This window comes from Uloborus diversus, chromosome 2, assembly GCF_026930045.1.
Source record: "Uloborus diversus isolate 005 chromosome 2, Udiv.v.3.1, whole genome shotgun sequence".
Lineage (NCBI taxonomy): Eukaryota > Metazoa > Arthropoda > Arachnida > Araneae > Uloboridae > Uloborus > Uloborus diversus.
This window is the reverse complement of record NC_072732.1, coordinates 98,232,748-98,376,926: the sequence shown is the minus strand read 5'-3', so window position 1 is coordinate 98,376,926 and position 144,179 is coordinate 98,232,748. Positions and strand designations below refer to the sequence as shown.

The following is a 144,179-nucleotide window of genomic DNA, read 5'->3' as shown; positions in this document are numbered from 1 at the left end:
TAAAGAGGCGCGCTGCAGATTACCGAGGCACAGGGCCCTCTCGTTAAAAGAACCACCACTGTTTGGAGCGCAGATTCGGAGATTTTCCCCTTCGACTAATGGTCTCGTTATTCAAGTTTTTCTGCTCGCCCGAGCCGAGCCGGACGACGCTCTGCTTGTTTATGCCGGATTCTTTTTCGACGCTCCACCGGACACCCTTCGCGCCGTTGTTCGACGTCTTTTCTCGCGACGGCGCTGGAAATCACCCCCCATGCAAAAGAGAACGCATTCGAACAAGTGCCAATCGAAAGGGGAAATTGAAGCGCGCTCTTTCTCCACTTGAGCAAAAAGATGAGAGCGTCATTAGCAGAAGAATCGCCTTCTATGTGCGTAAATAAATGAATAAATAAGTATGCAGATTATTTATTTATGCAATTATTGCATCTCTGGAGTATTTTATAATAATTTCGGACGTGTTCCGTTTTATATTTCCGTTTCCGATACTTTGTTTATTATTTTTCAATTGTTCATCTAATTTTGTGCAATGATAAGCAGTACAGGACACAATTAAAAAACGGTGGGGCTCCAGGTGTAATAAAATGTGAGAGTCCCTCACATGCTTTTACCATAGCTGCAAATATTAGGCAATAAAGAAATTATAAAAACGGTTTTAGAATTAAAATATTAGTTTAAAATACTTGTGAAAACATTTATGAATAAAACAAGCAATTTTTATAACTTCAGATAAATCGGCTTTTAAATGAGAAAAAATATAGGGGCTACCAGGCTTGAACATCGACCTGTATGGTATCCAAGCAAATGTAATAAAACTGTATCTCTATATGTTAAAAAAAAGTTACGTCGAAAAAACTGTGAAAGGATGTCCGTGGCGGGCCTGCATCCATGAAACCCTACAGCAGGGGCGGATCTAGGGCCCTGAAGTCCGTGCGACCGCACAGGACCCCACGTCAACTTGTACTTATTTAAAAACTTTTTCCAGATTTTTTAAACTTTTTTTAGAACAAGTTTGACCTAGTTGAGAACTCTGTTGAACGTGGGGCCCCATTATAAATGCAAAACACGGGCGAACACTGTCCGTCGAGAGCTGGCAAACCCCTTCACCCATGCACTAAAAATGCTCCAATGTGCACCCCCGCCACCCAAGGGTCAGCTCCAAAGTTTGGCTATTTGTTGACACGGTCTCTCATTGACCCTGAAGATTAATCCCTGACGCTGTTTTCGGGGGAGGAGGGAGAGGGGGTACATTTGTGTTTGCCATGAAATTTTGCAGTTAGATGTCTTCTAAAACAGGGATTCCCAACTTCTGCTCCAGAGAATGGTCAGCGGTCGCGAAAAATGCGACCGCATCTGGGAGATTTTTACGTGGTCGCGTTAAAAACATTTCTTTATTAAGTTATATTTGTGGTAATATAACATATAATGTTTTTACGTTAATTTTGTGATTACTTTTTATACTTTCTAGGTTTTTTTCTCACATGTTTATTTACTTACGTATAAGTAATAACAATAATTGGGGGAGAGTTGGGAAGAATTAGACTGCAGGAGAAGTGAGACATAAGCATTTATAAGCCGAAATAAAGAGTGAAAAATTATTTCTATCTTGTCCAGTAGATGTTGCAGAAGCAGAGTCAAGTGAGAGTCTGAAGCTACTGCAACTACCGGGATAACTAGAAATTTAATTTTCTCATTTTACTTCGACTTATTAATGCAGCAGTCCCATTCCATCTGCCTCCCCACCCCTCGACCGCACTTTTCTCCGAATTAACCTATCGTTGTTAGCAGGCTTGAAGTTACCTGTATGCTAAACAAGTTATAGCTTGGAGGCGCAGATTTGTTGAAAGCCTTCAAATCCCAAAAAACTACATGATTAAAAAAAAAAAATCTTTCATTTTCAAGTACTCGAAAACCTCGATCATTTAGAAAATGTAGTAAAAAACCTTGATCTTTAAAATTTCTAACAAATGTGAGGGGAAGGGGAGAAGACCAAATTGAAAAATTCAGCTCCTCGCTACTTGCGGTATCAAAAATCATGGTTTTCACGTTTGTTTCACGAATATAACTTTCAGATATTTTTTTCGGGATTCACATGCTTCATATCTTGTTAATTATTTGATCCCAAATTCAGTATTTTGAAAGCTCTTCTGTTATTACTTGCTTTTACCGTACTTTCTACTGCATAATTTTTATCTGTTTAGCACAAGAAAAAAATATCGCTCTACCTCTATTCGTTTTCCACACCACTTGTATATGAAAGCTATTTTTGCAAGGAAAAATCAACAGTATTTGGATTTAAAAAAAAAAAAACCTTAAACAGAAGTTTCTTACAAGTTTAGAACAATTCAGTAAAATGATACAATCAAGTATTAAAATGTTAGAGACTAAGTGCAAAATGAAGTGCTTTAAATATGTTTAATTGTTCTAGAGTCTCTGAAAATAATTAACTAGTCTTTGAGACTACTTGGAAAAATGCTTCAATTTTATTCCTTATCAACCGGACCTCTGGCCCTCAAACTAAGAAGGACTGCGTGCCAGGCGCCTTGCCTTCAGAAGACAACACAATAGATGGTGGTGCCATCTATGGACAGTTCGAGAATTTAGAAACAGTCCAGGAGCCGAGTAACTTTCTGGTCTGGCACCCCCAGAGGTATCGTTTCACTTGGAGGACATTGTGACCATGAGCATATTTAACGTCGCCCAGTCACCATTAATGACGACGGTGGATCTTCGACCAGCGAGGATCGAACCCAAGGTCCTCCGGCCCCAAGTTCAATGCCTTACCGATTGGGCCACCACGTCCCTTTTATTCCTTGCCTAGTGTTAACTGTAAACTGTTTGAAAGACAAGGATATTACTCTCTCGTTACCTCTCTTCTAAATCTCCACACCATTTCTTTTTAAGAGTTTAATGCATTTTTTACTCGTGATCTTCTTGTTTGTCGTTGGGTTTGGAAGATGATCAAAAATCAACTTTACCAAAAGCCGATGTGAGCAAGAAACGATGCGTTCTCTTTTTTCATCTCTCTGTCGATCAATTTCGACGATTTGTCGAATCAAAGAAATTTTTTTATTTTGCATTTTCGTCCTTTGCAAAACAGTGTGAAACTTATAAAAAGTTTTGGTATGCCTATTTTTTTTCTGATATTTAGTAGTTTGAATTATGCTTTATAAGGCCTCAAAACGCAGAACTTAATATCTATTTTTCAAAATTTTCTCCGGGGGAGAGACCCCTGGATCCCCTCAAACTAAGTATACAAGTATTCTATATCGCAATCATTCACCTGATACTCACCTCCTTCCAAGATTGATGATGACATGTATACATGTGGGGATTACATTGAGAAAAAGTTAATTTTAGTTAGGTATAATTAGGATTAAATCATTTTTATATACATTCGTTTTATTCATACATTAAGAGGGGTGCACACCAGGTGGAAGGCACGGCTGAAATTAAGTCATTGATATCTTTAGGAGGCTGTTTCTAGGAATTTTTCTTACTTTTTTGAGAGGTCTTGTTCGTAGTGGTTGTGGTGGGGGGGGGGGACATTACTCTTACGATGTACATTCCTATAATTAATACAATCATTAGTACTTTTTAATTTGGGCCCCACAAAAAGTCTTTGCCCAGGGCCCCTCGAAACCTAGAGCCGCCACTGCCCTATAGCACCTACAGCCTTGAACTACTGTACAAAATTACTTCGAGGCACCTGGGGCTCTTTATTTTAAATTTCGAATTATTATTTTTTTTCTTGTAATTAATTTTTAAGCTAAAATTTCAAGTAAATTAATTGCCTACTAGAGAGATGAAAGCTTTCCCACACCACTTAACATTCTATGCCGTTCGAAAGAGATTTTTTTTGTGCATCAAATAAAGCTTTTTGAAAACTGCAAACTTAGGTTTACACTAACCTAACTGACCCAAACAACATACTAAAAAATCATAAATTGTAAATGCGTGAATGACTTGGCTGGTTGAATGGGAACAACAGGATGGAACACGAAATAGTTTCCTCCTTGTGGTGGCTTCGGGGTTGTTAATGTACTTGAAATATAATTGCATTTCCAACAAAGAACTACATAGTACACATTATTGCGAAGAAGATTATAACTGAAGTATAAAAAAAAATTTGCGATGTGCAGAAAAAGATTTTTAAAAATCGATTTTTGGTTAATTTCACGAAGTTTTACGGTTATGCGCGAGCTAAAATCTGCAAAGGAATGCAATTAATCATAAAAACATGTCAAAAGAGTTTTGTAAGGAAGCATTTGAGTGGAATCAGAACGAAGCTTTTATGCATTTGTTTTTTATGTTCTATTTGTATTTGGAATTTTTGAAAGAAAACCCGGAATTTATGTCTTTCCGGTAGCTAAAAAGTGCATTGGCGTCGTAAGATGAAAATTTATTAGGCGGGGGGGGGGGGGGGGGGGGGACCAACTTTAACACTGCTATATTCAAGTTGCTTCAAAAAAAAAAAGTATTTATATTTTTGTGTACATAGTAAAAATGGATTAGCATTATCATTTAATACATAATCCTTAAAACTAAAACATCTTGATCAGCATATTTTACACAAAATGAAGAAACTTTTCCTAGCCAGCACGTGTGATAAAAATAACTGTTTATTTTCCTCTCTGCGATTTTTTTCTAATGAAGTGTTAACACATCAAGACAACAGGATTTAATCATTTTTTGTGTATTTTGAGCTTAGTTAACCTACTGAAGCATATTTTTGACTCAGAAATGGGGGGTCCGGGAAATTATTGTTTTATAAACAATAATTTCGAAAGACTATTTTTGGTGATGTTTGAGAGAAGAGAGATTCGGGGCTGTCTCCGGAATATTTTCGAAATCGAAGTTTTAAAAACACTATTGTAGGTCATGTTTGGGAACAAAAAGTTTTTTGAAGTTAAAGCTCCGAAAAAGTTGAATTTAGATGATTTGCGATGGTGTAGGGAAAAGGAATTTAAAGGCTTCTTTTCCAAACTTTTTTCGAAAGTGGAGGTTTAAACACGAAGTTTTAGACGCTCTTTGGTTGGGAGGGAAGGTTCAGGGATCTTTGGAATATTTTCGCAGTTGAAACCCTGAAGACGTAAGTTAAGAAGATCTTTGATAGTGCGGAGTGGGCGTTTTTCCGGGATCACGGTGATGGCCCTCTCCTGGTAGGTTTTCGACATTGAAATTGTAAATATGCAATTGCTGGGTATCATTTCTGACGTTAGGGAAAGAAATGGGATTTAGGAAAAAAAAAAACCTTGCTTTCTTTTCCCTCTTGCGAGATAGTTTAGGCTCCTGTTTATAATAAGCAATTAGGAATGCTTCAGCAGCAATTCTTTGCTTCTAAGCTTTCATTGCAGAGAGTTGCTTTCCTTTTGTGCAAGCAAAGTTCATTTTGACTCAATTATGTAATAATTAAACATTTCACAACTGTATTTCACAGAATAAATTATGTGTTATGTAACTGTGCATTGTCGTCCTTTTTTAGAACTAAAACAGTAATAAGTTTCCCCAAATAATGGATTTTATCGTACTGAATTCATATTGTAATGGGGGTTCGACTCTCAATTATTGAGAAGGTCCGGACCCCTCGGACCCCGCTCCCCCGGCCGCGACACCCATGCTTTCTCAAAACTTGTGTTTGTACCTATCAACTCAAAATGGGCAAAAATAGGAAAATTAACGTTCCGAGTCGAAAATAAACATGCACTTTTAAGACAAAGTAAAATGTAATTAAACATTTTTCTAAATCCCGAATACCTCCGAGAGAAACTCTTGTGGTGGAGCTGAGGAAGCTGCCTTTTTTCTTGCCTCCTGTTCCATCTGCTCTAGTTCAGAGCTTTGAGACTTTTAGTCTTTTCAAACGTTTCATTTATTCAGTTGTTTAATTTAATTTTTTTCTCAATTTTTTTGTTTAATTTTGTGTCTATTGTGTTTATTTCATTTTGCGTTATACCTTCTGACCCTATGTGATACTTTGTGGGGGCGTAGGGAGTTTCTTTTTGATTCTAAAAAAAAAAATATATATAAAATTCTAGGGTCATAATTCTCCATAAAATTTTATTGGCCACAACGTAATGGATCGTATGATTACCATCTACTAATGGCAAAGACGATATAATTTTGAGGTAAACAACAGGCTTTAGGTAAAGTGAGATCAATAGATGCTCGAAAAAATAAATAAATAAATAAATAAATAAAATAAATAAATAAATAAATAAAGTAAATAAATAAAAAAAAATAAATAATAATAATGATAAAAAAAAGCTTTAAAACTGATTTTAAATCCATAAAATGTTTTATTTAGAGGGAGAGGGGGGGGGGGGTCATAAAGTAAGTTAAAGCTCTTAGCTGTGAATGGAATGTTAGTTTAAAGATTTCCCGTTCATTTGTTTATGTAGAAGAAAATTTCTTGTACTTTGTAACAGGGGCGGATCCAGAAATTTTTGTAAGGGAGGGGTGGGGGGTCAATTTTCAATGACCAACGTGTTATACCTTCAACGTAAAAAATATCAGTTAGGGCAACAAGGGACCTTCAAACTCGATGAAACCGACCAAAATATCGATTTTTCATTTTTACTTGCTTTAAATAATCGAAATCGTTTTCCTTCAGATGAAGAAAAAAATTTTCATTTCCGACCATTTTTAGCGAAGTTATTGTGGATTAAAATTTTGTAAACAAAGAGCCACGCCCCCCTGTGACAGCTGTCAAAGATGTAAACAAATCAGAAAATATGATTTTTCTATCAAAATAATATTTTTTTTTGGAAATTTTTCAATTGGCTTATTTTTCGTCAGCTTTGTGTTTGTTTAAGTTGCTGTCTCTTACGCTCGTTTATGATTGCTTTTTACTTCAGTTTCCTAGTTCTTTCTGCCCGCTTGTTATTTTGTTTTGTTTTTATTTGTTTATTATAGTATATCATTGTTATAGCTTTATTTGTTGATTTATTTCGTGTTATTTTTATAATGCACGCCATTAGTTCGAAGTGGAGAAAGCCGAAAGGCCGCCCATCAAAAAAACGTGCTATTGGACTAGCAAACTATAAAAAAGGCATTGAGCGGAAATCAACAGTTGAAAATGTGACTGTTGCTCAGCCCACATCATCAAATGGTTTAGCGAATGCTGGTAATAGTCAACCAGCATACACAATTATGGATAACTCAATGTGGAGTGCGCTTTTAGCTGGAGTTCCATGCAGTGAATGCAAGAACAAAAACTTGGATGTGGTAACTCACCAAGTTTATGGCTCTTCCGCAAAAATTGAACTACTCTGCAAGTCATGCAATTACAATTATGGGTCATCCTTTTCCAGTGCTCGTGATATTAACAGTCGAGCTTTTTCTGTAAACAGTAATTTAGTTAGTGCATTTTTGTCAATGGGCAAAGGATATGGATCATTAGAAATCTTTTCGATGATGCTCGGTGTACCTTGCATGGATAGTAAAACTTTTTCGAAGTGCATGGACAAACTTGTCGCACAAAATAAAGAAGCCAAGTATGAAGTGCTACAGCTGTCTCGTGACATGGTACATCAACATTACTATAATGAACTCTCCGAAACGTCGGATATTCTGGACATCTGCGTTTCGTACGATGGAACATGGCAGAAGCGAGGCCATTCATCATTATATGGCATAGGCCTCGTTATTGATAACACAACTGGACTAGTTGTTGATTACGAAGTACTCAGCAAATATTGCCATGAGTGTACAGTACCTGGAAAAGACTTAGGAGTAAACAGCGCAGAATATGACGTGTGGTATGCCGGTCATAAGTCTGACTGCCAAAAGAATTATAGTGGTTCATCAAACAATATGGAAACATCTGCAGCTGATATATTGTGGTCAAGATCACTTGACCACAAAATGCGATACACCACTATGCTTTGCGATGGGGATGCAAAAGCATTTCAGCATTTGACTGAAAAACATGTTTATGGGGAGACTACAATCAAGAAAGAAGAATGCATCAATCACGTTGCGAAAAGTTTAGTAACGGGATTAAAAACAACGGTGCAAGAGTGGGAAAACAGAGGCGTCACACTAGGCGGGAAAAAAAGAGGTGCTCTAAAGGATGACACCATACAACGACTTCATAACTACTACAGGAATGCCATTTAAGAAAATGCTCCTGATGTTGCAAAAATGAAGTCTGCAATTTTTGCTACATTATTTCACTGCATGTCGACAGATAAAAAGCCCATGCATAATAAATGTCTAGTTGGTAAAACTTCCTGGTGTTTTTTCCAACGAGCATTGGTCAAAGGCGAGAAGCCAAGTAGCCACAAAACAATGAAAACTGTATTATCACAAGATGTAGTAGAAAAGATCATGCCAGTATATCAACGACTGGCATCAGATGATATACTGGCAAGATGTGCTTCAGCTAAAACGCAAAATGCAAACGAGTGTTTGCATAGTGTAATTTAGAACAAGTGCCCAAATGAGATTTTTGTATCAAAAAAGAGACTGGAACTAGCGGTACTGTCTGCTGTTAGAGAGTTCAACCTTGGATGCGTCAGGTCATTTGAAATGATCACAACAAATGTTCACTATAATGACTTTTCCATGGCTATTGCAGAAAAGAGAGATAAACGACGACAGAGTCAAATCAAAAAGAGAACCTCAAGTGACTATAAACACATGAGAAATTTAAAAAAACAAAAATGTTCAACTAAAAATGCTAAAATGTTGAAACGCGAGGGCATGACCTATGGGGCCGGTCAATTTTAAAACACTCTCGTTGAAAATTTATTTTGAATATTTAGTGTATAAAATTCTATTATTGATTATATATTAGTAACAGGATAATAAACAAGCTGAACACACATAGAAGATCTGCTCTCTATTTGATCATGTTACCGTAACCATCAGATTTCTCTAATGTTGTCAAAAATCATTACATGTTCTACACAGCAGCTAATTATTTTTTGTCATGAGTTATTGGTTATTTGATAGTTTATCCGCAGCTTATACTTATGCATATAGTTTCACTCTTAAAATAATTGAAGTTTATTTCATATGTATTTTCATCATATTATTCATCCATATTTTTAAGGTTGTCTTATAATTATAAAAAAGGTTTGGAGCAACATGAGTATCACACGCAGCAAAATCCAGACTGCTTTTTACAGCTGGATAATTGAAAAGGTGCTGTTATCTTTATTGGTGTATCCTTCAACATATCAAAATTTGCAATGTTGTATAATTTTTTTTAAACCAAAGCATCATCGTTGAGCATTCCAAGCTCTTTTAAAGTTAGTACAGTAGCTGTCTAGATTACACTTAGTGATGACGAGGCAGAAAATCTCGCCAATTGTTGTGCAAATCATAACAACTAAGAAAATTTTATATATTAATATAAATGATTGGTGCAAGGTGACTGAAGCAATGCCGACATTTGACATAATGCGGCAATTGACATCTTGGACTTGGTCCCCGAATTACATTTGTTGCCCCAGCCCAGTAACGAAGAAGTATTTACATAATATTTAAAAAAATTAAATTGAAAATAATAACAAAAATTAAACAGAAAACACCCAAGTAATATACTTACATATACTTATGTGAAAAAAGTATAACATTCAGCCAAAATATTTCTACCTTTTTTATAAAGATATTACCATTTCTTTGATTTTTTTAGCAAGTTCATATTGTGTGATATTACAACGACAAAAGTTTAAAACACTCAATATTTCAAAAATTTTCTTATTTTTTAAAACTACATTAACTATTTATCATACTGCTTTACAATAAAGAGAATTACCTACAACTTATATGTAAAAAAAAGCAGTTATTGACAATTTTTCATAAAAATTGCCGTTTTCTCCGATTACGGTTTTTCAACATTTTAATTATTTCGAAAAGTTCCAGGCTGCTTAATTTTTGTTCAATTTACTTAAAACGTTTTGTGTGCATTCAATATATGTGTAAGATTAATTTGTGCTATCAAACTAAATTTTTGTAATAAAAATAGCCCTATGACATGCAAAAATGTTCTTTTCAATCGTGATTTTTAACATTTTTCGTAATATTTCACTTTTTTTAAATTATATCTTTTTTTAGACAACTACTACATTGTTGGTGTAGGGTGCATTCTGTTACCCTGTCTTGAAACAACCCCCAAAATTTTTATCGAAGCAATATTTCAAAATATATTGCGCTCGGAACTTTTTTTAAACACGCTCATTTAAAATTTAAATTTTTCAAAAAAAATTTAAATTTTGAAAATTTTTCAATGAATTTTGGTACAGTGTTATACATTGCCAAAATATGTTAGCACACAAATTTTTAAAGAAATAGAGCAAAAATTGGAAAAAAACTGAAATTAACTCCCTTGTTGCCTTAAGCAGGGGAGCTTATTCCCCTGAAGTCTATCCCTCCAAGAGTGATGTGACACCCCCTCATTTTCAATGGCGCAACTTGTGTAACGGATTATATTCAAAGTTTCGTCAAAAGTCATTTTTCTTTTGGCAGACCGGCTGGTGAAATTACATATTACCATAAACTTTGAACATATGAGATTGCAACTATAAAATAGTTGGATACATTTGCATACACATTTTATAGCACACCCAACATGTTTTTTGAGGTGGAAGAGAAATCTGAACTAGCGTCAATCTATTCCAGACTAGTGGTATCCGCACGACTTTGCCCGTAATAGAAAACTTAAAAGGTCTTTTGGTTCGTCTGTATATTTACAAATAATGTATGGTGAATTTTCTCGCCAATCGGCTTGTACCCATGTTACAGTTCAACGTTATAATAATTTCGTATCTCGCCAATTGGCTTGTTCCCATGTTACGGTTACACGTCATGATAATTTCGTAATTTACTCGTCCATCTTATGATAATTTTGTTCTTAAAACTGGAATAGAAAAAGAACCACATCGAATTTTCGAAAAATCGCTTCGAGGAGCACATCCCCATGCTACAAACTAACTTCGTGCAAACTTTCATGAAAATCGGCCAAATGGTCTAGGTGCTATGCGCGTCAGAGATCCAGACATCCTACAGACATCCAGACATCCTCCGGACATCCAGACAGAGAGACTTTCAGCTTTATTATTAGTAAAGATAATGATGATTGTTCTTCTGAAAATGAACAAAAAACTCAAAATAGCAATAGCTCAGCAAATGAACCTTGTCAATCCTTTGAATTCATGAATCGCTGAGAAGAAATAACTTACAGAATGAGGCAAAAAAGCTGAACATTGATTACATGTACTATATTTTGGAATCTAAAAACTTGAAGTTTGATGCTAATCATAATAAATTTCTTGTCACAAGGGGGTCAGCTGACCCTTTGACTCTCCCCTGAATCCGCCCTTGCGGTTTGTAGCGAAATTTTGTTTTCGGTCTGATTCTATAACGCAATGCATTAAAATTTAAACGCTTCACGTCTGATCCAAAAAAGTGAAATGAAAAACTTGTGGAAATGAAAGTTAGCGCATGATTGGGTTTATGAGCATGGTACTCGACGAATTTGCTGATTAGGAAGTAATTCTTATGAATTTCTTGACAAGTCAATGAAGTTCATAAACTGTGAAAAAGAAAAAGCAGAAAAAAAAGGAGGGGGGTGGGGTATGCTCAAACAAGCCCCATGCTTGGCATAATGAAAATGCAAAATAAATCGACTGGAAATGAAGCTATTTCGTAACAAATGGGGAGAAGTAAGAACTTAAAAAAAAAAAAAAAATACATTGAAAAATAGGGAAAATATAATAAAAGCATTTAAAGAAGAACAAAACAAAATACTTTTTACACAAAAAGAACACATTTTTCTGCAGCTCGTAGAAAATAATCACTTTGTTTTTATGATAAAGGAATTTTGTTTTTATCTGCTTCCATTTCTTTTTACATTTTTTTCTCCTTCTTTTCTCCTCTGTTTCTTCTTCTTCTATAATAAAGATCATATTTATGCAGATTTTGGAATTTGAGAAATTTACGCAAGAACTCACCAATTTCAGCGCAACTGAAAAAATCCGAAGATATTTATTCTCTCGCAGAAAGAGTTTCACTTTTTATGCTTTAGGAAAAACTCGAAAAAGTTGGAAGGCATAAAAACAAAAACAAAGCAAGGTCTTATTCAGGGGGTGGGTTTTTAGGGTTCAAACCCCTTCCAAAATATTTGGAGTAAAGTTACCTTGAAATGATGAAAACTGGGACTGACATGAAAAATGTGGTGAAGTTATGTTGTCATCAGATTTTCTTTCTTCATTTAATAGATACGATATCTTTGCAGTGATGTTCCCATCAATTTTTTTGAGGGTATACTCCCAGCAATCCATTACGCACTACATGTGTATGTGATCATATAGGGGAAGGTTGCCGTCAATGAACCGGTTCCATGACTAGACCGCGAAGATATTTCCCGTACCAGAGTTTGTGCGGACGCGTAATCAGTTTTAGTACCTTCCTTTGTCTGAAAACAATCTACTGCAGAGTCGTCGAGCAGCTAAAATCATTTTATCATATTGTTAATCGGTCAGAAAATATTTCTACTATTATCTTACTAATCATTGAGATTTTCATTTAGTTATAACATGCTTTGAATATCACTGATCATCTAAACGTGAACATTGACTTGAAAGAGTGCCTTTTCAAGTACAATTCCCATACTTCATGTTTCAAGATAATTCGTCACAGCTGTAACATCTATAAGAGTATTCAAAATGACGCAGTTGCTATCATTGGACCACTAGGGGTTTCCATGAATGGACCACCTGACAAAGTGTTTCAGTCATGGAAAATCTCAAATATTGCTGTAACTTCAGCTCAATTACCTTTGAAAATTGCTCAATTGTTTTAAAATAAATATGACAATGAAAAAAATAACCTCAGTAATTTATGAAAACTCTTATACTTTATTACAATTTCAAGGCATTTATTTAAAAATAAAATTGATTAAAAATTTAAAACATAATAATACATTTTCAAATACTTTTTCTGTTCCAAAAAAAAATGCAAAAACTAGTAAAATTATGGCCAATCGACAAGTGAGAGCATGTAACGTGCTACAGTAGCTTACAAAAATGGTGGTACGGACCTTAACGAAGTCTGCCGACAATATAGAGTCCTTAAAGCAACTTTAAACAGTCGCATGGAAGATAAAAACAGGTTTGTTGTTACCTTAGTCACTTATTAAAAATTTAGGAGATAAGCCCTCCGAAATAGGAATATGATTAGTGAATCATATTTTGAAACTAGAGAAGAAGTTTTTGGAATTTCTTCCGAAAACTTGGGGGTAATAGAAAACTTAAAAGGTCTTTTGGTTCGTCTGTATATTTACAAATAATGTATGGTGAATTTTCTCGCCAATCGGCTTGTACCCATGTTACAGTTCAACGTTATAATAATTTCGTATCTCGCCAATTGGCTTGTTCCCATGTTACGGTTACACGTCATGATAATTTCGTAATTTACTCGTCCATCTTATGATAATTTTGTTCTTAAAACTGGAATAGAAAAAGAACCACATCGAATTTTCGAAAAATCGCTTCGAGGAGCACATCCCCATGCTACAAACTAACTTCGTGCAAACTTTCATGAAAATCGGCCAAATGGTCTAGGTGCTATGCGCGTCACAGAGATCCAGACATCCTACAGACATCCAGACATCCTCCGGACATCCAGACAGAGAGACTTTCAGCTTTATTATTAGTAAAGATAATGATGATTGTTCTTCTGAAAATGAACAAAAAACTCAAAATAGCAATAGCTCAGCAAATGAACCTTGTCAATCCTTTGAATTCATGAATCGCTGAGAAGAAATAACTTACAGAATGAGGCAAAAAAGCTGAACATTGATTACATGTACTATATTTTGGAATCTAAAAACTTGAAGTTTGATGCTAATCATAATAAATTTCTTGTCGGCTTTTCAAGAGGCTGAGAAAAATAACATGTCCCACAGATTTAATTAAGACAAAAAGCCTGGTTATGGTATAATTTCCGGTAGTTTGAGACTTAAGCTTTTGGTTTCAGTAATAAAATGGTCAAAAATGTTCTCTAACATTTTATAGAGAGCAAGTACAATCTTGCGCCAAACGAAAATTTTCAAAATCGATTTAAAAAAATTCTCAACAGTTCAAAAGGGGTTGAAAAGATATTAGCTAAGAACAGTGTTGCACAGGTTGGGAAAATATCAAGTGGTGAACGAGGTGTGATGTTGTGTGAGTTCTGGGATTTTTTTTTTTGTTCCTCTTATCCGAAAATAAAACATTTTAGAAAATAAATCTATTTTTCTATAACTTATTGTTATTTATAGTGTATATTGATCACCTGTTATAAATATTTGTAAGTTACACATTGATTTCTCAAGTTGAGAATATGGTCCATCGATGGAAACTCGATGGTCCATTAATAGCAAACGGTAGGGACCACATGCTAAAATATTTATTTTTAATATTCATTCTTTATTGTGTATATTTATCATGAAAGTGAAGATTATTTTCAAAAGAGAAATATACTGGGAAATTGTTCCTATAATTAACGTGAAATTTGAGTTGGATTTTCTTTCTAAAAAAATTCGAAAACTGTTACATGGTTCATTGACGGCAACCTTCCCCTACGTATGATGTCATAATATGAAAATTTATGAAGCTTGAGGGTATACGCTATATGTCTAAAAAATGTTTGATAGTATACAGCGTATATGGAGTATATCCTATGGGAACACCACTGTATCTTTGACATTTGCTCATCACAATGCCCTAAAAGTTACATCCCCACATTAAATGAGCTATTGTGACAAAAACCAACAGAATATTCAAATGAAATCAAATTTTTTTTATCATACAAATATCACGAGAAATGTGTTTGGTAAAACCCTCCCCAAAAAATAAGTCTGGTTACGGCCCTGAAACGAAGCTGTATATCATTTTTGCTCCTATTGTTTTCAGGCGAGTATTTAGGACAGTGGTTCCCAACCAGTGGTGTGCTGACCAAAAATGGTCCTTGAGAGCCTTGGGAGTGATTGATCCGCAGGAGAGTCAGGTGACAACTTATTAAAAAATACTTTTTTTTTCGATTGCATGTGTAAATTTTGACCTTTGTGAAAATATATTAAATACATTCGTCCTAATAAATATCAGATAAGTATTGAATTATCTTTAACATAATCATTATAACATGCTGTAGCTGTAGCTCAATCATAATACTTTTTAACCTACTTTCCCAGTAAAAGTCAAAGAAAGCAGCAAAAAGCACGAAAGAAGGCTTGATGCATCTTAAAAATATCGCGAAAAAAAAAAAGAAAAAAAAGTCAAAAATAAATAAAATAATTAAATCAATATCAAAATATTAAATTGGATAGTAGGGTATTGAGATGGGGAAAAATGGCTGCCCAAAAACATTTTTTGATTTGAACAATTTTTCGTTCAATTTTGAACAGTTCAAAAAAAAAAAAAAAACTTAACATTATAGAGCAGGCGCTGGAGGTACTTGAGTATGCAAAATATGAGGATCGCATTCTGTTAAGGGATTTTAGTTGAGGAAAGCTCATATATTAACAATATGGATCTTGTCGGGCTCATTTTTGGTCCATTTTTTTAAAATCCCCCTCCTCTTATGCGTTAAGAGAATCGATGGAGTACATACTAAAAAGTCAATTTATTGGAGACTTCTGCCACAATTTATAGTTCATTCTAATGGCGAAAGTGGTGGTGGGCTGTTTTTAATTAAATAATTAAAATAATAGTGTAATTATTGAAAAATTAATTAATTAATAAAATCCAAAGATGAGAAAATACCAAGTTGAAATAGAATGTGTGCTAGCAAGACAAAGCAATTACTCATTTTTATTTGGATAATTTTTATTGGTACATTTACGCAACGATATCTGATGTATGAAAAATGCCAATCGCTGGCGGGGGTCCCTTTTGGTCCATTTCCCACCCCTTTACGCGGTAATGGTATCACCCACTGAAAAGCAAAGCGCGATGCACAGTTGACGTAACAGTTGAGAAACGTAATAAATGTCGTTAGAAATAGTAAATTTGAAAAGGAAAAGACCGAACGATTTATTTTGCCTATTTTGTGATAGAACAAGATGATTTAGTTGGAAAACCGAAATTAAGCACGCTACTTGGTATCAAAAAAGCAACAGATAGGAGAAAAAGACGATATTACTGTGAAGTTTGAAAAGTGGTATAATCCAGACTTCATACACAAGACAAGAATTTTCATGGCACCAAGGCTGTTTAGCTATAGTTAAGCGAAGAGAAAATAAGACGTCGAGAAGTGGCGTTAAATAAAAAAGAAGGGTTTTTAGTTCAACTTCCAAAGCAAGATGTCTGAGTCCCAAAACTCTCGTTCAACACGTAGGACACGATTATCAATGAATAAACAATTGAAATGTTTGGCATGTGGAAAATCAACGAAGAATGAAGAAAAGCAACTTGTGTTCCAAAGTTTCTGCGCGGATTTTTTTTAAATATTTTTTAAATAGTTCTAGGAGCAAGGAAGACCATGTTTTTACTCAAATTTGTACTTGGTCAGCGGCCGGAAGATTTGTTTGCTACCAGTGGTGTATCCAGCCGATTGTTTTGGGAGGGGCCATCCGAAAGTTTTGAACAAACTCCGAACTCACCAGAAATTTTATTAAAATGAAGTTTTAAAAACTCAATTTTCAAGGTATCGAGACATTAGGTGAGGGGGTGGATTTAGGAATCTCCCTCGAAAATGTTTCAAAATTTAAATTCCCGAGTAATTTTTGAAAATTAAGAAACTAAAAACGCGTTTTGTCTATTTTTGATGATCGGAGAAAGGTCAGGTTTCGGGAGCTGACCCCAAAATACTTTTTGAAAATAAAGCTTAGAAACCAAAATATTCTGTCATTATACATTGAGACGTTAGAAGAGGAGGGGTGCTCTTCTAGCTCTTCAGCTGTCCAGCCTAAAAATGCACCGTTAGGTAATGTTTGCTTACATTAAAGGAAGTGTGAAGGTACTTAGAATCCTTCCTTCCTGGAAATATTTTGCCTTTGAGGCTCTAAAAATTCGATTTTAAACTATATTCATACATATTTTATTAAGGGATGGAAGATTCGTGAGCTCCTCCAAAAACCTCCTTTTAAAGCTATCATCACGATATAAACTAGGGAGGGAGGGGGTCCTATCAAAAATCGTTTGTAATTAAAGTCCCAAAAAATTTAATTTAAGTTGCTTTTAAGCAAGTTAAGTCATAAGGGTTGGATAAGCTAGTTTCCGTTGACATTTTTTTTTCCAAATAAAAGACTTAAAATGCAATTTTATGCGGCATTTGTGAAAGGGCATGGGAAAAGGGGGATCTCCCCCTAGTTTCGAAATTAAAGCCATAAAAACGAAAATTTAGGTTCTCTTTGGTCTTGTGAATAATAGGTATACTCTGAGAACAGCAGTATTTAGAGATCGTCTAAGTGTCTGTAGTTGGAATCAAAAAATGATGTAAAAGATGGAGAAAAATTTTGGAAATAAAAGTTTTGTTTTGAGGATAGGGATATAATGTATCTCCCAATTAAGGCCTATACTTCTTTTTCAGTAAAACACATGTGTTAAATTTTGTTATCTTCTCAATTTTTTTTCCTTTTTTTTTCTTAAAAAATGTCCTACAATCACAAGGCTTTGGGAGGGGTCATGGCCCCCATGGCCCCCCTCTAGATCCGCCCCTGTTTGCTACAGAAGTAAAGTATCAAACATTGTTGACTTTTAACAGATTCTACAAAGTCAGCAGGACGACCTTTTAATGAAATCCCCCAAGAACTCAATGATAAAGTGAATTAAGGGCAAACTTTCAGCTCATTCATTTGAAGTGTGCTTCCTGGCACAGCGACTGGCTGTACTTACTAATATAGAAGAAAGATGCAGTGATCAAAAATCGTGTTGTGAAATTCCTATACTTATTGATGAATTTGGCGAATACGTGCTGTTTTCAAAACTGATCGATCAAAATCTTCTTTAGTGTTTATGGGCAATATACCACTAAGCGAAGTAGCTGAACCTGTTCTTAGCATCGTATCGTTGATTAAAGGACTGCATTATTGAGAGTGCAGAAACACTACTTAAAGAGTTATTAGAAACAGAACTAATACTAAACGGCTATTTATTACTTACTCAATGTTGAATACATACGAAAATTAACGATTTTTCATGAAAACTAAGCAATTGTCGGATCCCATAAAGAAAACGAAATTTCACAACATTGAAAATACTTTTACCAAACCAAACAAAAACATGTCTAACAAGCAACTGCAGGACGTATCAGATATCACTTGGGAAAAAATCATTCACGGTAGCATCTCAACGTGGATTTGATACAAAAATATTAGCATTGTATGAGGTATTGGATTACTGCATCTCTTTGATTACGACGGATTTTATAGAAAATCACCAAAATCACAACGCCCTTGAAATTCAAAACGGTTACAACTGTGGTACGCACTCTCAGCAAGATGTTATAAATTTAAATACCCGAAATGCTTATATTATTGATGGTATGGCACTTGTTCACCATATGCAGTTAAAGAAATTCAATACTTTTGGTGATTTTGCCGGAGCCTGTTTCAAATGAATCATGCAATTTTTGAGTATCTTGGCTTGAAAAGAATCGATGTTATTAATATTCGACAGATATGATGACCTTTCAACAAAATTTTTAGAGTCAAGTTTACGTAGTAAAAACTAAATCATTTAAAACTACATGATTTTAAGTCATTCGACAATAACTCCGGACGATTGTAAAGCTTTCTTTTCAAGCCTTCAAAATAAATTACAGCTTGTTAGGTGCACAAATACTCCAAAATATGCACAAATAGAAGAACGTGAACTGTACATTTGTGGAGGATTCGATGGTGCAACAAAATGTTTCATACTGCAAGAGACTAGGTTTTATGAAGTGTTTGAATTACAATCAAATCATTTGGAAGCTGATTCTAGAGTGTTTTTCCACATATTTCATGCAGCAAGAAGTCAATCAGCGTTGAAACTGATGTATTCATTTTAGCAATTTACTGATGGAAACAACTAGCGAATGTTGGTCACTTAGGTCTGTGGTTCAACGGTTTTCATACAACAGAAGTATCTTCTAGGGAGGGTGCCATTTAGCTCGCTGAATCCCTATTAGAAAAAAAATATGCAATATTATGCCAGCATTTTCGATACTACCAGTAGATTTAATAGTAAAATTCAACGTTTAAAAGCTGCAACTGACCCCTTTGTACAAATAGTTCTTAAACCTGCGGGAAACCTTAATTTAAATAATGAGCAGTTGAAACAGTTAGAAATAGTTTGCAAATATCTTTTTTCAGTTAAATATTTAACAGCTGATGAACTCCGATGTAAACTGATTTCCCAAAACATGTAGGTTTTTGCTTTCATTTAACGAAGGTGATATGCACGTCATCAGATGCTTTGTATTTACATTTGTGAAGAGTAAGTACAAATATTTATTTGGAAAAATGCTCATCAAACACAGTTGCAACCTATTAATTTCTGTTTATTGGGCTATAAAAAAGTGGATGGAGACTTAGCCTGAAGCAAATGACTAGGCCGCACAGTGGTTCAAAACGACAAAAAAGCGGAAAAAATTCAATAACTTTGAATTTTCTCAAAAAATGCTTTGGAAAATTGCTAAAATTGTTGCATGATAATATTTATTTTTATGCTTGCTGATCGTATTCACTGCGAAACCCCGATTTTACGTCCCTCGAATCTACGTTTTCTCCACATTTTACGTTTTTTATCGTCAGGTCCTAGTTTTTCCGTACACTAATAATATCAATTTAACCCGGATGGAAAGTTTGTTATTTATGAATTTCCCGCATTTTGCGTTTTCCCTTGGCAGTTAAAAAAAAGAGGAAAAAATGTTTTAAAATTAAGAAAAGTGTTTCCCTCTGTGCATTTTTAAACATAATCCACTCTGTTGAAAGTTAATCCATGAAAACAGAAACGCTTCTGCTCCATCCGTAGCTGACCTTATGAACTTTTCGGCCGCCAATGAAGATGAACAAGAAGAAGAGGAAACACAACTCGTCTCTTCTTTCAATACCGCATTTAAGAGCTTAATAAAAGTGAAAGACTATTTTCTTTAATATAAAGACCAGGAAAAAAACTTTGCAAAGTGTTCCAATCCTGGAAGATGCTGTATTTACTTTGGATTCAATAACTCATTATTACTGACTATTTTCAACCTAAACGCCCGAATTCGTTACTTAATGTGTTAGAATGATCTAAATTGGTGTGTACAATAATGTTCTTTTCGTGAAATATCGCATTTTCACATTTTATAAGCGTCATCGTAGCAACCTTTATTTCTATTTTTGTTTCCTTATTTGATTTTTGCTTTTTATACATTTCTCGTACTTTATGTTTTCCCACATTTTATGTTTTTGGATTTGAATCGACGTTTTCCCATATTTTATGTATGATTCAGGCCTCTGAGAAACGTGAAATCGTTGTTTCTCTGTAGTTCAAATTCATTTCTGTTTTTAGTGAAAAATATAAATTAAATCAGTCGTATGCCACACGCAAGGTTTATTTATTGCAATTGATACCCTCGAACAATATTTTCTGGCAATGTTGACAAACTGAGAACAGCTTTATACTAGAATGATTTCGAAAAGGAGATCAGAAATTTCAAACGTTTAATATTTTCTAATTTCATTGTTTTATGAACAGAATGGTTATTTAACATTTTATATAGAATTCTGTATGAGTTTCAAAAATTTCTTTCTCATATGTATATTCTTTAAAGCCAAACGGGTCCCAAAATTGTTATTTTCAGGTTACTACTGCATTGCATGTAGAATAATGCTCTGCATTAAGCCATAACAACGTAAATCTGTTTTTAAAAAATCCTCTATATTTATTAATGAATGTTTCAAAAGCCCCAACTTTCGGAAACAGTAAACAAACGTTTTTAGGTTCTCCTGCAAAGTAGTGAAACTGTGACATACGTTAGTCTGGAGCATGTCAAATTTGATGGCCAATTTCTTTGATAAAAAAGCAATTTACCCCCGTCATACCGTTACGAGTTTTTTTCTAACTTACTATATTGGTATTCGTAAATAGCGAAGCTCAAACAAAAACATCTGCCACGACTGCAGTCGCAGGTGGTCGCAGCTAAAATGTTGTTGTTCATTTACAGGTACATACTATTGATATATGTAAATTTTAGCTCACCGGAAGCCGCCGATAAAAGTATATTCCACAATACTTTTCATTATATTTTTAAGAAAATAATGTTTTTTTCTTTCAGGTAGTTTTCAATTTTGATGAAATTTTAATGTTTAATTACGTTGTAATATGCATCCCATAAGTGTGAAAAACCAATCAGAAATGACTTTTATTAAATTTTAATCCTCCTTACTGAACGAATGAATTAAAACTGAAGTATAAGGCGTACGTCCGAAAAAAGTAAAAACATAATTGTTCAATAATCTCGACTTATTTTTGCAAAAACGAATTTTTTTTTTCAAAAAACTCTTATGGAGTAAGTTACTACAGCTCAAGGGCTAAGTAATTACGGCATGAAATATTTTTTATCTTAAAACTTAAAAATAGCAATTTTTTCCGCCCTTGAACCACTGTGGGCCGTCTCAGCCAGAGTCATTGGTTCAACCTTGTAAATATACGTCAAATTGTCGAACAATGGCTTGCAGTTGTACACTGTAAAAAAAATTCGGAAACGTTTCTGAGTATATCGTGCAGCTGCGGTTCATGAAATTTTCAAAAACGTTTCTGAGTATTTCGGAATTCTCTTTCTGTAATGTCCGGAAACGTGTCTGAGTATTTCGGAATCCTCTTTCTGTAATGTCCAGAAACGTGTCTGAGTATTTCGGAATCCTCTTTCTGTAATTTCCAGAAATGTTTCTGAGTATTTTGGAATCCTCTGTCTGTAATTTTCAGAAACGTTTCTGAGTATTTCGGAATCCTCTTTCTGTAATTTCCAGAAATGTTTCTGAGTATTTTGGAATCCTCTGTCTGTAATTTTCAGAAACGTTTCTGAGTATTTCGGAATCCTCTTTCCGTAATTTCCAGAAATGTTTCTGAGTATTCTGTGCAGCTGTGGTTCATGAAAGTTTCGAAAACGTTTCCGAGTATTTCGGAATTCTCCAAACAATTTTCAAAAACGTTTCTGAGAATTTCGGAATCCTTTTTCCGTGATTTTTTCTAAAAAATAATTCTTTTTTAATAGTATTGCATGCCATATCAGTTTCAATTCTTTCATATCTAAGAGCAATGAAACAAGCAATTTTAGAATCATTCGTGGATTTTTTTTCTTCTGAATTTCTAATGACAAATAGCATGGTTAACAGCATAATATATACACAGTTATAAATTTTTGAAAATTTAAGAAATAATATAGTAGTTTCATTCATGATCACAAAATCGTCGGGGGAGGGAAGGGGAGTACTTTCTCAGAAGTGGGATTGTTTGTTAAACAATATTAAACTTCAGTTTTTCTCTCAATATTTTCAAGACAAAATTATCAACATATTGTATTTTTAATGCAGAACTTAAAAGCATATCTTGTATCAAACTTGATAGCTTTTATTTTCGGATAAAATTTGACAGAACTTACCTACACTTTGCGTTCCGAAATTCGTTCACGTCAAGTCAATTTCTTTGACGAACAAAGTGTACCGAAAAGTACCAACAAAGAAATTGATGAATTTAAATATGACACCAAAGTCCCCCTGCTGGAACTATTCGGATTTATTCCTCTGTTCTTGCCCTTTTCCAGTTTATCACAAATATAGATACTTAATCAAAATAGGTTACTGATTTAGAGTGTGCGCAAAATTCATTATATATTTTATTTATTAAAACATTGAACTCTATTACATGATTATTCCATTTCATATATACGAGAGTTCCCCCCCCCCCCACACCATAAGAGTGATGGTGCACCCATAAAATGATATAAAGCGCCCCCCACCTTAAAAAAAGCAACCTTTTGAAAATGTCAATGGCACAGTCTGCGTGGTGAACGCCCCTCGTCTTCTCACCATATGTGCATTGCATATTAATAACATAGTATTTAAAAACTGATCACTTTTAAAACGATGACATGAAATAATATTACTTTTTATTTCAGCATGTAAATGCAGCTGTTCCATTTTTGCCACTGACTCATTCTTCCTGACTGTCCTACATTAAACTAGTATATCCACGAAGGAAATATTATTTTCGGAACTAATGTCAAGGATTTTTTTAATTGTTAACCACATTTAACAAAATGAATAAGCAGATGAATTAATTTCATAACTATGTTCTTACTAATAGATAACATGGTCATTTTCTAATGGTATAAATATTTTTAAATGAATGAATAAATTATAATAAAAAAAGATAAATTATACCGGCACATTTTTTGTGAAGCATATTACAATACTAGAAAATATTTGCATTACCATATTTCTAATGAATTAAACAATTGATTTTTTTTTTCTTTTTGAACCAAAATGTATGTACATCCAAGTATTTCGAAATAACTTTTCTGTGATTGCTTCTCAAATATAAATCTTACTTCTTTTACGTAATTAATCAGTTTCAGTTGGTTACAACAAATAGTACACCGCGCACATAGGTATGTAGGATAACTTTAAATTAATTCGATAAACCCAAAAACAGTTACAATTGGAGCCTCATCAAATGCAAATCAACAAAAATATAAATGTATATAACAACATGTTTTAAAATATTCATTAATACTTACAAGTGAACATGAGCGGAAGAAAATCTAAGTACCTCCATTACAACTGAATAAGTAATCCAAAGGGTTTCGTTTCATTAAGTATAAACACAGGTGTTAAAACTATTCACGCTTGAACACACAATATATATCTAATTATGGTCGCATTGGAAATTGTAAAGAAGCAAATGGTTATTAACTAACTTAATAGCTGCGTACATCGTCTAAAAAATCAAGGGCAGTCCAAAATGCAAAGGCGTAAAATTAGTTTCGACACATTTTACTACTCTCTAGACATGAAATAACAAGCAATCCAATGCTACACAGTTGCTGATTGCAGCAACCATAGATAAGAAAAAAAGAAGTTCTCGTTATTTCCGACTCATTGGCGCCTGTGTTGGAAGGATGAAATAGGTTTCGAAGCGTTGCGTCATCACTTCCGCTTCTAGATATCTTGAAATAACAAAAAGCTTTCTGAATATTGAGGAATTCGCTATTGGATGAAGGATTCCTACTATTTCGGAAACGTTTCCGATATATCTAGAAACGTTTCCGAAATTTGTTACAGTGTAAAAAGTCAGGATCATTTTGTATAGTCTTGTGTAAATGTATCAATAATAATTGTTTAAATAAAAATAAGCAATTCCTTGTCTTGCATGCAAATATTCCACTTCAACACACTATTTTCTCATGTTTCAATTTTAATTAATTAATTGACTTTTCAAAATGTGTATTATTGTTTTAATCTTTACTAATAATAAAGCTGAAAGTCTCTCTGTCTGTCGGATCTCTTTCCGGATCTCTGTCTGTCAGGATCTCTTTCCGGATCTCTGTCTGTCAGGATCTCTGTGACTTGCATAGCGCCTAGACCGTTCGGCCGATTTTCATGAAACTTGGCACAAAGTTAGTTTGTAGCGTGGGGGTGTGTACCTCGAAGCGATTTTTCGAAAATTTGATGTGGTTCTTTTTCTATTCCAATTTTAAAAACAAAATTATCATAAGATGGACGAGTAAATTACGAAATTATCGTAACGTGGAACCGCAACATGGGCACAAGTCAATTGGCGAGAAAATTCACCATACATTATTTGTAAATATACAGGCGAACCAAAAGACCTTTTAATTTTCTATTACGGGCAAAGCCGTGCGGATACCACTAGTTATTTAATAAAACAAAACCCACCATCACTTCCGCCATTAAAATCAGCTATAAAATTATGGCAGTCTCCAATAAATTGACTTTTTAGAATGTACTCCATCGATTCTCTTAACTTAAGAGGAGGGGATTTAAAATAATGGACCAAAAATAAGCCCGGTAAGATCCATATTGTTAATATATGAGCTTTCTCAGCTAAAATCCATTGACAGAATGCGGTCCTCATATTTTGCATACTGAAGTACCTCCAGCGCCTGCACTATTAGCGCCTACGGGGAAATTTAAGGCAAAAATAAACCTTGAACTTAGAGGCGAAGTGGCTTCAAACATACATTGTAGAGTTAAGATTTTGATGAAGAAGCATGTGTGGAAAATATCTTTTTGATTTGAAAAATTTTCCGTTCAATTTTGAACAGTTCAAATCTCTTGACATTGGAAACTGAAAGTCGATATAGATTCCGAACTTATAGGCGGATTTACTTCAAACAAACTTTGTTGGAAATAGCTCTTGACGAACAACTCCCGATTCCGACTCCGAGAATTTTGAGGCACTTGACTCCGACTCTTGTGTCCGAAAATTAGTCGGACTCCGACTCCCCGACTTCGACTCTGACTTCGTAGCTTTGGCAAAAATTTATACGCGAAGGAAAAATGACTGACTCCGACTCTTGGAAATTCGACTCCGACTCCTGTATCAGAAAATAAGTCCGACTCAAACTCCGCCAACATTGGAAGAGTTGCGGACTTTAAGGGAAAATGACCGATTCCAACTCCGAGTCTTTGAATTAAAAACGTTCGGCTCTAGAATCTGACTCTTTTGTCACAAAGTCAGATTGACTCCGACTCTGACTCCGCAACCGTGGTTTTTACTGTGAAACAATTATTTTTGATATGATGTGATTTACTTTTTAGCTCTAAAGTTTTAATATATGTATTCAGTTTCTGGCGGAGAAATTCGGAGTACTTAATGTTTCTCCATAAAGATATGTGCAAATGATTTTTTTTTTTCGACAATGAAAATTATTTCTTTAAGCTATCATTTTATTGGTTTTATTTATTTTTGAAAAATTACATTAATGAATTTTCAAAATTAGTTTTTAGCAACAGGGAAAAAACTAACGATTTTTTTAAAAAAAATTATTTAAATTTTTGTTCTTTTTTTCTTTTTGAAAGCGGTTGACGATTTTTTTTTAATGGCAAAAAATGTATTTAGCTGCTTTGTTTAAAAGGTGCTGCTACTTTATTTGTTCGTTTGCTCATTTTTTACGCATCCAATTCTTTAGATGAGCGAGGTATATTTTATTTCTAGAAATCAGATTAAAATATTACAAAATATGTTTGAAATAGTTTGCGATTTTAGCTATTTTTAAGAATATTGATCAGATACTATAAAGTCGATATTGGTATACGGGAAAGTAGGCTCGTTTAGTTCTGGACGGAACTTCTTGTTGAATTATGCAGATGTAGAAAATGAGCTTTCAACAATATTATTACCAACCCTATGATATTATTGCCAACTCTATTATCGTAGTTTTTACACATGTAAGGACTGTTTTGATCAAAAAACTTTTTCTAGAAGGTAATTATGGCTGTAGTAGTGCGTCTCACTATTTTCCAATCTCTCTAACTCTTACTAGCGCAGCCAGAATTTACATTTTGGGGTGGATCTCACTGTTCGCGTCTCACCGTTTTCCAATCTCTCTTACTACCGATTTTACATTTTGGAGTGGATCTCACTGTTCGTGTCTCACCGTTTCCCAGTCTCTCTAATTCTTACTAGCACACCTAGAATTTACATTTTGGGATGTATCGGTTGCAATGAGAACTATACTGGTTAGGATTGGCAATATGCAGCATCTTTTAAAATGAGACTGAGTTATGAAAAAATGATAAAAAGATTCAGAAAAACGGACAGCTTGATATTTTCATTTTAAAGTTTTCAACTTTACATCATGGTCCGCTGCATTTCAACCTTACAGTATGTTTCCATTTTGAAATATTTGTTTCGTGCCTTAATTTCAGTTGATAATACTAGAATTATTATCTATTCATTAACCTCAGCATCTAGCTAGATGCCTAGCCATTAATTTTACAACGATTTCGTGCCGAGCTAGTTTCACGCAATTCAAAACTTTTCCTATTCAACGAATTAGAATGCGATACTTAAAAATCTGCCGAATTTCGATTAACGAATAATGCGAGCCATGCGTTACAAACGCGATTACATTATTACGAATTTGTTTCAATTCTACCATAAATTTAGGGCTTTTACACTTAAAGTGCGAACATTTTTAAAACTCTGAAAAGAAAATTGCTTTTCCTTTGGAAATGCTGTAATTAAAACATTCTTCGTCTCGCATGTGACAAAAGACACGTTTACGGAAAGAATGTGAATTTCTGGAATGACTAAACGCGGACGGTGACCTGACTGAGCGATCAGGCGCACCAGCCAATAAGGCCGCTGGCTCCGCCTTACGTGCGCACGCAAAGCCCAGCCCACATTCAGACTCCTCAAGAGGATGGAATTCGCATACACTCAAACCACTAATTCCCATGGACGCCTCAACAGCATGTAAGTTTTACTATCTCAATTTGTCTAGTTTTCAATTTTGATACTATTTTTATTTCAGTTTATGAAAATTTAATGATGGTCTTGTTTGTGAGGATTGATAGGGTTGGTGGCCCAAGGTTTGGGCCACCCAGTGGAGTGGCGGGTTTACAGGTTCGAAGTGCATTTTTGAGGACCTCTTTTTCAATCAAATAATCGTGTAAAACATTAATCACGTGTATTTTTGCATCCTTTTCGGGGCCCCTATGGTCCTGGGAGCCCCTCGCGATTGCGACATGGGAAATCCGCCACTGTTGCCATCGATTATTTTATATGGTGTTGTGGAGATCACTGAATCCATTTCAAAGGGATAATTAAGAAATAAATAAAACAAACTGAATCTGGAACATTCTCAAGATCATATCCAACCCTCTTGATTTTTTTTTTAAAATCAATTTTAATAATATCTGCCATCCAATCATATTTTGTTTGATCGATTCTTCATTATTTGTGTACAGTAACGTATCAATGGCTTGCATTTAAATAATTTATGCAAGGTTTCCAAATATTTAGACCACTTAATGTAACAGAATGGACAAATTACAAAATGTTCAAATAAGCATTAAAAAAAAAAAAAAAAAAAAAAAAAACGTGCGTCGTTCAAACACTCGCTAGAAGTGAAACTGTTATCTTTTTTTCTTCTTCTCTTTTTTGTAGCAATTCTGAACTGTCACATCACCCGCATATTCTCTCTCATGCCCAACTCTTGTTCTTTCTGCGCCTGATTTAGGTCTATTCACAAGAAAATTGCTCCTTTTAATGAGGAAAATAGAGTATAAACAACGAAAAAACTAAACAATACTCGATATTCGCTTTTTAATTATTGACAAAACGCAATGAAAAATAATAGTAGATACTAATTATTAAAGTTTAATTTGCTACACTATTTCAAAAATTTAAAATGCTCCAAATCCACGGGTATATGACTGCTTAAGTTCAGCTTTGAATTTAATTTGTTAAAGTTATTAACAAAACTAACTTTATAAATAATATTATTTTTCATTGTTTTTGGCAACAATTAAAAAGTGCAAGTATTTTAACTTAACAATTACTATTATTTTTCATTGTTTTTTGACAGCAATTAAAAACAACTACGTGGGAGTGCTACGTCACTTCCGTCACACAAAAAGGTTGCGGGTCAGAGTTTCCAAGTTATCGCATAAAATGTTTCACTTCAAAAACAATAAATTTATCAAGGGGCCTTTATTTCTTTTTTACATTCTTTTTAGATTATTTTTTTATTTTGTTATATTGCTGTAATTATTTTTATGTAAATTGTATACAGTCGCCTTCGCTTATAGCGAATTTAAAGCTCAACTGCTGGAAATAATTTAAAACTCTCAACCGTGGGGTAGGGGGTGCGCCGCCCTAGAAGGGTATAAAAGGTTTTCAAGGGAGGCGCGAATGTTTAAGAAAATGAAATGAAAAAGTAAAGCTAACGATAATTCAGTCAATTTTGCAGTCACATGCAAATGTTTGATATTATCGCCCGTTTTTGAGGTCGTTAGTGCAGTTTTCATCCACTTATCGCTGTGAATCAGGATTTTTTGTATAAGCATTTGTGAAGTCAAAACACCAAGGAAGGTATTGAAAGTAATATGAGGAGCAATTTATTACACTTAGAACCTAATACTCAAAAACTCATCCAGCTGAAACAGTGGCAACCCTCCCATTAATTTGGCTGGCATTATATGCCAGTTCTCAAAAAAAGGATAAAATTCTGCTAATTTTTATGTATTTGTTCTTTCTAAGTATTATTTATTCACAATAAGCTTCGAAACGTTCAACAAAACTTTAATCGAATCGGTATAAAAAACAGATTATTCTTTCTGCATGCTGTACCGAAGCTCGACTGATGCTCAAAAGCTTGTGATTATATTTGCTAGAGAGCAGCATCAATCTATTATGACTGTTGGCTCGCCAGTTATGATTCGTTTTGAAAAAAGGGCACTGCGTAAACGTGCCCCGGTCTATCCTATTCTTAAAAGAATCTATTCTTAGAATGCACGGATTCTGATCCTAGAACATTGATTGTAAATTTGATATTGATAACATAAGATCAGCTCATTTGATGCCCATTACTGGCTGGCGAACCGTAACTAGTAATTCAACCCTTGTTGATGGTTGAGAACAAACATCTTGATCAATTGTCTTCAAATTTATCATAAACTAGAAAGTGGCCCGTCAAGGTATGACGGGTGAAAATTACTTCTACATTTGAACGAAGCCATTGCCTGTTTGGTGATATTTTGATAGTTGAAATTGTAGCCCTAACTCCAGTGGATTAGCCCTGAACTACAGTAGCGTTCATTGTTGACCATTTTTCCGTTTCTTCATTCCCCTGAAATGACGCAGTCTTACCAGTAAAACAGTTAAGTTACCGGATAGAGTTCTGCCTCATCACGGTACAGCCTTTCCTTCATGTAAAAAAATACCAAAACATATTATGAAATTATCATGCCGTGGCGCGAGTTTTATTGTTGAAACTCGCGGTTTACTCGATCATCGGCTATCATTTATATGAGGATGCTCCTCGAAATCCTGAAGACGACAGTTTTATATTTTTAGAATGCATTGAGAGGGGGGGGGGAGGATAGCTCTTGAGTGTGGTTTTTGGGCTCGAATAGAGGATTTTTGGATCGCATTTAAATTAATGTTCAAATTTGTATGCAAACGAGCGGACTAGCGAGGATTGCCAACCCCCACAATTGTCGATCTTAACACATATTGCCGATCGTAATACAGTACTTAAAGACATGCATAAAATGTTATGCCCTCCCCTTAAGAACTTAAATAGTAATGGACGTAAAATATTGTTATAATAATTTTGCACAAAACTGTTTGTGCAGGAAGCAAAACAGGAGTTAAACAGGAATAGGACCAGGAAAATAGCTGATGTTGACGAAATTAGTTGTTGAGGGGATCCAAGCGATGACTAGAACTCATAAAAATACTAGTATAATACTATTTCTGGAAATATACTCGTAATTACTAAGAAATTTGTCTCAGACAAAATTTGAGGTTAGAGAAATATACGCTTTCACAAGCCATGCAAGCAACAAGCCATGTTTAATACCTGAATGTTGTTTACTTGGCAAATATCATTATATGCATAAAAAGCTACATCTACAGATTCAAAATAACAGCTAGAGGGGAACGAATTGTGAGCACTGTTTTTTTTTTTTTTTTTTACTTTTTACTTGTTATAAAATGATGCATCACAGTCTAGACTTGAATTTTACAACCTCCTTTCGCAACGGACAGGAAAAAATGCATGAAAAATTTTATCAGACCTCTGTGGTGTTTTCATTTTTTCCTTTCACTAAGACTTTATGAGGGATTAGAAAAATATCGTTGCTGTTATAGAGTAAGTGCTCCAGTAGTCGGCCACAAAGACATAAAACTACTTATAAATATTATATGAATAATTGAAAATCGGATATGACACATTCCCACATTCATTTACCTGTTCCCAATTATCATCCAATAACAGTTAAGTTGTGGGTACATTTTCTTAAGTAGTAACGAGTCATTTTATTTTAAATAATGTGCCCGTCATCCTAGTTTACGATTCTGCTTATTTTTTTGTTAAGAAGACACATCAGCTTTAAACGTTAAGTACCCTTCATTTTTTCGTTCTACTGTAAATTTGCTTATGCTTTTGGTTTAATGGATTGTCAAACATGACGTTTTAACTAAAAAATAAACTCAAAGTTAGACTAAATAATTTTTAGAAGAGTGGTCGCCCATTGGGTACTGAATTCTTATGCATTTCCAATAGTCGGCCATGACAGATTAATCACTGGTTCAATACTGTTTAGTTGATATACTCGGAAGTCGACTACGTCCTTAATATGGATTTTCTAATGTTCATCAAATATTAATTAAAATAAAGTAATGACACAGCGACAATTTAGCTGTTTTGAGTACAAATTCCCTTTTTATCGTTATTTCTTCTAAAGAAAATGTTTAAATTTTCTGCCTTAACTTTTTTCGACAAAAAGAGTCGTTTCATCATTTTATTGCTTCTAATGTGGATTTTAGTTCAGAATTCTTGAAAACACGTGTTGTACATGTACATTCAGGCCATCGTTGCGTTTAGAATAAAAGTTCTGTTACCTAACGTGTCATTACTAAATAGTGATTCATCGTCTAATTATTTCAAATGTTGGTAACACTTTTATGACTGCTTTTTTATAACTAAATATTTAATTCCTCGGGTTTTCTCCTCTAGGAAATCAAAATTTATTTGTTGTTGAAAATAATGGTGACTTCAAAATTACATTACGTAGATACTAATTCCATTTTAGTTTATTCATCGTTTACTAATATTCTTGTTGAACGCTATATGATTATCTTCATGACACCCCAAATTTCTCTGTTTTAATTTACTTATATACGGGTCCGTAATTTGGGCCATCAGGGGGCGGGGGGAGGGCAACTGACCCCTCTGAATTTTCACAACGTAATGCAATTATATATTTTTGCTTGTATTTTGATGCTTTTTTTTCCTATAAAATGAACTAAATTCATACCCTTTGTGCCCCCCCCCCCCGAAAAACTTGAAAATACGGACGAGCCTATATAATTCATCAGTTCGTTCACAACAAAGTGTTTTTATGATAAATTTTGCTTTATACGTGACTTTGATTGCTAATCTTTTAAGTAAAACGGATTTTTACTTAACATTGTTTTGAAGTGAAATTATTCCCAAAACTACAGTTTTAATTTTATATTCCGTATGTTGAAGTTCCGTTAGACCAGTCAAATGTCAATCATATCTTTTAATAATTTGCTCTTTATCGGTCATGAATTCTATCAACTCTCTATTTGGATACCGGTTACTTTATTTTATAAAATAATAAATTCTTGTATAGACAAGCCAAAAGTGACCAGTGATCCTAAGATAACGCGCAAAAATTAAAATTAATTTTATTATTTATCACAAAGGGTGGTACTGCAAAGGGAAAAATATATATCTGCGGTTTAAATGTCTGAATTTAAAAATGTTACTATGATCGGTCGCCACTGTGTGTAGCGATTTCACTTTTGAGGAGTAGCTCTAATTTCCAGGAAAGAATGCATTTTAATGCATACAGCTGTGGAAATTCAAACTTTTTATTCATTATTTATTTATTTATTTATTCTTTTGCATTTTTGTCATTTATTTTACTTAAGCTTCATTATTCAAGGTTGCTATTTGGTCCCTGCTGAAAAAAAAGCGCGAAAAAAATATCAAATTCCAACATTTTCCTATTACTAGTATAGAATCCAAAACGCGTTCTTTTAAATGTCTCAAAAATTCATTTCTGCAGATAGTGCCGTTTACCTGCCCACGGCAGTAAAAGTCTTTGAATTCTTAAAACTTTGAGTTAATATACGTTTTCTGAAAGATTATTTATCTCTTTAACCAGTTAACAGCACTCACTTCAATTCCCTTTAACGCTAATAAATTTTACAGATCAATAATTTTACATGTTCCAAGTTTTTAACATTATTCGCATTTTTCTACTATCATTGTAATACTCATTTTTGTGAGACCCAGGGGTCTCAGTACTTTTCCGACGTTGACAAGCATACGGAAACAGCTCTGTTTTCAAAATTTTTTATCTGATTTAGGAACTATTTTGGCAAGTTGGTTTTTTGTGGCTGCAAATACACATGTGAATGTGTATAATGTGGTACCTTCAAATCGCGAAAACTTTGCTCCGCGCATGATTCTGACTTAAATAATGAACTTATGTTTTCCAAAATTGGCTTAAATTACTGCCAAATGTGATAGTAAGATGCTATACATATTTTTTTCAGCTGAAAAAGTAATAAAATTTTCTTATAGCAATTGATATTAAAATTTTGTAGAAAAACCATAACTGATGCAAAACCTGCCCTTAAAAAAATATTTTTCTACTAGTTTTACTTAAATTGAGGTAAAAAACTAGAATAGGTTCCGCAAAATATGTAAACAAAATTTCAGAGCAATAGAACAATAATTTGTTTAAATATGATGCAAGTAATCAGAAATTTTACGTTTTGAGAAAAACGCGTCTTTAGTTAGAACTCACAATGGCTTCCGATGTAAACACCCCCTATACTATTTTATTAATAACTTCGGAAGTATTTGGACGATCATTAAATGTTTGGCACCAAACTGTTCAGAAAAGTGAGAATAATAGCATATATTTTCTTCAAAACATGGGAATTTTTAAGGTTAAAAAGTCCTGAGACCCCTTTTTTTTCCCAAATGAAGTGAATTCATGATTTCGCAGAAACGGAAAAAAATATTTTCGTATTTTTTACCCCACGTAATATCGTTCTGATTGGTTTTATCTTTTAATTCAACGTTGTATAGTAAGAATTAAGTAAGTTTTATTTTGTTGTATAGTATAAGAGTTGTATAGTAATTTACTTCCAGAAATGAAAATAGGTAATAGGTTGTCGTATTTCCGATAATTGTTGTTACATTTTAAGAGTGATTTTAACACATGGGTTGCAATTGGAACACTATGCTCCAAAGGTGGATCACATGTTGAATTTTAAGAGCGTATAGTTAAATTTTGTTTTTTCCAAAAAAAAAAAAACCCCACTTGATCTGTGTTAGAGAAAAGTGTAAAATTCAACCAACTATACCTACACGAGAAAGTTGTGAAACATCATCAAAGTTTTACAATGACCACCTTTGGCTCACTTGCCTTATACTCACTTATAAAATTCACAAATAAAATGCGTCTACAATTATTGACCCATTAAAGAACATAAAATGTGTCGGTGTATCTAAGACAAAGCTCTGCAATTTCTTTGTTTTTTTTTCTTCTGATAAATATTTGCTCGAGTTTCAAAATGGAACCTTTACAAGTGCCATGCTGCTGCGTTACCTTATTTTTAATTTTTAAAAATATTAATTAATGTATTTTCAAGAGATAATTTGAACAAATATCATATGTATTAATTTCCATGAGAGAAATAAAACTGGAATTACACTACGATGAATATATCTTGAAAGTAATATATGCAATGCATCAAGTACAATATATCATTAATTTTAAAATACTACTGTTCCTGTGCTTTTCCAACTGAATTGTAAAGATGTTATATTATACATTGTTTTTGTACATAAAAAATAATAATAATGACATCTGTGTTAATAATACAATTCTAATTTTAAAAAGCTTCCTCTAGTATCATAATATAAAACAGTTACAGTATATTTCTTCCAGTGTTAATTATAGAGTACAAGTGAATTTCAGTGGCGCACACAAGCGAGGGGTCCAGGGGGTTCGGACCCCTCCCATAGGTCTTGTTTTTTTTTTCCGGATTGATTACGATTTTATGTATTTTGGTGGTCAACTTATAATGCTGGTCAACTTAACAGGTTTTACTACACATGCAAAAAACAAATTTTTTATTCCTTCAGATTTTTTGTAAATTAAATTAGCACAAATAACTTAACATTTTTGTGTGGAAAGAAGGGAATAGCTTTAGCCAGTCAGTGCACACCACTCAATCCAGAGTCAATACCACATTCGAGGAATTTCAGTGTGAGACATTTTATCGCCTCCATCATTTCACGACAATCCCCACTACTTCATTCCCGTCATTTCCGGTCGCAACAAATCAATTTAATGGAATGCCACCTTGTCCTCTTTTTCCTCCTCTTAGTAGCATGTCAGTCAGCCTGACTGTTTCTGTTCTGTTGGATAGTTTACTGCTTATGAGCGCGATTCCACTAATTATTCTTGTATTAATTTCTGTGCACATTTGATAAATTTGATTGCAATTTTTACGTGTGAATTTGCAATTGATTGCAAACGCGAAAATGAATGAAAGGAAAAAGAAAAAAAGTTTGAATTTTGAGATCTTGAATTTAAATTATGTTTTTTGCAATGTCAAATTGCGATAGTACCCTACTCGAAGGATTTCTTGTTTCTGGTAATGGCTTTTATCGCAACCACAATTTGCATTCTAGACGTCAAAATTTAAAATGAATGCCCGGGGCTGGATGTTATGTGCTGGATACTGTTTTCGCGTAAAAAGGATTGTATAAAGTCGAGAAGGTCGTTAATAAATAATTCGATCCTGAGGCCCATGGACGTCTGCAAGCATAGAAACAAAGATCGTTTATAAATAATTTAGGCACATGAATGCTTGCATTATAAGCATAGAAACATAGAATCAAAGAACGCGGTCGTCATTCAAAGGTCAAGTGAAAACAATAAGCAACTCGTGATTGCTCAAAAAAAAAAAAAAAAAAAAAAAAAAAAAATGCATCACGTGAACGATTTATTTTGGCATGGTTTAAGGGAAATTGCATGGTTAGACCTCTAAAGGAACAAAAGAAGAAGAAAAAATTAATAATTAAATAAAATTAAGAAATAATAATAAATAGGAATAAACATAAAGTAAACCGAATTAATAAAAATAAGTTAGAAAAGATTGGATTTGTTTATGACAAATTGAAATGTTTGTATCCAGAATTGCTCTCACATTTTGAAACTTTTTTTTTTTTTAACGTTCTATCCCCTCCCCCCTCTCTTTCGAACTTCTGTGCTCTATACATTTTATAGAAAAAAAATAGAAAGAAAAATATGAGAAAATGTTGCTGCTAACTAATGCGAGTATGCCAAAGAAAACAAATTTCATAAAATGATTTTTCTTTAAAGGAATGAAAAATTATTATTTTATTAGATCCATACTGAATAACTGAATAAAACCACCGTCTGGGTCCCTCGATATCTCGAGATCTCCTCATATTGGTTTGATTATTTCAAGTCATGCTTTTTATTTGTTCACCAGCTGTACCCGACGCGCGTTGCTACGCCAACAAAAAAATACATCATTATACTGATTTTCATGACAATCGGTTGAACGGGGCAGAAGTTGCTACTCTGCAGTGCCACCTGTTGGCGAGTGGCTTCAATGAGCATATTATGCATCTTCTCCGTGGAAAAATACATATATATAGCAATTTTCATAATAATCGGTATCAAGTGAAGCCGTGACTATACTCAAATTTTGTACTCACGCAGTTTGCAAGATCAATCAATCGCTAAAAATATCAAATAGAAAAAGTTTTAAATCCCCCCGTTGCATGAAAAGCCATAAAACAATAAAGAAAGAATTTATTTGTTCAAACTCAAGAAAAATGGCAACAGCTAACTTCTTATCAATGAGATGTTTCACGCGAATTAATTTCTGCAGCCGATAATTTTATTCGTATTTATCCAATGGATTGTGACTTAAATTGGAATAAAAAAGGAACTATCGATCGGATTTTTTTCGAACTGGTCTATAAACATTCCCAGTACCAAAAATAACAAACGGTGAAAGTTTCAGCCAAATCTGCCGGGTAGTTTTTGAGTTCATGGATGACATACAGACAAACATTCATTTATATATATATATAGATTTTAAATCATGTCCTAACTTTTTATTTATTTTTTGTGATTTTTTAAATTTACTTTGTTATTATTACTACTATTTTTGAATGCAATGTTTTCATTCGATGTGGTGTTCTGATGACGTGCGCGTATATCACACAGTTAGATTAGGTTCGAAACTTGGTGCGAACAATTTTCCTGGATTTCTGGGGTGCCTCCCCAACGCCAGAAAATTTCAGGCCCATAGTCTCCGGGGTCTGCAGACTATAATAAGGCAACTATTCAATATTTTATCCACGTAAGGAAGAAGACGACAGGGGGAAACTGAACCCAGCACGAAAGATCTTGAAAACTGAAAATTACTGTGATGAGGGGGGTGGTCCTTATTACCGTGATGTTGCTGCGCAGGAGTACGTAACATAATAGGGAAGTAATAGGGGCTTCATGAGGCGCATGTAGAAAATGGCGATCAAATCCAGTTTGTTTGCCAAAAAATGATAATAGAAGGAATCATGTTAAAGCTTTAGATAGACTAGGATTTCTGAATAACAGCCACTGGCTACCGCAGTCGCAAAAAAAAATGGTAGCCACTTTCGCCATTTTGGTAGCCATTTTTTTTTAAAGGATTCACACAGCGTTAAAAGTAGATAAATTATTCGCTATTAATAATATTAACACCAAATGAAGACTATGATACTCTATAAAAAAGGATTCACTGGACACAAGGAAATAGCATTTAACAAAAGGAAATATTTCAAATTTTTAAATTTAATACAAATGCAAGCAGTTATAACTAATTGAAAGCAATGTGAGAACTCAACAATCTTTGGTTTATTTATTAATCAGAAATTTCTGTTGCCTGACACGATTATTTCCCAGAGAATTTGGAATTGTAAAAGGCCATGCACGCGAAAAGAAACACTATACCAAAAAGAAAAAAAAAACAACTGATTTTGTTACTTTAATTGAAAACATTCGTTCCGAAATGAACGACGAAAACAAATTTATCTGGACAAAATCAATCCAATCTGACTAGAGACTCAAGAGAAGTGTTCAAACAGGATTCGAAGCGTGTTGTCGTCTCGCGATATTTTTTTTCAACAAAAAGAAATGATCGCCCCTTTAGCTACTGGGACTTGATTTTTTAGTAGCCATTTTCGATGAAATGGTCGCCCGTCGGTGACTGGCGATCGCTAACCTAGAGCTTTAGGGGATGTATTATTGTGTTGCTAGTGTGCGTTTGATGCGTTAATATTTTGTCTCTCCTAGTGTATTTCTGTTTCATCAACTACAATCCACCGCTCTACCAACTGAGCTATCGACTGCTCTTAGTGTATTCTTTGTATTTTTTTCAAAATCAATTGTTTTGAATTTCACCTGCTACCCTTTTAAGGTCTCCTGCAGTTAAAAGAGAAGTGGACACTTGACTGTTTTATGTTTTACTATAGTTATTTGATTCATGGCCTTATTAAGACAAACCAAATATTCACAGTGTGATACTTATATGAGAATAAACATTTTCTGGAATAATACGTGAATAAATCCTCTAGTTATACTGTCTGACCACCGAAGCGATGGGAAGACAAACATCCTGTTTATAGACAAAAATGGACGCATCTATTAGTTTACAGGAGTGGTGACTGGCGATCGCTAACTTAGAGCTTTAGAGGATGTATTATTGTATTGCTAGTGTGCGTTAATATTTTGTCTCTCTTAGTGTATTTCTGTTTCATCAACTACAGTCCACCGCTCTACCAACTGAGCTATCGACTGCTCTTAGTGTATTCTTTGTATTTTTTTCAAAATCAATTGTTTTGAATTTCACCTGCTACCCCATTAAGGTCTCCTGCAGTTAAAAGAGAAGTGGACACTTGACTGTTTTATGTTTTACTCTAGTTATTTGATTCATGGCTTTATTAAGACAAACCAAATATTCACAGTGTGATACTATATGAGAATAAACATTTTCTGGAATAATACGTGAATAAATCCTCTAGTTATACTGTCTGACCACCGAAGCGATGGGAAGACAAACATCCTGTTTATGGACAGAAATGGAAGCATCTATTAGTTTACAGGAGTGGTTAGCTTGTTCGTTACAGATGTGGGCTTTTGCCCTTTAATCATAAGACGCAGTTTTGTAAAAATGTCAATTTGTTTACGGCAATATATTTTTAAATATAAACTTTATTCAATCTATATTCTCACTACAAAACAAATTGATTTTTTTTTAAACATAATTTTGAGCTTACCATTTTGCTTTTACATTTCCGGCCAAAATAAGAAATTTTTATTTTTTATTTTTTTGTTGTTTCCATAGAAACTCTTTTTGTCTCCGTTCATTTGCAACTTTGAGAATTCAATAAACCAATAAGGCCCTAGGAACATTATGAAACGACAGCATCAAAACCCGTCGCTATTTTCCTTTATCACCTGCTACATTCATTCAGATGGAATCGCTCTAACTTGGTCGCTTGCCAGTTTCCACGTCTTCTGTAGACAGATTACGTTCGCATGAATATACATTGATTCTGCTGTTATTTCAGATTCGTGGACGGAGAATGCGAGGGAAGTTCACACCGGTGAGTAACCGTACACTAGCTAAATATTTTCTTCTTCTATATCCTAGTTGTTTTCAATATCTCTCTTACTTCTTCTTAGGCCCCAAGAATACTCACAGTCTCCTTAGGCCTCACTCCACTCCAGCGACTTTGCTCTGGTAAGTAAAATGGTTCAATACTTTTCCTACACAACATTTCTGCACTGCTGAAAAATATATGCATTTGCAAATTTATTAAGGAATAAATTACCACCTTTAAGTCACAACATTTTTGCACTGTGGAAAAATACATGCATTTGTAAATTTATTAAGGAATAAATTACCGCCCTTAAGCCACAATATTTTGGTACTGTCGAAAAATATATGCATTTGTAAATTTTTTAAGGAATAAGTTACTGCCCTTAAGCCAGGGCTAAGGGACCATTCAGTAATTACGTAAGGGTCCCAAGGGGGAGAGGGGTTGGAAAAATCTCTACATATCCTTACTTTGGGGCGTGGGGGGAGGGGGGTCAAACCCATTCTTACGTAATATTTTCCAAGTCGATATTTTGCATTTGAAATCGTGCGGTCAAGTGGTCTGACAGGAATTATATTTCATTTGCGTCCGGAAGATAAAATACGTATTAGGATGAGCTGTTTTTAATTTGTGTACAAAGAATGAAGAGTGTAACATATAATAAAAGAATCTCACTATGTACGGCATGTTTTATTTTTAATTAGTATCGCATCATATACAAAAAAAAAAAAAAAAAAAAAAACGTCGAAAAAACATTCACTCTGATTCCAACTTTCCAGTAAATATTTCTTTACACAAAAACGTTTCATTAAATAGTAGTGAATTCAATTTTGATTCCACTGATGTAAGATTCGATATTTTATTATTTTGAAAAACGAAATGAAATCTTACGTAAGAATGGGGGGGGGGGGGGTGAAAGATCTTACGTACCCTTACATCGGGGAAGGAGGGTCAAACATTTCCAAAGTCATCCTTATACGTGGATGGCTCCTAAGGCAGAACTATAAGTAATATACCGACAGCCCGGTAATCGCAACCAGAGACTGCAATTTTGTCCTTGTTTATCTCGCCGATGAGGTAAATGTACTTTATCTACCAGTTTGATGGCATTCTCAGCTTGAACGAGATGACGTCTGCCTCCAGCTCGGTTACTTATTATATCAGACTGGTGAGTCTATAACAAGAACGAAACTGCAGTCTCTGGATGCGCTAACCGGGCTGTCGGTATACATTGCATGTCAGTTGTAGTGTTTTGAACTGTGACTTATAATCTGGTTTACTGCACCGGTAAATTCAACAGATGATAAAACCACTGTTATTGTAGCATAACATAGCAAAAACAAATGGCACGCACAAAATGGGACTAAACGTGTATTGCTTGAAGTAACACTTATAACGACTTAGGAGTTAATAAATTTTTTTTTTTGATCATGTTCCGTGATCTTGCTCTCTCCTTTATGCTTGTACAGTTTCTAATATGTTATGCAATTGAGTTGCACGTTGCAATTGAAAGAGAGAAATTTTTATTCGTTGCGGGCATCGAAAGCAGCGGTGAATAAATAACTCTGGAGATAAAATATTGCAAAATAAACTAATTTAGAAACAAGAAAAAAAAAAAAAACTATTACTGATATAAAGTACACTATTATTTCAACAAAAGTAAAATCAAAATTTCAATAATGAAATTAGTAGAAAACTTTTCATTTGCCATGCAAGTCATAGGCAGTAAGATCACTTTCATATCTTCATAAAACATCTTTTGGGGAGAAACCCTAGATTTGGAGTGCATATAATATGTAAGCATCAAAAGGGAGTTTTAAAAAATTGGCGTTTTGAGTAAACTTTAAAAATTGTTAATTTTGGTAAACTTTAAAATTTCAAATTCGATTTCCTTGACTATACGCATCTAAGAATTACTATAAATAGGGGAGGGTGGTCTAAAGTGGGTAGGTTTTCGAAGAACTCTCGAAAATTGTAGTTTTTGGATTTTTATCGCTACAATTTCGGTTTTATTTCCTAGCGGGGTTCTTGAACTTCAAAATAAAAAGTAATTTTAGTATTATTTCAAACCCAATATTTATTTATTGCCAAAGTTTACAAACATTCGAAAAACCCGCTTAGCCCTACCAGGGAGCCCAAAGCGGGTAAGCTAATTAATTGTGATTTGTACATTTGCCGTTCAAATTTGAAGTTATAAATGATTAAAATAGTTGATTAGCTACCTGCCATTATGAAAAAAAAAATAAAACAGTTGTATTTATCCAATTTAAAGACAGCACATTTGTTTATAAAACATAAAGAAATAACTGATTACATTAATGGACTAATTAATTGCCATCCTAAAAAAAATAACTGTTTAAAGTTGTACTTATCCTATTGAAATAGAAAATCTAAGTCAGCACACGAGTCAAGAAATTATAAATAAATATATGATTGTATCCTATACCCGCTTTGCCCGAAGTCACGTTCTTTATTTCAATAATTATATCCTTAAATTAAGAAACTAACAAAATGACTATCGTAGTTTGTAGCTGGATGGTGTCAAAATAGCGTAAAATTATTGACAGTCAAAAAATAAGCTGGTCTTTGACTAATCACAAATTACAAAACTTCATTTTTTTGAAAGAAATGTATTATTTTTCAATTTTAAGCCTGGTTGCGCCAAACCGCTTAACTGCAGCTTTGTTGGGACTGATTAAAACTCGGGAGTATTCATGTAAACACGACATAAGCATCGCCGCTTACACCCCAAGGGGGGGGGGGGTAGACATGCGAAGGCCTACTCGCTTTGGGCGACCTACCCGCTTGGGCCACCCTCCCCTATGCTATGAAAGTATAATGTAAGGCCTTCTGACTGCTATATCTGTTTTTAGTAAAAAAAACTTTTTTCGTTAAGGAGGAAGCAAATCATAAAATCGATAAAAATGCCGTTTTTTCACCAGAAAAATATATTTTCACCCAACGCCGAACTAAATTTTCATAAACGCTGTCTAGATGATATATAGGTCCTTATTTTAAAATGGACCTTTTTGTAAAAAGAATTATTCAAACAGGTTAAATATTTTTGAAATAGCGTCCATTTCGATTCAAATCGAGTGCTTTGCGGATTTTTTTCGAAATGGCCGATTGTGTGCAAAACTTTAAATGGTTGTAACTGGCTATTAAGTTCAAGAAACATTGGAAATTACGGCAGACATTAAATGGAGTTTTATTGCATTGAAAGATGCTTCATTTTCTTAACAAAATATATTTAAAATTGCCACGGAGAATGAAAGTCTAATGACTTATTTATAGCTACATTTTCTCCGTTGTTATCGAGTATGTGTTGCCCTTGTTCTCTTTCATTCATCACCTAACCTGCTTTTCGCATCCATGTTTTAAAACATTTCAAGCTCTCGTCTTCAAAGACTACACTTTCCAAGCTTTTGTCAAAACCCAAACGATAGAGTAATTCCTTCACATAAAAAAAAGCAGTTTTCTGTCATTTTTTTGTTTAAAGTTTAAAATAAAAATAATATCGTATTAGAAAAAAAAAAAAAAAAAAAACGCTGCGAGGAAGACCCCCCCCCTTACCTGGTACAAAACTATTATGTGGTGAATTTCATGAAAATCGATTGAGCTGCCTTTGCTCTAGATGAGTCACAAACAGACAGACATAAATACATTCATACAGTGCTGTAGTTGAAAAACAATGTTTAAAAATTCTCATCTTTCTAGGTTAGATGAGTCATGGTTTGACAAAACTTATTTTGACAAAACAAATTCAGTTTAGGTTTGTAACAAGCTTTAATTTAAATCAGACATTTTACTAAAAAAAAAAAAAAATGACACCAATTAAATTTGCATTACTTTTACAATAATAAATCAAATAATTCAGGGAACGGCACCCCCTCTCCTCCCCTCCCATTCTACAGCACTACATACAAACTACCTGCATCATTATTAGTAGAGAAGACTCCACGGTTCACCCTTTTTGAGCCGAAGATAATAATTTACAATTACATTTGGATAAAATCATTACAATGGGGTTTGTTTCCTTCAGTCAAAAGTAGTACTTTTTGTCACTGAAATTGATAGAATATAGAGACAAAAAAAAAAAAAACATGTGCTCAAAAAATACTTTCATTTTCCAAACAGTTATTTTTTAATTATTTTTTTTTAATGTCCGATTCTTCAAACAAGGCGTGGTCTTCATGAAGTCACAAATGATGCACTATGGCGCATCTTTCTACCGCATTTCCACGTTATGATAATCAAGAAGCGAATTACAATCGCGCTCTACGCTTGCTATCAACCATATCGTTGCCAATACACGTGATTAAAAATGCGAATTAAATACTTTGGACCGTGAATGGCAACACTGAATGGCATTTCATCATTTGTGATGTCATCCGCAGAAGCGTTTAAATGATGAAAGAGCACCGATTTAAGTAATTTTTTTTGAAATATTAAACTTAAAGAAATTATTTAAAAAAAATGGTCAGATTCTATGTTTTTAAGCATGCTCTTTCAGAAAAAATACTTTTAAAATTTTGGAAAAACGACCCCATTAAAACGCTGAAAAAAGCTGTTGAAACTTTGAATTCAAAACATTTTTACCAACTATACCTTCACCCTCCTTAGCACTAAATCGATTCACGCAGGGAATGCGCATCGGTAAATACAACGGTCCTCTTTATTGCATATTTTGCTTCTCTTCCAGCGCCCCATCTCCGCGCCCTCGTCGACCAATAACTGCTCGAGATCCGCACGTTATTTGCGGGGCGTGCGGCCGTGCCACTCTTCTGGGCGGCACGTGCCATCCCCCGCCGATCGACATTGTGGCGTTTCTTTCGGGAGGAGGAGGGTCGCCGGAAATTAGATTTCCCTCATCTCCGCGCCATTTTCCAGGCATTTAAAGCTCGACGTTATAGAAATAGCCCGCCTATTTCAATTTAAAAGCTATTATCCCAAAAAGGGTTCTCATGCTTAGGGGCAATTACTCCATCAATTTTCAATATTGTGTTAGAAAGCGAGTAATCTCTTAATGCAGGAATGAGTTTAATTTCGTTCCGCGTATATAAGAAAAGGGAAAGCTCTTCTTCAATGACAAACAAATTAATTTTCAAGCATATTTTTTAAATTCATTGTTTGCAACAACATAGTTATTCAACATAGCTATACTAAGCTATTTCACTACATTTTCTTTTCTTTATTTTTTGCAGGATTTTACAGTTAATGGGGTAAAAATGTTAAAATTTAGTGAGGGTTTTTGTTCATTTTTCCCATTTTCATGCAAAACACATTCGACACCCACTAAAAGGCAGTAACTGCAAAGTTTTCGTTTTTCTTTTTCTTTTTTTTTTTTTTTTTTTGTTCCTTTTTTTTTTTTTTGCATTTTTGTCATCTTAATCAGTGTCAGAGGATAAGTTAACGTCAGCTTAATCTTGATTAGGGCATGATTACTGAATAGGCCAACTAGACCATGGCCTAGGGCCCCCCAATTTTTAGGGGACCCCCCAAATGACTTAAACTGTTTTAGCCAATGGTTAAAATTGTAAGGATTGACTGCATAACATACCCCCCCCCCTGGGCCCCCTGTTCCTATCACTTGGTGAGGATTGACTACATTGAGGTCCCGAAAAACCATTTGGCCTAGGGCCCCCCTGCTATCTTAATCGGGCCCTGATCTTACTTGTTTGATTTAAAATTAAAACCGCGAAAAAAAAAGTCTAATTCCTACATTTCCCTATTGCTCATATTGAATCCAAAACATGTTTCTTCAAAGAAGTATTTCGAAAACTTATTTCTGTATATACTGTTCTTTATCTGCCGACGGCACACCTACGCTAGAGTGAAATTCATTCGTTTTGGAGGAGTGAAGATACGAAAAACAATGAAGACCATGATAATGATCCATTCCATCAATTCCTATTCCTAATCAGAGTCACAACTGACTTCAACTGTATTTATGTCGAGGACTGCATACTAAGTGCCTTGCCTCGATTATTTTATATACTGATAGATGGCAGCACCATCACCGGATCGAACAGTTAATGAGAATTTAGAACGAGTCCAGGAGCTAATAACTACCTGGTGCTAGCACCCCCAGAGGTATCGTTTCACTTGGAGGACATTGAGACCACGAGCATATTTAACGTCGCCCAGTCCCCTTTAATGACGACGGTGGGTCTTCGACCATTCTAGGTTCGAACCCAGGACCCTCCGGCCCCGAATCCGACACTCTACCGATCGGGCTACCACGGCCCCCATTCCATCAAATAACCAACTTTCTATATGGATGAGATGCGTGGCAGAGAAAGAATAGATGCGTGCTATTTTGATTTTCAGCATTTAAAATGTTCGATATTTTTAATTGAAAAACGCAATAAAATATTCAACTGTAATATTTAAAACTTCAAAATTCTTTCCTTTATTTTAAAAGATGGAAAAATTTTTTACTTTAAAATACAAAGCTAAAAAATACGTTTGGCTCAATTTTTTCTGGAGTGCATTTCCGATTTTCAATGTCTGAAATACGCATGAAATAATGCTACAATGCATGAGTAACCCCACCCAGACGGCATTTTCTGGTTTGCATTACTATATGTATCATTATTTGAAGTATCTACTGTCTAAAAAGTTTTCTTATACTTTAAAAATAATGGTTTGCACGTTTTGCGGGCTTGATCGGGCTGTCACGTCTGCAACACGAACAAATAATTATTTTCTACCGAAAAGAAAACACTTCAGAAAGCTGATACTTCATATTTTCATGCATAATGCTTCATAATTTCATGCTTTTATTCGAATGTATCACAAATAAAAACCGAAGTTTAAAATTCTGAGTTCCTGGTTCAGTACCTTCAGAGGTTTTGATTTCGAATGGAAACTAGGAGGACTTTATGACCACGGCATATTTACGTGCCCCAGTCATCATTAATGGACATGGGGAATTTTCAACTGGCTGTTCCGTGTTTACTCATTTTTTAAAATTTACTTTTACGGGAAGTTAACAATGTTAATGCGACTCAAAACGGCGAATTTAAATGTTTTCTCGCACTGACTGACAATGACTGATAGTCCAGCATTTCTCAACCATTTTTGATCCGCGGACCTGGCAAAAGCTTTTGAAAAAAAAAAAAAAAACCCCGAACTGATGAGTCTTTCTTTCTTTCTTTCTCTTTTTTTTTTTTTTTGTGTGTGTGTGTAAAAAATTTATGGCGGAAAATGAAAATCGTTCGGCCAGAAGAAGTCCCCTCCTCTCGCCTTTGCCTACTTCTTTTTAATGTTTTATGGTTATGCCAATAAAAATAAATAAATAAACCTTTGACTCATGGTATAGTGCCTAGAAAGAGTATAGCGTGCCGACCACCGCTGTTTTTCCCTGCGATTTTTGAAAACGAACTTTCGGCAATCCGTTAGAGGACAGTGCGGTTAAGGATGCTATTTTTGATGAAGTTTACATTAGTAATGTGGGATTTCAGTTATAATTCAGTTGGCGCTAATGTTTTTTTTCCGCATTTTGTAAAAAATTATGAAAGAGTTTTAAAAAATTTTAATGGATGCATCAAAGTCGATTATTAAGAGAAAAAAAAGTTGCATATTGTTCTTTACCAGCGTGCAAAAGTGGTTACGGAACAGACAAAGAAAACGTTTCGATTTTCAAAGTTCCCGAACATGAGGAGAAACTTAACAAATGGAGCTCTTTGATTTCTTCTGAAAATTTCAATGCCGTAGTCTGTGCCATAACCTCCTCTCCCCCCCCCCGCCTCGGCACCCCTGCGCAGTTAAGGATAAATTGCTCGAATCGCTGGTTTATCGAGATGACCGATAGCTTTTCTTATTCAAGATATAAATATGCAGATTTAGCTTTGGTGTTCCCCCCCCCCAAGAACGACAGAGCACTCCCCTTACCCCCAAATTTTACGAAGCCCCACCGCACCGAAAAAATTCCCCAAATGATACTTAAATAGGTTTTAAACACCTCTAAAAGTTTTGATGGTTTAATTCCTCCCCCCCTCCCTCCTCCCCCATTGGCATCCCTGTTTTGCTTTAGCTGCAGTTATTAAAATTAATTACTGAAACATTTACTTTCCGAGATGGCCGATAGATTTTGAAAATTGCAGATGGTTTCGCTATGGGTGCCCCAGCCCCCGGAGCAACCGCTCAACCCATCCCCATCCCCAAATGTTACGAAGCACCTCACCCCTCAGAAATGTTATTCCCCAAAAATGAGATTTTAATCTTTTTAAGGCACTCTTTGTAAACATTTGAATGGTATAAACAGAGCCATACTCCCCCCCCCCGTCCCGCTTTAGTAGAATTAAATCGTTGAAATGTTTACTTACCGAATGGCCGACTGATTTTCTGCATAAAAGAAACAAATGTGCTGATAGTTGCTCTATGGATGTTTCCCAAGAGTGATGGCACAAAGTACCCCCCACCCCTATTTTACTCGGCGTCCTCCTAACAGTGCTTTTTTTTCCGGTAATGAGACTAAAATCATTTTGAAACATCTTCTATAAAAAATTCAATAGTGTAGTCTCCACCTTGAGCCATCAACCTCCCGTCCCGGCCCGGGGGTCGGCACCCTTGCCTTTAACTGTTACAATTATTATGAAAAAATACTGAAACATTTAATTATCAAAATGGCCACTGGCCTTATACAAAAACTTTACTTAGGGAAGCTTGCCCCAAGGGCGATAGCATCCCCGCTCACAACTTTACAGATCCCCCCCCCCTCTCCTGAGAATGGTTTCCCTAAAATTGAGACTGAAATTCTTTTAAAATTTCTTTTGAAATTTCCGCTATTGTAATCTCCATCTCATGAGCCCTCTCCCCACTTCCTCTTGCCCCGACGGCACCGCTGCTTTGTATTATTATTTGAATAAATTACTGCAATATTTATTCACCGAGTAGAATGCAAAAACTTTAGCAAGAGGTACCCACCCCCCAAAGTCATGCTCCTCCCCCCGCTGCAATTTTAGCAAACTCCTCCCAAAACGCGACCCTCTTTATGAAACAAAAAATTTTAAAAACAACTTCTAAACTATATTTTTGAATCGTAAAATAAATTCTAAATCTACTTACTTCTCTATTTTATATCAAATTTTCAAATTGAGACTGCATATTTTAGCAAAAGATATTTTAATTCACTGAAATATTTCAAAAGCAGTTTTAATAAGGAAATAAGAGACACGCAGTTCTTCAGAAATCTTCTTTTGACAAATTTTACTATACAGTTTCCTTTTTTCTTTCCACAGGAACGATGAAAGGTCACGTCAATTGCTCTAATGAAATATCTGGCAAAATAAAGTAAAATACGAAACCACATTATTGCTAACAAACTACTGCTAAAGTTTCAATAAATTATTTTAAAAAAAAAAGCTTTAAAAGCTTAATAGTGTACTATATTCATTTAAGAGGTGTCTTGCAATGTTTGTGTGGCTTCGAAAAATAAATAAATACCCCTGGCACAAGTAGAACTTGAATCGATTATTTCTTTAAGGGCATAAGTACAAGTGATGCAACTTTTCAGGAATCAATAAAAAGTGATTATTTCATTCATAAATGAACTAAATTCTACAAAATTTTTATGACTAATCCAGCCACAAGTAGGATCATTACCTCACCTTAAATTACGTTTCATTTCGTCACTGACATTAATCATTTATTTTTTTTTAATTTGGACTTATGCTCTTTCTGCAATAAATATCTTGAAAGACTAGTTTACAGAGATGAAAATGTAAATCAAGGGAAACAGATTTGTTTCAAACTGATTTATGATAATAAAAAATAATATCACAAAGTGACAAAAATAACACTGCGGCAAAAAAAGCCCCTTCAAAATGCTTCTGACATTTCTTCGGCTGATTCTTATGTAAAAGGACCCCCTGAATCCGAATATGACCTCTGTCCCCCCCCCCCCCATACGTACCAATTTTTTTTAAAGGCCTCCAAGTTTTTTTTCAATTTTCCTTAGTTTTCGAGTAATTATTTTTTTTTGGAGGTTAAAGGAGCTTTATATTAAGTGCTAACATAGTTTTGGCGGGTAAGAGAGGTTCAAATTTCAGGATCATGGACACCGATAGCAAAAGGGGGGACTTGGGGGGGGGTATACCCCCAAATAGTAGAAAAACCTCGAAAAAAGATCTTTTTATTCTGATTTTTTAAAAAAGATGCCTGTAAAAAAATTTTGGTGCAGAATGTGAGTATAAGACTCGCTTCTATGACTCCCATCTCCAAAAAAATTTTCGCGAGGTAAAAAAAAACTATCATGTGAATGTCGCACGTTGCATACGAGTTGAATTGCAGGTCTTCATTCAAAAAGACATTCTTCTGACTGATTCTTATGTAAAATGACCCCTTGTTTCCAAATACGACCACCTTTTCCCCCCACCTTCCCCCTCCTTTTTAGAACCACCCCCTCTGATTCAGAGTCTTTTTTTTTATAGTTTGGAGGGGAAAAAAGCATTACAATAGCCGTAAACATTATTCTGAATGACTAGAGATGTGCAAAGCTCAAAATCTTGTGCATATGTAGCAGAAAGAAAAACTTGGGAGGCACCCCCCCCCCCCCAATACCCGAAATAATCTTCCCAAGTCTCTTTTTTTGTTATCAGTGTTCATGATTTTGAACATTGAGCCTTTCTTGCCATCCAAAACAATGTTAGCGGTTAATATAATGCTCCTTTCTCTCCCAAAGGAAAATAATAGATCTAAATCTAAAGCTAAGGAAATGTTTTTAAAAAAGGGGCTGGGCTTTTCTACAAAAATCGTACGTGTAGGGAGAAAACGGAGATCATATTCGGATTCAAGATGTCAATTTTCAGAAGAATCAGATGGAATAGTTTCAGAAGCATTTGAAACTCTTTTTGCTGCACAGTGTTTTTTTTTTTTTTTTTGGGGGGGGGGGGTCCCCCCAAGTTTTCTTTTTTGCTACAGATGCACAAGATTTTGAGCTTTGCACATCTCCAGTCATTCAGAATAATGTTTACAATTATTGTAATGCTTTTTCCCCGCTCCAAATTGAAAAAATGGCTCTGAATCAGAGGGGGGAGGGAGGTTCTTAAAAGGGGGTGTGAGGGGGGAAAGTGGTCGTATTTGCAAACAAGGGGTCATTTTACATAAGAATCAGCCATAAGAATGTCTTTCTGGATGAAGACCTGCGATTCAAAACGTATGCAACCTGCGACATTCACAAAATAGTTTTTTTTTTTTTTTTTAAATTTTTTTTTGCATCGCGAAATTTTTTTTGGACATGTTAGTCCTAGAAGCGAGTCATAAATTCTCATTCTGCACCGAATTTTTTTTTAAACGTCATTTTTAAAAAAGCAGAAAAAAAAATCGTTTTTCGTCATTTTTCTAATATTTTGGGGGTGTACCCCCCAAGTCCCCCTTTTTACTATCGGTGTCCCTGATTTTGAACTTTGAACCTCTCTTGGAAACCAAAGCTATATTAGCAGTTAATATAAAGCTCCTTTAACCTCCAAAAAATATAACTGCTCTGAAACGAAGGAAAATCGAAAAAACTGGGGGGTGGGGAGTTTTAAAAAAATTGGTTCGTATAGGGGGGTTATCCGTCATATCCGGATTTAAATGTCAGAAGCATTTTGAAGAGGTTTTATTTGCCCACAGTGTAATTAGTGAAGACCGTATTCATAAATTAATTATCTTAAGAAAATTCATCGTATATTTTCCTCTTTTTCTTTCGTCTTGTTTCAGTGAAATAATAAGGTCTGGCGTAAAAATAATTAAAAAAAAAAAAAAACTTAACAAACTGAAATGAAAAGCAAAAGTTTTACATGTATATAAAACAACATTCATATTCATCAAATACATCCTCCATGGAAATCTTTTTTTCTATCCTTCTCATGTCTAGGTTTGTGTACCAAGTTCGATGTACATATTAGTATGACTATGTTCAAAATTGCACTGAATAATCCTCTTGATATTTGTTATTTCTTTCAACAATATGAAAATTTTCCCTTTATATTCAATATTGGCCAAGGTAGTTCAGCCGACAAGCGTTACTTTGCAATATTCTCTTGAAAACGTCTATAAAATAGCTAGTCTGAAACCGTTCCTTTGATGTTTTATCGAATATTTAAGCACCATGAATGTTGATAAGTGAAAACATTTGTCGCCCGGTAGAATCTTTTTCCAAAATCTCAGTTTGGGGGATAAGTCCTTTTAAAAAATGAAGGGTACCTGTTTAAGCAGTTACAGATCTCATTGTTTTCAACAGATTTGACGGTGAATCTTGATGTAATTTCAGGATTTCACTTATAAGAGTCTGTTGAACATTCGCTTTACTATCCCAAGATCCTGGTAGCAAAGGACGAACGAATGTCCTCTCAGAGGAAAGTCATCTTGTTAAATTTCTTCAGTGTCATTTCTAGAAAAAGTCTCCTGCGGTGTTGTTCTTATTTTGACCAGCATACATCTCACTGAAAGCATACAGTTTTTTCGCAGCTCCTAGAGTGATGTGGATAAAACCTCTGAGAAATCAGCGAATTTCATTCGGGTTCCGAGATTTCGAATCCCCCCTAACCCCCCCAAACTGACGAACCTACCATTACCGAAATTATGTTAGATCAAAGGAGTTATTTGTTTTTACTTCATTACGCCAAAAAATCTAGTTCATCTATGATCTTGCCATTGCGTCTTACTATTTCTTCCTTCGCGTTTAGTGCAGAAAGGACATAAGTTCGGGAGTTACGCCCTTTCTGCACTAAAAGAAAAATGTGACCCCTAAATAAAGTGCTTTTTTGTACAAGAATTGACTTCCCTGTTACACTAGTCGATGTCTCTACATACAAGCATGGAAAAACCACAGCCAACTCAATTTTGAAAAAAATGTGACTTATGCCCTTTCTGCAATAATCGATTCACTTGTTCAAGAATCTATCTTTTGCGTTGAAATAAGTTCGATCCGAAAAACGGGGCTTTTAAGCAGCGAAATTAGCATTTAAACGCCCATTTAAAACGAATCTGATTGAGAAACATAGCGTGCTCCCTGGTCGCAGCGCCATCTGCGTTTTCCGCAGATCTGACCTCACTTTTCGTCCGTCGATCAGCACACTATTCTTTCTAGGCACTATACTCATGAGCCATTGTGGAAAAAGTTAGCAGACGCTGAGGGTTTTTTCTTTTTAAAAAAATAATAACTTTACTTGATATTAAATATTTGTCAATTGGCATTCAAATTTGAAGATTGTAGATGGCTAATTATTGCCATGACTATCCATAGGTAAGCAAGCTTTTGAGAAAAATCATAGACAATTTTGAAAATTAATCACAAAATGTATGCAAAAAAAAAACGTCGTATAGGATATTATTATTCTTTTATTTTTAATTATGTTTCTGTTTTGTTTATTTATTTATTATTATTGATATTTTCTTTTTTTTTTTGGGGGGGGGGGGAGGGGAGGGATGAGATTTTTTTTTCCATCGTGGACGACCGGCAACATTTTACTGCGGATCGGTGCCGGCCCGCCGGATCACCGCTTGCGAAATGCTGGTCTAAACCATAAAAATGATACAGGAGACACAAGAATTAAGCAATGCAAAGATGGTCAATAGCTACCACAGTTAAAACTAACGAGTCAGAAATTGTCTATGTTTTTCGAAACAACTTTCACCTGCCTGACGCAGTTTAAAAGGTAGCTTCCCTTTAACAATCAGCAAAAGCAAATTTAAGGAATGAAAAGTTTCCCGAAAAGATATATATGAAACTAAATGTTAAAAATGCCTTAAAATGCATACTTTTGGCTAAAGTCAATCCTGCATGATTTCCTGTCCTGTATACCCATAGAAAATCCAAAACACATTTTTATCTTTCATCTTCATATCGAATTCATTAAACTTAACATCCAGATCAAAAACAATGACTTGCCACCTCATTTTATCCCACCAATGCAGTTCTTCATAGTCCTTACATATCTAAACATCATGCTCAAATTATTCGCAACAACTTAACCAAATTTAGACATTCATCGAAGTTGCGTAGAATGGCAAAGTTGTTCCACTTTTTTAGTACATAGCTATATCGTCTGCAATTTTTCCATTCCATCGATAAAGATTAATATCTGAAGGAACGAGAATCATTCATGTGAAAAATACAAAATTTATGATTGAGACTTTTTCCCGCTTCAAAATATTTTAATCTAAACGAAAGGAATAACCCAAGCGAGAAACATTCCATTGAAACATTTGGCAATTTTTGCATTTAAAACTCTTAACCATAACGGGAGGCTGTTGAGAATATTTTTAGAAGAGTTAGAAATCTACACTTATGTATTTCTTTTAAAAGTAATACTTGCGACTCCAGTGTGAGTGTGAGATACTTTAAAGAGGAATGTTTGAAATTACTCTCTTTCCTTAAAAAGTTAGTACTTTTTGAATGTGAAATATTTTACTCAGCCACTGATGGAAAATCTGTGTCAGTTTCAACTTCTATAGTTTTGCTTACAGCAACCTCAGGAATAGGAATTTAGTGCGCATGAGAGGCGAAGTCCAAAACGAGAGTTAATGCTTGTTGTTATACATACACTCAGGAACATTGAAAATAGCGCCCCAAGAAGGAAGCATTGGTTTGAATTGAAATTTAATGTACGGAATAATACAGATGAGAGATACAATTTATCCCAAAATCTAGCCAATTAAACAAATACAGGCTGAGAAATGAGATAAATGCAGTGCTACTTCAATAGCGCGTTGAACTCCTTTTTGCTGCAATACATGACGCAATACGGTCCGACATTGAGCTAATTTAACGTCTGATGTTTTTCTGAGGCCGATGGGCCCCCAAATTTTGAACAGCCACTTCTAAATCTTGCACAGAGTAGCACGGCGGCATCTTTCGTTTTAGCTGATCCCATACATGCTCTATAGGGGACAAGTCGGTGGAGCGGGCTGGCGATGGAAGAGTCTCAAAAGGACGTAAGAAGTCTTGAGCAACTGTAGTTATATGGGGGAGAGCATTATCTTACTGGAAAATTGCTCCTGGAGGGCCATTTAGGAACGGTCCTAGATGTGGTTGCAGAATGTCATTAACATAACGCTGGCCCGTTAAGGTACCACATACTACAACTAGAGTAGACCGGCAATCATAGACCTTCCAAACCACTTTGCCCGCTGTGCGGGTAGAGTGTCGTGCGATAGAATGGGTGGACTGGTATTTTTCTACAGGGTGCCTCCACATCCGTGCAAGGATACCATCTGACCCCAAAACGAATCGGGAATCATCACTGAATACCACCTTTTGCCAATCAGTGACATCCCACATCGCTCTGGCTTCGCACCATTGCAGACGGATTTGCCATATTTTGCTGTTAAAGGGAGTACACGAAAAGGGCGCTTGGACGGCAGATTTACTACCGCAAGACGTTTAGAAATGGTTTGGGGAACGACTGCTACTCCTACGTCTGCTTGTATGGTGAGACGAGTCACTATGGGATCCACGAGCGCTTGCCGCACGATATTCCCATCCTCTCTTCTCGTGGTCTTCCCGCTCGCTCCAAACCCGTTTTTTTGCACGTGGGTATCATCTCGTGTCCGCTGCCTCCAACAGTTTCTAACGAAACACTCCGAACGATTCACCTAGACAGCAACACGGCTCGTCGACCAGCCTGCAATTTTCATGCCGATGATCAAACCTCTCTCAAACTCGCTAAACTGTGAGAAACGTGTTCTAACTCGCCTACCTGGCATCCTTCACTCATTAAGGTTCTCCGACAATCCGGATGTAATCGTAACATTTACAAATCTTAAGTTATGCACTGGTTTATATAGTACCTTTTTCCTGATGTCACCGATACTGTAGGGTAAACGATCATGCGCATTGACGCCAAACTTGGATCATATGCATATAAGATGTCACTCCTCTTACATGAAAATTTTTACAATTGTACCTTTCTTCTTTCTTAAGGTGCTATTTTCAATGTTCCCGAGTTTATATTGAGCTTCCAGTTATCTGTGATGCTTCATTTTCAAAAAGAATTTTTTTTTTCTAAGCTATAATTTTTTCGAAAGTAGAAAACAATTGGTAAATCTGCATTTTCAAGAATCCAGACAGGGCTCAGTCCCAATTATTAGTTCGAATTTTTGAGGTTTCACTGTATGTTTATTTACACCCGCTCTTATCGTCTTAACCAACGTTAAAATTTATGGGTGAGTCTCTATTGCTTTTTCTTAGCTATTGCATAAATTACAGTTTTGGCAAACCTAACCTGGCAGCATTGTGTAGGCTATGCAGATCCTAATCACAGCATAACGACACTGCCAGGTTAGATTTGCCCCAACTATAGTACCGTTTTTTACATACATTGCGGATTATAGACGAAATTCGCTTATCCGCGGTTTGCTTCCTAATCGGGAGTTTTCTGTATATACACATAAGCCGGACGCAGGGTTTCTCGTTTTAGAATTTAGGGAACAAATATGAAACAACAAAAACAGAAGTAAAAAGTCACCTCAGAAGTTGAATTCGTTAAAATGATAATTTTCTATGAACAAAAGTAACTCGGGTCAATCACAGTGCTCGAAGTTTAGTTCACCGACTTCAATACTTAAACAAGCAACCTTATTTTTGGTATGCGAATTATTATGGTGAAAATTGTATGGTGCTTGTTTGTCATCTTTTTTTACTTTTAATCTAGAAAAAAAGCCCCTCATGTCTAATGTCTAGCACCTTTATGACTTTGTGATTGTTATTTACTGTTTTCAGTTATTGATTTAAATTTCAGTTAGTTGCAAAAATGTATTGTATTGTTTTCTTTGTGTTTTTTATTCCATACTCTAACTTAATATGCTGTTTCTGGATGTATATGCAAAGTTTAATAGTTGAAATCTCAATATATTTCAATCAGAATTGAAAAAAGTAATTAAGCTGGTTATTGAGGAAAGTCTTATGCGTAATAACACTAAAGAAAAGAAAGATAATAATAAATCACTCAATTTAGCGAAGTAGAAAAAATAATTTTTGAACCTTTTTCAGGTGTTTTTCCAAAGGTTATTGAAAAACGAATTTCTATTATATTTGTAATCGTTTATTTTCAGCTGTTCTTTTTGTTGTAGGCTAGTATCACAGCTAAATCGTTGGTAAAATTTTAGCTAACAACTCGATTTTTTTATTCATTTCTAAAATAAGTCTCGAACACAAACTTCGTGAACACTGCTTTCAAAGATCCAAATTTTTCTGGCTTTAGCGTCAGAGTTTTCAAACCAGCATAGAAGGGTAGTTAGGAAACTATAAAGAGAAAATTCATTCAGTGTAAAATTCAAGCCATGCTTTATCCTGAACAATATTGACGCACAACAGAGGCACCATAAAATAATCCTCTGATCATACAATTAACTTCTTTTTTTGGTTTTCCAGTAGTTATTTAGTGTGATTTTGAACCATGTGGATTAACCCTTAACAGGGGAGGAGCAGTCTCACAGACCGCTCAAACGTTCATCCGATCACCCCTATTTCATTTACAGTCCGATTGAATGGTTTTTCCCAATAGCTTTTTGTTTTCTGACCTTAAATCCCCCTTGCTTACCAGTATCTTTAGGCAAGTGCATCTGGTTTAAATTTCATTGCATTCTTTAGAAGCGGTCTGTGATACCGCACCTCCCCTTTAGTATTTCAATTTTCGGCAGTAGTAGACATGGTTTTTAACGTTAGAAGCGCGGATATAGGTTGATTTATCTTATCCGCGTTATGCAGAAGAGATGCAAAATATTCTAGATGAGGTTGAGATTTGTTTGAAATGTTCACAAACTTAACGCAATGATGTTCTATGGACAATGAAGGCTGAATTATTCCTCGAAGTACGACACGAAATACTAATAGTTATTATGCTGTCAAAATTTTTCCGTGATGTAATATAATCAATTTTTTGGTACTAAAATGTTCTGTACATATTAAAGAGCTCAAATGATATCATTAATAAATAATAGATTCATTTTTATTACGAGTAGTTAGTTATTTACTGTAGCATATGATTTTCTCGAAAAATCTTAAGACTAGCAAAATTTCCCCGGAAAAATATATTTCGATTCAAAATTCAAAAATATTTTTTCCTCGTATTAATAAAAGTTCAAAGAACATCTAATGGAAATTGCAGGAATGTATCTTAATTAGACAATTAAAAAAAAAAAAATTGTAAATAGAGCGGTCTATGAGACCTCACGCCCCTGTTACGTCCTACTTTTTCACATCCCTTGTTACGGATTAACCTTGCACCACATCATGTTTTTAGTATATTTGATTTTTTTTTCAATAGGCATGTGCTGCACTCTGCTGGTAAGATTATGAACTAGTTTTCTGCTCCTAATTTTAAAAATAAATTGGCAACACTGCACACAGCAAATTATGTCATTCTTTATATCTGAAGTTATTGCTTGGAAGCTATTTTTGAAGTTGTCGAAATCTATCGTTTACATTGTAATGTCGTATAGAATATAATTCATCATAAATATTTCGTAATGTCACGAAATAAGAATTGGAAGTTTTTAAATATTTTGAAATTCTGTTTTTCTAGTTCTAAGTGACACTTTATAATTCACTAGCAGTACCCGCACGGCAATGCCAGTGCTCAGAATTTAAAGGAGGTCCGTTGATTAAAAAAAAATCCACGCCCCTTCCCCTCTGATGCGAAATGATCATTTCTCTTCAACTAAAATGCGCACACATCTTTTCAAAAAACCTATTAAAGTCTCTTTTGAAATTTAAAACTATTCGCCAAAAAAAAAAAAAAAAAAAAAAAAAAAAAGAAAGATTAACAGTAGCTTTAAAACTTAAAGTAATCCTTCAACTATACCCAGTCCATCGCTTAATGCGCCAAGCAATCACGCTACCGTAATCCTGCCCTTTAGGGAGTGAAGCGGTTTTTTATCTGCAATTTAAAATGTTTCTCCAAATAAACAATACTATAGTAAAAACGTTATAAAGAACAATCACAATTGAATAATAAAACAATTCAAATTATTTACTTAGATCAGGGGTGCCCATCCCCCCCAAGCTCAATGGCGCAAATTCCCTCCCCAAAATTTTCTCGCTTTCGAATCGGGTTAAACATAATAGTTTTTAGAGTGTTAAATTTCTAGTCAAAATCACGGGAGGGGGGGGGGGGGGAGCGCTAACAAATACTATTTGAACTGAATTATTTTTGGATTGTTGATCCGCCTTGTCTTCCCAAATTTTACAGTGTGGACTTTGAGTAAACAAGCTTTGAGTACCCCTGTATTTTGCTACATCTTTTTTTTTCTTCGAACGTATGAATAATTACAGGGAGAGTGGATTCAACTTTCTGGCTTAGAAGGAGTCATTACTAGATGTATGCAATATGAATCTTGAAAAGGAAATTTATCGTCACTTAGATAGGGGGTCCGGGGGTTTCTCCTCTGGAAAATTTTCGAAATTGTAGTTTTAAAACCAGTTTTAGACGATCTCTGATGTTGAGGGGATAAAAGGTTTGGTGGCCCCTTCCCGGTAATTTTTCAATATTGAAACTTTAAAAGCGCAATTGTAGATACTCTAACGTTGTGTTAAGGAGGGCTCTCCTTTGTTTTCAAAACTGTAGTTCTAAAAACGCAGTCTTAGACTATCTGCTGTAATGTTAGAGAAAGAAGAACTCCTAGGGTTCGCACCAGGAAAAATTTTCTAAAAAGAATTAAAAAGAAGTTAAATTCTTAACTTCGGAATTGAAATCTTAAAAACGCTATCTCTGGATGGGGGAAAAGCAGTTTTCTGAAATTGAAGCTCTAAAATCACAACTGTAGCCGACCTTTGTGACGTTAAGAAAAAGAGTTTTCTGCAGCTCTCCTGAAATTTCCTCGAAATTGAACCCCTGAAAACCAAATGTAAGACGATTTTTTAATGTTGACAAGAGGGGGTGGAAAAGGGGGGGGGCTCCACTTAAATTTTTCAAATTTTAGCTTTAAAAATGCAGTTTTGATAGATCTTTATAAGTGGAAGGTGAATTTCGGTGCCTTTAACCCGGCAGTTTTTTGAAATTGATACTCCAAAAACGCAATTCTAGGCTTGGCTTTGATCATGTGAAGGAAAGAAGGGGGAATCAGGTGCTCTCTCCTATAAATTTTTCAAAATTGCGGTACTACAAACGCAGTTTTAGATGATTCTCATCACTGCCACACGTATTCATGCAGAATTGTGCTACTTTCAGAAAATGCATAAAAAACTGAAAAGAAGTCAAACCGTCTTTCCAGCTTTGAAACGGACACCAATTCCATGCCGTCTGTGATGTGTTCCCTTCATTCAAAAAGAGACGGTCATTAAATTTTGGAAAGGGAGTACCTGGGTCGTCGCTAGGTCAAACAACTTCTGGGTGGAGGTACGCTTTGGCAGGCCCTTAATTGTTTCAAACGCATATTTTAATGTGCAGAGAGAGAGAAGATTTGGCTTCTGGTTTAGCAGGGATAGTCATATTACTATAGACCTTAGTACTAGCAATATAAGTTTAATCGTAAGGATAATATTCCGTCAGAATTAGGGGGTGTGGGAGGGCTACCTTCCTGCATTATTTCGAAATTGAAGACATAAAAATACAGTTTTAGACTACATTTTAAGTTTGGGAGGAAAGGGAGATGAGGTCCAGCATAGCATCTCCCGATATTTTTTTCAAATTTAAGTTTCCAACACAATCGTACGTTATATTTATGTTCAGAAGAGGGGATCTGGGACATCTCCCCCGAATATTTTCAAGATTGTTATCTGAAAAACACAGTTTTAGACGATCTGTGGTGATGTTAAGGGAGGAAGAGACTCGGGGTCATTGTTCTATAATTTTTCAAAATGCAAACTCCAAGCACGCATTCCCAATTGTGAATTATTTCTTATTGTGACATGTGTAGGGGGGGGGGGGGTCCGATGGTTCTCCCCCGGGAAAAATTTGAAAATTGTAGTTCGAAAAATGCAGTTTTAGATGATCTATGGTGATATTAAGAAAAAGAGATGCGCCCTCACCCCCGAAATATTTTGAAATTTTGAAGCCTTAAAAATGCGACTGTAGACTTTTTTTGTTGAAAATTTAGTGCACCGGCAGTTTTTTGAAACTAAAGCTCCGAAAACGTAATTTAATCCAACCTTCGATGAAAAGGGGAAGGGGGGAGTTTTGAAGGTGCTCGTGACCAGAAATGTTTCGTAATTGAAGCACTAAAAGCGAGATTTAAGACATTTTTCGATGATGTTGGCGAGAGAGAGAAAGGAAAGGGGGGGGGGGCATTCTCTCGAAAAAATTTCGATCTGTCGAAACCGCAGTTTTAGAAGAGTTTTGGTAATGTTAATGGGTGGAGAGATTGGGAGTCCTCCCCTGGCAAATTTTCAAAATTGAAATTCAGTTAACGCAAACATAGACGATTTTAAGTAATGTTAGAGGTGTAGAAGGTTTTGGATATCTCCCCCGAAACATTTTATGAATTGAAGCCTTTTACAATGAAATTTTGGAAGATCTTCGGTAATATTTGGAGAACGACAGTTTCGGGAAACGTCAGCGAGATTTTTTTTTTTTTAATTAAAGTAGAAAAGACGAAATTTATTTGGCCTTGAATGATGATGAATGATTAATTTACAGGGCGTTTCTCGGAGGTTACGTTTGGAGCACTCTCACGGTTTTTCGCAATTGCAGTCCTAAGTTCTCAGGTGTAGGCCATCTTTAGTGACGTTAGAGTAAGGGATGTGGTTTGAGAACGTTTTCCCAGGAGTTTTACAAAACCTAAGTTTTAAAAATTCACTCCACAGGCCAGCTTTGGGGACGTAAAAAGAAGGGCTTGGAACTCCCCACTCTTCTTTTCAGTTTGGCTACATCTCTCCTATCTTCATTGTAAATTTTAATTATTGGTAAACATATTGTGTTAATATTTTCTTCCAATTTTCCTTCGCCAAACACGATTATCTGGTAGGATTTTCCATAATCAAGTTTTCAATTTCTCGCTTAATATTTTTGTTTTCTTGCAATACAAACGTTTGCGGCCTTAGGAAAAGGACTTTTAACATTTTGAACGGATGTGGTAATTTTCTGAGATACCTTAGGTCTCTATTCCACTTCATTTTATTTTAAATATGCCACCTGCATCACTTGATCAAGCTTTGATTTACTTACAATTTTTACATTCAAACATTTAGAACTTTTGTTGTGAGTATTCACTACAATACTTTGAATCTCTCTTTGCATTGAACTGTTTCTCTCTCTCTTTCAAACTTATTTCGGCGACCCATACATTTTTCTCCACTTAGTAATGATTTTCAGGACAACATTTTTCATCAGAAAAAAGGGAATGTTTCGGCTACCCCTATCCTATGGGATATCCTAATGAAGCTGTTCTATTTATTTATGTATTTTTTTTTTAAACTGAAGAACCATGAAGCATGGTTTTGTATAACCAGGGCCGCCGAGAGACAAGGCGTGCTCCCTCTCATTATGCTAATTTTACTCTATGCACAATACTTTAATTTGAGCCGAGCCCATAGTTTTCGCCTAGACAGACATATCCACTCTGCGGCCTAGTGAAGAGTGTATTGTACTGAATACTTCTTTTTTCGTTGATAAAAATGTTTGAAGCGTACATTTCCGCGGCCCTTACTTAGATATTCTTAATAAAAGAGAATCATGGATGTTCCTAAATTGTATTTTAAAATTACATTTTCTATTCAAATTTCACAAAAAAAAAAAAGAAAAAAACACTTTTTGGCACTATTATTTCAATTGTTCATTTATAGTTACTGTTTTCATTGTCTAAAACAACGAAGTTTCTCTTTTTCTTTGTTAGTTGCATCGCTAAAATAAAATTGGCGGCCCCACTTCTGAAAAACTGGGGGGGGGGGGGGGGGGGGGAGGGGTGCGGGGAGACTGCCCCTAAGAGTACGTGAAAAAAGCTTTATTAATGCATCTATTTCTTGTTGAATGAGTTTGAATATTTTTTTCTTTCCAAAATTCAAAAATTTCATGTTCGAAAGAAAAATCTTTCCAGAAAAAAAAATTCTCCCCAAAAACTTTGATGGCGCAACTTGCGCCATAATCCCCCCCTGTGGGCACCCCTGACTTAGATAAGTAACTATCTTCAACTATAAGAACAAAAACAAACGTTGAAGAAATAAGGAAAACAAAACCTAATAGAAAAATTTATACAAAAACAAATTATGTACCTAAACATCGAGGGAAAAAAAAAAACGTATCCAAAAATCTGTTCGCTGCACAGCGTAGCATGGGCATGTTTCCTCGCAGTTATCAACACAATTCATAGAATTGAACAACTAATTAAACATTTAATTTGCAACTACAAATACTTCGGCTGATCTGATTAAAAAAATAGCTTGTAGCATTCCTCAATAAATGGACCATTCAATACAACAAGAATTTTTCAATTCGAACCAGTAGGTCTTGAGTTTAGTGCGTTTAAACAAACAAACAATATCTTCAGCTTTAAATTATTTGTATCACATTTCTCACGTGACTCACATTCATCCTAAGTGACAGGATAATTTTGAAACAGGTTAACAATTGGTTTAATAATTAGTATTTTTTAATTTTTTATAACTTTATTAGTTTTTTTCTGTTTTATGCCAATAAATCCAATAAAACTATTGAAACAAGAGTGGAACTGTTTCAAAATAGATATAAAAGTTGAGGGTTTAAATTCTCCTCGAATGGCTTTAATAAAATGGAATATTTTTAAAGGTCATATTTCAGGTTTACCTAATTTAGGGTACTTGCCGATAAATTATGACAACTGAAAAAAAAAAAAAGTTTGTTTGCAGAATAAGAAATTTATTGAGTTTTTTTCCTTTTTGTTATTTTTTTTAAAATAGGCTTGAAGAGAATTATGAAACAGCGGAAGGCGTCTGCATTCCCAGGAGTACTCTCTATATGCATTACGTTGATTTTTGTGCAAAAAACTTCATGCAACCCGTGAATGCCGCTTCTTTTGGAAAGGTAGGGGGATTTTTATTTTTATGAACTAATAAGTTACCAAAGGTTGGAAGAATAACATAAGAAAAATTATTTCCAGTCTTACTCTTCCAACCTTTAATTATTACAAATTGAAACCATCTGAAACTTTTTCCTGAAACTCCATGTGTTTCTACGGGGATCACTTGAACACTGTACTTTACCAAATAAATAAATACCCTGTACAGAGAAGTAAAAAGAAGAAATAACCAACATTTTGTTGCAGAGTATCACACATTACTTTAGACACGTGTTTCAGGGTCTCAAGGACCCCCCTTTTACTTCCAACAGCTCTCAATTTTGCATGGGAAAATTGGTTCCTTGAAAGCCCAAAATACTTGTCTCAGTAATCTATAATTTTGTGTTACAAAACGTCGGTTATTTTCTTTTACCTTGAAATCTTACTTTAATACTTCAAATATTTTTTATTAATAATATATATAATAGTGCTGTGAAGTTTTTTCCGAAAAAAAAAAAAAACATAATTAGTTTGAATTTTATATGTTGCCTAGTACATAATAGTTTTAGGCAAAACTTGTACCCACACGCAAGTTGCTTATTTATTTTAGCTTTAGTGTAGTGTGCCGATTAAATTATTCTGATATGATGTGAAGGTTATAAACTATTTAAAAAAAATGAAAATAACAGCAATAAATAAATAAGAATCCCACCAGAGGCATAAATATCTACTAAGCACACGGAATGTTTATGTTTTCAAAGTAGACCAAGTGAATGATTCGATTTTTGAGTCTTGATTAAAGTCACATTCCTCTTTTTAAGGAATTTTTTTTTATTAGATCATCCGGCAGCAATTCCCCCAACTGACGACTCGACGACTGGGCACTCGGGGACAATCCAGGTAAGAAGCTATCAATCAATCTTTTTGAGCAACACTCACAATCCTTCTATTTATTCTCCGGAACTGCTGATTCGATTCTTTTCTCCCTTCCTCCTCTCCACAAGGTACCATTACTACGGGATCGCGATCCGGGAGAGCTCAGCCTACTTCCAAGTTTCCTTCTCCAAGAAAGGAGCCTCAGGGTAAGGAAATTATTGTAGTCTGACCCCAACGAAAACGAAATGCCTTTTTCCGCTTCGTCGATGGTTGCCAGGGTACCGCAGCATGCAAAAAGCTGGAAAAAAAAGTAAAGGGATGATGTTGCCATGGATAAATTCTATTGTCCCCTTATTCGACATTTTAATTCAAACAGATAAAATGTTGAATGAGTATATAATGTCGTTTCTTTTCAGATGCGAGCCGAGAAGAGATCCTAACAAACAGGTGAGTTTTATATTCTTTCACGAAATGCTTCCTATTATGCGGGAATATTCACTTCATTTTTAATAATGTGCACTTCTAAAACATTTTCGCTAGAACTGATTTTTGTAAGACTGAATTCAAATATAAATTTTTAAAACCAAACAAAAAATGTTGTATCGCCATTTTTTTTTTTAATTTTTTTTTACTTATGCAATGTGCTGTAAAGTTTGAGCACACGAAATTTCATGGCAGAAGATGAATTTGCCCTGGCATTATGAAGATAACCTTTAAAAAAATTATCATCATTCATTAGTGGCATAAGCAGTAGAGCAGAAGGCTCCTGTGCCATAGGTTCGCGTTCGGGACTGGGAAGGAACCCTGATGTTACGAATTGATATTCAGTAGAATTTTAATTATCCGAACCCTTATTGTCCGAATCGCTAATTACCACAATTCATTTCAGAAAATAAAAATAAAAATTAAAAAATAAAATAAGATAAATAAATAAATAATAAATAAATAATAAATAAATAATAAATAAATAATAATAATAAATAAATAAATAAATAATAATAAATAAATAAATAAATAAATAAAAATAATGATAATAATAAGACGGAAACACATTACGACTTGAAAATAATGATTCTGTCTATTCGCTATTCCCTCCACGAACTTAGTCAAACTGGTTACTTTGACCGAAATATTTAGCAAGTAATGACTTTCATTTAAAGTACGGTACGTACATACTATACTAATGCATAGCACTTGTAAGTTCGCTTAACAAATAAAAGTGTTGCCTTTTCATTTGATTAATTAAAAGCTCTCTTTCTTCTAACAATGGCTTTTTCCCCATTTTCACCATACATTCAATAATTAAATAAAATGGCCTTTGGAAAATTCATTGATCCGAATTTTTGACTATCCGAATGTGGCTCGACTTCAATTGATTCAGATAATTTGAGTTCCACTGTACCAGTTCTTACGATCATTTCCAAATGGTTCGGATTCCACTTTATGCTGTAAGTCCTCCAGCAATCTATAGAGGTAGATTTAAAGTTAAGCTTTTTTTACTTTTAGTGTTTCGGGTAATAAGAGATAAAACCCAGTGAACTTTGAATGAAAAAAAAAATATTACGGTACATAGCATTGTAGCAATTTTGTTTATCTATTTATTGATTTTGTTAATATTTCTAAAGCATTTAAAACTATAATATATGTAAAAAAAAAACCATTTTGCTTTAAAAAGCGATTGGTTTTTGTTGATACAGTTATTTACCAAGTAATGTTTATGGGAAAGAATAGAACACTGCTGCTTCCGACATTTACAATATTTACCTCCTTTTCGGGTAATAGGGAAGGGTAATTGGCGATGAATTGATTCGTATTATCTTTGTAGCCGTTTTAAAGAAGTATTCGAAATCAAATCCGCAGCAATTACTCTTTCATATTCCCAAAAAAAAGAGGTAAGCATTGTCAATGTCGGAGGTCAACTTACCAGAGCAGCGCTATACGAAATTCACCTTGATATATAGAGGGGGGGGGGGGGGGGAAACACGCACTTTCACTTGATAGCACTGGTTCAAACACTAATTCAAGCAATGCTTAGTAAAAGCTCTGTCTTTTTATAATTTTGAAATTCCCTGAAGTTATTAGAGAATAGTCAACAATAAAATGTTAAACCATTTAAAGACTGTAACCTCCATGTCTCACTGTTACATTAAATTTGATTTTAAAATATATTTTTTGATTTCTAAGACTTCCCTTTACCCCTCACGAACAAGAAATGGTGCAGTTCTTCCGGAATTTCCCAGTGTGAAGGATCTACACTTGCCTGCATCTGTTGACGTAGAAAAGGTAAATATAGGTAAACAATTTGCGAACTTTTTTTAGGAAGAGAAAATCCTTTCAGTTTTCAGCTTCTGTCTTTTTTTGCTTAAAAATGGCTTCAATTTAAAAAAAAGCTAAATTGTTTCTGGAAAGGATATATTTGATACATAATAAATTTAAGTATTAATCGATATTTTCATTAAAGAATGTATTTTTATTTATGTATGCGTGATCATTGGATTGTGAATTTTTTCACACTTTAATTATATCCAGTTGAACACCGGATAAATTGATTACAGCACTTCTCACTGTAAAGTGAACTTTGGACTCATTAACATTTGTCATTATAAGTAGTTTAAATGACTAAAGTTAATTCATTTTTGCTTATTGTTTATTAGAGAATACCCTAAGTAAAAGTAGGCACTCATTTCTAATGGATCTGCCGTTGATATTCAGATCTAACAGAAAAAAAAAGAAAAGAAATTCTTGGTCTCCTCCCACTTCCCAAAATAAAGGAAAAAGAAAAAAAAATCTTGAAAACTTCGGGAAAGAGGGGAGGGGGGGGGGAAGGGGGTAAGTGAGTACACATTTATCGGTAGTGTTTGCTGTTCTAGCAAACTAAAACAATTTTTTGGATGGAAAAATGTGAGAAATTGTGTCTATTTAAGCGTCACTGTTGTTCTTCAACCTGAATCTAAATTTTACTCTAAGAGTTTTCAAGATACGAATCGAATATAACTGAAATTTTTTTGTTTCTCAATTAACTTGGTGTAAACTATGTATGTACTAAATTAATGAAGAACTGAGTTCATTTCTCCTCCAAGACATCATTTCAGCATATGTGTATACTGTGTATTAGTGAAATAATTGATAAAATGTTTCTGAGATATTTTCACTACAGAATTTTTATAATTATGCACGGATTACATGCTATATAGGTATTTAAGGGATAGTTGAAAAACATTTGAAGTCTAGTTTTTGCTGTTACGTACAGGAAAAAAAAGGGTTCGAAAATTACATGATTCTGTTCAAAAGAGATCATTATTTTTAATATTTTATGTAGGGGAATATGGGCAAAGGGAAATGATGAAATATTTACCCTGTTTTTAAATAAATCTGGTAATATGTCAACTGTGTGGTAAAAGATATAGGCTACTCCAGTCAGAAAAAAAATTATCTCTGAAGATAAAAGCATATGAAAATACAAGTAATTTTTTAAAAAAATGATACTCATATTGTAATATTTACTTTAAGTTAAAAATTATTTTTGTTATTGTAAAATCATAAACCTCTCGTTTTTAACATTTTAAATATTAATTGGGGCTTACTAATATTCACTGTAGTATTTATTTAATTAATATTAAGCTTAATTTCATTTGAAATGCATTGTCCCATTGGTCAAGTCCGTTTTTCAATACACTTATTTCAAGTTTCGAAATAAGTGCATTCGGAACTTCACATTTGGCTTCTGGTGATAAGCACGAGTCAAAGGACTTTAAATTGCATCATATCATTTAGAGCAATGGTTATCAACAACTGGGGGGGGGGGGGTCGGATGTGGAAGAATTTCAGGAGAAGTATGAATGTATAAAATTAATTACAATTTAATTAACTTCGTGGTCACATGTATATAGTTTTACAGTATGTTTTTAGTCTTATTTTCATCAACATATCTATATGAGTCTGAATTTTCAGCATAAGCATACATTAAATAAAAATATCGAACAAAGATTGACACTGAAAGTGAACTAAGGCGTATTTGGTCACGGTTTATAAGACCATTACAAACTAATACTAAAACATCTGTCAAGAACATATAGTGTCAGTCCATAGGAGTTTCAAAAATAACTATCTTGATATTATGCCAATCTCATCTAGACCAAAGATTACCACAAATTGAGTTGAATTTAGTTCTTTCAATCCTTAATTTAACACGTTCTAATAATAATGTGTTCGAATAAAGTTGTGTATTGCAACGTTACATTTTGTAACCGAAGTTATCCATACTTAAATTATAACGCGCTTAAGCAATTATAATCAGCTTAACTTTAAAATTCCGAATGCAATAGCTACTTGTTTTGATGACAAGTGTGTGAGGGGGGGGGAGGAGACGCCGTGACTTCAGATCAATGTTCAAAGTGGGACGCAAAGCTTGAAAGGTTGAGAACCCTTGACTTTTAGCATAAATAAAATTACACACTTTGCTCACAGCGAAGGGGAAGGAAAAAAATTACTTGATCGGATATAGATATTTCTTTTTTCAGATGAACACATTTCTGATTATGTATCGAACACACTGTCAGAGGCTTCTGGATACAATTGTACGTGCCAGCTTTGATGAGGTAAGCTTTGAAATACTTCTCAAAAACAGATTTTTGTTTGAAAGATTAGTGTTTGTTACCAAACGGCAGCTTTTTTCTTTCAATAATTTTAGGTCATAGACAGGTCACTTGTAGAGACAAAAGTTTTTGCCTCAACCTCTCGCGTCATGAGAATTAAACATTCATCAACACGTTTCAAAGCTTTATTATCCAGAAAGTAAACAAACCGCATTGGGTTTTCGCCTTCCACTAAAGAAATGAACTTTACGTTACTTCGTTCTTTCTATTATTCAGTAACCCCATTGCTCATTTTCTACTAAAATCATTCGTTTTTTTTCTTTCTTTCTTTTTTTTTTTAACTAAAAGTTTTTTTTTTTTTTTTTAATGAAGTGATCAAATTTTTTGAACGTAAATAAAGTATTTCATGAGGTTCAAAAGTAATTTTTAAAGATTTTGTAGATATAAAAAGAATACTAAAAACTATTCTTTATTAGCAGTTAAGATTTATTAAAAGATTTAATATCTTTCATGCAAAAAAGAGAAGCAACGGTGACGTGCCGTTTGCACGTTTTCAAAGCAGTTGAATAAAAAAAAAAAAAAAGTAATAATAATAAAAAAAAAAAAACCCGTATCATTTGTAGACGTTAATGTGTGTGCGACTAAAAAACTTATAAATGACAAAAGCGTATAAAGGAGAAAAGTTAAAACGGTTCTTCATTGAATTTATACCTTGTTGCTCTAATAACAAAATTCCGGTTCAACACCTTCATTGGGAGTGTCCTTCCGTTCCAAAACACTTTGGTGTTTTCTTATTTTTTTGAAAAAATACGTGTGTTGTAAAATATTTTCAGAAGCATTTTCAAAATAATTCATTTTACCCACATGAAGAAAGGTTAGAAAAGATTCAAACTCTAAAAAATATGAAGACATTCATCAAGACTTGTTATTAATTAGTTCCTATTAAATTACATAATATGTGTATGTTTTTAAATAAATAATAATTATAATATGTTTAAAATTGAAACGTCTGAGTTATATTTTTGCTAGGTCCAAAATTTCCTGCTTCACTTCTGGCAGGGAATTCCTCCTCATTTATTTCCTGTTTTGGAGTCCAATGCCTTGGTGAACTTAGTCGGAGTTTGCGACTGCATTCTCTATCGAACCATTTCGAATGTGTTGCTGCCGTCAATGCTTCATACTCTTCCAGAAAGGTGAGATTAATTCATTATTTTCTCAAAATAAACACTTTTGAGACCAACATCGAAGTTATCTCGCATTTGTTAATATTATTGTTTCTTTTTTTTTTTTTTTTAAATATTTTCTAATATTTTCGGAAATCAATTTAATTCGTACCTGTAAATTGAGTTCCTAAAAACCTGAATAATAAATTTGTACCAGAATGGCATTTTAGATTATTTCAAGTTTCAGTGCGCAGACTTAAAAAAAAATCTCAAGGAGGCACATCACGCAGTACTTGGTGAATTCCAGGAAAAAGGAGACATGACACTTGCATTTTAAAAGTTAATATTTGGTCACTTGCCATACATCATTTTCTTCAGAAATATATGAACTTCTTAAATCCTAACAAATTTTTCTTAAATTACTCAATGACTTTCAAAAAATCAAGGGTAAAACTAATTTTTCTATTTCTGTTTTTACAGAGCAGGAAATCCGTTTTTTTTTTGTTACATACTGCTGTTTCAATAAACTTGTTTATCAGAATATAATAAGCAAGTTTAAATTTATACTTTAAATGTCTAATTAAACTTTCTGCTAAGTAACTAATATATATATATATATATATATATATATTTTTTTTTTTTCCCAACCATGAAATGAGCCTATCAGCCTATCATTAAATTGATACTCTAAATATCCGTCCGTTACCAAAATACTGCGTCTCAATTACATCACCAAGAACCTAATGGGTTTAGAAGCTAATGTTTTTTTATGCAAAGCAAAATTATGTTCCTTGTTGATGAGAAACAGTTATAATTTTAAAAGGTATATAATTTATATGGTTTTTAATGATAACGGAAGGACAGAGGATATGGTAACCGAAGAACATTAATCTATGTATAAGCTGATATTGGTTGAAATTTTAGAACCCTATAGAAGATAATAAACTAGTTTCTAGTACTTAAATTCAAAACATATATTAATAATATTTATTCAAAAGTTATATGTACTTTCACTTGAAAAGTCGTTTATTCTCAAAATTGTTTTTAATGCTTCATGATTCTCTTTTAACCATTGTATGTGATGAAAATAGTGAAAACTATGTTAAAATTGCAAAGTTTGTGAAAATCATTGTCATATGACATATCTAAGTATAAACAAACACAGTTTAATGTGCTTAAAATGAGAGAAATAGGACACATAAAATCAAAAAGCCGTCTAAAGGGTAACAAAGGTTCAATTAAAGAATGTCTTGATCTTCATGAGGGAACAACCTGTAAATTTTTAATGCACACTTACTTCAAAAGACAAAAACACAAATTCATTAAAAAAAAAATAAAGAGAAAATGCTAGAAAAAATCTGTGCTTGTACTAGTAAATTTTGCAGAAAACTTGCAAAGCAATTCAAATGCAGAATGAAATCCAGGTTGCCAATTTGCATCACCGACAGGTCACTAATTTTTCGCTTATGTTTGGCATTTAAATGAGAAAAGAATTGGATGCATGACAAAATGGAATACGGAAAAGTGGCAATTTTTGCATTGATTGCTACTTTGAGCAATGGCTTGTTGATTTCTGTTCCCTAGTTGGAAAGCACGTCTTCTTTAGTGATGGAGATGCAAGCCAGTCAAACATAAATATTTGTTTACAAACTTGACATTCATGTCGGAACAATACTATATCAAGAGTACTTGGATCTTTTTTGCTACAAGTCACATGAAGGGGGCTGTTGATAGCATCGGTGGACCGATTAAACGTATTGTGTAGAGGACTTGGTAATCTTGGAGACACACTATTCGAAACTTGTAACAAATTATGTTGTTGAATACAGTGAGTACTTTTTACTTCCTTTTACAAAAAAGAAAGTATTGTATTCGCAAAAAAATTTTCACTAAAATTTCGGCCTTAATTTCCATTTTGCTCACCCCCGAATTAATGTTGAGTTTTTTTTAAAACCCGACCGCAAGCGGATAAGTGACTAAGAACGTATAAACACCCGAAATACCCATTTTGACGTTCCCCGTGTTAATTACAACGACTTTTCTCGTGACGTCCGTATGTACGTATGTATGTGTGCGTATGCGCGGATGTGCGTATGTGCGTATGTATGTCGCATAACTCAAGAACGGTATGTCCTAGAAAGTTGAAATTTGGTACGTACACTCCTAGTGGGGTCTAAATGTGCACATCCCCTTTTGGTTGTATTCGGGTGTTTCTAAAGGGGTCTTTTGCCCCTTTTTTGGGGGAAATCATTGTTAATTTCGATGTATACTCAAGTAGTGTTATAATTTGGCAGACGGCTACATATATGGCCAGTCTTTTAATCGCCAAATTTGTCGCCAAGTTGGCGACAAATTTGGCGATTTTTTTTTAAATTCTTGTTTTAATTTGGCCACTGGTGGTGATATTTAGAGAGTAAACTATTGCATCACATTAAAATTGCCAATAATGGGAAAATGACATTAAAATTGGAGTAAAAGAAAGTCATGTGATGCACACATCAGTTCGTTTTCTATAAAACAAAGGAATTTTACGTTTAACTGTTATGAATGACGTCAAAAATGAAGACTGAAGATACAGCTGAATCAAGTACACCAAATGATGAGACTATGCCAAAGGATGTATTAACTTTTCAACAATGTTTTTTAGTTGAATGGAAAGGGAAGAAATTAACTAAGAACTATGTAGGATATGTACTTCATAAAGATAATGAAGTAATAGAAATTTCTTAGTTGAGAAACCATGATAATGTGGGAATTTTTTTTTATGTTCCCTGAGAAAGAAAATGACTCTGATAATATTGAGAAATTAAAGAATCCGGAAATTGTAACAAATGGCTCAGGCACTAGAGTTCAATGTAAATTTGAGTTTCAGAATTTTTTAGTAGCTGAATAAATGATCGCAAATTGAAATCTATCAGGTATTATTGCTTTGAACTTCTTGTCCTTCCGTTACTGTCCTTTCGTCACCATTAATTTCTATGCTTGAAATAATTATTTTTTTAAAACTAGAGGTCCCAAAACATAATGATTAAACAATAAAACTCCTGTAAGTGCATTAATTTTTTTCAAAATTGTCCTTTTCATAGTTAAGCTGATTTTTTTTTGGAAAAATATGATCGAGAGAAAATCATGTCGAAAAAATGTCCTTCCTTTACCGTTTTTTAAATTTGAATTTTGAAAAAAGTTACAAACATAAAATTTTTTGCTTTGACTTTTTTAGCAACAGCTTATTAGAGTTATAATAAAAATATGTATTTGTCCGGCTCACAAACATAAATACATTTATTTCTCTGTATAAAGTGTACTTCCGTTCCGCTGGAATTCACCACCTATAGAACAGAGGTGAATGTTAATTTCAATGTAGTAAAAAGTTGCCTTCAGCCCCAGGGAAATTAACTATTTCCACCGATTTCTGCCGTTACATCAATTATTGTTATTCCCCCTTTCGGACTATTACAGTAAATGAATTTACTCACTGTCTTTTAAAATGAATTTTAATTTTTTAAATATAATCGTCAATTTGTTTTAGAAACTCTTACATTCCTGTATTTAAACAAAATTGCTTTATTTTTAAAGCTCACAGCTCACAGTTCAATCTGGTCTAACGATAATTTTCTGCACTTCACTAAGAATATCGTGTAAAGGTCACTGTTGACCAAATTCATGTCCCAATGTTGATGTTGAAGGTAAATTCTCTTTAAAAACCTTAATTATTAGACATCAGAATAAAAAAAAGTCTGAAAAACACAAAACATCCAACATTTAGCCCCTGGCATTCATTTGAATTTTGACGTCTTGAATTCAAATTATGTTTTTCCCAATCACAAACTGCAATAGGACCCTACGCGTTGGATTTCTTGCAATCTTGGATCTATTGCAATCATAATTGCAGAAATCATAATTTGAATTTAAGACTACAAAATTCGAATGAATACTGCGGGCTGGATGCTGTTTTTGTCAAAGAGCTATCGTGTAAATTCGAGAGGTTCGGGAAACATAAAGTCGATACCGGGGAACATGGACACCACCTCCCAGGAGGAGTGGCATGTTCGGGGAGACCCGTGGACCAGAGGGCATGGACGCCACCGCCCAGAGGGAAGCATGTACTAGCAGATGCCCGTGGAGCAGAAGAATTTGCATTATAAGCGTAGAAAAATAAAATCAAAAGAACATCCAAGCTCAAAAAAATATTTAAAAAAAAAAAAATTATAATAAAAAAAGAGAAAAGAAAAAAAAAATGAAAGAAAAAAAAAGTTTTAGAGTTGGATTTTCTTTTTAAATACAATTTGAACTAAGAAATAACTGTTTCAGTATAGGGAAGAAGATATTTCAGAAAATTTTTAGAAGTTTCTCAAATTCGCAACTCCAGCACTCGAATACGCTACCTTGCAAGGATTTACAAAATTAAAGAAAAAGGTAAAACATTGCGTTCCACACGTGTCTGTTGTTAAACATTGGCAGTTTGTTTTGAGTATTTATTAACGCATTCGATGTATCTTAGATTGCTTTCAGCAACAGAAATCGTTTTGTCCCTTAATGGTATTCTCGAGTTCTCAAAACAATGTTAGTTTTCATTATTTCCCTCTAAAAAGTGAGTTGATTGTCATAAATGGCGAAAGCGTAAACACTAGAAAACTTTGGATTAACAAACTTCACATTTGCATGAAATTATCAACAAATATGCTCGTCTGCTCGATGCTTTTTTTTTTTCTTTCTTTCTTTTCTTTTTTTTTTTTTTTTTTGAAAGCGCATAACGTTTTACCAGGTAATTTTTTTTTAATTGTTTTGTGAAAATTTGTAAGAATAAGGTTTTTTTTTTTTTTTAAATCTTAAGCTCGAAAGAAGGATTTGATAACATTAGCAGAAGTTTTAGGGCTTTCATCTCCGCCTAGTTTAAAAATAATTAATTTAACTAACCTTATTTTACTGCAGCATTTAGTTGGAATGGACAGTATGCAAAATATTTTCTTGACTGTATTATCGTAGAACGAAATGAAAAATGTTTAACGCTGAGAATTTTCATCGCCAAAATAGTGCGCCAACTTTACTTTATTGCTTACATTATCGGCAGAAAAGTTTTACCAAAAATTTGTTGAGGGTTATAGTTTTAGTATTGTGCCAGCTAAGAACTCTTAGCGAGATTTCATAAGTCAGTTATAAAACATTTATATTTTTTATCATGTGCGGATTGAAATAGTAGAAAGATTATAGAATTTGATAAGTTTAAAGAAATAATGCAAGATCAATTAAAAAGAAAGCTACCACCATGTATCCGTGAGAGTTTTATTGATGATGCATGACAGAAATAAATCATAATTAGAAATATACGAAACAGAAAAAATTAAAATTAACCGATTCGGCAATTTGAGAAATAACTCACTTCAACTACAAAAAGGTAAAACAGTTAGCGCTAGCCAAACAAGACAAAGAAGTGTCATCTTCCTCTTTTGATAACACTGATGGTAAACAAAGGGTTTTTTACATGAAATATTTATAGTGTTCTTATGGCCACAATGAAAATGTTGTTCCATCAAGAATTGATAAATATCGAATTCAACATCGTGGAAATGGCTGCTTACAGCTACGAGCTACGAAATTTGTATTAATTTCTAACGTTTAGTAACGCTTCTTGAATTCTCATTTCTTTGTACGTGAGCCAGAATACCCACCAGTCTTTAAAAATTAGTTCAAAAAAAAAAAAAACAATATATATATATATATATATATATATATATATATATATATATATATATATATATATATATATAGAAAATGCTAATAAGCCTGGTAATTTTTGTTTGTATGCATGACTTTTTTTGTTATATATATATATATATATATATATATATATATATATATATATATATATATATATATATATATATATATATATATATATATATGTAGCGTAGAAAATGTGTAGCGTATGTGTAGCGTATACATATACGCGTAGCGTATATGTAGCGTAGAAAATGCTAATAAGCCAGGCTTATTAGCATAAAAAAACGGCGTGCGTTTGTTAATACGGCGTGCGTTTGTTTTACCTTTTTCATCCGCCATTAGACATTATCTGCAGTGCCCCCTATAGTTTGTTGGAGTTGCGAATAACTAGGCTCTTGCTTTATATTTAGCAGCAAGTTATCGCCCTAAGCCAGGGCTAAGACAGAAATACATAAAATACACCGCCAGCTCAGTTGTTTCATCCGAGGACTGCAGTTTCGTGCTTTTAAGCATTCATCAGCCCGGAGTAGGAAGTAGCTGAGCAGGAGGCGGAAAACCTTTTAAAGGAGCCAAAAGAGCCAAACAAACTGGTAGCTAATGTAGAATTAGCACACCAGACGAGTGACCGCAGCAGTGGCGCAACTCAGTTACTACCTATTCCGGGCTGATGAGTGCTAAAAAGCACGAAACTGCAGTGCTCGGATGTAATAACTGAGCTGTTGGTGTATTTTATGCCTTACGTTATAGTTAGTTAACGATGTTTGTTAGAGTCCGTGTTCGATGACATTATTCAAGTAAATTCAAATCTCTTTATTTATATTTTCATTCAGTATAAATTATGACTGAATGCATAGCGATGCTAATATTTTTTTATCTTTTCTTCTTATCAGTTTGACTAAAGTAGTGAGGAAGTTCGCAGAAGAGCTGGATGGATGGTTAAAAACTGCCATTAGTCATCTCCCAGATAACCTGAAACTCGTCAAACTAGAAAGTAAGTACAAAGAGAAAAGTACAAAAACGGTAAGCCAGAATAGAAGGCACAAAATCAAAATCCATAATCATGATGTTTATTATATTACTAACTAGTGGTACCCGCACGGCTTTGCCCGTAATAGAAAAATTAAAAGGTCTTTTGGTTCGCCCGTATAATTTACACATAATGTATGGTGAATTTTCTCGCCAAGTGGCTTGTACCCATGTTACGGTTCCACGTTATGATGATTTCGTATCTCGCCGATTGACTTGTGCCCACGTTACGGTTCCACGTTATGATAATTTCGTAATTTACTTGTCCATCTTATGATAGTTTTGTTTTTAAAATTGGAATAGAAAAAGAACCACATCGAATTTTCGAAAAATCGCTTCGAGGTGCACAACCCCATGCTACAAACTAACTTTGTGCCAAATTTCATGAAAAGCGGTCGAACGGTCTAGGCGCTATGCGCGTCACAGAGATCCAGACATCCAGACATCCTCCGGACATCCAGACATCCTTCGGACATCCAGACAGAGAGACTTTCAGCTTTATTATTAGTAAAGATAATAAAGCTGAAAATCTCTCTGTCAGGATTTCTGTGACGCGCATAGCACCTAGATCGTTCTGCCGATTTTCATGAAATTTGGCACAAACTTAGTTTGTAGCATGGGGTTTGCACCTCGAAGCGAGTTTTCGAAAATTCGATTTTGTTCTTTTTTATTCCAATTTTGAGAAATTTTTTCCGAGCAAATTATCACAACGTGGAATAGTAAATTACGAAATCACCATGAAGTGGAACCGTAACATGGGCGAGCCATTTAACGTGGCAAATTGGCGAAAAATTCATCATCCATATTTGTTAATATACAGGCGAACTAAATGACCTTTTAATTTTCTACTACGGGCAAAGCCGTGCGGGTACCAATAGTGGGAAGATAAAATACTTTATCAAATACAAAACAAAGACGCTTCAAGCCTTCAAATCTTCCTTCTTTATCATTGAGCTCCAATACTCCACGAAAAGTCCTAAGAAGATTTCTTTAATGGCGCGTTAATTGGTTAATAGTTAAAAATTTTCGGGTACGTTCACGATTTAGATGATTCTCTCTCACTATCTTTTTTCTCTCTCTTTTAAATGGATCGATTATTTGAGAAAGGGCGTAAGCCCAGTGAATTCCCGTAGGACTTACGCCCTTTATGAAATAATCGATTCAAATGTATCTCACGTACTTTCTGGTGACAACAATGCTCTAAGACGCTGTAGAATATCTCAGGAAAGGAGCAATTAGTAGATGAAGGTTTTCAAGTTTATGAGAATGCTAGTTAACTCCGAACAACCATAAAAGAGAATGAAGTTTTTTGCCACCCACCAGCAAATGGCATGTTAATTCTCAGCATTTCCCTTAAGTTGCTCTGATTTCTATGCTTTTCTAACTGGAAAAATTAAACTTTGCATCTGTGTTGTAGTGTTGTATATTATAACGATGTGATAGTTTGCACAAACAATATTATTTATAGTGATTTCAAGGTGCAAGGATTTGGTGCGGAACTAAAAGCAGTAGTACTGGTAATAATATTCGCATCCTATTAAGAATGAGAATTGTAAGAAAATTACAGCGAATCGATCAATTTTGAGATAAGGAAATTGTTAGGGAAAAGGAGTTTTAAACTTTAAAAAGAAAAAAAAATCACGTTTATTTTTCCATGTCTTAATACAACTGCAGTTGAGGCAAACCTAATCTGTCAGCGTTGTAATGCTGTAATTAGGATCTTCGTGGTCTTCACAATTTTGCCAGGTTAGTTTTGCCCTAACAATACAATGCCTTAATATCATAATAAACCTAATTGTTAATAACTTATCCATGTATACATGTGTGTCACACGACATGTGTATGTGTGTGTCTGTGTCTCTGATAATGGAATAAATTAAAGTTTTTTTTTTCTCAGTGGCAACCAGATTTTCACACACACTGCGACGGCAGATGTCCCTGAACCACCTGGCGCAGGCATCTCGAATGGTGGTCCACAACAGTGACATCACGGCTCAAATGCTGCACGATTGGAGGCAACTTGACCTGGATGCTATCTGCAGGGAGACACTTTTTAGCACAGAACACAGTACTGCCACGTGTCAGCTCATCCTCAAGCGTAAGTGCGCTTGCTTGACGATATGTTGTTTCACCATCCATGTTTTTAAATCATTTTGTCTTTCTTTCGCGTAAAAAAACGAAGAAAGAAATCTATATATACAGGGCGTCTCAAAAAGTTGTTGACAAACCTAACATGGTGGTGTGTCATATCATGATTAGCACAGATTTACATAGGAACATGTATTCACAAACACAATGCTGGCGCACTACACGCACACAAGGTTAGACACTGACGAATGCACAACATGTCACATATCTATTACACAAACTCGGTTCTACACAACATTTTAGTTTTTAAGGAAAGCCTAATGCAGTTGATAAAATTTGCGTCCCGCCAGCTCTTATAATCACGTTGCAACGACAACGCAGCGATCGGTGAAATTTTGTCGGAATAGATCGTTATTACGACGGTCGGTACATTGTCGTTGTGACACGTGTATCACAGCTAAAAGCAGCAAATTTCAACAACAACTATAAACCTTCCTTGAAAGTTAAAATACTGTGTAAAATCATTTTTGTGTAATAAATATGCGACATGTTGTGCATCCGTTAGTGTCTGGCTTTGTCTGCATGTAACGCGCCTGCATTGCGTTTGCGAACCTATGTTTCTATGTTAATCTTGTTCATCATAATATGAGACACCAGCATGTTAAGTTTGCCAACAATCTTTTGAGACACCCTGTATAAATAAAACATGCAAGTAAGAAAAAACATAGTACCAAAATGGCTTTTGTTTCAATTAAGTAACCACTTGTGCTTTACTTTTTATTTAAATGATTAATTATACATACTTAGTTCCAATGAATGTGTTTACAGAAAAAGTCCATATTGTGGAGGGAAAATAGGTCGGTTTTTAGGAAGGTTGTAAATGCTTTTTCTTTCTTTTTTTTTTTTTTATTCGGATGTCGGATGATAACGAAAAATGGTTAGTTTCGCTTTCAAATACTTATTTCGACAAAAATTGATAACAATGAGAACTTTACACTGAGAAACATGCGTCGCTCAAAAATAGCGAAAATGACTAAATTTGAATCTTAATTTAAGTAAATATGATAAATTAGGTTAATTAATCTGAGTTTTTAAAAGTAGAAATCAGAAATTAAAACACACTATTTTCGAGCCATGTGGGTTAACTTTGCACCACTTCACAAAATTTTTCAATGTATTCGGTTTGAAGAGAAATTATAGAGGATGATTGCAACAATTACTTAATAAAAATACACAGAAATATTTTAAGAAATGAAAATCTTAGAAACCATGATAACTTTTGAATCACAAAAAAATGTTTTCTACTTATAGTTCTCTCTTCAAAGAAAGGGGGAGCAAAATTATGGATAATGTTAAACTACTTTACATTTAGAAAAGCATTGTCTCGTTTGCGTAAGAAAGAAAATAAAATTATGGGGGGGGGGGGGTATAAGTGAAGAAATGTGTTACACGTGGAAATAAAGAGTAACGACTTTTAACATTAAAAATTTTTACCATTTAGCATTCATTATACAACACTCAAAAAAAAAAAAAAAAACATTTTATAATGTTTGAGATGAAATAATTTTTACTTTGTCTGATTTCAATTCAGTGTTAATCTTAAAATAGAAATTTCCCCATATTTCAGTAACAAAAGACTTCGAATCTTTGTTGGAAGAAGAATCTCCTATCGAAAACTACATTGAATGGCTGGAATCACTGGTGAACAAATGCGCGATCCATGTAAGTCAAAATATTTGGAAATATTTTTTTTTTCTTTTGGGTGTGTGTCAAGCATTAGCTATTGAATAGCATACAGTATCCTGAACTCACCAGTTTACGCCATCCATTTCTCAGTTTTACCATCGTAGAATGATTTAAAAGGAACTCATAAAACTTTTTTGGACTTGCAGGTTCCTATGATTCAGGTGGATTTACCTTTTTTTTCATTATTTACTACTAACTGACCCTAAGTATACTTAAATAAAAATTATTTCTTAATGTCATCATAAAGAAGACAAAGGAGAAATTATGATGACAAATGGCAAATGTGTTTACATCATTACAATGAATAAATATTTTGAGTCAAGAATGCCACTTTTGATTTAAGTAACATGTTTTGTGTGATAAGTTGCTCCTGTCCGAATTCGAAGACCGTTCTTCATCCTCTCTGCTTGGAATGGTGACCGGAACTGACCAGCTTGGTAGTGTAACCTTACCTCTTGCGATAACTACACTATTATTCCTCTTGGAGTATTTGAAAACATACGTCTATGTAAATAAAACCTCGAGTAGAGCAAGAACTGAATGGTCGATTCCTCATGGAAGATACAACCAATTGGCAAATTACTTTATTACAAAGAGTAAACATTCTGGCTCAAGAATTCCACATTTGATCTACGCAATTTGGTTTGACTATTCGTTGTTCCTTTCTGACAATTGTGATCAAAGCTGGCCTGTTAGGAGGGGTGACTTTTTGCAAGAGCTTGTCTGAAGTCTTTACAGTCATAAGTCTGTGCCAACATTCTAGGGTAGATCAAGAAATGAAGATCTAGTCTGAAATAATCAACTGCATCGATATGCACAGGTGTATAAAAAGGTAACTGAAATTTTCATCAGTCAAAGGAAATACAGCAGGGGAAGTCATTAAGGATGCATGTTTCAAGCCTAAATCAAAAAATTGGACATTTAAAAGTAGTAAAAATATTTATATTTTTGTTGCTATGTATAGTTTGGCTCTAATAATTTCAAGCTTGACCTAAACAATGTTCACTACTTTTGAGGAAAATAAGGACGGGTGATTGACGTTGAGTTGATTTCGGTTACATTCGTAGTCGTTTTGTTAAAGTATTCCAACTCAAATCCGTGCCAATTAGACATATCTATTTCACTGAACTCCCCAAAATGAAGTAAACATCGTCAAGGTCAAGCTCCAACTTATCAGAGCCACACTACAGTGCTCGTTTAAGAATTTTTAATACCTCCTTTTTATCGGGACATCTTTCATTCATCACACTTACCAGCTTCTTAATTTCTGTTAACAGGCTTCTGGGAGACGGAAGTGTGGCAACAGACGCCTGGGCAGGCAGTTCCTCCTCCTGTGGTCCGCCTTCGGCACGAGAGTGATTAGAGACATGACCCTTCACAGCGCCGCTAGCTTCGGTAAAAACTTTGCACATCCATTCAGCAATTAGCTGCAAGAAAACGAAATACGGGTTGTTTCATATTGAATGGGAGATTGGGACAAAAGAATAACATAGTAAAAACTGATTTACTTCCCCGAAACTGAATTATTCTTAAACTTCTGATTTCATATAGAAATAGCGTAAGATCTGTAAAGATCACCTCTACAGACCTTTTTAACAATAATGGTGCCATTCCACGAAGGAGAAAGCGTACTGTGTTTCGTTTTGGAATACGTTAAAATAGTGGTCCCCAACCTTTTTTTCTCGCAGTCGGCACTTTTTATTAGGATGAATCTCGCGGACCAGAGCACACTTAAAATTGAAACATATTTAAATCTGTTTCGATAACAATGGGAAGGTAATCGAGAAAAAAAGAAAATTACCATGTTTATTTTATTGAAGAGAAGCTTCCAACTGTTTTCTGTAAATTTGCAACAATCATTCGAAATATCGAATGAAGGCGGTTGGTTTCTTTGAAAGGCTCTGAAATATCTTTTTTCGATTCGTAACATTGAAGATATCAATGGGCCCCCTGGATCAGCTTTTCGCGCGCCACATTTGGCCCGCGAACCACAGGTTAGAAGCCTCTGCGTTAAAACATAATAGTTTAGTGTCGTTCAAAGACATTTTTTCAAAGAAATTGGTAAAGAATCAGCGAATAGTCACAGTACTGAGCAGTTCGTGAAACAGTTGGAGATCGATAGCCCGCCGGCTAGATTGGTTGTGCTGGGTCAAACACCATTCCATTGCTGTGTTAGCCACCGAGATTCCCAGATTTAACCCTTTGTGATTAGGGCCCGATTAGTAAATAAAAATGTTTCTCTTAAGGCGTAGTGTTAGTGTATATACACTACCTGACTTCGCTTCGCATGAAAATATTTAATAATTAAATGAGTAAATGATTCTGTAAAAGTTGGTTTTCTGTCAGCGTAGTGTGAATAAGGAATAAAATTTAAAAAATGTTTCTCAAATCTAAAGACTAGTTTTATCAGCTTGGTTCGCTTCGAAAACCTGGGTTATTTTAAAAGTTTCAAGTGTCCGAAATTCAAATATGCTTGCTTAAGTTCAGCTATAATTACTATTTGTTATTCTTATATGCAACAATCAAAAGCAGAATCGGCAGGTATTAGGACAGAGAAAGTGACTCAAGAATGCCTATGAAAAACAACCTGACTTCGTTACGATACGAAAATTAAGGAATGAATGATTCCGTAAATGTTGTTTCTTTGTTACTGTAGTGTCAATGCAGAGAAAACAGCCTGCCTTCACAATTAAAAATGATTCCGTAAATGTTGTTTCGTTGCTACTGTAGTGTCAATGCAGAAAAAACAGCCTGCATTCACTATTTAAATGAAAAATAATTCCATAAAAGCTGTTTGTCTGCCAGCGTAGTTTTTATGCAGAAAAACCAATCTGTCTCCGCAACATCATGAAAAAATGAAATAAATAATTGGTAAAAAATAATAAATAAAAAGTCGATATAATTTGAGCGAGACAGCAGAATTGAATAGCTTTGAAAGAACTTTGTTTTGTTATGAGATACAATTATATTTTGAATGAATCATTTACTATAAATAGATTATTTGTCTTGTGGTGATTTTGAAAAATAATGAAAGACCTTATTCGAGTTTTCCCTCCGCCAACAGGCTCCTATCATCTGTTGAGGCTTATGTTCGACGACTATGTTCTGTTCCTCGTCGAAACCATTCACACCGAAGACCAGATGAAGGATTTCATGCGAAACCTCATCAATGATGATCCTCCCGAAATCTCCTCCTTCGCAGGTAAATCCCTTCAACCATTTACTCTAAACGGTGAATAACACCAAATATTTCATATCTTTACTAATAATAAAGCTGAATGTCTCTCTGTCCGGAGGATGTCTGGATGTCTGGATGTCTGTAGGATATCTGTAGGATGTCTGTAGGATGTCTGTAGGATGTCTGTGACGCGCATAGCGCCTAAACCGTTCGGCCGATTTTCATGAAATTTGGCACGAAGTTAGTATGTAGCATGGGGGTGTGCACCTCGAAGCGATTTTTCGAAAATTCGATGTGGTTCTTTCTTTATTCCAATTTTAAGAAAAAAAACTATCATAAATTACGAAATTATCATAACGTGTAACCGTAACATGGGCACAAGCCAATTGGCGAGATACGAAATTATCATAACGTGTAACCGTAACATGAGTACAAGCCAATTGACGAGAAAATTCACAATACATTATTTGTAAATACAGGCGAATCAAAAGACCTTTTAATTTTTCTATTACGGGCGAAGCCGTGCGGGTACCACTAGTTTATAATATTATTGCATGAGATGTTTCAAAGTAAAGTGTAAAAATCATAACTGCACACAGAACCATTTGTCCAACCACGACGAAGAAAACGTATTATTTAAGGGAGTTGAAATTGTATGAATTATGGCTTATTATTTGCGCATAACTTTAAATGACATTTGACACCATTCGTGTAACAAGAATTCATACTAGTTTCTTTTCAGTAAAACTGAAGTTTGATTTACATAGGGGAGACTGGGGATACATGATCCCATAGCCAAAAATGTACCAAAATCATTCACTAGAGATTTGAAACCTGAGAATTATGTTAAAGTTTTACTTGTACATAAAATCTGGAAACACTTTGTTTTTTCAGCCATTTTGTTTTAGCTTAAGATATGATTGTCTGAATGTGTCAAGAAAAACTTTTTTTTAGGAAAACATTCTGAAGTTTACATTATCCAATATATACAACTTTGAAAAAATGCGGAAGTGTAATGCTAAAGTATAGACAGTCCTTTATAATTAAGACGTATTTTTAGTAAATTGCCACTGATTGTTAATAATATAACAAGTATGTTTGTAAAAATCGCATATTAGGGATACTTGATCCCTTCGTTTAGAGGGATACATGATCCCAGGGATCAAGTATCCATACGACAATATAAACACTATGAAAACAATATAACTGTTGTTTACTTAGTTGACATTAACTTTAAACATTCAAAACCAAATTAACATAAAAAATTTATCATAGTATGAGTGATAGATTTATATAATGACTGCAGTAAATATGCTAAACAATAAAAATATGAGGTCGCATTTGTAACCCACATAACACCTCAAACATCTAAACATAAACTAACTCTACTGATGAGTTACGTTTTGATCACCCAAATGAGCTTGAACAAGTTGAAATAGATGTCAAATCATTGTCTGAATGGAAAAAAAAAATGATTTTGCTATCGCTGGATTTACATCAAAAAAGTTAGTTACCTATTATGTAGACCCTTTGCGGAAAGAACCGTAAGTTCGATTTCTACAGTTTGAAATAAGTTTTCTAAAGCGAAAAGGTAACATGCTTAATCAAGCTATTTTTTCTGAAAAATTGACGTAAGTGTAGTAAATGAGAATGAATGTGTTAAGTTGCACGCATCCAGATGGGTTGAGCTGAACTTTAAGAACTACAACAAACGAATTGTTCGCATTTGATTCTCCAGGTTTTGAAAATATATGCTAGGCTTTTTATTCTTTTCCATAAGTATGCTGATACTTTTTTCATCCCTCCTTTTTAAAATTAATGCAATTGATAAAACTCTTAATTTTACTATTGCAAGGCAAGAAGCAAATAAGTTGATTTTTGTGCTTGTCGTCCTTTTTCTTTTTTTATTTGTTGTAATTTGAGTTTCATTACGCTACTTTAAAATATTGTTAGTTTTATTAATGAAATATATTGTTCACAACTATATTAGAGAACAAGTTACTGATCAAAAGCATCATAAGTTCATTTAAGTTGTGTACATTTTATTTTACAAATGTCCTAGTGGAATTTAAAACAATGTCATTTCGTGTTCATTTTATTATAATTTAGTTAAAAAAAATAGAACTAGGGTAATTTTTTAGAAATATTATGGTAGAAAACTAAAATCTACAAACAAAGCTGATCTAACGAAAAAGTTTCTGCATTTTCTCAGTGACATTAAGTATCCCCCATGAAGGGATAGTGTATCTCTTGATGTGGGCATACATGACCCCTTTATAAAGTTATTGAAAAAAATTATTTTACCAAAACTATCTGTTTAATTTCAACTAAACAAAATACAGTCAGATAGAGGAAAAAATGATCTTTCTTCAAGTACTTTTTTTGAAACAAAAAACTGATGATTTGCAACCGAGAAAAAAATTGAAAACTAAAGTGGGGATCAAGTATCCCCAGTCCCCCCTACTTGATTAGGACTGTCCTTAAAATTTCCAACATGTTATGTATTTTAAAACATAAGAGCAGTTTTCAGTGAAACATGCAAGTGTAAATACGTATATTAATATTAAGTTCGTAAAAACAGAACACAACTTCCGAACGGTGGCAGAGACTTTCTCTATTAGACGCAAGGAGAGGCAGATCACCCTTTTTGAAGTGACAGAAATTATACCCTTAATCGGTTGCCGCGTACCTTTGTACAGGTCAGGGTGACAAAATGATTTCCGTCACTTCTTGATCAGTGCTAAACAATGGGGTGGGCTATCCCTGGGAATATAAATATACACCCAAACCTGTTTTTATGCGGTGGATAGGGACCGCATAAAAAAATCGCATAGAAAGAAATTGTTCGAAACTTCACGAGTAGCTTTAAAAAGTTATTTTCGCGAGACAGTTAAAAAATATTTTTTTAATGCGGTGGATAGGGAACCCATAAAAAAAGTCTCACGTAGAAACTAACCCAAAAACTTACAAAATAACCAGGAATTGCATATCTTTAAAACAAATCAAAGTAAACCAAGTGATGATAATTTTGCCGAGTAGTCGGACAAAATTTTCCGAATAAGGAATTTTTTGGGAGGTCACTGTGACTCACCGTAGGAGTGCCTATGTCATCACTTGCAGATACTTCCTCGCACTCGTTTTAAAAATAATTTCGTCTATTGAGTCCCCATCTGATTGAAATTTTCATATACCGCACAAAAAAAAACCCTTCACACACACACACACACACACACACAAAAAAAAAAAAAAAAAAAAAAAAAAAAAACCCCTTCGCACAAAAAAAAAAAAAAAGAAAAAAAAAAAAACAGGTTTGGTACATAAACGCTACATTATAGCAATACTAAATTTAATTTTTAACCTTAATTATGTCTGTGAATGTGACTTGGATACATATAAATAATAAGGGAGACTTCTTTAATGAGAAGATCTGCAGTGTGACTCGTATGCAACATGAGGTGTTTCTAAGATTTTTTTTATTCATCGCTTGAAAAAAAATTTCGAACATGGGTCCCAAGGAGTGAATCAGATAGTCAGGTTCACAAAGGAAAATAAGATAAAAAAATTTTTAAACAAACCTCTAGAAAAAGAGATAGTTTTTGATGATTTAAAAAATATTGTAGGGGGAATGGACCCATGGGTTCCCCAACTTGCTACAAATGGTAATTCCTTTGAACTTTTCACCTCTTTATCCCCTTAAAAGAATGTTAATGGTTAATATAACACTCCCTTCCCCTCTAAATAAAAATAATGGCTGTTAAACTGTCAAAAACTAAAAAAAAAAAAAAAGAATTTAAAGGGGAGGGGGGGTGGGTACCGTTTTGAAAAAGGTTACTTGATGGTGAAAAACGGTAGTTATATTTGGGCTCGGGGTCATTTTACATCATCAAGAATGGTGCCAGATGTGCTTGGAAGTTTTTTTTTTTTTTTTTTTTCAGCGTAGTGTACTTGATATAATTTATGCTTATCTACATATTTTTTGTTTTCAGTTGGTATGAAATGAAAATAATTAAAAATAAAACAAAAGAAATTACATGAACTCAAAAATTATCGCATGAAAAATATTATAATTTCATGACTTTGAGAAAATCGATTTTAATACAATCATATTTTTTTTTCTTTTTCTGAGTATGATCAGAATGATGCTTAAAATATTCGCATTCATCTTGATGCCATTTTGCTTCCACAGATTACCAGAGCATGACTAGTGGTCTGGATCTGGACCACATAGACTCCTTTGGACCTTTTCATCAGACTCAAGCTTTTCCACCTTGCTCTTCAGAATCGCCATCTGCGCCCTACGAAGAATCCCAGTCAGGTGAGATAAACGTCTTGTAGCATTTTGACCACTGGTATCAGAGTTACCTCTAGTTCAAGTCATGTAACTGGAAAATTATATAATGCCTGTTATCATAATTTTTTCCCCCGTGCAGTAGGGGGAGATGGGGCTCGTTGGACCGCGCAGCACGTTGGTTTTTTATTTTAATTTATGACCAACAAATAGCACTCAAAAATCCTATAACAAAGTCACATGATACAGTTACATAAAACGAATTTTTATTTCAGAAACAAATTTTGTTGTTATTTTTCAATGCTGAGTACTTTTCATAAGTCTGCGACTATTTTTTTTTAAACGCTTTCAACGACGAATGGAATAATAAATTGAACTCTTTTCCTAAATTAGACTTTTAATTTAAAGTCCTAAAAAGCTCTTTTTTTTTCTGGGTTTTTTTTTTTTTTCAAAATTTTATCCTTTTTTAGTTTTAAGTCCCTAACAGTTCGTTTTTTTTTTTTTTTAATTTTGTCCTTTTTTTTTTCTTTTGAATTTTAGTTTCATTTTGAATTTTCCCTGTAACCTCTTTCATCCATTTGTATTTTTTTGCCTAAAAGAGTTATAAATGTATTATTTACAACTACAACCCTACCGTGATAATTTATAAATTTTGAAGAAAACGGGGACACAACAGCTAGAGCTCGAACCTATTGGTTAGATGTAATAATCCATTCAGCATAGTGCCTTGCTATAAGCAAAAGGCAAAAGTAATCTCCATGTATCCAAAAAAAGGGGGTAAGACTAAGTTTTTTTTTTTTTTTTTCTTTTTTTCCCTTGGGGCAAACTGAAAATTAGTAAAGAGCACTAACATTAAAATTAAGATTCCATCAAAAACAGAGAAATGAACAGATGAAAGCAATCTGAAAAGACACATTCCTGTTACGCATAAAATGTACAACCAAGTATTAAGTAATACAGTAAAATTCCGTTACAACGAACCATTCGTTTCAATGTAATACATTTTCAGTCCAAATTTGCGTATCCTTGAAGTTCGTTGTAACGGAATTCCACTGTATTTTTGGAAAACTGCAAATAGTAATACTTTCTGTGACGGTTCGGACTGAATTTTGAAAGCACATTTAGTCATTTAGAGTATCACCTTCAAATCTTCAATACAACAAGTTTATTACAATCCAAAGCTGATGTAATTATTTTTGTCTAAACTTTTTAATGATTGAGACACTATTTTACTTCACTTTATTAAGCTATTTTTCTTCGTTATTTTTCTATGGGTGGCAGACACTATGAAGTTTATTTCTTAAATCTTAAAGTAGTAGTTGTCATTTTAAATATTCCTTAGACAAGAACTATGTAATTCCTTATGCTTTCCATTATTAAAAAAAAAACTTTTAAAATCTATTTAATAACTTATTTTGCAGAAGAAGAGCAACCACTAGGCTGGTCTTCCAGTGATTGTTATCAGAGGTAAGATTTAATGTAAAGATTACAGAAATAATTGCAGTCAATGTATAAGCAGGGTTTTCTTTTATGTCCCTGTCCTTTTCAGAACTTGGTGGTTTTTATTTCGGAAACGGGAAAATATTATTATTATTAATAACATTATTAAATAATTTTAAATAACGTATTGAATCATTTTGATGTTATTTGAATTAATCTGAAACTTAATTTGAATATTTGAATAGCATTTTAAAACATGTTTCTACAGCAAATATTTTGAAACATAATTATTAAAACAATGGAGTTCATTAAAACCAATATTAAAAGTCTTTGATTTGTCATTTTTTCGGTATCCCGCGTTCGAGACATGGGTAGGTCTACAAAATATTTTTTTTGCTATACCGTAACAAATTATTACAATTTACAGCGACTTGACCAAAAAGCAATCTATTTAACTGAAAATTCTTCCAAAATACATTGTTGAAAAATATTTAATTGGAACTTGAAAAACATCTTCTGACTACTGAAAATTTAATTAAGAACTTTTTCAACACAAGTAGAAATGGGATATGAGACTTTTGCTTTGATTAGAAAACGTTTTATTGCATCTCCTGTTTTTATTTTACTTTAATTTCTCTGAGAGAGATAATTAAAATAAGATGTTCTCGTATCCATATAATATCTTGCTTTATTTGTATGGGGATGTTAGAGAGGGTTTTGCAAAAACAAAGGTGGTTTTGCTGCAATGCAGCTCCCAGACATGAAAAATAAGGTCCCTTTCATCTCCATCCCTTTTCCGTTTTATGTAGTCCCTTAGCCCGAAATTTATGTTTTATATTTTTATTGACTCTCAGGTATTTCCTGTAAAATTGAAAAAATATATATTAATATTACAAATACTGAAAAGTGGGGAGATATTTTACATTTATATGTACTTAGTAAAACTGGTTTTCTGACGTTTATATTTATTAAAGTACTCAGATGCAGGGCAGAGTTGTACCTTGGGACACTTTTCATAATTTAATTTTCAACGTCAATTATTTCAATCAAAATTAAAGTCTAAAAATCACATTAAACTACCCCAACATACTTCTATGCAATATTTTAATTTTAAATTCATACAGTTTGAAAATAAAATATTGCTAGCCATTTAAAGTTCCAAGCAGTCCCAAGGTACAACATCCTATTGTACCTTAGGACACATCCTGTTGTACTATAGGAAAGTTTTCATGATTCAGAAAACAGCCATATACTTGAACCAGTTTTGCACCAGAAAAAAAATCATGATAGTAAATTAAATTATGAATAATTAATTATGAATAATGAATTATTATCTAAGATTAAGTGCGTTTAAATACTACTTAAGACTAGAACATTGTTCTATGTTCCTAAACATATCTTAATACTTATTAAGAACCATGTATATTGTACCTTGGAACGTATTCTAAGGTACAAAAATGTTTGGCTGTCTCAAGGTACAATCACAACATAGTTTAAGAAAAACATAAATAATGGTCAATCTAGATGCACTATAATTATTTTCTCATGACCAAAATATTAAAAGTACTTTTATTTTATAACACAATAAAATACAGTTGATTAAATTTACAAACACAAAAACAGAAAATGAAATGAAAATGAAGAAAATATTTACTTTTAAGTTATAAAATTTTCTTTCTCTCATAAAATCGTCAATTTTACTCATTTGATGCTGATTTTTACTAGGGCACCATTTCGTGGTGAAGGTTACTATTAGAGATTGAAAAAAACATGGCTGCTAAAAATAGATTCTTAGAAATTAGCAGTGTCCCAAGGTACAACACTCTCCCGTAATATAAAACTCTAATTTTATCTCCCACTTAAGTTTGACACCCCAGAAAAATGCTCAGGCACTCTGAGCGTGAATCCGTGTCAGGGAGTTCTTTGCCATATGAGTGATTGCAGATATACATAACATAACATAATACTCCAGGGTCCCCCGTACCTACCACTATGTGTGGTTTAAACGGTTGGATTGGGGGTGAGTTTGATCGAATCTGCCATACGAAAGGGAATGATAGAAGAGCCCAAGCGGAGCATAGAACAACCCATTATCGTATCCAATCCTTAACCGTAACCGAGTTATGGTAGATATAAGGAAAATGAGTAAAAAACAAAATTCTGAGAAAAAGACCGGTTTCTGAGATTCTTGTAGGACCTACACCAAAACAAGTACATATTTGAAAAAAACAGAGTAAACCCTACAAAATGATTTTTTTTCCATCAAGATAGTCGCATTTTACAACGAGCTACAAGTTTTGAAACATTGGACACACTCAGAATTGAAATGGTGCCAGAATTTTCAATTGGCATTTTCAGAAACAACCGTATGAGCTGCAATCGGGAAAATCTACCCAAAACTGGCCCATTTCACTAGCTTTCAGATAATACAACAACAAATCATATTGGGCTTTAAGTTCAGCAGAAATTCAGGCTTTTGTTTGAAACAAAAGCCTGGTTTGTTTGGTTGTAAAAATCTGCATTCGTTGGAAAAGGAAAACCAGCGAAGAGTTGCACTTTTCTGTTTCTTGTAAGCATGTTGCTTTCTTTGTTTAAGAAAATGATATATTTATATCAAAATAATAGTTTTAACATTTTATTAAAGGAAAAAACACATGATATAGCAATAAGTAAAAATAAAAAAAGCATTACTTTCTCATGCTTTTCACAAAGGAAAAATTAATAATAAAGAAGTTATATAACATCACAATCACATTTAATCAATCTTAAAAATTTACAATAGATGTTAAAATTTGTCGCCGCCACTCCTGATACATGCCCTTGCCTTTTTTCGAACGGAAAAAACCGTTGCTCTAAATGAAATTTTATTTCTTAGTTTTACTACTATTCCGTCAAGCCGGTTGCTCAGTTTCTGCAAACTGGCTACTTCTGTTTTGTAAACTTCTTGTTTTAAGAATCTCCAAATAAAGAAGTCCCCTAGAGTCAAGTCTGGTGGTCTATGCGGCCAAGGAATGAGGCCCGTACGATCAATCCATTGAGGATACTCTTCAGTCAGAAAATCCCGAACGGCATTTGAAAATGAGCAGGGTTACCATCATGTTGAAAAATGATTTCCGCTCTCTCCAAACCAAGAAGGGGCCAAGATTGTGGTTCAGCTGATGTTGAGGAATATGTGCTGGACCGAGAAATGAAATACCCAAGTAAGAGTTCACGCACGATTGCTAGTGAAGGTGGACTTTCACAAAGTTATGAAAACATAGCAAAAAAAAAAAGGATCAATCACCCTTACCATTTCACACTAGTACAAGAACTGCGCAATTCAGATTTAAAAAAGCAAGTAACATTTTGCAGATGGCTACTAGGCTGAGACATTGAAGAACACCATTTCCTAAGAAAGATACTGTGAACAAATGAATAATTGTTCACTAGAGGGGGCATCATAAATTTGCAAAACTAGCTTTAATATGCTGAACATAATCATTTTTTAACCCGAAGCTCATCGTTCCAAACTCGATTCAGCTAAATGTTTGGCGTAATCGGAGATCATTTGATTGGTCCATATATGTTTCGAAGTAGCTTAACAGGAAAAACATAGAGTTCATTGAACATCATTTGCCTGGCGTACTTCAATGGCTACTACTACCTGCTATTCCTGCTCCAGAAAGAGCGAAAATCATTTTCCAACATGATGGAGCCCCTACACATTCTTCAAATACCATTTGAGATTTTCTGACTGAAGAGTATCTCCAATGGTTTAGTCGTACGGGCGCATTCCTTGGCCACATAGACCACAATTTCAGCATTTATTGTAATTTTTTAAGATTAATTAAATGTACTTACTCATTGATGTTATGTAACTTTTTTATTATTGATTTTTCCTTTGTGAAAAGCACGGGAAAGTAATGTTTCTTTTATTTATACTTATTGTTATATCATAATTTTTTTGCCTTAATAAAATGTTAAAACTATTATTTTGATATAAAAATATCATTTTCTTAAAAAAAGAAAGCAACATGCTTACATGAAACGGAAAATTTAAAACAGAAAAGTGCAACTCTTCGCTGGTTTTCCTTTTCCAACGAATGCAGATTTTTACACTGTTTCAAACAAAAGCCTGAATTTCTGCTGAACTTAAAGCCCAATATGATTTGTTGTTGTATTGTCTGAAAGCTAGTTAAATGGGTCAGTTTTTGGTAGATTTTCCCCATTATAGCTCATACAGTTGTTTTTGAAAATGTCGATTGAAAATTTTTGCACCATTTCAATTCTGAGTTTGTCCAATGTTTCATAGCCTGTAGCTCGTTGTAAAATGTGACTATCTTGATGGGAATAGTGTCACTTTGTAGGATTTAGTCGCTCTTTCCAAATATGCATTTATTTTATGCGTAGGTTTTACAGGAATTTCAAAAATCGGTCTTTTTCTTAGAATTTTTTTTTAACTCATTTTCCTTATATCTACCATAACTCGGTTACGGTTAAGGATTGGACACGATAATGGGTGGTTCTATGCTCTGCTTGGGCTCTTCTATCACCCCCTTTCGTATGGCAAATTCGATCAAACTCACCCTGTACAGTCGAATAATACTTAATGAAACCAAGAACTGCAATTAACCCTGAGTGAAAAAGCAGAAAAGATTAATCTAAGATGTTCAAACTGAACAGTCTACAATGAAAACGAAGAGCAAAAAAACCACTAGTTACACAAACCCGTTTACTGAGATTATAAAATGAGTCAAAGTAGATGTTCAAGTGGGGACCAAGTGTGGCTGGGCACGATTGATAAAGGTAAATGAAAGACTGTTGCACACAGAGTAGAATACGACCCTTAAGTTTCCATGGTAAATATTGTTCGTCTTAACGAGTACATTTGCACCTTTAATTTTGTAAAAGCCCTTTTTGATAAATAAGAGGTGCATCAAAATCCTGCATAATATCACACGATCAATTGAAGGATTTCTTGCAAAAATAATTAGTTCCAAATTTCCATCTTCAAACGGTTCCAATCAAAACTTAAAACACCAAATCACATTCTAAATTTTCAAAAAATTCATGACTTCGCATGTATAATTGCATTTAGAAGCGTACAAGGGGAAATGTTAAAATACAAAAAGAAAAAAGTGGATTGGTGTTTTGAGCTGTAATGCAGAACTTTTAAAATCATTGCAAGTGGAGCTACCTTTTTTTTTTTTTTTTTGCTGCAAGCCCTTCAATTGTATGTTTACTAAACATTTGAAAATCAGTGATTAAAAAAAAAGAAATTAAGGATTGTTGTTTAGATTTTATTTTGAATTTAATGTGTAAACATCGTAACTCACCACTACACTTGTTCTCGAAAATCAACTCGATATTTTAGCGGGTAAAACAAAGATTAGGATTTATGAAATGAAAGTGACGCTTCTTTCTTTTTTTAATGGCTTTACCGCTTTTGAGGACTTTGAAGTAGATATGTAACGTCTCCTTTTTCAGTTTCTACCCCAGCAACAGTTCCTGTGATAGCAGACGATCGTGGAATTCGGCATCACGTCATGAAAATAAAGCGTACAACTATCAGCAAACCGCTCAGGTAACGAATGTTTCTTTTGAATGTGGCAAAACCAGTGGCCCACACAGGAATTTTGCAAGGGGAGGGTCCAAGTTTGAAAGTCCCACTCTCATATCATACCCCAATACGCCGTCAAACATATTAGCTTGATTTTATAGATTTTCGAGAACGAAAAACAGTGAAAAATAAACTATCAAATAAATAATTAGTTTTATTTAATGAAAAAATAATAACAAATACTTAATTAAATTATCAAAAAGCAAAAAATTAAAGCTTTACTTTTCTTATAATTCAAAAAAGGAAACAACAAAGCAAATTTTCGTTGTAGAAGTACCATATGGTTATGGAAGCTCATAGAATCTCATTTTAGTCTGTTCATCTACAAAACTAAAAACATGGTTATTACAGTGTATTCATTAAAAATCAACATTCTGCTTCTTACATGCAATTCATTATGGAAAAGTGCACAATGTTTTTGAAAATATTTTAACATGAGAATTTTATTTTTTCACTTGTTAGACCTTAGATTATTGTTACCTTTGTTTGAAGTTATTTTACGTAAAAAAATACTCATATAATCGTAATCAATTGGGGGAAAATAAATGCAAGACCTATGGAAGGGGTCCGGACCCTCCCTTGTGTGCGGCACTGGACAAAACTGACTACATTTCTGCAGTGCCGGATCTAGGGAGAGCAACCCAAGCCACGGGAACTTCTGAAGGCTGCAAATTCAAATTAGTATAGCGATTTCTTTCTTTCTTTCTTTTCTTTTTTTTTTTTTTTTTTTCATAAAATTCGATATAAAACTTGAAGGAAGATGGTTGAGAAAGGAAGTTTCGTGATTTGCATCGGTTCAGAAAAATCGAAGATCCAGCACTGCATTGGGGTTGCCGCTATTTTGTTCCCTTATCATTAAATATAATCATTTTTACCACGCCAATACAATATTTGATAAAAAATATATTTGACGAAAGTAAGTTCGTAAAATTTATATTGCAGTCTTAGTGTTTCCGAATCTGATTCAAATGCATCGAAACTGCGTTTGAACTGTGATGTTGCGCGCTATAGCGCGCATAGATATATCTATAGCGCTGAACATCTATGACAATCACTATATGGAGCAGCCTAAATTTATTTTCTAGGGGAGGAGGGTTGGTCATGTGTATAAATTACCATGCTAGGATTGGCATTATCAGGGGTGTTTTCATAAGATATACTCCATACACGCTGTATACTATCAAACAATTTTTAGACATTATGTATATGATCACATACACATATTGTGCATAGTGGAATACTGGAAGTACCCTCAGAAAAATTGATAGGAACATCACTGGTGTGTTTAAACAGAAGCTCTGCATGCGGGGTTAGAATTCCTCTAGCTGCTGTACTAATGAGAATAAATCTTATATCGGAAGCCATTATAGCCCCAGCGTGATTGTGTTGTGAATCAGATCGGTATTTCTAGACAAACTCTCGTTTCTGTGACTCTTAGTTACACTTGAAGCAAGTCAATATTGATATTTTTCCTTTTCGTTTTGATTCTATTAATCTGTTTGTAAACACGTAGATACTGAAAATAACTAAATTGAAATTTCATTTAAAAGCAGTAATTGCCTGCGTGTTTTACCGAGCAGAGCAGAAAAATGGAAAAAGAGACCTTTTGGTAGCAGATCTATTAGTAAGAAAGATATTTACAAAAACAAGAGCAAAAGGGTAGGAGGAAATAAGCAAATAGACTTATTTGAATCATTCTTTCGAGTAAAAGTTCTGAATCTTGCAGTGAAGGTTTGAATTAAGACAAATCTAAAGACGAAATAAAAGACTAAAAAAAATTAACTTGAATTCTGAAATTTTGAATTCAAATTATGTTTTTCGCAATCTCGAGTTGCGACAGGGCCCTCCTCATTCTCTATTGTTTCTAGAAACAGCTCCTGTCCCCCCAAGCCTACCCTTCCTCCTGGGTGGTTACGTGTGTATAGTTGTGTGTGTGTGTGTGTGTGTATGACCGCGTGCGTGCATGTGTAGGCTTGTGTGTGTGTGTGTGTGTAGACCCGTGTTGTAGACGTGTGTATGAGGTAGGACATGGACAACTCCGACCAGGAGAAACGGATTTCAGGAGGCAGTGCTCGGAGCCGCGCCTGCAGAGGCTGGTGGGCGGTGGTGCTGGTGTCCATGGTCCAAGCTGAAAAAGGAACCAAACTCCAAGAACGATCAAATGAAAGCAATAAGCAATCGTGATTGCTCAACAAGTTATTGAGCCATGAGATTAGATCCAATGAAGTTATCGCAAAGATGTCTAATTTTAATTAATGCCCTTTTGAGTTGCAGAGTGTAATTGGAGTCCATTGCAGAAAACAATACCTGTGGTTGAAATTATATCTTTTTATTTCCTACATGGTGATATAATACAATGATATCCTTGGCGAGCTATTTACATATGAAATATAAAATTGGAAAATAAGCTCTTTCGAAGCATAGATAATTTAGAAAACATGCAAAAACCATTACAGATAAATTTGTAATATGACTAATGAAGGGTCATTTATCTAACCGAGGTTCCATTAATTTGAACGTTAGGTTTGCTGACACAGTTTACAATCTTAAAATGCCTAATCGAGAGCATGATGGCTAATAGCCGACTCGCTGACCAAGAAACTAAAATATGTCGCCTTAAAAGAGAGAGAGCAACTGAGCTACCCCAAAGCAACATATATAGCCAGAGAGTCATTTGCATGGATTTCAAGACATGCATTTGAGATGCGCATTTCCCGATGTTAGAACGGCGGCCTATCAAATGAAAAAGGAACTTCGTCATTTCATGACGTAAGGCACGCATCTAAAATCGGGAAATACGTTAAAATAATTGAAATTAGCATTTGAAACTTTGCAAGATAAAAGAAAAAAGGGATTTGGTTAAAGCCAAATATATCAAAATAAACGTAAATAATTGATAATATTATTTGGAATTCCCAACACAAGTCAGGTCTAAAAATAAAATCAAGAAATGAATTCACAAAAGGTCATTTTCAAAAAATGTAAATGAAAAGTAAATTAGACTTCAAATATAAAAAATAAATGCAAGACGATTTCTTTCTTTTTCTCATTTTATGTCTGGGGACGGAATGAGGAGTGTTATTTGATGTGAATTATTTTACCGAAATGAGGAAAAAATAATTGATGTTATTTTATCATCTGACCTTTACATTAATTACATTGCATATTAACAACCAGCAATTTATCTTTTAAAAAAAGAGTTTCAAATGTATCATACAAATAAATCCAAACGCTGGAAATAGTTAAAACTCATCTGTGAACTGGCATTATAACTTAATAAGTTCTGTACGTTCCGATTTTATGGCTGAATAACTTTTCGAAACTTTTTGATTTTAATCAGTAAAACAAACAACAAAAAAAATTTACTAGTTGCATTTATTTTAATTATAAACAATACACTACTTTCGCATTATTATGGTGTGTGTCTCTTGCTATTATTATGTCTTGAGGAAGAAAATTTCCGATTTCTCAATACAGATATAGAGTTGTAAAATGTTAGCATATTTAAGAATTTATTTATTTTTTTAACCGACTTCAAAAAAGGAGGTTATGATTTCGTATTGCGGCTTTTTATGTGTGTTTTCGAATTATTCCAACACCACTGAACCGATTTGAAAAAAAAAATTTTTTTGTTTGGAAGGGTATACTTCCCAGATGGTCCCATTGTAATTTGATCTGGATCTGATTAGGGGTCCCGGAGAAATCCAAGAAACTTAAAATTTCATACGTCATGGTCACATGGTGTTGCTGTGATCGGTGTATTTTCACACCTAAGGTTTTGGCTTTCTCTTGAACGATATTTAATTCTCGCGGCACATGGATGATTAATTTTCTCAACAATGCGCCGCATGGTAATTTTTTATTATAGGTGTTACTAATGTATTTATTACTGCGTAGCAAAGCAGTAAATTAAATATATTTTGCTACTTTAATAGTTGAATCAATTACCTTAATATTTTATTTACTAATAAATATTTTTATTTAGGCACTAAAATATAAAGTTCTTTATTTAATATTCCAATTTTTAAATATATTTAGTGTTCAATTGAGGAGGAATTGAATACAGAACACCCCTCTCCCACGACCCACGATTTAATTTATATTCTTAAATAATATACATTATAACTGTGTATGATTTCTGAAGTTTGACCAAAATTCTAGATTTACTATTTCACGATGCCGCCAGTTCAATTTGAAATTAGGGTTATATTAATTAGCAGGCTTCAAAAAAAGGAGGAGGTTCTGAACTCGTCGGATTTCTTTTTCCTTTGTACAATGTTCCATAAATACTCGAAGACACCTGTACCCAGGGGCGTGCACAGGGAGGGAGGAGGGACACCTGTTTGCCCGGGCCCGAACCTGGGGGGGGGGCAATATTTTTGTAACTAACGGTGAAATATAGGGGTAAACAATATGGAGAGGGGCCCGGAAAAGTCATTTGTGATGGGCTCCAAAATTTCTGTGCACACCCCTGCCTGTACCGATAAGGAAAAGTCTTTTTTTGTTTGAAACAGCATAGTTCCTCGGCGGTCTAATATTAATCAAGTTCAGGTTTGATGAAATTGAAGGAACTCTTCAAATATCCTACTCACATTTAAATCGATTTGTACTTTATTAACTTTGTATATCGTCTATCTTAGTGAACCGGTTTTTATGCCTTTTTTTTTTTTTTGTTGTTGTTTAGTGGTGGTTTTGTTTAGGGGTGGTCTAACTTACGTTCCATATCTTTGATTTACCCTATTCGTTCTGTAGGGAAAAGTTAAGGGTAAAACAATAAATTTCATGCAATTTCCCTCACAAACGATTAAATATAAAACCCATTGATAAACAAAGGCCATAAAACAAAGGTTTATACTTTCTTTACCTATAGTTAAAGAAAGTACTAAAATATATATTATTAAGAGTAATGATAATTAAAATTTTGAACTAAGGATTCTCTGAAACAAACATAAATTCATTCTAGTGGAATTTTTAATCTTCATCTATAGTGGGGCCATGTGAAGAAACATGCGACTTTTATCACGAGTTACATGACACTAATTCCGAAACATAAATTACAATTTACAATATTACAATTCTTAAATTTACAGTCGTCGGAAGTCTCGGAGACGCTCGCCGTGTTATTTACACCACTAAAAAGCAAAAAATAAATTATTTTTAAATAAAAAAAAACCGCCTTCAAAAAATACCCAGGAACTAAAAAGCAAAAAATAACTGATTACACTTACATTCTATTTCCTACCCAAACATAGAAATGAAATTTATTTTACAATTCCAGTACAAAAATCAACTAAACACCGAATTATAAAATAAACACTGATTTAAATTACCATACGATGAATTATTTTAAATACCTAACTAATTATATACGATCTCTTAATTTTTAATAACCTTTTGAAATCGGGGCCTCCTATAAACAACTACATAACGTAATTGAGTAGGTTTAGCTTTAAAGACGAATTTCGCGTTTAGTTAATTTAGTGTTTAATTCAGGATTCGGTGGGTTGTCAGTTCAGTGGCGGATCCAGACTATAGGTTTGGGAAGGGAACTTTTTCAGCAATTTATGTTTTTTTTTTTTTTGGGGGGGGGGGATATGATATTACTTATTAAAAAATAACCATGAAATTTGAGCTATACAACTTATCCTCTGCGTCTTAACGCTTCTTATAAAAAAAAAAAAAACGTGCATTACAAATTCTGCAAGTGCAGTTCTCAAAAAAAAAAAAAAAAAAAAAAAAAAAAAAAAAAAAAATAAAACCGTTTTGCTCATTGCTGTATTTGTATTGCTGTTTTTATATTTTAATCTTAAAATGTTCACCAACTGGTAGGGGTTCCAGGGGTTCTCCCCCGGAAATTTTTTGAAACTGTAGTCCTAAAAACAGTTCTAGAGTTCTCTGATGAGGTTATACGGGGAGGAAAGGTTCGGGGTGGGGGGTCTTCGGTGGAAATTTTTAGAAATTGAAGTTTTAAAAAGCGATAGTTGTTGACTGTAAGGTAAGAAATGGAACTTTTTTGGGGCTTACCCCAATAGTTTTTTTTTTTTTTTATTTTTATAGAATAGATCTAAATCGATCACCCCTCCTCCCGATATTTCGAAATTGAAGTTCCAAAAACGCAGTTACAGACAAACTTTGATGTTACGAGCAGTGGAGTTCTGGGGCTCTTCCCAAAAAATATTTTGAAACTGAAGTCTTAGAAAACGAAGTTTTTAAGCGATATTAGTGACGAAGGATTTAAACGCTCTCCTACCCCTTAGATTTTTCGAAATTGTAATTTTTTTTCATTTTTATATTTCCTACGAGAGCATTCGGGTCTTTGTCCGGAAATTTTCGTAATTGTCGTCTTAAAAACGTGACTGTAGACCATATTCGGTAACGTTAGGAATTCGGCTATTTTTCAAATTTGAAGCTCCAAAAAAGTAATATTAAATGATTCTCGGTGTTTTCAGAATGTGAGGTGTTAGGTAGTCCTCCCCTTGAAATTTTTCGAAATTGAAGGCCTGAAAACGAAATTTGAGTAGCTTTTGAAAGGTTTTGGCGGGGGAAAGGATACTTGTAAAGAATAGCATTATGAAGACTTTCTTATTATTTTTAAACTGAATAGAAAAAAGGAAGAAAAAAAAGGAAGGAGGATAAAAAAAAAAGAAGGTGCGGGATGTAATTAACTGATCAATAATCCGCCACGATTTAAAATTTTCAAGGTTCTTTTCAATAGAAATTTAGATTATTTTCGCAACATTTTCCCCCTCGTATTAAAATAACTTCGTCTTCCCCATGTAAGTTTTATTCTTCTCTTAAATTATAATAAATGTTTTTAAAAACATTCTAATCAGCCTTCTGGAGCGGTACCCCCCCCCCCCCTTTGATTGTGCCACTAAATTGTGGAAGCTTTACATATAATGATACTCTACACCAAATAAATACAAAAGACAGTTTAAACAGGTTTGTGTTCAAAAAAACTTATTTTAAAAGAATAGTACTGAAAAACAGATGAAAATTTTTCCTACCCTCTGTTTTAAAATTTTTTAGGTACACGTGGGATTTTTTGGGGGGAGGGGAACATTTCTCCTCCGTGGATCCGTTTTCGCTATAGTCTAATCGCTTTTCCAGGAGCCTTTCGTCAAGTTCTAAAAGACAAATAAAAAGAAAAAAAAATCCTGTACTCTGTTTTCTGAACAGTCTTAGGATCATTTGGGATTTTTTTGAGGGAAAAGGGGAACATTCCAAAGTTCTCCTTCTGGGATTCGCTTTTGCAATTCTCTATTCACTTTTCCTTGTGTCTTTCTTCAAGTTCAAGTTCTAAAAAACAGAAGAATTTTGCTCTGCTGTGAAAATTTTTAGGTACACATGAGATTTTGGGGGGAGGGGAACATTTTTCCAGTTTCCCTCCGGTAGACCCGCTTTTGCTATTTTCTAATCGCTTTTCCAAGAGCCTTTCTTTAAGTTCAAGTTCTATAAAACAGAAGAATTTTCCTGCACTCTGTTGTGAAATATTTCAGGTATTTCTGAGATTTCGGGGGGGGGGGGGGGGGAGAGCATTCCCCCTGTTCCCATCCGTGGATCCGCTTCTGCTGTTGCCTAATTGCTTTTTCCTGGTTCCTTAGTTCACGTTCTAAAAAACGGAAAATTTTCCTATACTCTGTTTTCTGAACAGTTTTAGGTACTTTTGGGATTTTTTTAAGGGAGGAGGGAAAACTTCCCGCAGTTATCCCCTCTTTGGATCCGCTTTTACAGTTCTCGCCCCGCTTTTCCTGGTGCCTTTCTTCAAATTCAAGTTTTAAAAAACGAAGGAATTTTCTTGTATTTTATTCTGAAAAATGTTAGGTACACTTGGGATTTTGGAGGGGGAACGTTCCCCCAGTTCCCCTCCCGTGGATCCGTGCCTGTGTCAGTTACGTTATGTAGTTGTTTATAGGAGGCCCCGACTTCAAAAGGTTATTAAAAATTAAGAGATCGTATAAAATTTGTTAGGAATTTAAAATGATTTAATCGTATAGTAATTTAAATCAGTGTTTATTTTATAATTCGGTGTTTGGTTTAGTTGATTTTTGTACTGGAATTGTAAAATGAATTTCATTTCTATCTTTGGGTAGGAAATAGAATGTAAGTAATCAGTTATTTTTTGCTTTTTAGTTCCTGGGTATTTTTTGAAGGCGTTTTTTTTTATTTTATTGAAAAGTAATTTATTAAAAGTTCTATTCATTAAGTTAAATACCAGCCAGTTCTAGCTCCCTAGAACCATGTTTGAAATACGTAATAAAACGAGCTGATGTGTGCATCACATGACTTCCTTTTACTCCAATTTAATGTCATTTCCTCATTATTGCCATTTTTAATGTTTCAATAGTTTACTCTCTAAATATCATCAACAAAGGCCAAATTGAAACCGGATTTTAAAAAAAAAATCGCCAAATATGTCGCCAAGTTGGTGACAAAACTTGGTGACCAAAAGACTGGCGATATATCGCCAAGTGTCCGCCAAATTATAAAACCACTTGAGTTTACATCGAAATCAATAATGATTTCCCCCCAAAAAGGGGCAAAAGACCCCTTTAGAAACACCCAAATGCAACCAAAAGGGGAGGTGCACAGCTAGACTCCACTAGGAGTCTACGTATCAAATTTCAACTTTCTAGGACATACCGTTCTTGAGTTATGCGACATACATATACGCATATCCGCACATACATACATACGTACATATAGACGTCACGAGGAAACTCGTTGTAATTAACTCGAGAATCGTCAAAATAGATATTTCGCGTGTCTATACGTTCTTAGGCACTTATCCACGTGTGGTCGAGTCGAAAAAAAAAAACATTCATTCGGGGTGAGTAAAATGGAAATTAAGGTCGATTTCTGAGTGAATTTTTTTTTTTTTTTTTTGCATATACAATACTTCCTTTTTTGTAAAAGGAAGTAAAAATGACTGACAGCATAGTGCCGATAAATAAATGAGGAACATCTGAGTAATATTATTTCTTTCGACAGGTAGTTTTTCAAGTTGCCATTTTTTGTAACTTCATACGACTTAATGAACTTATCTCTACAGGCGCTCAGTATTCTCTGTTTATTCAATCCCTCTCTCTCTCTCTTTTACAGTATCTAATTGTGAGCGATGACGGATCGTCTTCGATGCCACAAAGCTCCCACCAAGGGTATGGCTAAGATACTACTCATTAACGTAATTACGTTTCTGTAAATTTTGAAGCATTTGAATTAAGTTCTGTAGGGTGTCCACAAAAGAACTCCGAGGTTTTGAAGCAATTTTTTTTATAATGTTATACAGGATGAGGGTGAACATCATCACATGAAGACAGCTCGGTTTCGGTGGATCTAGATTAGAAGCCGAGCAATTCCTAGCCCTTCTTGGAGGCTAAAAAATAGACCCTGCCCTTTCAATTCACCTGTTGTCGAATTGCATATCCAATAATTTCCGTACATGCAAATTGAAGTAGGGTGGTTCTCTCTTTTGCTGAAAGCTGACAGGACTTTCCTCCGTCTAAATATCAAGGAACTGAGGGAAAACATATTAATAACTCGTCACTTCTAACTTGTCACTTAAAACAAAACCATAAATGTAGTTTTCTACATTAAAAAAAATTAAGAAAAGCCACAAAGCTACCTAGTGTTGAAAAAACATACTGAAAGTGGTGTGCATAAAATTAGATGAGCTACTCATTTCTTCAAAGTTAATTGATTTGACCTAATTCATTTCGTTAACTGCTGCTGTTAACTCGATATGATTTTTTTAAATCCAAGGAGCTCTTTTATCGACGCCCCGCATTGCCATTACGTTACAGTGAAACCCCGCTATTCGTCTACCTCTCTACTCGTACTACTCGGTATTCGTTCAACGTGTTCAAGTAATTTTGAGTTCGTCATTCACTCGCTTCTTCGCGATTCGAACAGAGTCACTTAGGAGTTGGTCGAAATGAGCTGTCTGTTGAAGAACTCTATGAATTGCAGATTGCACAGGAGTAGCAACAGGAGAACTTTCTTCAGATTCCTGGAAAATAGTTCTTCAACCACAAGAGAAGGAAAGTACAGTAAGAAAGCAGAAAGAAGATGGTAGTGAGAAAAGCATTTCCGTTGCAGAAATTTAAGAACTATGTTACCACTGGGTAGAAACACAGAGTAGTTGAAAAGAGCATCATAGCACAGCTGTGGTCAAAGGAGCATCAACGTGTTCAACGACAATGTTATTGGTCAAAGGCAGACAACATTGGATAGGTTTTTAGAGAAAGAATACACCGAAAGAGAGAAAACACTTGAAGGGCTACTACCTGATTTTTTTCATGGAAGGAGACTACCTTTTTAAACAGTAGGCCAAAGTAGGTTGGAATTTTTAGGTTAGGAGATATGTTGCTATTATGAAATTTTTTACATAAAAAACTCAATAGAAATGAGAAGTACAACTATGCTACTACATTAAGTATTGAATAGTCTCCATAAGTAGTGACTTAACAAACTCTTGGCTGATATAGAACTGTTTCTACATGTAAAAATCGGTGAGGTTGTAATGACACACATGTTAGCACAAGGAATATAAAACCAGTTGTGTTGCTTCTTGTGGAGAGCTGTTAAACTGCTTGGTATACTTTACTAAGTCTATGAGGCTGCTCTAACGGATTCTATCAAAATATGTTTAAAAATTGCTTCCTGAAGCTTTACAAAGAACGTTGTATCTTTTTCCCAATTTGGGCCAAAAAAGTAGCTCGCGTTTACAGTATATCTTTTGTGGAAATTGATTGAAAAAATGATTCGCCACTCGAACTGCTTTCTGGAATGAATTGTGACGAGTAACGAGGTTCAACTGTACTTACTTTGCTCAAAAGGTTTTTTGTTTTACAATTTTCTGTTTCTAATAAGACACTCAACTTTGAATGTCATACTGACGTTCAGTTTGCAATCTAGGTACGAAGACAGCTACAATCGACAGGAAGACAGCTTGCCAGAGCAGAGCGGACCGTCATCCATCATGTACACGGCTTCGGGTGCCATCTACCAGAGCTACACCTTCGTAACTCACGACAGCGCACCACAGGATGTTCCCCTGTCGGCACCCGATAAAAGAGTGCATCACCACCTGACTCTCAGGATGGATGGAACTCTGTATTGCGATGGCTGAGCGTCATCCAGAAAAGAGCTGTACATACATAAAAATATAGACATTGGGGGGATAAGAGAAGGAAGCGCAATCATCTTTTTGACCTCACAAATATATCGCAGTCACACACAAAAATGGAGGAATATGTCAATATAGATTTTAAAGTTAGAATTGATCTCGAATACATTCTAGAATCGTTTGATATAATAACTCAACAAGGAAAGAAACAATGTTTTAACACTTTTTTGGGTTAAGATATGTTAGAGAACAGAAATTTATTAGGCAAGCTGTTGAAAAATATAGACCTTTTAACCGTATTTCTTTGGGTCTGCGCGATGAAGGAGAGTTTCTTTAGGCTTAAAAAGGTGTTAACTAACCACAGATTAGCATATATAGTTTAATATGGATACTAATATTTGTTAAAATTCGTGGAAGCTAATACCTGCTATCTTAAAAAGTGTTATTACTTTAAGGTCAATGAAGCCGAAAGAGTAACAGTTAAACGTAAGAGAAAATGAAATGCATGTAATAGGATTCGCCTTATTTTTAGGTTTTTCATTATGGTACAACTATGACAAAAGGAAAAAACAAATGAGGGCAGCAATGTTAAAATCATACCCCACTTCCGTGGACTGCCCAATTCATACCGCAGTAATGCTCTGAATCAAAAAGTTACTGGCTCGAATCCCGGCGTGCAGATAGTAGTCGTTGCTTTGAGAATTGAAGAGGTTGGTTTGACATATTGCCAAACTATCACCAAGGCCTTCTAAAAACTTTCCTCGTTTTCGCCAATAAAAATATAAGGCAGCTCCCCAAAACTTCTTCAGAAAATAAAAAATCCTGGGTTCCATTCTAGGATGTCGCCAGGGGCGGATTTACAGCCTATTCAAGGAAATGGCGGTTGAAAACCGTTAAAGCCATTCCTCCCCCCCCCAAACCCGTCATTTTCGGGGTTAGGGAGTCAATTGCCCCCCCCCCCCATCCTGTCTTTTAAATACTAATAGCCCCTCACGAACAGCCCCCTTGAAGTGTGAAATCTCCCCTTTGGGGGCTATCACCCCCAGGATTGGAAACTACTGTTCTGAGTCATAGCAATGTATTATCGTACCAGTCTAGTGTAGTCCATGGAAGAAAAAGGTTGGAAGACACATATAGAAATATAAAAATTATTAAAAAGGAGGGAGGGGCGAGCTTAGATTCAAATTAAAAAGTGGGTAACGCTGTCCATTGTTGAGTACACTAACTGTCTATAAACTTAATTTCAAGCAGATTTGTGGAATGTACCTTGACTGAAATTAGTAGCGAGTGCTAGTAATTCCTTTAATTCTATATTATTAGCTTTAGAAAATGACGGTCACGGAGGGGGCGGACGTCCCCACCGCCCCCCTAGTAAATCCGCCACTGGATGTCGCTATTTTATTCAAAATGACTTTTCTTCACATATGAGGCATTGAGAAGCAAAAGGATATAAGTGGACATTTTCAAGTTTTGAGTAAAACGTGTTTAAACGATAACACGTTTATCATACACGTTACATCGGTAGGCTTTCATTGAAATTCTTTTCTAAATCATGCTGTCAGGGCTACTAGTACCATCTCTTGCCCCAAGACAGAAAAGAGGTTCACCTACCATGTGTACTGGTTATCTCCAAATTTTTAATTTTGCCACTTACATCCCTTTGCTTCTCACTGCCTCATATGTCTCCATAGCATACAAATATTAAACTGTGATAAAATATAATATATTGAAAGGCCAGTAAATATCAAGAATTGCACGAAAAGAAAATCAACATTTCAATTTAATCAATTTAATTTAAACCAACTTTCACAACGCTCTCGAAATATTCGAAGCAGTAGGAGAGAGTGGCTCTCCTTAGGGCACTTTCTTCTCATCTTTGTCTTTTCGATGTGGATCTATTTTGGTCAGAATACCATCCAGTAATCTTTTAACTTATGCCTACATTGCTAAATATGTTTCAATCTATTACGTAAAAAACATTAAATGAACTTAACTTTGCTCTAAGGTGCAGAACCTGGCGCAATGAACCATGGTATAGTTCAAGTTAAACAATGAAAAGTTAAATAATTGGATTAAAACATGCATGAAACTGTTTGTTCAGAAAAATATTTGGATGTTTTGATATAATATTTAACACAGTGTTTGAAATAAGGGATGCACCGAATATCTGATATATTGCCTATTCAATCAAATACAGGAATACAGGGGTGCTCACCTGGGGGGGGGGGATGGCACAGACTGTGGCATTAAAAATTTTAGGGGGAGGTGTTTTGAGGGGGGTTTTTTCATGGGGAGAGGGGATTCTGCGATCTTGAGGAGGGGTGCGTACTTGCCTTACACCTGGTCAAATATCCTTTTGTTCGGCAACCGAATAGAAAACAAATTATATTTTTCAACAATAGTATTATACTAAAAAATTAATTCAAATTATTACTTACTAATATTATTCCATTTGAAGAAAAATTAAAGTAGGAGAAAACACTGAAATGTTAAATTTAAATTTTGTTGCTTTTCAACGTTTCTTAAATAGTATTAGAACATAACATTAACCGTACTGTTACTAACTCATTTAAATATGAAATAGTAACAAGAAAAAATTATAATAAGTGCTCATAAATATGATTCAACTGCTTATATTCATACAAAATATGCAACTAAGAAAAAAATCATAATTTTACAATTAAAAAAATAATTAATAATACATAAATAAAACACTCGAATGTTAAATTTTACAGATACTCATATTTAAATTTCTGAAATTTTACAAAATATGAAAAAATAATTAAAAATAAATAAATAAAATTATTAAAAAAAGCATCAAAATATCAAAGTGTAATGATGGTAGGGTTATAGTGCAGGAACATTTGCACTGTATTTTCAAGTTGCAGCCTGTTACGTTTTGATTCATGAATATTCCCTGCTTCTGAAAATGAGCATTAGCTATCAATATTCGGTATTTGACCGATTATTCAGTTAGAATTGAAACCCAAAGTTCCATGCATGTCTATTTAAGATAAAGAATAAATATTTACTGTAGTAAAGGGGCACCTGCTACATACTCTCCAACTTTGAAATTCCGTTCCACCTTTCCATTAAAAAAAATGGTAGACACCCCGGAAAAACACGGATTTGTAGCAAAAATTAATAAATAAAAACAACAAAAACAAGCATGTAGGTTAAACAAAAATGTTAAAACAAAACTAAACATGTTTGCAAAATAAAAATATCAAATTCTTACCTGCTCCATGACTGATATCAAAATTTAACTGAAAGTTAAATAGTGCTGCTATATGTATTTACATCTAACAGATCTAGTAAGAGTTGATTTCAAATCGAAGACAAAAAATTAAACTCTCTTAAAGTGTAACATGTCCCAAGATCAGTCACTCCCTAATGTACTCACACACTAATCAGTAATATGTTTTCTGGGGCATGAAACATTTATTTGCTGTCAAGTTTTATAGAACTGTGTGTTCTTATGATCAATAGTTGGCAATAGAAAAACGCACAATTGTAATCACCACCATTGTTTCAATTTGTGAATATTGACACGATGAAAGTTGCACAATAAATCAGGTCTGTGGTTAAATATGGAACAGGTTGGTCATTTCAGTGTTGAATCAATTTTGTCTGAAATGTTGAGGTTCGCACATTCTTCATTTCATTCAAATAAATGGAAAAAAAAAAATAGAAAATAAAATTTCATATATGAAGTTTGCATATTTAAAATGTTGACACTTATGCACACATAATAATCCTTAGTTGCCATTTTGAACAATAATTTTTGACTTATCACTTGAAGTTCCCATACTACATCTGTGTTCCCATCTAGCTGCAGGCCTGCTTTCAATGTAGACTAATTTTATTAAATAAAATAGTAACAAAGTTTTAGTTTGCTTTTGTTCTTTTCATCATAGATTACAAAAACAACTAATTCTAAGCCACCTCAGAAAAAAAAAGCAGATTTTCTGCAAAAGAACTTCTATGACTTTGTTCCTAATGTTTGATGAGTTGCTTGTAAATAACAAAAATAATGTATATATGAATGGAGAAATAAGAAATAACTATCTTTCCTCCACTACAATACAGAAAATAGATACTCACCTCTCAAGATGCAATTTCTTTCCTATTCATTTATATTAACCAGGAGAATTAAAGAGTACTTTAAACTAAATGTGTACTTGTATTTTTAGATCATTAAGTATTTTCCTTTATTTGCTGATCTAAACAATCTGGAAGCTAAAAAACTGTGTTTGTAAGGTAAAAAAATGCTCTCCCCCCAAAAAATAAAGGGGGGAGGAGAGATAGATCTTTTGACTAAACAAAATTGTTAACCAAAGCATTATTTCTTTCCCAAATTTACACACAATTCTATTAAATTTTGCATTTTCAGAGAAATTGAGAAGCAACTTTTATAAAAGTCTAAAATACTTGTAACATAAAAGACACTAATATTAAAAATATTTTTCAATCAAAAAATGTCCAATAAAAAAAAAAGAAAAGAAGCGTTAATAAGGATCGAATGGTTTTGCTTTAAAACTAGGTTTTGAATTGAAACTGAATGTTAGTTTTACTAATATTGTCTAAGTTCTTCACATTATTTTTTTTATGAATTCATATGGGTTAAATGACACTAGTTTTATGCTGTTGAATATAGAGGCGGTAATTTATAGCATGAATGTAGGCATAAAAACTTACTGATCGACTTAAAATACACTTGCCTTATCAAAAAAAAAAAAAAAAAAGGAAAAACACTCCACAGTAATCAGCAGATCATGCAATTCCACCCCCCTGTTCATTGGTATCCTTTGTGATATTTAATTTAGATGGAATAAAAATCGAAAAAGGTAAACTAAAGATTTTTCCAATTCATAACTTCTAGAAACAGAGTAATGGCTGCCATTACTGATTGCAAAAATTTGTTGGAAATACAATTTCAAGTTAATTTTTTTTTCTTTGTGAAAATATTAAGCCACTGCAACAAAGCTGTCAACTTGGGATATTGTATTACAATTATCAAATACCATGCAGTGAAACATGTACAGCGGGGGTACTGATAAGTTGAGCTACGACTTTGACAATGTTTACCTGTATTTTGGATAATAAGGAAAAGTAATTAGAGCTGCTTGAGTTACTTTCGTAGTAGTTTTCCAAAATTTTCCAATTATAATCTGCGCCAATAACACATTTATTTTTACTGAACTCCCAAAAAACAAGCAAAATATGTCAAGGCTCATATTAACCAGAGCTGCACTTAGAATCAAGGAGAGGTGAAGCAAAGGAAGCCCATTTGGAAACTAGGGTGAAATTAACAAAACATCTGAAGTTTGGATCAATGGGACAAGGAGACAGTTATAGAGTTTACTGTCTCCTTGTAAGTAAACTCTGTCAAAAGTCTAAGTAAAAGACTAAAAAGTCAGTGTAGACTGACTCACTGAACTACGAAATGTTTGAAAAGAAAACCTTTAACTTCAATAACTGTGCAGGGGTGAATAAAAACTGCATAAAAATATGCCATAAAAGTTTCTAGATAAATGAACAATAGCTTGTAAATAAAAGACTCTGCATTACAACAATGAAACGGAAAGGGCTCAAACTATGCCATTAAAGCACTTATCATCAAAGCAGAATGCATTCATAATAGCACACAAAAACTAGCAAGCAGCTTTGACCTACCAGGATCAAGTCCTGCATCAGTATTTCAATATGAAAGCGAAATGAAGATATCTCATCAGAAGATCATTAAAGAATAAAATGTAGTTGGATTATTAGGAAATTATTAATAATTTTATTCCCGCCAGCTTTTTAGGGAATTCAAACAGTTTCATGTACATCAGTAAGTGTGTTTTTAAAATTAACAAAAAAAAAAAGGTCAGTAAGATGACAATCTATGTTAGTTGCATGTGAATACTAAAAAATTTTTTTTTTGTAAAAATAATCCCAGCACAATGTAAATTGGTTTCAAATCTCAAGTTTCTCTTGGTGATTCCCCCTTAACCCAAGGTGAGTTTTGCCAAACATTTTTTCCTCTACAACACTGCTTATAAGTAGGCTTGCCAGATTTCTGAAATTTTCAAATTCTTCAAATCTCGCAATGATCCCCCCCCCCAGCGCCGTGAATATTCAAAAGGGTAAAATGCTTCTCAGGGCTCGATTAAGATATTGGCCCTCTGTAGTCAAACTGTACAATTTTTGCCAATGGATTAATTCTTTAAAGCCATTTTGGCGCCCCTACAGCCTATTTGGTAATCAGGCCCTATTGCAAATTATGAACCTATAGTAAGGGTAATAAGAAATGATGCAAGCAGATAAATTTTAAAATTTTACTTCTTGCGTGTAAATATTGACAAGTTACTTTAGTAAGAAGGAACACTTTGAATAAGGAGTAAAAAATTGAACAATATTTACATATATGCTTCATTGACAAGGACTTTTTTTTTTAGAAAGTATTTTTAGGGTTTAATCTTGTTGTAAAAATCCTCACAACCTAACACGATATCAATTTTTCAAGTCAATGTTACAAATGACAAAGTAATTATCCTAGATAATACTGTTATTTATTTTTACAGCTATTTGGACATCTGTATTTAAATTTTATCTTTTCCGGGACACAGAGATTTTGTCTGAAAACCGGGACTTCTGGCAAGCCTACCTATAAGCAACTGAAATTCAGCGCCTTAGCTAGTACTCTTTTGTGTTTGAATGCCTCACTTTTTTACACTTTTAAATAATTTCAATTAAGAGACTTAAAAAATTATGAAGTACAGTAAAACCCCTCTAATGCAGACACTAACAGGATAAATTTTTTGTCCACAATAGAGGGGTGTCCGCAGAACCGGTTTAGTTATTTTATTTGCCTTAAAATCAGGGAATTAAATATTGTCTGAATAGGAGGGGTCCATAAGGAGGGGTTTTACTGTAGTTATTTCCCATGCATACCTTATGTAAGTAGAAAAGAAGGGGGAGTAAAGCCTCCCTCAAGCTACAGCAGGCGTGGATCCAGAGTGGGGGTGGGGTCCCTTAAGTGACCATAAAGATAGCCTAAAACCAGCTCGACCCGTGCCCCAGGGCAAAATATTGACTTGCAGGCCCCCCTCCAACCACTAAAAAAATCCTGTTGACCGCCTTCACCTCTTATTTACATTTCAGTAATCTCAAGTGCGCCTTCTATACCGTGACATCTGCTTTATAGTAATCCTAGGCATCATACCATGAGTGAGTCAGCGTACAATGGAGAAAAGGAATCGTATTTTGTAGATTTTCTTCACAAAAAAAAAAAAAAAAAAATGGTTAAATAAAAAAAAGCTGATTACTCTAAACATCTTGACCTCCACACTTTCAAAATTCTTGAAGTCAATAAATTTTAACAAGAGAAAAAGGTCTTCATTTTTGTTTGGAGGGGGGGGGGAATATGAACCTACAGTCATACGTGTAACATTCGCAAAGGTCCTCCTTCCTCGGAAAATGTTCGAAGCTATAGTTCTAAAATTGCAGTTTACACGAACACTCGTAATGTTAGGAGGAGGAGAGGTTCAGGGACTTTTATGAAGGGTTAAAGCTCATAGAATTTGCCTTTAAAATTTCTCAAAATTTTAGTCCTAAAGATGAAGTCTTTGACGATTTTTAACAAGAGGGAAGGAGGCACGGGCGCCCATATGCAAAATTTTAAGAGGGTGGTGGTGGGGGGGGGGGGGCTGAAAAATTTCTCCTATGGTTCAGCAGAATATTTTCCACATGGAAACCGATTTCAGCAAAGATTAGATCTAGTAAAATTGGACAATTTTAATAACTTATTCATTAATTGCTAAAAAAGAAATTTTTATACATTTTTACAAAGAAAAAAGCACTAAAAGCATGGAAGTTCTCATTTCTAAGGGGGGGGGGGCTTGAGTCCCCCCTTGCTTCCCTATATGGGCGCCATTGAAAGGAGGGGGAGAGAGAGGAAGATCGGGGATGCTCTCTAATTTTTCAAAAATGGAAATGAAATATCCTAAAAATGCAAACCCTCTTTGCTAAAGTTTTGGAAACAAAAGATGTGCAAGCAACCTTTCTCCGGAAATTTTTTGAAATATAGGTCCTAAAAACGCAATTATAAGCCCTCTATGTAAACATTAGGGAAAAGGTTTGGATTCAAAGCGTCTCTCCGGAAGTTTTTCGGAATTGAAAATCCAAAAACGAAATTTTAGACGAGTTTTATGATGTGGATGGAGAGAAGAATGGGGGTATTCTCAAGGATTTTTTTTGGAAAATTAATTCTTAAAAACAGAATAGTAAATTCTCTTTGATGACAAGGAGAAATGTTGGAGAACCTTCGCTCGGAATTTCTTTTGAAATTTAAGTCCTAAAAATGAAGTTTTATCTGATCTTTAACTATGTGAAAAGGACAATAGGCACTCCTCCAAAATCGTTTTTTTGATTTTAAAATCTTAAAATCCCATTTTTTGACTATTTTTGATTAAGTTAGGAGACAGGATGGGGTTCAGGACTCTTTTGGGAGTAGTCCCAAAATTCAGGATAAGGGCTGGGGTTTAGAGAATCTCTAACAGAAATTATTCGAAATTGAAGTTCCAAAAACAGAATTGAAGACGATTTTAGATCGAGGGAGATGAAGAGGGAGGTTGTTAGAGGGAAGTGAATTCGGGACTCTTACGTGGAAATTGGTAGGGATGAAAGTCCCTAAACCGAAATAAAAGTTTTTCTTGGAGGATATTGTGGGATCAGGTACTCTGGTATAAGGGAGGAGGAAGTGCTGCAATCTGATACCTTTTCTCCTGGATTCACCACTGTGCGCTCAAGTATTGATTCTATTCTAAAATGTTATTTTTCCCTAGGCATTTTAATTTTTAAACTATGGAGTGATATATTTTTAAGTGTGGGGATAGTGTCACGACCTTATAAGAAATGCTTGAGAATTGCGACCCAAAGTTTTGGAAACCCCTACCTTGATGTCACTCAACCGTGTTCCGGGTAAAAGCGCGCGCTGTTTATCATTGTGGCTCCACTACTGGTTGTTTTCCTTCCCAATAGAACCATTTCTGCAATATAAGCCCCGTAAGGAACTGGTTCACAAGCACTTGACGCTGTGAATATGCAGACGTTGAATAATGGGTTAAAATGCTGAATGAGAGGTGTTTCTGCTTTGCCAACACCAAAAAGACATTCAGTTAGCAGCATATACACTGAAATTTATCTATTTATTATTTTTTGGAGGATGCGCCCGGGCCTCCTCTCATGCCGGGCCTTGGGGATTTTGCCCTGCTGCCCCCCCCTCTTGGCGGCCTTGCCTAAAACTACTGAGTTTTGGAGACTTCTGTTTCAAAAAAATTGCCTTATCTCCCATTTGGACTCAAAATGACACAAAACACTTATGAACCTCCCCTCTTTAGGGAAATGATCCCCTCTAAAACCAGAAGCTGGATTTGCCCTTGGCTACAGAACTGGGTAATTTGTACATTTAAGTAAAAACCTTGCCCTTAACTTGTTCCTATTACCTTGTTGGGCAGCCCAGTGGCTCAGTGGTACAGCTTCACGCTCCCACACCACAGGCCGGGTTCTACTCCTGGGTTGGGCATGGTTGACTTGGCCGTTTATCCCTTCAGTGGGTGGATAAAATGAGTACCAAGCATACTTGGGAACCAAACACTGGGGGTTCGGTGTTAGGCTGACCACCAAACCGGAACATCTGCCTTGCACCACAGAGCCCCTGGTCCAGAAAACTAAGTTGGGCACAGTAGGCATTGGCCATCACGGGTTGTCGTACCATTTATTACCATGTTGTAGCATTTCTTAAGAACTTACTGTAAGCAAAAACAATAAGTCAGTTTTTACTGCAAGCTCTGGTACATATACTTTGTTTAAATAACATTTAAAAACAAAGCCCTTGATAGGAATTTAAATAATGAACAAAACTTAAATTAGTGTCAGTAAGTTACTTTATTTTATTAAGTGAGTCCCTTCAAATACGCATTGAATAGTCAATAAATACTAAAATAAGCATAAAGCAAGGACAATTCTTGAATAACGTTTTTATTGTTGCATATATGTATAAAAGGTAATCAGGAATGTTTCGATTCATGATTATGGAACAAAAAGGCAAATGAAAATTTTCACAACATGTCTGATGGTTATGGTAGTAGAAAAACTAAGATTAATGGCCCAAATTTGTTCCAATTAATGCCTTATATTTCAAATGTATGTTTGAAGTAATATCAATTTTCTGTAAACATTGTAAGAAGTGAAATGAAGAGTAATTTGTACATACAAGCATCTGAAAAATAAGTACTTATTTATACTATGAAACCTGATATACAAAGTTAACAATGTCAAGAAACCTTCCAAAAGCATAAAAAGTAATTTATTGGAAACATTGAGGAAAAAACAACCCTCTTGAAGAAAAAAGAAGGTCCAGTGTTGCACTCTCCTGGCACAGTAATAAAAAAAAAAATTCAACTCTTTACTTGGTAAAAAAAAAGTTAGTAATGTATATAAATAACTCAATCAAAATAAATAAGGGCCATGCACATCCTTTTACAATGTTAATATCAATTTGGAATTCAAACAGGTTATCTATTAGTAAAAAATAAATAAAATTAGCAATTGATTTCAATTTATAATTTGTAAACTTAATAAATTATTTGCATTTAATAAGGTAATCAAATGCTATATATTTTAACATTAAAAAGTAATAAGTTTCAGGGTTCATACACTTGTGGTTAAAAAAAATCCTCCGACTTTTCCAGGTTGTTTTTTAGAAAATTTCAGGTTATTCGCTTCATTCAAAATTAAGTTTGAATAACAATATTTTCAAAATAATCAAAATTATTTAAAGTAACCCCAATGCGTAAGAACTGAAACTTTTCCCCTTAGATTGAAAAAAAAAAAAAAAATCTTAGATTTTTTTTTCTTTTTTTCATCTAAATCTAAGTTTTTTTAAACATTTTGTTCAAAATTGTTTTCATTTGTTTACTACTTGTTGAAAATAAAGTACATTAAACTTATTTTAGCGTTTCTTTGATGCAACTTGTCATGCATATCAGCGTTTTGTTGTAATTGTACAGTAATGTTTTAGCATCCGCTAACTATTTTTCTTTTTATTTTCTTATTAGTATACACAGTCGACACCGCTAAAACACAATCCAACTTACATGAAATGGCTATAACGCGGTTTTTTCCCAGGCAAAGAATTTTATTCCTGACGAGAACTCTTCGCTCGCGACACAAAATTTTCCGAAGGGGAATCACGGTGCATAAGTATCGGTTTTGTTATTGGCTACTATTTTTTTTCTTCCGTGAATGAACCTTCATCTTTTTGGCATCACTGAGAGTTGAATTTTCCACACTACACATACTAGTCTAAACATTGCTTATACAAATAACTACTCCTCATTTTCCATTTATTTTTTTTATTCTATATGGGAAAGTTGATGAAATATAATGACACCTAAGAGCGTTGTCTCATTTAAAGTTTGAAGATAGAAGGAAGAAGAGAAAGTTTCTGACAATTAAAGAAAAGCTAAAGATTATGTGCTTGAACAACTATAAAATGCGTCGATGGTAGCACGACAATTACGTATGAATGAATTTTCCATATCTACAACGAAAAAGCAAGAAAAGTAAATCCGCCAAAGTTCACCGAGTAGTTTTTCTAAGGAAAATGCAAAAATTATAAAAATGGAAACTGCTCTTGTATTGTGAATTTAAGAAACCAGGAAGAGGGGTGTTGCCATAGATGGAAATGTTATAAAAGAACCAGTGAAGCAACTATATTGTGTATTTTAAAATTATACAGGAATAACGGTTTGATCACGCAGCATAAATCATCACCATCTGCGCTTTTTTAAGTTACAAATATCATTACTGGATCTAATGTAGAGTATATGGTCTTTGGTACAACTATAGTGCATTTGTTTTTCTTACTACATAATGTACACATCATAGTGGTTCATTTTACGTCTTTATTTCCCATTTATCACTGATTTTGTGCATCGTAGCAACTTTTTGTTAAATAAAAAGTTTTTTTTTTTAATACAAAAAAAAAAAAAAAAAAAAAGAAAAAGAAAAAAATATATGGTCTTTAACAGTTTGATTTATAAAAGTTCTTACACATACCCTTTTTCACAACACAAAATTTTGGCTTACGCGAGGGGTCTTGGAACGCATCCCTCGCGTAAGTCGGGACTCAACTGTAACACAAAACAAATTGAGCAAAATACAAAGCTATTTTTCAGTATGAATATGATAAACTTGTTCATCAATTTGCATACCACATAATGCATAATTACAAAAATCAACATCTGCTGATCATAGGCCGATGCCAATAATCATCAGTTTTTTTTTCTCTCCACATATTAAAGGATGCTAACATTAAATTAAAAAATTTTCCTTACCAGAAAATAATGAATTTTTAAAAATTCATAATTTATTGCACATTTACTTTCAGTAGTTTATATTGAAATAAATATCCAATTCTGTTTTTGTAAATTTACATCTACTTTCACCTTGCAAACGACCAAATATGGGGACTATGTTCAAAATTTAAGATAAGAAGTAGATTTTTGAATTTGTAGCATAAAAAAGTTATAAATAATTAATACACCTTAAAAATGCAATTAAGACAAAATAATCAGTTTTTAGCTCATCAGAATCTAAATCAATTAGAATCATAAAATGTTCTGAAGGTAAAATTTTGCATTTTTCCAGAAAATAATTATGAATTATCCAAAAAAAAAAAAAAAAAAAAAAAAAAAAACAGGACACATTTGGCGTTGTTTTCAATTGTTTGAACTGCTGTGAATATCCAGTGCCGTTTTCGGAAACTTTAGGCACTTAAAAAGTCTTGTGTAATTCACATCTTGGGAATGACCAAATATGGCGGGTGTGCCAAAATTTAAGAAATAATTTTTTTAATATGTAGCATGAAAACAATTTGAAAATAATAATCTTCATGAAACTACAATTCAAATGAAAAACTTTTGCACATTTGCATCCAAGGCAATGAGGATAAGATTACGTTTTAAGAACAAAAGTTTATATTTCTCAAGAAAATTACATAAATATAAAAATAGTAAAAAAAAAATTGCAGCACATTTTGCTGTATTTTCATTAGTTTGCAATTAAAGAAAACATCCAATTCTGCTTTGTTTTTGGAAATTTATGCATCATGTCTACTTCCATCTTATGAATGACCAAAGATGGCGACTATGTTGCACATGTAGCTAAAAAGAATTTCCGATTAAAAAAGACTTTCCCCGATCGACTCTTCCATCCTCAGGCTTGTACTTCTGAAGCAGTAAATTGTCTTCTTCCCTTGTGCATAATTCCTGTTCAGGTAAATATTTTTTTTTCTTGGGAACTATTATGGGTCAAAAAAGGTGACTGCGGAAGTTTTGTTTCGCCACTTTTTATTGCAAGCGTCATTTTGCCTCAAAATTTCATTTTTTTCCCCAGGAAACATCGATAAAAACGAAGATTAGATCTCATTGGTACTAAATTCCCCGGAAAAAAAAATTTGGGGCCAAAATTGGAAAATTCCCTGACATTTTTAACTATGTCAATTTTCCCTGACAGTTCTAGGTTTTCCCAGAGTGTACGAACCCTGAGTACTGTAAATTCGAAAAATTTAAAATTTCATTATTATTATCACTTTACAAGATAAGTAGTATAGCAGTTGCAGTACAAACAATTTCAGTGCACAGTAAAGGACTTCTTATAAATTAGGTTATAAGTAGGCTTTCTGAGTAGTAAAATACAAAAACATTTGTTATACTAATAAGAACATCAAACTTAAATTTTATTTTCAATAAAATATTGACATTTTTGACAGAGTTTTCATCTGCTGTAACAGTAACCAATGAAAAACTGTAATTTGCTATCAATGTCTAGTTATAATCACAATGATGGCAAATTAATTGGAATAAATCACAATTTTCTTACTTGATTATAATTTTTAGACTATTTGATAAGGCCCGGGCTTCAATCAGAAAACAATGTCAGTACACAAACGTTTTTAAAAAATATTAGTACAAAATTTCTTAGAATATTTTAAATCTGTTTGAAAAACATTATAATCATAATAGTATTTTATATCACACCCATTATGACCAAAATAAATTAAAAAATACTATAGGAAATATCATTTTCACACAGTACAATAAGAAAACAGAAAACAAAATCAGTTTAAGAATTAAAAAATCCATAAGATGTTTCGCAACAATTAAAGCATTTCTTGCTCTGATATAACATTTTAATTCCCAGAGTGTGACGAACCCCGAGTACTGTAAATTCGAAAAATTTAAAATTTCATTATTACAGGGCTCCCAACACATTTTAGCCATAGAAAAGGGTAAAAGAGGACCACTTTGAATCAAAAAGGGGACCAAAGAGGACCAGTTAGGATTAAAAAGAGGACCTTGAGAGGACCATTCATAGTTAACCCCAGGGAAGCACCAAAAGGCAAATTAGCTGCCTGGCTCTAAATACATGAAGATAATTTGTTAATTAACCATAATAATGATTTTTAATGGTAAATCCTTATCACCTTCTGCACAACTGAATTTTTTATCCATTGAATTATATTATTTACACAAATTTTTGAATGGGGGGGGGGGGGGTGACAAGGCAAGCATGTAACTGACCATCTTACAGAGTAACTTTAATTGTAAAATAAATTTTTTTACTAATTAACAGGTAAAAACTGGCTAGTTAAAAATAATCACCTAAGTGAGCGATGAATTAGTGCATACCTAATAAAGACTTTTTAGATATAGTTATTACAGTCAACACCTTAGCACATAGTAGTTTACAAAATTTTTCACATAACCAGTTTAAAGAGAATTTATTTTGATATAAGGTACCGCAAGACAAGAAGCTATAGTTTAGAAGCCAGGAGGTCCCCTCCCCCTCCACAGCCCTTGACTTTTGCACATATTTCCAGCCTACATATAGTATGTTTATATACATATGAGAGTTTATGATCAAACACCAAAGCAGGAGGTAATTTCTGGCTATGCTACTGATTGACTAAGTTTAAAAATATTAGAGGATTGCAAATCATTTATTAGTACGCTAAGTATCCAAATCATTTCTTCATATGTATGTATTAGTTGTTCGGGCACCAAAAAATATTTTAAACTGTCTTCATGTATATATAAAAATTAGTGAGAAAGGAATTTTGTTATTAAAGCTCCCACATCCAAAATATACAAATGCGCCAAGCGATAAATACACTGAATGTAAATTTGAGGCAGCTTTTACTGGATAACTTAATGTAATAAATAAATGTGTAATTTCAGATTCATAGAGCTATATTTTCAAATTGAAAATACTCATTTTGAGTATTTAAAAAAAATAAGGATACAAAGTTTTAGTCTTTAAAAATAAAATTAAATAATATAATTTGAGGTAGCACATGTCAAAACAGCTTCCAATTTTCAAAAATATTAAAATAATTACAAAATGCAAAAGCATTGAAATCTTGAACACGAGAATCAAATATTCGCGAAGTATGTTCACTGTTGGCATAATTTCCAAAAAAAAAAATTCTCTAAAACAAAACATGACTAAAATTGAACATAAAATATGCTAGTCTAGGATAGCATATGTGAAAATAACATTCGATTGCGTAAAATATCAAAATATTTACAAGATGCAAAAAGATTGAAATCTCAAACATAAGAAGCAATTCTTCGCGAAGTTCGAGTAAGTGCAATGCTGCTATGGTTCCAAAAATAAGGAAGTTTATTATCTATTAAAATTAAACAAAAAATAAGCTAATCTATGGTGGCGTATGTCAAAATAACTTCCGATTGCCAAAAATATCAAAATATTAACAAGATGCAAAAAGATTGAAATCTCAAACACGACAAGTAATTTTCCGCGAAGTGAGAGTAAGTACAATGTTGCCATGGTTTCGAAAAAAACATAGTTTATTATCTATTAAAATTAAACAAAAAAATAAGCTAATCTATGGTGGAGTGTGTCAAAATAACTTCTGATTGACAAAAATATCAAATCATTTACAAGATGCAAAAAGATTGAAATCTCAAACACGACAAGCACTTTCCGCGAAGTGCGAGAAAGTTCAATGTTGCTATGGTTCCAAAAATAAAAAAGTAAATTATCTATTAAAATTAACCAAAAAATAAGCTAATCTAAGGAGGTGTTATGTCAAAATAACTTCCGATTGCCAAAAATATCAAAATATTTACAAGATAGCAAAGAGATTGAAATATCAAAACCCAGCAAGAAATTTTCGGCGAAGTCTAAGAAAGTTTGATGTTACCATGGTTCCAAAAAAAAAAAAAAAAAAGTAGTTCATTAGCTATCGGAATTAAACATAAAATAAGCTAATCTAAGTTAATGAATGTTAAAATAACTTTCGATTGTCAAAAATATCAAAATATTAACAAGATGCAAAAAGATTGAACTCGCAAACGCAGGAAGTAATTTTTCGCGATGCTACATATCGAACACAAGTTCAGAAAATTGCACTGATGAAACATTCTTGATTTTTTTCAAGGCTTTTCAAGGGCGTACGAACCTGTGAGAAATTTCGGTAGCAAAATGCTTTGATTTGAAGTCATAACTCCTCCCCAAAACCTCTCCATTTGCTAGATTTCAATGTTACAGCGGTTGAAGGAGGAGTAATGACGTCAATCTGAAGCGAAATAATACCAGAAAGTTAGGTTCAATAGAAAAATGGCACCGCGGCCGCGTGTTCGAGCGTAACAAACGTCAGCACACAGTATCTTTTAATGCAATGAAAATTTTTAAAATCTGATTTTTGAGTAAAAACAATATAAAAGCGGACTAAACGGACCAAAATGTTAAAAAGCGGTATAAAGCGGACTTTACCCTAAAAAACGGACTTTGGCGGGAAAAGCGGACCATTTGGGAGCCCTGTTATTATTATCACTTTACAAGATAAGTAGTATAGCAGTTGCAGTACAAACAATTTCAGTGCACAGTAAAGACTTCTTATAAATTAGGTATAAGTAGGCTTTCTGAGTAGTAAAATACAAAAACATTTGTTATACTAATAAGAACATCAAACTTAAATTTTATTTTCAATAAAATATTGACATTTTTGACAGAGTTTTCATCTGCTGTAACAGTAACCAATGAAAAACTGTAATTTGCTATCAATGTCTAGTTATAATCACAATGATGGCAAATTAATTGGAATAAATCACAATTTTCTTACTTGATTATAATTTTAGACTATTTGATAAGGCCCGGGCTTCAATCAGAAAACAATGTCAGTACACAAACGTTTTTAAAAAATATTAGTACAAAATTTCTTAGAATATTTTAAATCTGTTTGAAAAACATTATAATCATAATAGTATTTTATATCACACCCATTATGACCAAAATAAATTAAAAAATACTATAGGAAATATCATTTTCACACAGTACAATAAGAAAACAGAAAACAAAATCAGTTTAAGAATTAAAAAATCCATAAGATGTTTCGCAACAATTAAAGCATTTCTTGCTCTGATATAACATTTTAATATGGATTTATAGTACTGCTATAACTTTGATATTTTTACAAAAATTAGTATTTACAAACATATATTTGTTTTCATGTAAAACAATTTGAAAGAAGCTTGACAATTTTTCTATCATTGTCTCAGCCATAGAATCTTGCGGAAAAAATGCAAAGTTTGTGCTTGCTTCATGTTGAACCATTACCTCAGAAAGTTTTTTCAGAATTTCTTTGTGAAATACAGCTTCAGTGCACATAAAATACATTAGTTCAAAAGCACAAAGAAATGGGGCACTAAGTGCCAAAACAAAGGTGACAATGTTTACGTTTTTGAAATTGAAATTTCACAGCGCTTGTATGCATTTCTTGATGTAACTTAGGAATTTAAGCTGCAAAAATAAAATATTGATGCTACTAAAAACTGACAAATGTTTTATAGAACAATTGAAAAGAAAAAAAATATGAAATGTTTGTGTGTTAAATCTGTATTTGAGAAGGTTCGAAACCTATTTAAATTGAAGACTTTAATAACTAATATAAATGGTTCAGATCAAGAGGATTTTTCTGTGATTTCAGCGACTTTCTTTTGACATTTATTTTAAAACTAGTTTAATGTTCGCATGAAAAATCTTTGATTGAAAACCATTTACTTGCTTCCAGAAATAAAATCTGAACCACCATTGTACAAGAATATCACAAGTCGATTTGTAAAAATAGTATTAGAGTGATACAACACAAAAACCATTATATAAGTGTTTCTCATGTAGATAAAAATATAAAGAAATTTGTGTGACTATTACAGTAATATTTTTCAAGTATTCTAAAATCTTACACAAATACATAGTGCTCTAAAGTTCCGTGTGTTGATGCTCAGTTTGAGAAACATTTTCATGTAAAGCACACATGGCTGGAGTACTGAATTCAAAGAGATATTCACATCGATTAGGTTCACTGGAGGATAACAGTTTATTTTCCAGTCCACAGTGAAGAAGCACCTGAAAAATTAAAAGTGCAATAACGTATCAAAATATGATTTAAAATTAATAAAAATTAAAATAATGTTTAAAGCTAGTTTATATATTAAAATTAAAGTTATGATTTAGTTGAACCGGGTGAAAAAAAAAAAAAAAAAAAAAAGACATACCACAACTGATCTTGCTGGTCCATTCCAACATGTTTGTCCATTGTCATACCTCATTTTTGAATACCTATTTTCTTCAGGTCCTACCCAAGAACCCCAGCGCCTGAAGAAAAGATTATACATTTCAAAAATACAAACTAAAACACTAATCCAAAAATATTCCTTAAGCTATACAGTTACTTGATGAATGCTATTACATTTCTCAGTAGAAAAAAATCCATTTTAATCTGTTTTCACGACTCTCCTTAACTGCATACACATAAAAGTTTGTTTTGCATTATCATTTGACACAAAATATTAAAATCCCAACTTCATTGAAAAATCATTCCAAACAATTAAATTTAGAATCAATAATAATATTTTAGGTAAACTAGTATCCTGGAATTCAAATGCCCCATAACTCACACAAAAATTAAATCTGATGAAGCTGAAGTAAATTTCGCTCTAGGATTTAAACGTTGCTTTGAAAAATGAACCAGCGTGCACATAATTCAAAATGAAAGGGGATGCTTTGAACTGTGTCAACAAGGGTCTGCACACAATGCTAAACTTGTATAGATTAATAATTTTTTTTAAATGAAATCACTTTTAAGTTTCTTAACAAGAGACCTGTTTTTGAGAGCTTCAGGAAATAGGGTACAGTTTCTGTTAAGTTCAAAAAAAAAAAAGAAACAACTTCACAATTTTACTTATTGTATTTATTACATTACAATTGAAAAGTACAGGATGAAAGAAATTTTAAATAAGTATTAGTCAGTATTAACCACAAAGTGCACATAAATTGCTTGTAAGTACTTAAAAATGACAGCTTCTCAGAATAAAATAGGAATGAGATAATTTTAGAAGTTTTTTTTTATCAAGTTGTAGTTTACTATTTAAATCTGAAATATTTATAGAAAGCCCTAGAGCAGTGGTGCCCAACCTTTTTTTAAACTGCGGAACACACCTTATACTAAGATGAATCTTGCGAGTCAGAATACGCATAAAATTAAAATATGTTTGAACATTTTTATATAACATGGGGGTCATTCTATATCAAATCATCCAGAAACAAATGAAAATGAAACCCATGATCTCAGATTTCAATGATATTTTTTTTCATTTGTTCCATTTACCATCACAATTAACCCTCTGATTTTTTTTTGTTGATATCTTGCATATTTTTTGAGACATTAATTTTTGAAAATGTATTAAAAGACGTGTTTTTGTTTTTCCGAGAAATTTTGTGCTAGTGACATAGTTAAAGCAAAAAATTCATAACTTTGGCAATTTTCATGAAATCACAAATATTTTTTCACTAGAATGTTTAGGATAACTTGCAGAATAAGAAAAAAATGTATTTGAAAATATATCTATTGAATATAGTGCAGTTACCATTAGCTCAAACTTTGATTTCTTAAATATTTTGAAGAAAAATCATGAAATTAAAAAAAAAAAAACATTTTTAAAAAAAGGCACAACACTAACCAAAGTATTTTTTTTTTTTTTTAATAATCCTTAAAGTATAAACTAAATGGTTATAACAAGAAATAGGTGGGTTTTTTTATACTGGCAATTAATTAAATTCACTAGAAACAACAAATTATGTACACAATAGCTTATGCAACATAACTATTTTTAGCTTACTACTATGCAATAGTAATTGCTCTGTAATCATATACACAAGCTATATATAATACAAAATAAGGCTGTTTTACAACAAATTAGCTCATAGTTCAATTTTGACAAAGTAAAAAATAAAAAATTTATATAAGTTGAAAAACAAAACAAAAAAAAAAGTCGCTGAAGCATGATTTTGTACTAAATATACTGAACTTAATACTGGCTCCTTACTATTTACATCTGTGAAAAAAACCAATGGTTTTCATAAATGCAGATGTAGCATGGGCACCCATATAGGGGGGCAAGTGGGGGCTCAAGCCCCCTTTTAGAAATTAGAACTTTCTCGCAATTAGTACTTTTTGTTGTTACCTTACCTGCCAACTTGGCAAAATCTTAATGAGCTAACTAATTTTAAGATGCTATTGATAAACACAAAGTAGAGGGTTTTTTCCCCCGTAAAAAACTTTTGCTTAATTTTGTAATTTAATTATTGGTATTATTATTATTAAAACAATTACGGGAGGGTTTGGGGGGGGGGGGGTAAATGAATGCCAAAGGATCTTTCAACATGTAACAACTATTTTGTTTCAAACATGTAGAACTCGATGCATTAATTATTTGCAATCAAAATACAATACTTCAGCTCCACATATTGAACAAATGCTCATTTTAATATAAAATATAGTTTCTTAAAAATAACACCAAGATAAAATTGTCATCAACTAGAAAATATTATCTGAAACATGTTTATGTATGAGAATTGTTTGCAAAAAACATTTAATTTCAACATTAAATGACTTACCCTAAACTAACATCAGATCCTCCAGATTTAGAAATTTGACTAGCTTTGTCAAAGGGGCAAAACCTGTATGTGTACTCTCGATCATCAAAATCAAAACACTGCCCTTTGAGTGCAGCAAATTCTCTATCTTTCCCAAAATCTGAATCAAGATCTGTCTGCAGTTTTCTATCAAATACAAAAGGTTTTAAAATCACATAAAAAATAAAGTTGATGATGTCGCATGTCAGCAAAAAAAGTGACACAACTCAAAATTTAGAAAAATGTACTAGTTATTGATTTAAAATCTAAATATTTAATGCTCCTTCTTGCCACACAACTAGTACAAAGTTATCTTACATAAATTGGGCATGGTGACTTAAAAGTGATATAATCAATAGTGACACATCATTAAAATTTCATTATTTAGAAGAAATGTTTTTGAATTTGAAGTATGCACTGTTAATTCAAACAACAAAAACTAACTAGTAAACATTACATTATAAATTTTCTGCGCACATTGTAATATTTGAGACTGCAATGTGCACAGAACTACTACTATTGCAAAAAACCTTGTTTTTCTCCATTGCTGTTTTTTTTTTTGAGTAGTGTCCCTCTCCTTGCTCGAGTGCGATATGATTCTTATGAATTTATTTTCTTACCTTATTTCATCTTTAATTTTATCCAGGGCATCAACAGATTCTTTAAATTTCTGTCTGGCATCTCTAGCAGCTGAAAACAGGCGACACACATAAGACAGATTTTTCACAATTTATGAAAATTTTACATAAATACAATTGAAGAATAAAATTATACCATCAACAAGCTGGCGAGTTTCTTCATCATATTCTGATTCTTCCGATTTTACATCTTCTGTGGTATCTTTTGGAGGAAAAGATGGTGGTGTTTCCACTTCATCATCTATGAGATCTTCCTCTTCAGGATTTTCTTCCTGCAATATATATGTAATCAAATTTTTATTTAGCACACTCCAAATGTTGTGACCAATTTTCTAGCAGAAAATAATGCACTGGATTTCCCGAAGCACAAATTGAATGCAGAATCAACAGCATTACAATGTTGATTACTATCCTTAAGATTTGTATTACACTTCATTTATAAACAGTCAACTATTGTTTACCTTCAAAAGAAAAAAATGTTACTAAATAGAAGCTCAACAATGTTATGTAATATAAGGGTACAAGAAGTAAAAAGACACAAAATAATTATCTTTTGATTGCAACAACATTTCAGTCATCCTATTTTTTAAAGCCCTAGTACTATCAAAAAAACCTTATTTTCAAGGGGGCAATTTCTGCATAAAAAGTTATTTTAATTTTTTACAAAACTTGAAACTTTCTAAAATTGTTTTAGCTCAGCAATTTTTAATACTGAAAAAGCTAATTGAAAAAGTCTGTCTGTATTTTAGTCTGGTAAACATTAAGTCAACCAAATATAAATCTAGATTTACAAATAAACCTTGATATGTATATTTACAAGTTTTTTAAGCAAGAAACATTATTTCGAATTGGATTTCAGTTTGTGTCCACTGCTTAGCCTGTGTCATTTTATTGTTGTATGTTGACAATATTGTTTTGTTCGCACGGAAAGAAAATTTAAATCATGTTTTAAATTTACTTAAGAAAGATTTCGACTTAAAAGTTCTCGGAAAAACGAAAAAACTGTTAGGTGTTGAATTTGAAAGAACTGAAAATGGTTTAAATTTGTTTCAAACTAAATATATTATTAAAGTTTTTGAAAAGTTCAAACATTTTAATTTTCTGCTTCCATTATTGCCGATTTCTAAAGGTACTGTTTTTTCGAAATCAAATTGTCCTGATACAGAAAATGAAAAACTTGAAATGTCAAAGATTCCTTATTGTAATTTGTTCGGTTGTCTTTCTTTCATTGCGAGCAGAATGAGACAAGACATTTGTTATGCGGTCAATATATTCAGTCAATTTCAAAGCAATCCCGGTGTCATTCATTGGAACGATCTTTTGAAACTATTGGGTTATGTTTTTCAAACAAAAGATTTAAAACTTAGTTTAAATTGTAATAGAACCCCATTGCTAACGTTTTCTGACGCCGATTATGCAGCTAATCGGGAAGGCCGAACTTCACTCGGGGGGCAGTTAATTTTGTTGGATGATGCGCCGATTGAATGGGGAACCTTCAAGGAATGTTTAGCTTTTTCACTATGGAAAGTGAGTTTGTAGCCCATTGTGAAGTATCTAAAGAGCTTATGTAGTTTGACTGTGTATTAAATGAATGTTTACGATGGGGAATTGTTAGAAAAAGTAAAATTAAATCTGTAATGTATGTTGATAATAAATCGGCCATCGACTTTGTTAAATCTCCGATTGAAAATCACCGTACAAAATGTACAAAACATATCGATGTAAAATTATCTTTTGTTCGTGATTTGATTCTGCGGGACATTCTTACCGTAAAACATGTAGGTCGTAAATCCAATAGGGCCGATATTTTTATGAAGCCGCAGACCCATTTTGAATTGAGTTGTTTTTGTGAACAAATACTTCGTTAATTTTTATAGTATCAAATTGTTTAGTATAATATATTGGGGTATTAAAGTATAAATATTTTTGTAACAACTTACATTCTTTTTCAAATTTCTCATTAGTTTGATCTTTGAAAGGAGGAATTTGATTCAATGACAGATGATTTATTTTTGAAACTTAGTATTTTAAATGATTTTGTCATTGGGGGAAAAAAATTTTTCATGTTAAATTATTGTGCTCATTTTTCAAATATACTGTTTCGATTATCTTTGAATTACAGTTTGACAAGACAACTGTTGATGTGGAAATGTTCGTCTGGACTTAACTTGCTCCTCGGACTATTGTCAACTTATAGGCAAGAACTTTTATGAGAAGGAATTTCTAGTGATAAGCGTTGAGCTGCAGCTGCTGACGGATGCTGCATAATGTTGTTGGATATTAGATCCGTATTTGTTTATTGTTGAATTGTTAAATTTTTTATAAAAGATTAAGCCTGGCCTTTTGTGGATTTTTTTGGGTTATTTTTTGAATATGATGGAATTGTATTAAATTTAAAGTTTAATATCATTACTGAATGAGAAGGGGGGATATGATAGACATCGGTAAACGATATTCGACCGTGTTCTCATTCCTAATGTAATGTAAAATCGACTTTATTCAAATTAGATTAACTTCTCAACTCTTTCGGCCCGTGTAAAGTTTCAGTTTTAGGTTGGCATCCTTTGATACCCAATCATATGCAAACGAGGCAAGTATAAATAGTGAACGATTCCAATCGTTCTTTCTCTTTTGTGTTCGTCAGCCTCTTGTGTGTTAGGTCCGGTAGGTGTTGGGGAGTTGCAAACTCCACCTCCGCTTATGGCCACGGTTTATTTTTATTAACTTATTTAGTTGGTTTATTTATTTTAGTTTCTACAGATCAATAAACTTTTGGTAAGATTTTAAACAAGTTTCCAATGTTCATTTCTTCACATTGACATTAATTATTCATTTTCCACTGTGTGGTATTATCTCTGCTTGTATAAGCATGTAATATTGTTGATTGACTTACGGAACTTAGCCGTAAGTTTTCAGCTTTATGTTTAAACATCGTAATTTATCACAATAGACCTGTGGTCTCTGTGCTCGCGCTTGTTTCACATGCCTCCTTTTTCACTTCATACCTCATAATGGTGTTTGCATAACATGTTAGGAACTAAAAGCAAGTATTTAAATGGCATGAAAGCTTGTTTTAAAAAGCATTAACTCTCAATTTGAAGTCCGGTTCAATCTCAATATTATCATTTATGCAACACAGCCATACGGATCTTAATCATGCATGACTCACCCCTCCCCCTCGCATTTTTTAAGAAACATTTAAGAGAAACATATTTTGTAAAAGAAGGGGGTAAAATCAACTTTAAGAAACTTGAAAACTACTAAACAATTACTACTTCTTTATACTTTCATATTTTGTCACCTCATTTCTGTGTGCAGTTTTAATGTACAATAATACATACGTCTGGATTGTATGTCTCATCATCTGATTCTTCTTGGCCAACATTTGCTTCTGGTTCCATTTCTGGTTGTCCTAGAGTCTCTTCCTCTGTACCTTCACTGGTAGACGCATCACCAGCTGCTTCCTATTGACAATAAAATAATAACAATCCTAATACAGTCGATATTTCACATGTTGAAATTTTCTATTCATTAAACTCTCAGAAAATTTCTATGTCAATTACATAGAAAAATTGCTTCTATATTTCGAAAAACAACCGGGTATATCGATTTTTTTCGAGACAATTGAAGATTTTTTCCCCCTTTAGACTGTTTGCCTCACGAAAAATGAAGGTGTGGGGGGAAAAGAAGTTTAATCAAGTTTGCTATAAAACCCACACGGAAGCTGGGGTTAAGGCATTGAGAAGAGAATGAAGACTTTCATTTGTGAAGCCAAGACCCCAAGTCATGTGATAGATTTTAAAGCAAAGCAGTGGAAGAAATCAGGTTGCCTTTGCTTGTTTCACGAAAAATGGGCCAGCCATTTGTCATTGTTGAGTCATGTGACTTGGGTCTCTCGGTCAGCTTTTGCTAATTCAATGATTGAACTTGCTCCCTCCATTTACTAATTCCTACTCTAAGGGTTGAGGGTTGTGCAGATATGTCATTGTTCCGTTATAGAGTTGAAACTTTCCTTGCAACCGGTTCAGTTTCAAGCTATCCTTTTTGTCTGCTAATTATTAGGGCTCGAACCGATGCATCAGTTGTTAAAAAATTTAGCCATCGGCATCCGATGTTAACATGGAAAAAACATCGGCCCGTTGGAATTTAAAAACATGTGAATGCCAACGCATGGTTGATGTTTTTCGGAAAAAAATGTAATTTTGATTTATCTATTTTGAACTGTATAATTAAAAGAAAGTACAGCATAGGGCCTGAAATTAGGCAGCAATGAGACCAACACCAGTTTTGGACTTTGAAAATTTGCCGAGTTTTGGATAAATACAGAAATTTTCACAACTTGGCAGACACTTATTAAACACTCACTTTGATGAGTTTCAAGAATTTTATGCTCTTATTAAAGTAATTTTAGTATGTATTTTGTATTAGGATAGCCAAGCAAACATGCTAGTACAAAACAACGCTAACTAAACAAGGCATAAACTAAATATTATTTCGAACAAAAACAAGGTTCAAATACGATTGTTCAATCAATGTCGCGAGGACAAAATTTCCGAGTTTTTTCTTCCCGAACAAAAATAAAAAACCTCACGATTACATTTTCCCGATTTTAGCTTACACATAATCTGGCTCTTAATTGAAAACTTTAACTGCAGAAAAAGCTCAATCATAAGATTAGTGAGGGAAACGCCGAATTCAGGGTCTGTATGCTGATTAAAATCCCTAAAAAGTCCTTATTTTTCTTCCTCGCTAAATGCCTAAAAGAAGACAAGTTTAGTAGCATGCTGTAATTTTACTTTCAAGAAAGTTTTTAAAAAAAGCCTGAAAGAAAAATGAAAAATAAATAAATTTCCTTAAACCTATATTCAAACCCCCTCCCACCCCCGATTACATTAATATGAACTAATTAACAAAATCATTTCCACACATACACATAGTGTAAGGGGGATACGTTCCTCCCCCCCTCAACTTGCTGGACACAATCTTTTGTCCCAGAATTTAAAAAAAATAGCACAATAATCAAGAAGAGTATCTTTTTTTTTTCTAATTTGTATGGTCTTAAAAATTACTTCTAGACAATCTTTGCTAATGCTAGGGTGAAAAAGCGGTCTCGTGGGCATTTTCCCCAGCCATTTTTAGAAATATTGTTATATTTTTTCCTCTGATTATGTATTAGGAGTCGGAGGTTTGGGGGTTCTCCCCAAAATTTTTCAAAATTGTAGTTTTAAAAATTATTTTCAAATAAAAAAGGAACCGACTTCAAAAAACAAAGAGGAACTAAAAAGTAAAAAATAAGTGGTCACACTTACATACGGGTTCCTACCCAAACGTATAAATCAAATTTATTTTACAATTCCAGTACAAAAATCAACTAAATTAAACACTTAATTATAAAATAAAAACTAATGTTAATTACTATACACTGAATTATTTTCATACCTAACTAATTATATACGATCTCTTAATTTTGAATAACCATTATTGAAGTCATGGCCTTCTTTAAACTACTACCTAACGTAACTGAGTAGGTTTAGTTTTAAAGACTTTTGCGTTTTGTTAAATTAGTGTTTAATTCAGGTTTTGGTGTGTTGTCAGTTACATTAGGGAGTACTTTATAGGAGGCCCAGACTTCAAATGGTTATTAAAAACTTAAGAGATTGTATATAATTAGTTAGGTAGGAAAATAATTCATCATATAGTAATTAAAATCAGTATTTATTTTATAACTGGGTGTTTAGTTGATTTTTGTACTGGAATTGTAAAATAAATTTGATTTATATGTTTGGATAGAAACTCATATATAAATGTGATCACTTATTTTTTACTTTTTAGTTCCTCTTTGTGTTTTGAAGTCAGTTCTTTTTTTATTTGAAAATAATTTATTTTTCACTTTTTAGTGGTGTAAATATAAAATAAGTACGTAGGATAGAGTATGTGGTACACTCCTAATGTACATCTCGAGTGAGAAAGCGTCGAGCACAGGAGTCTGAAAACAGCCAAGATGAGCAAAATAGAGAAAGAAATAGTGCACTGTGTCTCGGAGACTTCCGAAGACTGTGAAGAAAGGCTTTTTCAAATGCGCAATTACTTACAAAGAAAATCGTCTTCATCATCAGTATGACTTCATCAAAATATGCTTTACGAAAAAAAGTCACGAGTCACTAAAAAACAACAGAAATCGCTTTAACTTTGAAAATAGAATTTGAAGCATTTTCTTGATTTTTCAAGGATCCCATTTTCAGATGTGACCTGATGACCATGGGATCACCTGGGAAGTATATACCTTTTAAAACGAGAAAAAAAAAGAATTTTCCAAATTGGTCTATGCATATTTGAGTTGATAGGGGACAGACATAAAAAGATTCTTTTTTGGAGTTGGTTAAAAAAAGAAAAAATCTCAATGCGCATAACATTTTATGCGATTGGCACTAGAAACTGATCTTTGTTCCTCTCCAGGATTTATTTGTGCGCTAATTTAGTTAGAGCCATTTAAATGTCAATGGTTTTCCTAACTCCTTCATATTTCACAATAATACGAGTCAAGTAACTTGTGAAAAAAGTCACATTTCTCTTTACTTGGCCCCGTTATAGCTCAACACCACACAAGAAACAGTATCTACTGTGATGTTGTATATATTAAGATCAAAATAGTACTCCTGGAGCAATGATACTAAATGAATTTCGTGTTTGCTTCAGAGGAGTCTTTATTTAAAATTTGCGATATTACTACTAATGGTTAATACAGAGGAAATATTTGGAAGGGGGGGGGGGACTCCCTCAAAGCAAGAGCCTCCTAAAAAGGAAAAATACGCCTCAAAGCACCCTCTTCCCCATATTGGACTTTATATTTAATCTTTTAATATTGAAATTAAATGAAGTTTATTGTTTTTTGCCCATAACTTTTTTCTACAGAGCAAATATGGTTAAGCAAAGGTTTGGGACCTAAGTTAGATCATTCCTATTCATTAAACAAAAAAAAAAAAAAAAAAAAAAAAAAAAAAAAAAAAAACAGAAAAATCGTATAACTAAGTGAGACGCTATGAATTTACAAACAACAAAGCCAAGTAAGAATTTGTAGAGTTCCCTCGATTTCTCCAGGATCCCACATACCTGGACTTGAAGACAATTAGACGACCGGGAGAAGTATACCGTTTCAAACAAAAAAGAATTTTCCTAATCGGTCCAGGCGTCTTCTAATAATCGAAGAGCAGAGTACATAAAGAAATTCCAACGTAGTCTGTTAATTAGTATTGCCATAACTGTAAATTAAATTGACGGCATCATGAAATATTAAATCTAGAATGCTTGTCAAACTTCAGAAATTGGACACCAGTTACAATGTATTTATCAAGGAATATAAATTTAATTGTCGGCATGGGGGAGGATTTTTGTCTTAAGTTCCCCTTGAATTGAACACTAAATATATTTCAGAACTGAAATATTAAAAAAAAAAACTTTAATGACTAAATGAAGTTAGTTATTAGCAAAAAAGATCTATGTTAAATTAATTCAACTATTTTTGTAGCAAAATACATTTAATTTACTGATTTGCTACATGAGTAATAAATACATAGTAAGACTATAATTAAAATTATCAGATAGCGCAATGAAAATTAAACATCCCGATGCGTGAGAATTAAATACTGTTCAAGACAAGATTCCTCCGTCGAAAAAATGCACCGTTCATGACAAAACCACGTGACCTGTCACGTGTCATGCAGATGACAAAAGCTGGTCTACATAGCCACAACGTATGTTCTGTCACATCGTGTTCCTCTGTTTCGTACTGCAAAAATGACGAAAGCAATTTTAAATGTACACAAATTTTTTTTTCTAACTTGGCCATTTCAGAATAAAAACCAATCTGCTAGTCATCAATTTATTGCTAATAATTTTTCAGATTCAGGAAGAGGGTGAAGTAGCTAAAAATGATGTCTAATTTATTTTCACATTAGATGTTGGTATGAGTGCACATGCGTTTTCCCCCCTTTTTTTCACATTCGGTAAAATTTGGAGTTCTATTCGGCAAGTTTAAAATTCCCCACTCCCAAAAATTTAAGCGCCTGGTGTGTCTGGCATCTGTGATCTAAAATAGCATTCTTCCACTAGTGACACATTACAGGAAAACCAATTGTGGTTATTTTTCAAAGTTCATTTGGAAAGGAAAATACATGCTTTCAAATACATTTTCATGAACACATGTATTTGTACAGGATTGGGTTTAACTCGTTGAACCGCCACCCTCAACTTCCGCCAATTTTCGGTCCATCATTAACGTTGGTTAACAAGGTTCGACTGTATTGAAACTTATCCTCAAGAACATGAAACTGCAATACAGAAGGTTGTTTTAGAAACCATACAGTGCTCAGTAAACGTTTCATATGAATTCATTTTTTGATTATTAACTTTCCTTTAATCTGATTCTCAAATAAATTAGAAATTGAGTTTCATACATGAAAAACTAACTTTTATGTTTTAGGAGCAATTAATGATAAACTATAATCACTTCTAAAGGTTGAAATTTCTATGTATCAAATCTTTCCCCGGCAATTTTCTACTTAGATATATGGAAGTCTGATTGTACTTGATTACAAAATTAAATTTAAAAAAATCGTAAAAATTTCAATAAGAAGGAAGAAGTTAGGCAAGTTACTTACATTTTCTGATAAATAAATAGGTTTCATGATCATCCAGCCAGTTGTAATAAATTCATCAAGGAGCAAAAAATCTTTCATGTGTAAGAAAAACTAATTTTGCAAAAATAAAAATAAAAATATTACACACAAGCTTAAAGTAAACAGAAACATACATTTCTATAGTCTGCTTAATGTTTATTTAAAAATTACAATACTCATTAAACTAAAATATTGCTTTAATGAAATTTATTTCGCCCTATTGTTTTAAATTGTGTATCAAAAATGTTTTACAATTTATTAGTCTAATATTGTTTATTACAAAAAAAATTTCGAGTGTTTTTAACGATAACTATATCTCAACAGTTCACACCAACAAGACACAAGCTATAGTACAGCTTGAGGACTTTGTATTTTCCAGGGATGACGTTTTACTTCATTTGAAAAAAATTAAAGAGACTAAGGCTCCGCGACCAGATAATATTTATCCAAAATTTTTAGTTGAATGTGCAGAGGAATTAGCAGATGTAATCGTAAACATTTTCAATGCTTCTTATAATTTGGGAACAGTGCCAGAAGACTGGAAGCTGGCTAACATTACACCACTCTTCAAGAAAGGGTCAAAAGGGAGTGCAGGAAATTATAGACCTGTGAGTCTAACTTCGGTGGTTTGCAAAATTTTTGAAACATTGATAAAAATTAAGATAGTAAATTTTCTAGAGACTAATAATCTATTGACTAGTTTTCAGTATGGTTTCAGGAAAGGTAAAAATCTTATGCAACTAATTTATTACATTTCTATGACAAAGTTACCATGGCTTTGGACAGTAAGAAGCCTGTAGATGTTGTTTACATTGATTTTCAAAAAGCTTTCGATAAGGTACCGCATGTTGCTCTACTTAGCAAATTAGCTGATATAGGAATAGGAGGGAAAACTTTCATTTGGGTAAAAAACTGGCTGACCGGACGGAAACAAAGAGTAGTTGTAAGGGGAAATTATTCTAATTGGAGTGAGGTCTTAAGCGGGGTTCCTCAAGGATCAGTGTTAGGACCTGTTTTGTTCATTGTCTTTATGAACGATATTCACAAAAATATTTCTGGGAACATGAACTGTTTTGCTGATGATGTCAAAGTTATGGGGACTACAGAAAATGAAGAACAAGCAAATCAGCTGCAAGAGGATCTAGCCATATTACAGAGTGGGCTGATAAATGGGGTATGGCTGTTAATGTTGAGAAATGTCAAGTGCTACATTTAGGGCATGGAAATAAGTGTACAGGTTCTTATTTGCAAGGTTAAGTCATTAGTCAGGCAGACAAAATTACTGATCTGGGGGTCTTAATAAGTCAGGATTTTAAGTTTAGCCAAAAGTGCAACATTGCTAGCAACAAAGCCAATAAGATGCTTGGGTTTATCAATAGATCTATTTCAAACAAATCTAAAGAAGTTCTTCTGCCCTTATATAGAAGTTTGGTAAGACCCCATTTGGAGTATGCTGTTCAGTTTTGGTCTCCTTATCTTAAGAAAGACATTAATGTATTGGAAAGGGTTCAAAGGCTACAAAGCTAATAAGTGGACTTTCCGACTTAGATTATGATTCCAAGCTCAGAAGACTTAAAATGTACAGTCTTGAGCAAAGAAGAGACCGAGGGGACATGATTCAGCTGTTTAAATTTATTAAAACGAAAGATGTTACGGGGCTAAAGTTTAGCACTGAAAACAGGACAAGGGGTCATTGTTTTAAGCTATTTAAATCTCATGCTAACATGGATATTAGGAAAAATTATTATTTTAGCAGGGTAGTGGAACCTTGGAACAGCTTACCGGAAGAGGTGGTAATGAGCAAGGGAGCAGACAGTTTTAAGAGGGCCATTGATCTTCACTGGGGATTGTAAATTGAATAGGACCAGTCTAGCTGGGCCCAGAGCCTGTTGCTGGTCGTCACTTTTGTATTTGTAGATGCCTTGCTTATCTCGGCTAATTTGTTATGTCTGTATGCATACACATTCACAACAATTTTAACTCTGAGTCATTTAAAGAATTATGTGATAACCTGTAGTAACTACAGGTTATTTCATTAAAAAAATCTTTAATGTCATCTGTTGCAGTGCTTCTCAACCGGTGTGCCTCGGCACACTGGTATGCTGTGACAAGGTCTTTAGCGTGTCACGGTATTTTCGGAGTTGTAGAACAAGGAAGAACACCTACTTTACCTGCGCAAGAAAACACATATAATGTTCCTAGTTTCATCCATTGTTGATAGTTTCATTAAATTAATACCAATGGTGTCAACATTTATTTTACCAACATGTAAAGAAATCGTACAGGGAACAATAGGTTTGAGGCAAAGCATGAAATGGTCCAAGTGCCAATTCCAGATGATGTTATCAGGCGACTAATTAATGACATGACAGGGGCTATTAAAAACAATGGTTGATAAACTACAAACAGTTCAAATTTTTTTAATATTTCCAGTTGATGAACAACAGATAAAGGTGCACTACTTTTGTTGACGAAGATGGCATTCAAGATCATTTTATTTTCTTCTAAGAACTTTCTCAGCATGCAAGGGGAGATGAAATATTCTGCGTTACAGCTAAATTAATAAAAAGCAACAGGATCCAGTATTACAGATGCACATGCAGTGATAGAGCAGTTGCAAAAATGGGAAACATCGAAGGGTTCGTGTTGAATGCGAAAAATCAAAATCCAGGTGTTCCAATTGGTTTCCTCCATCATGATCGGTTTCCTCCATCATAAAACTCTCCTGGCAAACAATAAGACATATGAGCTGAAGTTAGCCATGGTTGAGGTAGTAAAAAACGAGAACTTTATGCAGTTGAAACCACTTAATTCTCATATTTTCATTGTACTTTCGGAAGACTTCGGGGCAGATCACTCCCTGTTTTTTCACACAGTGGTTTGCTGTTTTTGAAAAGCAAGGTCCAGCCAAAAACTTGAGCTGGGAGACGAGGTACAATCTTCTGATGTTTTACGAGGAAACGAAACATACCATTATATTACAAGACAAATATTTTCTGGGAAAACAGGCGTATGCGGCTAATATGCTTTAGAATGTTAACGAACTGAATCGAAGATTCATGGACGTGATGAGTATCATGTTCATATCAGGGTTCATACTCAATTCAGATGAAAAAATTCCATGACTTTTCCAAGACTTTCTCATGACTTCATAAAAATTTTCATGACCTTGTTCAACGAAGAGAATGGTACTATTTAATGTCAAACCTGCCAATTTTCGGAAGTGGGCATTAGCAAAACTTTTACATGAATGTCAATACCTCATCAAAGCACTTACCTGACTAAAAAAATATCAGTGCACACTGCAGAAACTAATAAACTATTCTTATTTGTCTTTATCATATAAACTTCAGTTAAGTAAAAATATAGTGAATGCAATACATTGATGTTTAATGTCTAATAATTTTTTTATTAATAGGGCAAAATAGTAATGAATGGGACAAAAGTGAAATGAGTTATTGCTAAGTTTCCAATTGTAAATTTACTTCAAAAAAAAAAAAAAAAATGCTGCCATTTTTCATTCATTGAAGTTAAGACATGTTTATGAGTAAATTCATTTTTCTAAACCAGATATTGCAGCTGGCCACATGGATCAATTTTGCAAGCTACGCGTTGGGCACTACTGTTTGACTATTAGAATTCCCCTATTTGTATGTTCTATTGCCTGACTAAAGTCTTCATTTTCTAAAGCTTTCAACAAATTAAAATAAACTGACAATTACAAGTGGTTGAACTAAACTTGGATGCTATTAAATTACACTTTTTGAGTGGGCGTGGTGAAATTAAGAACATGTTAAGCCCACTACTACAGAATATAACATATAAGTTCTAAAAATAATGGTGAATTTAAAATTAGGGATGTTTCAGCAGTAAAATCACAGACAAAAAAAGGTGGGCGAGTGTTACAGAAGCGGATGCAATAAGACTCCTAAACTCAAATTCGTTTCCGAGATCGTTCAATTTTCGAATAATAATAGCTTTTATATGCAATACGGTTGAATCACTCAAAATTTTAATTCTCTACTGCTCTTTATTACTGCCCAAGACATTTTTCCATGACTTAAATCAAATTTCCATGACTTATAATGAAAATATTAATTTTCCATGACTTTTCCAGGTCTGGAATTTGTTTATTTTTTTTCCCATGACTTTCCAGGATTTCCATGACCCGTACGAACCATGTCATATGCATGCACAATAAAACAGATTTAAACCAAAAATTTAGCAGTGGAGGGAGGAATTCGATCCTGGCTCACTGGACTTTTCTAAACAGGCTAACTATATTTGGGGCAAACCTAGCCTGGCAGCATTGTGAAGGCTACACAGATTCGAATTGCAGCATTGCAATGCTGCCAGGTTAGGTTTGCCCTAACTATATATACACCTAGAAAGAAAAGCTTAAAATGGTGGTTGAACATTTGGCCATGATTCAGGACAAAAGCACTACTTCAAGTTGACTGGCACAGAACAATATGACTGGGTTTATGATCCATTGACACATCAGCAAGGAACTTTCCTCAGAAGAAAAATTTATTGATCTTAGGAGCGACCGCTCTTTAAAACTAGGGTTTAGCGCCTTTTAATGGATATTGGCTGTTAGTAAAAAGAGTATGTCTAAAAATTTCTGATCACATTGTTCATGAGCTGTTACTGTTACCATTATTCTTAGCATTGACACTTTTCAAGAGCAACAAAATATTGTGACTAAATCCTTGATTAAAAAACTCCCTGTAGCTCCTCATCATAGAGCTAAATGAAAAGCGCCACTATCCCTCAAGACAGGCATAACTTTCACAGTCATGTTAAGTGAAATTTTTTTAACTTACTGGTCATAATAATCACTAAAATTCGTGATGAACTTCAATTCAATTTCTAAAGAAACTGAAATAGTTAAAAGATTAAACGTTAAATCCATATGGAATTGCAGGTTTTTTCCTTCTTTGCTCCGATTAGTGAATAATGAAAACATTTTTTTATAGTCACATAAGAAATTTGGTTCAGTGTGCCGCAAGAATCAAGCCGAAAATCAAGTGTGGCTGTATAGTAAAAAAGTTTGAGAAGCACTGATCTATTGCATAAAAATTTTTGCTAATGACATCCATTTGTGATTTAACGAAGCATCTCAGATTTTTATTTTTGAGGCTTTGCAACAAGAATGTACTGGAAAAATTTAGTCATCTTCTTCATCTGAAAAAGTTTCTTTTCCTCTAGAATAATAGTTACAGCTACTTCTCCCCTTATTGTAACTTCACTCTCAGCAGTTTGCTAATTCTTTTATCAACTCTCTCTAAAACACATTAGGAAAAAGGAGGGGGGGGGGAGACAAATCACTTGGAGTAACATAGTTTAATCTTGAAAAAGTATATTTTTACATTAGTCAATGAAAAAGAGGTGGCTTCATGATGTTTGCTATATTTGGATTCAAAATTTGTTGGTTTCAATCTTAAATTGTCTTGGATCTTTGGCTACATTCAATTCATTTCTCTACTTAATTCAAGTGGAATCAACATGACTGATGGTTAAAGCCAGATTTAACAATATAAAAGCTTAGGAATTTAATTTAAAATATAAATATCGCTTTTCAAATTCTTGGATATTTTAGAATATTAATTTTATCCAAAGCTTAATAACAGTTAAATAACTAAAAATTTAATTCTCGTGAACTCAAAAATGTATTCGAACTAAAAAGTGCATGTACTGTGTTGCTTTATGAATTAATGATCGAGTAGTATTAGTATTCATTCATCCACCCCTAATCGACCTCCTAATTGGAAGGACCCCTAATTATATTTTTTAAGTCACAGGGATTGATATCAACCACTTGACGCTCTTTTACCAAAGGAATACTTAAATGTACGGCTGTGCTAAGTAACAAAATATTATTTGTGAAGGATTATACTAATGATTTTACATGAACACTTCAAAGACATTTTAACTTGTAAAAACTTACTTGCCTTATCTTTGAAAGAGAGGGCATGCATTTTTGCAATACCTTTAAATAAGCAATGACATAAAATATACAAAACACACAAACCTTAGCTTCATCTTCGGAAACAATACCATCATGATTGCTATCAAATTTAGGAAATTTTTGAAGCTCATCATAGGACAATCTGAAACATTAAAAAAATTAGTCACTTGAACCTGCAGAATGTATACTAGTTTCCAAACGTTAAGCATGTTTTAGTAAATACATTGTTCACTCTTATCTCAGCAACAAACTGCAGTTTCTCCATCAGTGGTGGATTTTTCGGTTTGGAGCCAGTTGCAATGAAATTTTGAGGCTCCATGGCCTCCACATAGGGGAAAAGAGGGATAAAGTAGCAAAAGGGACCTGGTATGAGAAAAGTGAGACAGAACTTATTTTTCAATGTAAATTCACAGAACTTCAATGGGGCTCGCAGTATGATCTGGACAAAATGTCGAATATACAAAATATGGGGTTAGGAGGACAGCTTAGTCTATCTCTCTTAAAATAAGAGATTGAGAAACAGGTACTTTTTGGAGCTCCTATGCTGCTATTTTGTATTGGCTTCTGGAAATTAACATTTTTTCCCCTTTGGCAGTAAGTATAGATTGTATTACTGTGGTAGGCAGGTAAGTGGCAGTAACTGCAGAAATGAGTTTGCGAAATATTTGAAGAAAGGTGTTTTGGATTCAAATATTAACAGTAGGAAAATGTTGGGAGTCAAGACTTTTTTTTCGCGCTTTTATTTTTAGCGAAAACCAAAATAAGCCAGTTTGTACAATAAAGCTTAAGTACAAAAAGTGAAGAAAACACAGAAAATTGAAAGATTTGCAGTTACTGTCCATTATTCGCCATGTCAGAATGCATTTGTAAATGCACAAAAACACATTAATACTCACAGAATTTATAAATAGCTCAAGCCTTACACATGAAGTTTGACGAAAAAATGCATTCAGAACCAATTTAATCATTTAACAACAAAGCTGATCACATAATTGGCTGTGTTATGATAGCAGCATAAATCAATAATTTTACAACTTGAGATAAGCTTGGATTCAGGTCGTTCGTTAGTTTCTCTATGAAGTATACCTATTGCATAAGAAAATGCTTAAATAATGCCAACTAAGAGCACATGAAAATTGTCAAACTGATGAAAAAAACGTTTTTGTAAAACTTTCAATCACTCTAATTAAAAAAAACACATCTGATAAGGACAGTACATAACTTCCTTTCTTGTAAGTACCATTTTGAAGTTAAAAACACAAGCGTTCCAATTTTTTCTATCAATTTTATTTTTTTAAATTAAAGCTTGTACTTCAATTTAATTTTCAACACAAATGTTGTAGTTGTTCTCGTGTCATAGTGATTAACCATCATGAAGAAATGGGATGCCTTTGCCGTGATGATTGGAACTTTGTTAACATATGAGATAATACAAGAAATATTTACAGCACAAAGAGAATATAGCACTTAGGGCGGGCGCCGGTGGATATTGAACCCATGACCTCCAATATTCAAAGCGAAGAGCCATAGAGGCCCCAATTTTCAACATAACTTTTAACAATTTTGAAGCACTTGAAAAAGAATACTTAACTTTGAGTTTCATAGAAATTTGCCTCACATAAACACACTGTCATTAAGCATACAACTAGCAAATTTTCAAAATGATACTTGATTTCATTTTAATTTTTTAGAATTAAAATTTACTTCACTACCAACCTCT

The 144,179-nt window shown here is 33.8% G+C and overlaps 2 protein-coding genes across 2 annotated transcripts in view; one reads left to right on the top strand and one right to left on the bottom strand.

The window, feature by feature from the left end:
* Positions 1-37,196: 37,196 nt before the first annotated feature.
* Positions 37,197-106,127, top strand: LOC129216447 (transcription factor RFX4-like). Its single transcript, XM_054850661.1, has 19 exons — positions 37,197-37,212; positions 39,464-39,521; positions 63,179-63,302; positions 64,115-64,176; positions 64,281-64,358; positions 64,569-64,599; positions 66,337-66,435; positions 68,673-68,750; positions 69,777-69,940; positions 76,522-76,622; positions 78,555-78,755; positions 80,373-80,467; positions 81,769-81,886; positions 83,556-83,693; positions 87,856-87,984; positions 89,382-89,424; positions 94,864-94,960; positions 104,099-104,154; positions 105,914-106,127. Exons 1-19 carry the CDS (start codon positions 37,197-37,199, stop codon positions 106,125-106,127), a joined length of 1,902 nt encoding a protein of 633 aa, XP_054706636.1.
* Positions 106,128-123,067: 16,940 nt separating this feature from the next.
* The window catches only part of LOC129216446 (glucosidase 2 subunit beta-like), an 88,415-nt gene continuing 67,303 nt past the window's right edge, over positions 123,068-144,179 (bottom strand). Inside the window, exons 8-15 of the mRNA XM_054850659.1 lie at positions 142,523-142,601; positions 136,471-136,560; positions 131,155-131,277; positions 127,950-128,085; positions 127,796-127,865; positions 127,158-127,322; positions 124,757-124,856; positions 123,068-124,607 (exon numbers count right to left, since the gene is read on the bottom strand). Coding sequence (XP_054706634.1) covers positions 124,461-124,607; positions 124,757-124,856; positions 127,158-127,322; positions 127,796-127,865; positions 127,950-128,085; positions 131,155-131,277; positions 136,471-136,560; positions 142,523-142,601 — 910 coding nt within the window. The 3' untranslated portion in view covers positions 123,068-124,460. The remainder of the gene's footprint in view (positions 124,608-124,756; positions 124,857-127,157; positions 127,323-127,795; positions 127,866-127,949; positions 128,086-131,154; positions 131,278-136,470; positions 136,561-142,522; positions 142,602-144,179) is intronic.

Bases quoted from the DNA above. Each gene is read 5' to 3' on its own strand.
- LOC129216447 (XM_054850661.1), top strand. The intron at 66,436-68,672 runs GTAAATATAGGT...TTCTTTTTTCAG, and splicing joins CATCTGTTGACGTAGAAAAG to ATGAACACATTTCTGATTAT. The intron at 104,155-105,913 runs GTATGGCTAAGA...TTTGCAATCTAG, and splicing joins CCACAAAGCTCCCACCAAGG to GTACGAAGACAGCTACAATC.